Source organism: Centroberyx affinis, unplaced genomic scaffold, assembly GCF_046629955.1.
Source record: "Centroberyx affinis isolate AG114_WGS23_722 - 3 ecotype Tasmania unplaced genomic scaffold, CSIRO-AGI_Caff_v1 ptg003015l_1, whole genome shotgun sequence".
Lineage (NCBI taxonomy): Eukaryota > Metazoa > Chordata > Actinopteri > Beryciformes > Berycidae > Centroberyx > Centroberyx affinis.
Window position 1 is genome coordinate 1 of NW_027281113.1, and position 135,000 is coordinate 135,000.

The window sequence follows — 135,000 nt, forward strand, 5'->3', positions numbered from 1 at the left end:
TCCACTAATCAGAAGGTTGGTGGTTCGATCCCCGGCTCCTCCAGTCCGCATGTCGAAGTGTCCTTGGGCAAGATACTGAACCCCAAATTGCTCCCGATGGTTGTGCCAGCACCCTGCGTGGTAGCTTGCCGCTATCGGTGTATGAATGTGTGAATGGGTGAATGCAGGCATTGTAAAGCGCTTTGGATAAAGGCGCTATATAAATGCAGTCCATTTACAAATAAAACAAAATTTGTCAGAAATAGTAGCACAAACATCATCAGTTTATCAATTTATTACACATCTTACAATCTTACAAAATAGAATTTTTCAGAAGACAAATTTAATCTGTATTTTTTTTTTTGACTGAGTAAGAAACATCCACTACTAATTTATTTACAAAGTGGATATGATATTTAAAACCCTTTAATTTCTGGTCTAGAGTTCCTTTTTGTCCAGTGCATGATGTTTGAGGTGAAGTGTGCTGAAATGAGAGTTCGATCCCTGTCTCTCCCTGCCTGTGAGCTATATCTTGGGGATTTCACAGAAAGCTGAGACGTCTCTCTCTCTGACACCGGCACACAGGGTGGATCTTATCGTCGCGATCAGGTATGTATGAGAAAAACGACACACACAGACTCACTTGCCCTCTAGATAAGGAGGTACAAGTTTCCAGCTTTCTACTGCAGCCGTATCCTGTTACTAATACCCTGCCCTGGGCACACACGCCTATACACACATGCACACACACACACACACACACACACACACACATACACCAACACCCATACAGTGCCCTGGGGCACAGGAACACCAACTTCCACCATGGGCCCCAATAGTTCAGTTTCTCACCCTTTTTTTTCTCTGTCTTTCACCTGACTATCACCTCTTAGCTCACACTCTGACCCTTTTACAACCATTCACAGACACACACATAAGGGTGTATATTGTATCAACACACTGTATTATAGTGTGTCGATACACTTTGCAGCACCTTATGTCAATCCATCAATAAAATGTTAAAAAAAAAGCAATTGTATTGCACTTAAAATCTGTACATTTTTGAACAACACATCATGCAAAAGTACTAGTACAGGAATTCTAGAACATTATATGTAATGACGCAAGATAGATCTTGGCCTTTAGTACTAGGACATGCAAAAAGAAAAAAATGTAACAATATATATATATATATATATAAAAGCCTTTACTGTATTGGCGATTATATTGATATACAATGATATGTTTAGCTTGCATGTCTTCATCAGGGTACACAGACCAAATGTGAGTACTGGATTTAAATGGTAAAGTGTACTATAGTGGTAAGTATAAGTATGCACCCTGTCACATTATCATAGTATATTACAGTGTTATAGCAAACTGTTGTGCAAAAGCTATTGTACCAGACTGCATACAGGTTTTAGGCAAAAAATCTTGAACAAAGTTCCTTTTCCCACACACCTTCCTTAGGGCTGCATTTGCCCTTTTGACTTCAGTAAACCAGAACCGTAAACATAAGACTGATTTACAGCCAAAGACATGAAGGTTCAACTCGCTACATGACGAACATTTTGAGCAGATGCCTCCCTTTATGTGTCATTCTTTGTCATTCTGTCTAACTCACTGTTAGTGTCTAGTGTTCATTGTGGAATGTGTGAAACGCTTGTGTTGCAGATTTGTAGGCAAGACAGACGAGCAGGCAGACAGGCACAGACATCAACAGGTAGACAGACAGATGTAGTGTGCTGGGACCGCAGGTGAGAGTGAAGAGAATGCAGGTGAGCAGACTTTGTGTCACACGAGTCGGGAGATTTAGGGTTTCTCTCCTTTCCTCCCTCCCTCCCTCCCACCGCTCTGCTTCTTTCCTTATAGGAACAGGTGCGACTCAAGGTCAGGTTCAAAGATCATAACTGATATGCAGGGTCATGGCAAGGTTATGTGAATCTGACTCTGAAACCTTACATTTCCTTACTTCTGTGACACACATTCTGCTCACCTGCATCCTCTTCACTGTCACCTCCAGCCTCTCCCTACTCCAATTGTTTATTTATCTGTCTGTCTGGCTGGCTGGCTGGCTGGCGATCAGCAGGCAAGTCACATTCACAAATATGGAAGAGATAACCTAATGTGTAGTGTATACTACAAGATTTCTCAACTAATTTAGTGCCAAAGTTATCATTCAAGCCACATTTTCAAGACACGAGAAAATAACAATTTTAGAAATGTCTGCAATTTATAGAGAAGACGACTGAGACAGTGAAAGATTTTTACCATAATCTTCTGATGGAGAGACAATCAGACCAAATTGTTGTATTATGTGTTCACAAGCATTTATCTGAATACTACTGACTTACTATTGAATACTATAACTATTATTATCATCAATAGAATGCTATAAACCATTCTCCATGCTGTTGCAAGTGGTATGTGAGAAATGTAAGGCACATGGCAATTTTGACATACTGCAATAAAACCACACTCAATTCAAATTTGACACTTAATATCATAATGTTGTTAATTGTTTAATTAAATGTCAGTGATTGAATAATTTTACCTGCATTCATGTAGAATAGATCTACTAGTCTTTTGCTGTTTGCTTTAATTTCTAATTTTTAAAGTGTTGACTCTCAATGAAATATACTGACAAAACCAATTCAGTTCAATTTCCACATCAGTATACACGTTAGAAAAATATTTGCTGACAAAACTCTCTCTCTCTCTGCCCCTCTTCCTCTCTGACTCTCTCTATCTCTCTCGACCATGTATCTCCCGCTGATAATGTCAACACTAAGCTTAGCAGAAGCACCTGGATAACATGACAACCTGTCACTCTGTGTCTAAACCTCTTAACACACACATACAAACACACACACATACAACTGAGTAAGGTCCTGACATGTTCACTCAAAGTCGTAAGAGTGAGATTAGATGGGCCTATTGACAGTTCACACACACACACACACACACACACACACACACACACACACACACACACACACACACACACACACACACAGTGAGTGGTTGGATGGACAGCTCCCACAGTACTAAAGAGTAAACAGCAGGTTTTAGGTGACATGTCTGGAATGTAGAAAATGTTCTTTCATAATAAGCTGCTCTCTCCTGCACTCCAGGGCAGGTCACTCTTTCGTGTGTGTGTGTGTGTGTGAGAGAGAGAGAGAGAAAGACCGAGAGAGAGAGAGAGAGAGAGAGAGAGAGAGAGAGAGAGAGAGAGCGAGAGAAAGAGAGAGAGAGAGAGAGAGAGCTGTTGATCAACCTATCTGAGCTCACCATTACTGAGTGAATCTGTCAAGGCCAACTGTGAGAGTGTGTGTGTGTGTGTGTGTGCGTGTGTTAAATTACTGGACTTAGCATGATGAAGTGGTTTAAGCTAGCAGAGATTAGATGTGTGAACAGAAGTGAGTGGTTGAGCACTTGGAGGCAGAATGGGACAGGAAATTAATTTCAACTTGTGCAGGTGGGTGCATGTGCACATGCGCACATAAACACACACCGCAAACTTTTCATATGTACAGGACAAAGGGATCCTCACACATAGAAACAAAGACACGTATCTATGGGTGCATGTGGGCAAGTGCACCCACAAACACACACACACACACACACAAAGTTCCTTTGTCACTAGGCCAGACTTACTGTCTATAACTATTGTGCAATTCATGTTTGTTAATTAGAAAGACTAACTGGTATGGCTGCATCTGTCGATTTCAGAGGACTGAAATGTTTGGCTGTAGAAGCACCTCTTCACTTTTTCTGACATGCATACAGACACATGAGCAAATGCGAACAAACATGTATGCACGTATGCATGCACATAGAGTCACTTGCATGTTCCCTTGTGCACGCACACACATCACGCACGCACACAGCAAACGCAAATGCACACACATACACAGTGTCTCACCTCCTGAGTTATGTGGTTTCCTGTCATCCCAATGATCTATTTCCTGGTTGTTATCTGTTGTGTAGCCAGGTGGGACTCAGGTGTGTGTGTGTGTGTGTGTGTGTGTGCGTGTGTGTGCGCTACCTGAGCAACGACACACTCGGCAGAGAGTCACAGAGAGTTCATCCAACAAGAACAGAGAGCGTCTGCCAGGACTGTCATGTCTCAACACAACTTTACAGGAAGGCTGACACACACACACAGACACACACACACACACACACGCATCCATTCACACACATACAACTTCACAGGAAACAATGACCTCTGTATTCTATACTACGTGTCAAATATGAGAGATATTTGTTCTTGAATGAATGGAGAGTGATAGCAGGAAAGAAAATGAGAATTGGAGTGAGAGGTAGCCGGTAAGGAATGAGAAAAACTATGAGCCCCGCCTCTCAGTGTGTATCTACATCTATCCCAACAGCCATCCCGTCCTATTCTGTCAACATTTCCTCGATCTCTTAGAGAAAAGAGAACAGGGTATGGGCCAAGTAATCGAAAGAAAGGGGGAAGAGGTCACATATTTCATATTTGGACAATTTGAACACAGACTTATTCCCCCCATCCTTCCCGTCTCCCTGGAGTTTTCTGGAAGTCCCCCTGTGAAAGCTGAGAAGGGCTGGGTCTCTGGCTCCGGTCAGGGCTTCACTCCCCCGGCCCAGCCCCATCAAAGGCCCTCTGTTTGGGGGTAAAGGAGTCCAATTTCTGGGCCTCCCAGAACCGGGCCGTATGGTGGCAGGGAGAGCAGGGCCCGGAGCTGGGAAGTGCTAAGTGAGTGGGGGCCGAGCGAGAGCCTGGGGAGCGGGTAGACAGACCGGCCCGACTAATGGTTCCCTCGCTGGGGAGAAGAGGAATGTCTGGTGGGGGAGAGGAGGGGAAACAGGGCCTATATAATGTGTGCATGTCGGGGCAGTGTGTGTGTGTGTGTGTACATTCGCACAGTGCCCCCATTAGGGAGACCCTGGAGAGAAATACATTCAGCACTTCATTCATTATAGTCAGCAGTCAGCTGTCATCTGTGAACTCACACACACGCGTGCACACCTTCAGACTCACACATGCATGCACACGTACAGACACGTGCATATGTATACACACATACACATAGTCACCCACACATGTACATAAACACACGCATGCAATAGACACACACATAAAAGTGGTCCTTCATACATCAGTAAGTAAAGCTTAGCATTGATACCGCCAGGGTTAGGGGTTTAATTCCCACTGGGACCATCCAATGCTAAAACTGCATGGACTCAATGTACTGTGGATAAAAGCATTCAGTGTATTTTTGTGTGTATTAGAACACACACTTATTGAAGAGATAAGAAACAATATACACTGGACATATGGTAATAATATTTTTTTTTTTACCATAAACCACTGGCACTATAAGTGATGAGATAAAGTATCTGAGCATTTACTTTGCTTTATTAATCCATTTATAAGGTAACATACCATTAATGAGAAAAGAAGCCTTTTCTCAGGACATTTCTAAATTGATTCCTGTTGTGGTCTAAAGGTTCGAAAAAGGGGCTTGTGACTGGAAGGTTGCCAGTTCAAATTCTCAGGCAGGCTGGGAAATTTGGATGAGGAAAGTGAATGAATGATGCTCATACTGTACGTCCCTCAACAACAACTGTCCAGATGCCCTAGAGCAAGGCACATATCCTGTGAATGCTCCAGTGGAGCTACTTAGTGGCTACCAGTAACAGACAGTGCTTATACTGGGCAGCTGCCAGGTGTGAAGTGTGTAAATATTGAATCTGAAAGCAGCATGTTGCTTAATAAGAGAAACCACCCTCCCTGGATAAAGATTAAAAAAAAGAAAAAAATCCTATACCAAAAGTCATATACCATGTAACTGCAATGTCCTTGATTTGAATCCAATCTTTCTTGTCTCTCTCCACTTTGAAATATCTAGCAAAGGCAAAAATGTAATGCTTTCCTGAGAGAGTATCCCACAAATTGGGTCTCAAGGAGAAATTGTGGTAAAGACCTACACTGGAGTTTAAGAAAATGTACTGTCACTTGCCATAAACCATCATCAATCACCTCATTAGACCATAAAAAAAATTATAAAACACATTTATATCCATATTCGTTCTTTTTCTCAAAATTCTAATGTGAATGTACAGCTGTACACACACAGTACACAGAAACATACTGTATATACAGACACTGCACTGCCACTGCATAATGAAAGCTACATGCATAGTGTACCAGGACACACACACACACACACACACATCCTAGATCCCCATCCCACCCCACTCAGCTCTGCAGATTCCATGCATGCTGCTTTTTTTGCCTGCTGGCAGACAATGGAACACGGAAGGAGAGGGAAGGATGGAGGGGAGGATGGAGGGGAGGATGGAGGGGAGGATGGAGAGGAGGATGGAGAGGAGGATGGAGAGACGGATGGAGGGGAGGATGCGACTCTCCTGTGAAAATAAACATGTGAAACAAACACCCTGCGCGTGGGGGTCGGGTTTCGCTGCTGTGACGACAGTAAGCGGGAGGCAAAGGGCCATTGTAACCTAACCCCGAATAAAATACTGTATAGAGTTGGCTGGTGAAATACAAACACACACACACACACACACACACACACACACACACACACACACACACACACAAGCACACGTGCATGCATATACACATGCACATCATACAAAAACTCCTGACTTGACCATAGAGAGAGAGTGAAAGATTTTGACTATTTTGAAATGATGATGAGACAAATGACAAAAACACACATGTACGCATTCAACAGACACACACACACACACACACACAAAAAAAACAACATTAATTTATGACTGTAGGAACAGACAGATATGTGTTATTAAGGTGCAGAGATGTTTTGTACACACACATACACATGCAAACGCACACACAAACAGGACAGACCCGGGTAATTTGATCAGTATGCACCCTTGGGATAGCCACCAACATGAGTGGGAAAAATGACACTGTCAACACAGTTCTGGGAATCCCCACACACAATAGCACACACACGCACACTGACATATACATTCATCCGCCAATACACCCACACATGCATGCAGACATGGGGTAAAGTATACGCAAGTGCAAGTTCTTGTTACACTGTACACATTTCTTGACAGTTTTGCATTTAATGACAACTTAGAGGTAATAACTTTAAATACAATAAAATGCAAATACATTTCATCGCCGTCACCTGAATACTGCAATGGACAAATGCTTGTGAAATATCAACATCTTACATCAGTCCACGTATAGAAAAAAAACTCCCAGTAAAGGAGTATAAACAGAAGTAGTGAATGACCAAGATTAGTCAAAATATACATGAATAAGCAGACAGGAGAGAGGCAAGGAATGTGAAAACCCGGGCAGTGAGACACAGATTGAGACACAGAGCGAGTTGATAGCGGATGTAATATCGGGTATCAGTACGGTATGTGTGAAAAAACATTACTCTCTCTCTCTGTTTCTGTCTGTCACACTCTTCCTCTCTCTCTCACCTGAGCTAAAGGTCCTGGGAACAACATGCCGGCTCCCGCGCTGAACGACAGCTCACAGCCCCGAGGCGAGCAGCTCCGCCTCCAGGTGAGGTGGGCCATCTCCAGTTTCCACTTTCCACCCCCTCCTCCTCCTCCTCCTCTCTCTCTCTCTCTCCTTTTCTCGCCCTCCACCTCAAGGCTCACTCTTCTACCATACAACACTGCACATACACACACACACACACACACAGTGACACTAAGACATGCATATACAGAAAAACATGCATACTGTAAAAAAAAACACAACGACATGCGCTCACAGATGCACACGCACAGTGATGCAAAGACATACACACACACACACACAGAAACACACAAACATGCACACACACGCAAATACACACAGATGACACAAAGACACAAAGATGTAAACACACATGCAAAGACACACAAACACACACAAATACATGCACACGAACAGTAACACACACGCACAAACACACACACAGTGACACAGACATGCTCACACACACACACACACAAATACAGTGACACAAATATGTACACGCACACACACACAAACACACACACAGTGACACGGACATGCTCACACACACACACACACACACAAATACAGTGACACAAAGATGTACACACACACACACGCAAAGACATGCACATGCATACCATAACACAAAAACATGCAAGTAGACATCCACACATATGCAAAGATACACAAACAAGACACACATACATACTTTTTATGTGTGTCTGTGTGTGTGTGTGTGTGTGTGTGTGTGTGTGTACAGAGCCTGAGGTGGTGAGGTTAGTGTTACAGTGAAGCTTCCTTTCCCAGGTGAAGGAGCCAAGCAGAGAGAGGCCGTGTAAAATCTCACAGCCTCGGGGGGCTACAGCACCACTTGGCCCTGCCTGTCATTGTCCTACTGTGTTTGTGTTTGTTTGTGTGTGTGTGTGTGTGTGTGTGTGTGTGGGTGTATGTGTGGGTGTGTGTAAAGGAGGATGAGGAAGAGGATGAAGGGGGAATGCTGGGTGTGCACAAAGGTGTGTGTGCGGTTATTTGTGTAGGGGAGGTTGGGGCGAGGAGCTGAGTGTGTGTGTGTGTGTGTGTGTGTCACTTTCCTCTTGCCAATCGATGTGTACCCTCATGAGAAAAAGAGGAAGCCAGAGAGAGGCAGAGAAGTGAACTTTGCGAAAAAAAACAAACAAAGACAGACAAGGATCGTTCTCAACCGTTTAAATGAAAGTGCCAAAAAAAATGAGGTCCGAAAAATGTGTAAATTGAAACGGCCGTACTTCAAGTCATTCATTTCCTGTGGTATCTGGGTAAATATTATGAACTCCACTCCAGAATACTGAGCACACAATCCATCATGACTCACACAGGCCAAGCTTGAGCTCACTTTTACTCCACCACTGTCATAATTAGCTAGGTCACTGTGTGTAAGTGTGTGTGCGTGTGTGTGTGTGTGTGCGTGTGTGTGTGATGATGATGATGTTGTTTTGCCCCTGGCGCTGCAAGTTCTAAGGTAGAGAAACATATTGCCTCACCCTGACTTCCTATAACTTCAACTGGAAGGCAGTGAGTCAGGGGCACACACACACACACACACACACACACACACACACAAAATACTTTTATAGTTTGTATAATTATTCGCCTCAGCGCAGGTGTTGAATGAAGATCCACCAACCCTTCCCCAACTATTTTTTTTATTTCCGCAGTCAGGTTAACGTATTTCTTGTGGTCTGAAGAACTAATGTAATACAGTGGGAGACATGTTTATTTTACAATGATGGATGCAAAAACTATACAAAATGATTTATTCATTGCTTAATTACAAAAGCAGTATAAAATAATGAGTTTTTAGGACATACAAATTTTGAATGGTGTTTAATAGATGTTAAACACCACTTGCTGGTAGACATTCCATACTTGATTGGTTGAAGTTCAATATGAAGTTTGTGATTGGATCAAATCAAAAACACTTGGGCGTGTTTCAATTCGCGGCCTGTTAATCAATGACCAAGAGCTATAGATATACTGCAACCAGACAAAGTAAACAAGGGGGGATGTGGTAAGTGTGGGTGCACTCGTTTTAAGGGCTCCCGGTCGGCTGCTGATGTACCAGCCGGGCGGAGTCTGCACTCGATTTCAAATGGGCTCTCCCGCTGGTGGGTGCCTGACCTGCCGGCTCTGAATGAGCGACGAAACCCGGACCCAGATTGGCTTTATCCCCGCAGCAACCAACAACGTAATGTCCTGTCGAAGTGTCCCTGAGCAAGACACTGAACACCTGCTCGGTCGCTGTAAATCACTCTGGTTAAGAGTGTCAGCTGTCATAAATGTAAAAAAAAAAAATGAGAGAGAGAGAGATAGAGACAGAGAGAGAGAGAGTGAGTAAGAAAGGGAGAAAATGGGAACTCTCACTCTCTGCTGGCCAGCAAACATAGGAGACAAGGAGAGATAATTAGATGGATAGATGTTTCATACTCTCTCTCTCCCTCTGTCTCTCTCTCTCTTTCTTTCTGTCTCTCTCCCCATTCCAGAAATGTGGGCTTTGCTTGCCAGCTGGCCGGACGGAAGCAGAGACTTCTGGGATAGATTTATGTGGAGCGGTGGGTCCGAATTGGCCCCACGTCGGGATGGCCTCTCACTAAAATATTAATAATGATGGTTCCTGTTGGAGTGTGTGAGCAGGATTCTGGCAGCCTTCACCCGTCTGGCTTGCCCTCTCTAAACGGTTCTCCGTCAGCACTACTGCACACACACACACACACACACACACACACACACACACACTCACGCACGCACACAGGCACTTGCAAAGACAAACACACACACAAACCCGTGCATACACACACACATTTCTCCACTTGGCTCTGTGTGAACCAACCGCAACACACAAAGAGGCTCAGGAGATAGAGCATGATGACTATAACTGCCTCTCATTCATTGCTCTCTTTTCTACCCTCTCTCTCTCTCTCTCTCTTGCCTCTTTACTTACCCATCATAAATACCAGCGGTGCGAGAAAATCTATTTCCCCCATTTCCTCACACATGCACACTAAAATAGAGTCATTTTGTTGCCCGTCTAAACAGAATCATTTTCATGTCTGAGGAGTCACTTGATACTCGGCTGAAATGTTCTCAACAAGCCGACGGATTCTGAGCTGAAGGGCCGCAATTGAAAATGTACAAACAAGTTGTTTATCTGGCATATGTTGGATTGTTTGAAGCACATCGGTGACAATATGCTTCCAACAGGGATGGATTTTTTATACTTACCATAGCTAGAATTTTTCAGCCCAGGCAAGTGCAAAATTGTCCTTTCTAGCCAGAATTTGACTATAGAGTTAGGCCTAACGCATGGAGAGTGGGTGAAGTACACTTGCTGAGCTAGTGCTGAAAGCCCTTGAGGGAATACTTTAACATTTTTAATTATTTTCCATTAAATAAACGATAAAAAAACTATTCTAAATTGAAACACTGTGCTTTGAGTAGTCCTTTGGTTTCAATGTAGAAAAATAATACAAATTCAAGTTCAAGTTTCAAGGTGTCCTTTTATGTGCAAATTCGGGTTTCTAGGCTGTGGAACATTAGCAACTTGAACTCATTACTACTTAATTATAACATTATCTTGATGCTCCATGCATCTGCTTCCAATATGGCACAGTACCATGACTGTAACAACGCTCATTGACTGTGGCAGGTGTTTGACTCCAGTCACTTGTTTCTTTGCCTACAATCTACAAGCAATAAAAGGTGCAGAGTTGTACCTTTTGTTACTGGGGCGGTACCTTCTTTGACAAAAGGTACAACTCTGTGCCTTTTTTGCTGAGAGTGTACCGAGGTGCCCAAGAGGTGGAACACTATGGATACCCTTAAAATCTCTCGGCCGTTCCTAGTTCCCTCTTCTCATCATTACAATTTACAATTTCACATTTGGCAGACGCTTTTATCCAAAGCGACTTACACATGAGATTTTCATACAACACAAGCAAGGTTCATCATCTATCCCTCTCTTTTCTCCTCCTCACACTTTCTCTCCTTTCCTCACAATTCCTCTATTTCAGCACTCTCCCTTCCTTCCTTCCTTCTATCCATATCCTTCTCCCCCCACCTTGCTCATGTTATGGTGTTCTGCTCTCTACCAGACCCCACAGCCGTCCACCGTGGCAGCCTGAGAACTGTCACCGAGACCGTTAGAAAACCATTAACAACAGATCACACTCCTCCACTGTAATCACACCCTGTTTGCTTTGGAAATGGTGGGTGAAACAACAGAGTCGGTTACAACACGGCAGCATGGCCCGAGTCCTGATTAGCAAGACTCAGATGTGAGATTTAGGTTCTGCTTATGCTAATAGGTCTGGAACCAACGACAGTATATGTGTGTGTGTGTGTGTGCCTACAAGACGGACAGAGAGAGTGAGGGAGAAAAAGAGAGAGAGAAAGAAAGCCTGGTGGCCTTGTGGTTAGAGACCTTCGCTGTTTTATAATCTGTGCAACAGCCAACGTGTCCATCAACAGTGGCCCAAGTGCTGATTAGCGCGACTCAGATGTGAGATTTATGCCCTGTTAATGCATCTGTAGTAAATGAGAGCTCTTGCTGAGGCGAGGTACATTATTTTTTTAGTGCAATCCAGCAGAATTCGGTTTTGAATGTAACTAGCGCCAATGATGGAGAAACTAAAGCTAGCTGCAAAGCCAGATTCCACCTAATTACCATACACAAATACTGTCTCACTTTACCTACAGCATCTACCGTATACAAACAGTAAATGATTGTTCTGACTTACTGTGTGTACCTGTGCATGTTGAAATGTGTGTGTGTGTAGCTTGTGCACGCGCACACACAAACACACACACACACACATAATACACACACTGTGAGCTGCCAAGGAGGCTGTGAGCTAGTTTGAAGAATGCAAGTGTGGACAGATCATTGCACACACACACACACACACACACACACACACACACACACACAGAGTTTCCAGCGGAGTAGAAAGATCGTTATACAGTTAACTGTACATTACAAATGGGGTGCCCACCGTCTCTGGAGTATCACATGACCACCCCAAGCTCACATGATTGGCCGGCTGGCAGAACGGCATGGGTATCAGGTTTGCGATTGATTGGGTGACGCGTGGTGGAACAAAGAGGAAGTGTAGATTCCCAGGAAACCATAGCAAACCATCAGGTTTTTCCACAGGCAGGTGAGGGAGACACACACATACAGTACACACACACACACACACACACTAACAAGACAAATCCTGAACCTACACTTCTCTCTCTCTTCTCTCCCTGGCTCTGGCTCTCTCTGGCTCTCTCTCCAGTGTGTAGATTTAAGGGAGCGCTCACAGGCCTGTTTGGTTCTGCATAGATCTTCATTATGTTTAATTACCTTCTCAGGTTTCACAGGAATGAATCCACATGTGAGTGAGGTGGGGGGCATTCTTTTCTTTTCCTCTTTCTGTAGCCATTTTTTATCTGCCTAAGAGGTACAATAAATAGAAAAACAGAAAAAAGCAGTATTGACACCCTTTTCCAGGGCTCCAGGAAAATCAGATTGAGATTTTTAACTCTGTGTATCCCAGACAAGACTTGTGTTGTTACTGGTTAACCATAGAAAAACATCAAACTGGGCTGGGTGACGTTGGAAATGTGGTTTCAATAAATTGTGCAGGAGAAAGCAGAAATCTCACAGATAAAGCAAGTGTGACTTCAATATGCATGAGCATGGATGAAAACACATGCTGTTGTATTGTGGCCAACAAAAGCAACTGCCATTATTCAATTGTCAAGCAAGGCCACCTAGGGGACCCATTTTTCTATTGCAGTTGAACTTGGACTTTCCTATGTTTTTTTACCTCTCCTTTCCTAATTTTTTGTCTGGGTCAGCAGGTGGCAGTAGCTCCAGCTGTTGACCAGCCTAAGAGGTTTCTCTCTGTCCACCTACTGAGCATATTAGATATTAGACATTTTGAAATGCCCATGTGCCAGCCAGGGTCTGTGATGCCTGTGGGCGTGGCTCTCCAGCACAGGTGTGAGGTGTTGCTCCAGCTGTGTTGGAAAGCGTGCACTGTCCACGCTTAACATACTAAGTATAACGTAAAATGAACAAGTAGGCAGACAACAAAGTGGCTGTTGCTGGTAATAGTCTGAATTCAAATGACTACAAATGTAACTAGACAATATTTATTCCACTGAAAGGCTCATATATCATCAATTATTATTAAACCACTAATAGTTTTATTCAGATTCAGTATTTCATTGTTGAAAATGCATTTGCAGCTATATGGGCCTGCTAGCTTGTTAGCCTGTTATGTTATATTGTGTTAGCAACTAGCTAGTATAATGAATTTAGACCACATCTCTCTTTGGGGTTCATATGACGATGTAAGTATTCTAACTCTGGGTGATCTGACCATGGGATGATGCTTACTGCTTTCTCTCTCTTTGTCATTTCCAAACACTACCTGCATGTTCATATATTACATTACATTACACACCATTCAATACAGTTACAACCTACTCAGTCAAGATCCATAAAAATAAACAGAATGGCTAGATGGATGAGCGTCTGGTGGAATTGGTTACTGTCAACATGCCTGCAGTTATACACAGTGCAACAGGGTGTCAAGGCGCACTCACTGCTTTCTTTACGGATGATATATAAACAAAACAAAATAAACCCCTGCCTCACATTTCTTATATAATACGAGGTAAATGCATAAACATACATACTTTCAACAAATCAGTCAAGATGACATTCCATATCCCATAATGCTGCAGCCCTTTGCGGAATAGCGGCAGCTTCAAAGATAAGAATAAACAATGGGTATAATCCTAACATTCGAAATACCTTCAATAATTAGTGTTGCAAACTTCAGTGTAATATGCCGAGTCACCAGTGGTACGTACTGCAGGAACTGACCGGCCTTACTCACTCATTTCCGGCCATTCTCAGTAAAGTCAAGCGGCATGCATTCCCTGGCTGCAACAACAGTAAGAGATGGTGACAGAAAAAAACATCATACAGTCAATAAGCATAACAGTATGCTTATATGCTTATACTCACTGTACATGTGCACTATTTGTGGAATTTGACCAATCACCTATACTTCATTTTCATGATGATCACATTTTGAGGAAGTATTTTAGTAGCTCTATCAGTATATTGGAGTCAGTACATCTACTGCTGAAGACCACAATACCATAAAGCTGAAAAGCTCTGGAGCTCAAGTATACAAGAGGATGCCAGAAAGAGGGTCATGTACTAAACCGGATACAACAAGTATTTTATACTATTTAAAAACAGTCCATTCACCAAAGAACCACAATGGCCCGGCTTAGTCTAGTTCTTTCTTTTGTTTGATTTCCTCCCTATCAAGGAAGAGAGTTCAGAGGGGATTTGAACTCACGTATGTTGAGAACAATGTCAGAGCAGGTCGTACCCGATCTGCTGGATCCGTTCAGCACCACAACAGATTTGACGTGACCTGGCAAGGCCTGCTTTGGCCTGTACTGGCAGGAAATTCCATCGTTTCTGAAGCGAGATCTGACACACATAGATTGGCTGTATTCTAGGATTTGAGGAGCTCACAGATCTCTGATTGCGGCAATGGAGTGAGAGAGAGAGAGAGAGAGAGAGAGAGAGAGAGAGAGAGAGAGAGACTTGACTTTGACTTTTGATGTTCCTTTAACGAACCATTATCTTAAAATAAGAAGGAAAACCTAACACCAGTGTATGCTAGCCAAGTTAGTAAACCACCACACCCACGCACACACACACACCTCCCCAACACACAGGAAACAAAACAGCAAGGATAAAAACCACGACAATAACAACAACACCTATAACGCAATAAAACTGACAGAGCTGAACTGACAACTCAGATTCAAATACAAATCTCCAGGTCCTCCTCCCCCACAGTGCAGACTGCCACCCTGAAGAGAGGAGAGAAAGAGAAAGAGAGAGAGAGAGAGAGAGAGGAAAATAGAGAGAGCAAGAAAGAAAGACAGAGAGAGGGGTGGGAACAGAGAAAAAAGAAAGAGAAACAAACACACAAACAAACAAATAACCCTGGAATTTAATGTTGAAGGGGTTAAATCTAAACAGAGGGAGTGAAATGTAATATTGAGGAGGTTAAATGTAAACAGACAGAGCCCAATTTAATATTCAGGAGGTTAAATGTAAACAGAGGGACCCGAAAAAGAAAATCAAGGATGGCAGGACAAACTGCATGGCCTTGCCTAAAAAGGGATGCCCCAGTGTCCGCAAGGAATAACTTGGACAGGCCAAGAAGCATAATGAGAGTTGCATTTTTATTTCTCTAGTTCTTCCAACACCATCTGGCCCCTCCGACTCAAGGAGAAGCTCTGAGCGATGCAGGTGGACGGCATTGTGTCCCGTCTAATGGACAGAGCCACCTGTTTGCTCACTCTTGTTCATTTGGCCACTTTTTTTTATCCTTATGAATGAGTGTGAGGCAGGGTGTTGCTGAAAAAGAGCATACGTGTTCAGAAAAACTTCCCTGGGTTGATAAAGGTAAAAAAAATGCTGTCATAATATTGTATAACATATGAGAACCAAGTACCAAGGAGGACTCAGCTCTTGGATTTACTGTATGGGATTGGGAGTGTCTGGAAATTACAATTGGGTGGGGAGGTTTTGTTCCTAAACTGAGATCAGGGGCCGGGAAAGTGAGCCAGAAATCTCAACACCTGGCAAAGTAATCACTGAGTCATTGGTATTGATCAACAACCCTATCACCTCCCTGCAGATATACTGTGGCCATTTTGTGCTATGGGCCAGTAAAAACCTTACCATTTCCCCTTTAAATAAAATCTTACCTATTCATCTCTGTGCCTACTCATATGAATGTTTTTTTGAATAAGGCTCCTAGACTCTGTGTCTAAGTCGTGAGAACTCACTTGACTTACAATGAAGCTTTGGTGTACATCACACAAGGCAATCAGCCAGACAATATTTGCCATCATGCTTGGATGGGAACCGCTGTGGGAGACAGAAGAATTTCTCTAGGAGATGGCATGCCTGTGATTTTATTTACCAACAGAAAATCTGAGCCGGGGCCTCTGAAAATAGTCTCTTCTCATTCCCCCTCGGCGAACTATATAGTATACATTTCAATATTTGCTTGAACAACAAAACTTAAATCTGCATAGTTCCCCTCTCCGGGTTCAATGAACAATGCTATTTTTTCCTCTGAGGGAAAATAAATTGTTCAATATTTCTCCACCATTACACGGGAACCAAAAGGGGGGAAAAGAATAAACAAAAGCAACTGGAAATAGCCTCGGGGGCAAACGGCTAAACAAACTCTTGGTGGAATATTCTTTTCTCTGATGCCGCTCTAGTTTTCTGTCTGGTAGGAGGTCGGCTCAGTGCCCACTGTGTTGAATTCTGCTTGTCTAGAGAGATCCACGGGGGTTTACACAATGTCCTATCAAAACCAACTGCTGTGGCCACGCCAAATATCGCTCTCCAGATTACACTGAATATCTGCGCTGTGGGTGTGCTGTGTCTAAAAGGCTTACAACCTCACAAGCGAGGGAGTGTTTTCTCTGGTATTAGCGCCATGATATGGAGGGAATGATTTCACAGGTGTCAAACCCTAGATTAGATGAGCAAGACTCACTGCATGGCCCCTGGGCAGGTAAAAACAGAGAAATCAATGATGGATTAGGAAAATAATAATACAAAAAAATCTGTTCCCCTGTTACTCTGGGCTGCAGTTTCTTTACTGTACACTTTCTTCTTCAGCAACCCTCAATGCTTTCAAAATGTGCAATGATTTGTTCAAACAAGACATGAAATGTATCATCGAACAAAACATCGCCACCATATTCTACATGTAGTAAAGTCTTTGGGATATGAGGAAAGATCATTATCCGAAGGCTCCCAGCTGCAAGCTTGATGACTTTGTGAAAGAGCAGGGCTCATAGTTTGAGATCAGGCCTACATGTAACATGTTTACACAAGACATTCACTCTTACTCACACCACAACTAATCCCTACCACAAAAATTTACTACTACCAACCCTGTGAATGGTGATCAAGTATTTCCATGACTGGAAAGCTCATCTTTAAGTTTCCAGGCTTTCTAACACACATCGGAAAAGTTGTTGCTTTGCAAGTTGCTGCTTTGCATTTACGCATTGGTCTGGTTATGTTTCACGTGGCAAAATTTCAAGAGAACCAGAATATATCAATAAAAGCCACATGGGAGCAGCCATTTCCTTTGTCAGAAATTTGGTGTAGGAAGGAACTTTCTTCCAGGGCAAATAAACATGCAGCATCAGCTGCGTTTGTGGATCATCGCATTTGCTGTCAAATTCTGTGTGGGAATTGTGCCTGTTGTGGTCCTCGTGTAAAAAAGGATTATCCCACTGTTTACGGAATAAGATTAATTTCTAGGTTCTACAATTCACTTTGTAGAAACAGGAGATTCTGCTGACACTTCAGCAAGTTAAACAACTGTGAACATTTTCTATTTTGCTATTGGATACATCTCTGTGATTTTAGACGGTTGTGTTTAACCCATAATGTGCCGTGCTTCCCGTAGTTGGATCGGATCATGGTTGGATCACACGCTCGCTGCAGACACACTGCTTGAAAAGGCTTGAAATAACTGCTCTAAACAAACTGTGAAACTGTGCAAGTACCCTTAATGTGTCATATATTAATCTTCGGTACACCATCCTCCCCCTTACTCCATTAATGTACCATTAACAGATAGACGTAACTGAAAATGTATCTATTGTGAATCTGGACAGTCTATTTGATATGGCTTTATTATCTCTGTTCTCTAAAGGGGCAATAGACCCCTGGTTCTCCATGCCTTAAGATTTTAACCCCAGGTTAAATCCATGTCCAGGAAACACTACCTTGGTAGTCTAAATCCATGCTTAATCTGTGTCAAGGAAATTGCTCCCATGTGTGTTAATGCTACTGACAGCTCTACTAGGCCTCAGTATTAATGGCTTGCTGAAACACACAGCTAAACAAACAACTGCCACAGCCGGCTAACCCTGTTTGCCCTGAGGGGCCTATTGAGACTGGAGATGTTACTTAGTGCTTCATACAGTAGCAGCTGTGCTAATAGTCACAGCTTGACTGGTCTGAAGCACTAACGCTAATGATATTACAGCAATCAGATGATTAGGATAGCATTATCAGCAAAATACCACAATTGTGAAGTGGTATTTTGTAAAGACTTAATATGACACTTAAAAGGCCGATTTTCACCCGCATCCCCACATATTTGCCATAGGGAGAACATGTGAAATGCGGCTGCAATACTTGCCTCCTTCCCTATATCTCAAGCTTTCTTTTTCCTGTTCAAAACAAAGTCCATACTGCAAAAGTGTATTGCTCTCTGACTTAACACACTGAAGGGGGCAGTACTGAGACATTCAGATGCAAAAGTTGTACAAATGTGCGAGATCGGACTCTCTGCCGGTGGTAAACCAAGGCCAGCTGGTGCGAAACTGACGTCATTCAGCACCAGGTGCACCAAGTCATCGCCCACCAGTGGGCATTAATTTTACGGTGGTCAGCGTTAATTTAGCCAAAGAGCGGATTAACCACAACCACATTTGAATAGATTTCTGTTCAGGCAAAGAAAAAAAGTGCTGCCTTCGGGAGAGAAATGCATCAGCCAGTTTCCAAGTTCCTGTCTGTTCAAGGTTTTAATCTAGCAGGAGTTGTCCACAGAGCAATGATAGCCATCGCTCATAGGTGAGCTGGAACCTGGGAATCAATAGTATAATGTGCCGTACATATTTGTGTGTTTGGAGTGGAGTGTGTGTGTCTGTGTGTGTGTGAGAGAGAGACAGAGAAAGAGTGAGGCAGGCAACAAGACGGAAGGTGAGGAAGATCAGGTGGTTCAAACTGACTGGTTGTAACCAACTGTAGTACGTGTCACTAATAAAGTTCTCTGTATACTTGTTTGGAAAACACGTGTGGAGTGTTGGACTCATGTTGGTTGATGCACAATAGAAACCATTCATAAGGTTAAGGGGCACAGATTCTGGGAAATGAAGTCCAGCAATCCATCTGGGACAGTAAATGAATAAAGATGAAGAAAACTGCAATGTCAAATGTTTCTATCATAAATGTAATGTCTTCCATTACATTTATGATAGAACATCATCCATGGGTCAAATGTTTCTATTATAAATGTAATGTCTTCCATTACATTTATGATAGAACATCATCCATGCAGACAGTTGGGTAGACACTTTACCTTTCTTTGTTTTCTTGAAAATTACATAGTGAATCAGAAAAAAGCAAAATGACAAAACATACCCTCATATTATGCTTTCTTGAAATGTGTGCATGTAATAAGTCATAGAGCCACTGCAAAGGTGCCAACCCATTTGCGAAAACATGATATTGGAGAGCTGCCAATTTAAATCAACTAAATAATAGTCTAATTACTACATAAAACAATGCAGTCAACTAAACTCAACTAATAATGGCGATTAGGTGAAATCAGTGGCTTGTCTTTTGAAACCCAATGAATAAGCTAAATTGAGCACATACTTGAAAAAGGAAAATCTTATTAAGCTGGGGGCATGTGCAAATTCTGAAATTGTGCTCAAACTAATCAAAATAAGTGTATAAGGTCTATCTCATTTGCAAGCATGCCCTTGATGTCCTTGATACAGTACATGTATTTTTTCTGTGGCCACTTCCATTATACATTATATACAATGGAAAGAAACATTGTTGATGGAGACTGTTGATTAACTTCACTCTTTCTTTTTTTAAATGAAATATTGCTGTGGGTGATTGTAGTAGCCCTCTCAAGGTTTTTAGTATGCAATTAATACATAATAGCAACACTGGGTCAATACACATGACCTCAAAGACATTGGCCCCAAGGAACTCAATAAAAAGTACACAATGATAATCTTGTTACTTGAATATGACTTTGCGACTTTGCATATTCAATCAGGGTCCTTCTTGCAAATCCCACATCAATATAAAGAATAAAAAGGAGCTACTCTATCTACTTCTACATACAGGAAGAGACTTCCTTTTGAAATTAGTTGAAACTTGAAAATGTTAAATTACAGTAATACTCCATTGAATTGTGCTAAATTACAGCAATACTCCTTGTAGGGATTATAAACCCTATCAGCACTTGTGAATTTTAAATGCTAGTTATCCAACAGAATGAGTCAAAATGTACAGTATATATAATGACAATTGACTGCTCAGAAACTAGTATCAGCATATATACTGTAAGAGCTGGAATCTGTAAATTTCCATATCAAAGTGAAATATTACCTTAGAGAGATATTTCAGTTTTCTTTGCTCACTTCTAAATTCTACTAAAAGCTGACACTGACAGCAAATAAACACGGGAACCTTATGCTCTTAAACTCCCTCAAGGACAATGGAAACAGCAATCCTTTGTTAAATATTAGAATATGAGTCTAAACAAGTAATCATTTCTGTTTTCATAATTTATCACATTGTATCATACTATTCATTTCACTCGTGACACTTTACAATTAATATAAACATGAAATAAGTTGAATTAACACGTTTCTCAGGGGCTCAGTTGCAGCACTGGGAGCACAGGAGCTTAAAGACTCTGGTCGACTATTTTGAAGTCATCACATACTCCACATTGCAAAACTTCTGGACATACACATCTGCTCAAAGATGTTACCATATGTTAAACGTATGCATCGTACAGTGGGATGGACCAGAAGGAATTACAGATATTTGATTAGGAGGCTGCCATCAAGTCTGTTACAGAAATCATTTCATGTGTGACAAATGGGTGGAAACGTTTGATCAGTTTTTGTTAGGCAAAGACCTTTATGTTTAATATTAAAGTCCCATAAAGCATTTCCCCCCCCCCCCTCAAGACCAGGTCAAGCACACAAAAGGTTTAAGTGTCCATCCTGAAAATGCAAAATAGAGATGCATGATTATAGTTAATAATATATTTTTTTAGTCCCCCAGCTTTCCATGGAAAAAGAAAAAAAAATCATAATCCACAGGTTACCTATAACACAATATCCAGTTCGAAAAAGCAGTTTTCTGCAATATTCCATCGCATGGCTGTTTCTGAGAGTGTGTGTAAGAGAATTCCTCCTAAGCTCCCACTTCCTTCCTCCCTCTGACACAGGATTGTATGGTCTCAGACTGGTTTCCCAGTGGGATGAACATGAGATATGGATATGAGATATGGTCTTAAACCCTTTGTGTGTTTGTGTGTGTGTAGGGGGGTGAGTTATGCATAGACAGTAGGCCTATATGTGTAGTGTGCATGTGTGTGCTTGGACATATAGGCCTGTGTATGCGTCTGCAGTCCTGTATGTAAACCTGCATGTGTGTGTGTGTGAGATCTTTCCAGCGTTCTGCATGGGATGTGTATAAAGCCTTTGCCTGTAGTGAATCCCCAGAGGAGGCGGGCTAACCCAAACATTCAGCTGTCAATCACCATAAGCCACCAACCACGGATGCGACCCGGAAACAGGAAGAGGCCTTGTTGTCCCTGAACGGACCTTACCATGTTGCTCTGGAGGGAGCCATGTATATACAGATGTATGTGTGTGTGTTTAACTTGAATTTACTATGGTGAGTTCACCATAAGTGAAACACTTTTTGCATTTCTAACTTTTGTGGCATCTATCATCCTCTACCCAACATACTGGCCCAATGTGATACATTTCTGAATTGCTCAAGATGTTATATTCAGGAGACATGACACACCCATATGTGTACAAGAATATAGGTGTATACAATATAACACAATATAAATGGGACACTTTTATACTACACTTCAATACTATAACTCAAGTACAAATTACTAGCATACTCTGAATGCTCCTCCAATATGACTTCCATCTAGCTTTCTGGGAAGTTTTTCTTGATCTTTGCTCTCCATTATAATGATAACAGCTACAAGATCAAATTTGGACTTGCACCTTGATATACCAACTGATGTCTATGTATATGAGGGCTTGGTAAATATCAATTTACACAAGCTCATCTTGATACAGATGGGTTAAAAGTTCAGACTCGGTTTAAAATAACAGTACAAGAAGCACAGTCTTGCCTGGCTTAAGTACAGGTGATCCCTTTGTTTTCTTTCCAAAAGCCCAAGAGGCTGTCACACTTTATTTATCTGGGTCTGCTAAAGTAGGACAAAAACAAAAAGATATTCAAAATTCATATTGACAATTTTTTTCTGCACATTTAGAACTTAAAAACCTTAAGGTGTCCCACTTCATGCAAAGTCCAACTTTTTCTGAACTCACACTATTGACGTGTGTGTGTGTGTGTGTGTGTGTGTGTGTGTGTGTGTGTGTATATCTGACTCATGTCAGCTGAAACCACTAAGGTAGGTGATGAAAACGTAAAGAACACCACTGTCTCTTAACTAAGAATACCATCTTCTTGTTTTTCTCTCTTCTCCTCCCTCTTTCACTTTTCCCTCTTCTCTCTCTGTTGACACTGGTGGATCTGGCATGAAACAACTGGAACAGTTAGACTCATCTTTTTCCCTCTGCACTGACCCATCCTGACTCTCTCTCTGTCTTTTCCTCTGCTATCTGTATCTATGCAAAATATTTGGCGGATACCAGGATGATGCAGAAACAAAGTAAATCAAAATCGCATTCCAATATTGTGTGTGTGTGTGTGTGTGTGTATAGCCAATGCCATATGTGTACATATATGTGTGTATGACAGCGAGAGACAGAGAGAGAGCCAGAGAGAGTGAGAAAGAGAGAGAGGGGGAGAGAGAGAGAGAGAGAGAGAGAGAGAGAGAGAGAGAGGAGGCTGGTGGGTGAACACCTGGGGCTGCTACGAAAATATTTACCCAAGCAAGAGTCACTGCTGGAGGGACTTGTCTCCCTTTCCCTGGTTCTCCCCACCGCATCCAATAATGTCTTTAGATTGATTAAAACAAACACACACACGCACACACAGTCTGAAGGCATTACCCACTTAGTGGAGACGAGTGGCGAGGCTGGAGGGGACAGTGAACTGTGGGTGACGTAGTTATAAAAATGGCTGGCAAGGAAAAGCGTAATGAATATCAGCACCAGAGATGACCTGGAGGGAAGAAAGGCAGGAGGGAAAAGAGAGAAATGCTCTGGAGTTGGCCTGAAGGGAAGGAGCTGCCTTTTCCCCCAAAGGAAATTTAGCTAACTGCTAGCTACTAATCAGATGCTTGCTCACGCGTTGCCATTTATCTTCCTGCTCACAGGGGAAAGCTTTTATAAGCTCTGTTGATGAGGTGTAATGCAAACAGCCACATCGTCTTCCCTCAGGCATACCTGTAGTGTTTTAGCGTGTGTGTGTTTACGTGCCTAGAAGGCTTAAGCCTTGGGATATGTAAATTATATGACTACCTCATATATTTTATCAACTTTGCTTAGTTAAAAGGTTTTATTTCATTACACTGCGGCTCATACTTTCCCTAAAACTGATCTCCAAAGGCTAATGCAATCAATAATAAAAACACCGCTCTTGCTCTCTCTCTCTCTGTCAGTATTTGTGTGTCAGTGGCTCTAAGCGAGTGTCGGTCTTTCATGGGCGCCCTGGTGTGTGATGAAGTATGTGAGAGGCTGACGGAGAGAGTGTGAGAAAAGGAACGGAGAGACAAAAACACACGCACTGTATATGTGTGTCTGTGAGCCAGTGAACGAAATATATGACCTGAAGTGTGTGTGTGTGTGTGTGTGTGTGTGTCCTGGCACGTGTGAGGTGGTGTGTGGGCGTCGAGAGGGAGAGCTCATAAAACCCATGATCACACTGATGAGGTCACGGGGAGTGAAACCGGAGAAAGCCTTTCATTTCCTGTCTCATTCCATCCCTCTCTCTCTCTTTCTCTCTCTCTCTCCTACCTCCATTCATCCATCTCTCCTCTACCCTCCTGCCTCATGCGTCACTCCTGTTTTTCACCAGTGACGCCAAATGTCAAAAGTCTCTTTCTCTCCTTCTTGCCTCTCTGGAATCGTTCTGAATCGTTCTGAAAAATTATGATTGCAGTCTGAGCTTAAAAACGGTATGTTACATAATCAGGATCAATAAACGATTTTGTCTGAATTATTAATTAATGAACGCAATTTTGATGAAACTTTTTTTCTCGTGTGAAATGGGTCTCTGGGTTCATGGCATTTGGTCAAATATACAAAAACATTCTGTCAGTTTTGTACAAATGAGACAGAAAAAAGGTAATTGTTCATTTGGTTTTCACCCATTAAAACTCATTAAAAATCCACTGATACATTCTGGCATAGCTTCGCCTGCTAATGTGTTTACAGATCTAATGTTTGAATCCCTGTCATGCTATACTCTTGCACTATCCTGTCTGTCTTCACTTTATAAACAGAAAATTCATCGGAGGGGCTCCACAGTCAGTGGCATTCACGACTCCAACACAGTAATGTGAATGAGATGTTTAAAAATATAGACAGTGTCAGTTTAACAAATAAATGTCATTAAAAACAATCATGCTGGTTCTTTAGTTAAGCAGTCAGGTGCATATATTAAGATGCAATAAATTTATGGAGCAGACTGAAAACTGTTTAAGAAGAAATTATGATGCTCAAAAACGTGAATTTCTTTATGTGTTAAAAGTATATATGTTAGACCAGGTTTCTGAACAGTGGAAGTCAATGGAGAGTTGGTGGCTGAATGCTGTTCCCCAGGGCCACAATTCTCTGTTTCACAGTTCATTGACCTTATATGGAAGTAGGCTAAACAGTTCTAGCAAAAGTAAAGCAAAGTAAAATACCACTTTAAGTCCTACACCAGATGCTGTGAGTCAACAAAGGAAAATAATCCTTACCAATACCATCAGTGTAAGTGTGTGTGGACCACAGTTAGAGAAGACTTGCTCTTGCAAAACTTACATCTGCAGCCACAGGGAGAGACTGTCTTCATCTCAGTGGTCACTGCTACCCTGTAGTCATCGTCTATTGGGAGGAGAAGATTGGCACTAACCACTGCAACCACATTGGCAATCACAGCTGTGTGGAGAGCACAAAGGAAAGTGGATAGGAAGGTGTGCATGGTACGGTGTGTGTGGCTTCCTGTATGCCTCTATAGGACAGAGATGGGGGAGATGGAGGGTCTGAGTAATCAGACAGATCAAGAGAGAGAGCAACAAAAGTTAGATTCTCTACTCAATGTTCTCTTGGCAGGAGATACTGACTAGCTGTGAGAAGCTTTCTCACTGTGTGAAAAACATTGCAAGTCCAGTTGTAACATTTTTTCTTTTGTTAACTTGAAATTAAAGTATACATAGCCTAGGATTTATGAAACAAGCACATAGACCGCTGGACAGGTAGCATAAGAGAACAAAGTGTGAAATCCATATAATAGTTTGCTTACCATTGATTTTCTTCACATTTCACGAAAATCTCAAGGCACACCTGAGCTCACTCCATGACACTACAGCTGAGAAGCAGTGCCACAGAGGACAACAGAGAACTACACCACTTCTCCCGCAGTCGCTCAGCTTCCTATCCGAGGCTCATTACTGGTCAGTGTTTGAGAAAGGCTCCAAGGGGCAGCAGTAGCTGTCTGCCAGATTGCCTGTCCCATCTGTGTGCTCACGTTTAGTGGAGGGAGGGAAATGAAATGTGGGGTACAAGACAGAAAGCAGGAATGATGCTGGGGTGAACTGTGCGTACACACGTGTGTTCCCAAGAAAAAGAGACAGATAGAAAACACTGGAAACATTAAAACACAGGTCTGCGCCAAGCTAAATGAGAGCAAAACGCGAAGGACAACAAAATGACAAAGCAAGTCAACATCAAATACTATGGGGCACCTTGATTAGGAAATGGAATCTCCCTCAAAAAACATGTGAGCAAAAAAGACAATGATGTACGTGAACCCGGTCTGCCTGTGTGTGCAGTTTTCTCAGATCATCACTAAGCAAACTGCCACTTCTGATTAACCTTGATCGAACATCTCTTTGTGTTTGTGTGTAAAATATATTCCATTCTTTCCCCCGAGAGGAGAAAGGGAAGCTGCAGCACTAACAGTGATTAGGTATTCTGCATTTAGTAAGGTTTAGCACAAGGGACCCCAGGCTTTCTCAGAACCATATTTTATGTATTTCTGTATTTATCCCAGTTTCATAAACACAAACAAATTAGATAATGCGGATGGGGAGTCTGGGATTAATTTTGAAGCGGCTGATTAGTGTGTGTGTGTGTGTGTGTGTGTGTGTGTGTGTGTGTTTAAGAGACAGTCTATGTCCTGGGATAATTGTGTCTGGGACCATGCCTCAAAAGCCTCCAGGCTTTACTGCAGTCTGGGAGACACCTCCTCTCCTCCTCCTCCTCCTTTCCCAGCCTCTGCCCATCCCCCTTCATCCCTCCCACCCCACTTAAACTCCCATTCTGTCTTTTTATGTTTTTCTGTAGTCTGGAAGAGAAACTTGTTTTTCACCGGTATCTTCTTTCCACTTTCCATCTCTCCACACATCCTCTAATACATTCTCCCTCCTACTTCTAGTCACCCTCCTCTCTTTCATTCCCGGCCAGCCACCTGCTCTCCTTCCCCACCCATGTCAATCAGATCACAGCAACGGGATTGTGGCTAATACCTGAGAGTGGAGTGTGTAATTCGTCACTCAAGTAAGTAGAGAGTGTAAGGAATACAGGAAATACTTTTAATGTCAAAACCTCATCAGCAGATGAAGCCACAGTTTTTTGACAACTTCCATTCTGTTTCAGTGTACACATAGTCTGTACACATAGTCCGTTTGATCATGTGTACACAAATACTGTAAACAAAGGCTGTGGCCTGATAAACCTTACAGACCAGTACAAAACAAACAAAAACAAACATTTGAAATATATTTTGTTATATTTCAACTATTGACCTCTTGAACTTATTATTTTTGTATCAATATATTGTTGATATATATTTTTTTAGATTCCCCAATGTGTTGAATTGACTGACCAATTTTCCCATGGGTTCCACTCCCTTCTTAGAAACAATATGAGCCCAAACACTGTGCAGTCCACATCAGCTGTATTGCTACAATGCAACTGGTCATGGGTTCCCATAACTATGCAGAGTGCTCAGGTCCAGTCCCATAACACCATCTATCCAACAAGTTACAGGGTCCTGCAGCCTAAACGAAACAAGTTTTAAGACCCTGATAAGATGCTATCTTGGGCTCGCTAGGCTCCCATCAGAACCAATTGGCCAATCTCCTTATAAGAACCATATTAATTCTCATCCCCAATTATTTAAACCATAATGAATTCAATCCCCTTTCAGTAGAGCCAATATTAGTGCTGGTCCCTGATGATAAATGTGATCCTCTCAGGGTTTTATTCCACTCAATAAGCTCAAAAGCAACAAATATGGGTTTTAATCACCCTATTGGAGCACCCTGATCAGGTCCAGGCCAATCCGTCCCCTCTGGGTGTCCACGTTAAGGACCCGGACCTCCACCCGTTCCCCAGGGCCCAGGCCTAAGCTGCGGCGGCGCTGGTTGGTGGGCAGCTTGTCCAGGGTGATTTTGCTCTTGTGGATGAGACCCGAGCGGCCCACGCCGATGTCTACAAAGGCCCCGAACAGAGTGGTGTTGTCCACCCGTCCTGTCAGCACCATGCCCATCTGCAGATCGCTCATAGACACAATGCTCCGTTTGAAGTCTGCCTGCTCAAAGTCTAAGGAGGGGAGAGAGGGAGAGAGAGAGAGGGGATATCGATGAGAAAGAAGAAGTGGAGGTGGCTAGATGGAAGAGGGAGAGAGAGAGATGTGACAGAGAAGAGAAGAATGGAAGATGGAGGTATGGGAGGCAGACAGGACAAATGTGTGTGAGGAGAGAGGGGAAAAAGGTTGCAGGGGAAACAGAAATGACGAACGGATATCACGTTTCTAGCAGTAACCCAATATTTGCGTCTGCATACTTCCACATTCCTCGACATTCAATTCCACCCCACTTTCCATTTGGCCTGTTTTCGAGAGATCTTTTTCCTCTCTGCAGCATTAACACAAACAAGGAAGGCTCGTGCTCCAGGAAATAGTCGGGTCCAATTATCCTCCCCGCAGCACTGATTTCATGCGGTAGCCTCGGCCCATCTGTTTACTCAGCTGAGCACTGGCTAGGAGGCCATGCGTAGTGTGCTGCAACCGAATAGGGCCAACCTGGGAATGAACCTTGAAGCTGCGTTCCTTAATTTTAAGAAGAGTGGCCAGCCCTAAAGCCTAACAGGGTATCCAGGCTTGACATTTTTTTTTCTCTCCACATGAAACTGCATGAAGAGGGAAAGCCTAGTAACAAGGGATGGGAATGATTCTGCATTTAAATGACAGTGCTGAAAATAATTGGTAAAACTAAGCTCATTAATTTACCTGCAAACACTTCTTTATTTTGTACGTTTCTCCCTTGAGTAACCTGCCTTTCTACTTTTTGTTTTACTCTACCTTGTTTCAGAGTCAGTGAGCATGGCATTGCACACACACACACACACATACACACACGGTATCAACAATACTAAACATAACATAAAAATCAGATGAGCATAGAAATCATTTAAAAAATCAAAGATCAGTTTACGGGTGCACCCAAAATAGACACTTTTTATTTTACATTTTAATTTCCATTGTTAACTAGTAATTGTATGTTTCGTTGACCTTGTTTGTCACTTTTATTTTGTTTTTAGTACATGCTTCTAAATCTCACTTCTCATGCCTGATTATTTATCCACTGCCCCTTCTAGGAACCCAGACTGGTCCTTTACTCATACAGTCACAGCATTACATATTAAGTGTTACACAGGCCTTGAAGCAGAAGTAGAGCCTTCTCATGACAACACTTCCTCTTTGGCCCCAAGTCAGTGTGATTTTTGTCTTGCCTAAGTCTGGCCCAACATATTAGATCCATCTTACAGCCCATGGCTTTGAGCTTTCCCTTCTTGTATTTCATACACTTTTGTCTGAATACTAGACCGGAAAAAGAGAAGGAAACAAGTGAAAGAGAAATGTGACGGCAATTCTTCCGGGGTGAAATGTATTAGAGCTACATGTGAGATGGGCAAAACTGCGGAAAACCTTGAAGTTTGTGTGATTGTGTGTGTATGAGATTCTTTAAAGAGAAAAGCAGAGGGCTTTGTGTGTGTATGTGTGTTTGTGCTGCTCTCCCCTGTGTTTTACTCTCTCTCTTACTCTCTCTGTCCAACAACACACAGTCTGCTAGAGCCATCACACCATGTTAGAAATATACTGCTAGTGTTGTTGGGCTATAGGGACCAAGCCACAACACTGTCAGATCTTATCATGTTACAGTGCCAAGACATGCCTATTACAATACAGGCACAAGAAAAGACGTGTATTGGCTGACAGGGTGGACAGTTGTTAAAAACCGCCGAGAACAAGTGCAAATTTCGATCAGCCAGTAGGGAACTGTAAAGGGGACTATGGAGGGAAGATGAGAGATTTACTGCAGTTACTGTAACTTCTGAGTTGCAGATAAGTGCGCTCTATGAAATTCTATATGATTCAAAACAATGATAGTTGTGTGTTCAGTGACAGGGGTTTTCCACAAAAATCTAGCCATAAAGGGCAGAGGGGTGATCCTGACAAATAAGAATTTTGACTGAGGTTCTGTCTCATGTTGGATTCCTATTCACTGATTAAGACTGAAGCAGCAATTCATTGGAATACAAGCTTGTGAGAATGCGTGCATGCTTTGGTCTTTCTTTTCCTACATCCTCTACAGTTGTGTTCTTCCACAATTTAAGTCACAGCCTGCTTCTATACCTTCTGAGTTAGGAGATTATTCTCACAAGAGCAAAGTTGAGTCCTACCTTGACACTTCCGTTGAAATTCAACTGTCTCAAATCAGTCAGTGACACTGAATTACGGAACTACTGGTAATTAAATGAATGGACACCAAAACGGGAGTGTGACTGTTGTGGTGGGAGTCTTACTGTGTCGTATGTCAAAGCCAGGGGGCTGCGTGAGTCCGTCTATGATGAGTGTGAGGGTCTCAGGGCTGGTGTCCAGGGTCCTGGCCAGCTCCTCCACACTGCTGGTCTGAACCTTGGTCTCCACACACTGTCGCAGCCCTGCACTCCCGATCTGGTGTACACTACCACCCACCAGGGAGAGAAATCTGAGAGGAGAGGAGAGGTTATGTAAAATATGGTGTACAATGTGAAAAAGAAACCTTTAAAAACATCCAAAAACAGCAAATACACAAGAATCACACTAAAACATTCTGTGTGCAAGAACATGCGCGCGCACGTCTGTGTGGCTGCATGTGACAAAGTGTTTATAAATTAGTTTTAATAGTGGTCCCAGTTGGGCTACAGCACATGTGCCAAGTCCCTCGCTGACCGAATGAGAGTGGCCCGGGGCTGAGAGAGAGAGAGAGAGAGAGAGAGAGAGAGAGAGAGAGAGAGAGAGAGAGATGGAAGGAGAGAGGAAAAGTGACGAGAAGAGTGAGAATGGTTAGAATGGCAAGAAAAGTAAGAAGAGCTGTGGAGAGAAAGAGGGAAAGTAAAGTAAGTAAAAGATGAAAACAGCAAAAGTGGGAAGGATGGAGGGATGGAGTATAAGCTAGGGGAGGTAAGGAGAGAGAGGGAGCCGGGGGAAAGGAGGGAGGGCAGGAGAGGTGTGAGAATAATTATGCACTAAATGTAGAGGTGTGGAGGCTCAGCCCTCTGTTCATAAACACACGCACACACACACTTATTTTACCCCCCAGTAAATCAGGTAAATCCACAGTGGGCTGTTAACACCCTCACACCCCGTCTCATGAAACTGCCTCCACTTTACCTGGATTGGACTGCTCATCTGTCCGTCAACCGGGCGGACAAACCCCCTTCATTCAGTTTACGCTAGCAGGATGTCCCGCCTCCAAAATGTCTAGACAGTCAGTCAAGTTGCACCACTTAAAATTCACGGAGCTTGAGAATTAAATCCAAACTAATTAGCTGGTCTACATTCTAAAGTGTCTGAGTAGCAAACTGGCATGAGAGCCAAGAGTAGAAAGAAGGGCCTACGGAAAAATGTGGGATTTTGGTGTGTGTGTGTGTGTCTGTATGTGTGTGTTTGTGTGTCTGTGTATGTGTGTGTGTATATACTGTATGTATATATTATTTGGGAACTTTCCACAGCTGGTGATGGATGTGAATGTGTGTTTCAGTCTATGCATGTGTGTGTGTATGGACCAGCTGGGCAGCGTCCGTGACGGATGACGGTCGCTGTGGCAGCCTGACGCCAAACCGACTCCGCAGCTGTCTCCCCCTCCCCCCCGTGACGGACAGGACAGGTGGACATACGCAACCACACACACACACACACACACACAATGTTGTTGAGAAATGCTCATTTGGCAGTAGTGGGGACAGTGTGGATGTAACTGGACTCGGCTTGTGTACAAACTATGTATGAGACAGCTGTGGGAGGAGAGGCCCCTGCCAGCTAACTCGCCCGTCTACCGGCCAAAAGAGGGAGGCAAGAGGAATCAATCCCTCAACGCTAGCAAGCCAGATCTGTTCAGGATAGTGGCTGCGTATGTGCCAGAAATGGCTTAGTGGTCAAGAAACCACACCTCTGGACCAGCATGGACGCCTGCTGGCCCTAGGACCTTCTCTCCTGTGTCTCCCCGGGCCCTCTCAGCTTTCCTACTATCTCAATATAGAAAAAGAAATATTCAGGGGGAAGGGGGCTGCCAGCTCTTCTTAAAGAAATGTAGCCAAGTACATTTTGTTGGGTGTCCACCTTCAGCACTCCCTTTATTCCAGTCTACCAAATGAACACGATGATCAAAAAATGCACGCACAAACAAACGCACGAAGTAGAGGAGAGGAGAGGAGAGGAGAGGAGGAAAAGGTAGAGGAAAAAGGAGAGGAAAATTGTGTTGATTTATGAGCAGCCAGCTTTCTGGCTCTGGACCTTATGATGGTGTTGGTGGGTGGTGGGTTCCAGTTTCAGGTGTGTGTGTGTGTTGCCCATCTCATCTTTCCAGTGGAGTATGTTAGTATTTAAGGGGTACCAGGAGTCCGGGGGCTTCTACCGCTGGTGGGTCCACGCTCTGCACATAATCACTACCAATACTGTGTGTGCGTATGTGTGGTTGGGTGGGCTACATTATAGATTTTATCCAGGCCCACAGTAAGACCCCCTCTGTCTTATATTATATAAATATTCTTTATAGATTGGACCCCCAACTGTTACATATCAGAAAAATATTCTTCACAGAGTGTACCTCCCTCTGTCTCACATCAGAGAAATATATTTCACAGAATGGGCCCCTCTGTCTTATGGGAATGTATTTCTTAGATATTATGATGTGAAATATTCTCTATAGAGTGGGCCCTCTACAACTGAATATAAGCATTCCTCATAGAGAACCTCCACTGTAGAAATATTCTTCATAGAGTGGACAATTATAATCATCCCTGAAACAAAGGGAGACAAACTTGGTCTGTGCCTGTGTGCATAATGTGTATGAATGCATGTGTCTACTGTGTGTGTGTGTGTGTGTGTGTGTGTGTGTGTGTGTGTGTGTGTGTTGTGATATGGTTACAGAACGTGGATGATGTGTGGGCTGTGAGCAGTAATGGAGGATCCAGTTGCTCTAATGTGATGAACACGATATGGTTCACACACGCCACATACACACACACACACACACACACACACACACACACACACACACAGCTGGGATCAGATGTGCCATTGATTTAAGCATTCCACTGCCATCCTCCTTCCATTCTCCTCCTCTCCTCCTCCCTCCATACCTCCTGTCCTCGTCTCATGTAGGTGAAAAGAGGGGTGAGGCATCTCAGTGAAGCCCATCATCTAATCTTCGAGTCCATCAACCAACATCTAATACTCTAACCAATATGGGAATTTTCACTCAGACATGGGTTAAATGTTGTGCTGATACGCTTCCACTATTAAAACTATTTTTTCAGCATCTTGGAAGATATAAGGAGTTTCATTACAAAATAAGACAGCTGCTATTTCAAAATGTGAAACCTACTCTGAAAAAATGATTGCTGGCATGAAAACAAAACTCACTACTGAAAATTACTGAATTTGCAATCATCAGCCCTTAGAAAATAGTCACTTTTTTTGTCTATGGTGTGAAATTCCCACCCCCGGATTAAATGCTAGTCATAACACAGGATCCCACATTTGCCAACGCTGAGTTTGGAAATTCAGGAGAGCGGTGAAATAGTGAAGCAAAGAAGGATAAGCAGACTGGGGAGAAATACAGGAGAGAGAGTGAGAGAGACAGAGAAATACAGAGAGAGAGAGAGAGAGAGAGGGAGAGATGGACTGTAGAGACTGTAGAGATTTTCTCATGCTTGTGCTGTTTTATAGACATCACTCAATCAGAGCCCTCACTTCACTACAGTAACAAACACACGCACACGCACGCACACACACACACACACACTTCCTTCCATCTCTATTGATCTGACCTTGAAGGATACATTACTGACACCAATAGTGAGAGTGAAATAGGGTTGGATTAAAATCCACTTTCAAACTGCTTTAAAGGAATTAAAGGAATGTGATTTTATGATGCGATTGTTCAGCTGAGCAAAGCCACCAGTCAGTCAGGTCAAAGCCCCAACACACACACACACACACACACACACACACACAAATACACTACCACACATGCACACACTGCACACGCACATACACAGTATGCCAGGTGTGTGTAATGATGATTGACATTTAAGAGGGCCCCATTCGAACAGCAGCATTTGGGAACCTTACTGAGCTGTGATAACACACACCGCTGAGAGAGAGAGAGAGAGAGAGAGAAAGAGAGAGAGAGAGAGAGAGAGAGGGAGGGAGGGAGGGATGAAGAGAGAGGGGGCTTTCTGCCTGGTTTAGTAGGAAACGAGACTGAACGGAGAGAAAAGAAAACAAATTGACAGAAGTAGAGAGGATCTGGGTGAAGTGAAGATAGGGTGTGTACAAGTGTGTGTGTGAGAGTGAGAGAGAAAGGCAGGATGATTATTTGCCCTTTTATTTTGAGAGGCTTTTTAAACCTTTGACCCCCCCAAAGACTCTTTGATGAGCGATTGTAAAAGATTGAACATAGAGACATGTCCACCCACAAACACACACAGCCACATACATTTCATACAACCTATATCAATCTCTCTTCACACATGTATGCACACACATGCGTGCACGGATACATACCCACCCAACACACACACACACACACACACACACATACATGCATTGAGGCCATTAAAGGCGCATCAACATGAGGGGAGTGATGCTTAGAGCCACTAGTGTCAGAACTTATGTAGACTAAACACAGTTGAGTGACTGCAGCTGCAGGAGAGAGGGCCCACTCATACACACACGCACATACACATATATACATATACACACACACACACACACACACACACACACACACATACACAAGGACACACTTAGAGCAAGTCCCGGGCAGATGTTCAATGTGCTTTTGATATCAGCACCAGCAGCGCTAACAATCATTTCTCACACAAGGACGCACACACACACACACACACACACGCAAACACACACACACTTGTACAGCAGCCTCCCCCGTTGCCCAAAGCATGTTCGAGCTAAGATGGAGTTGATTTTGACACCGTCTCATATGGGGCTGGTTAGAGTGGTGAGGGACTCTGATTTGATTTACACAGACACGGGAGACAAAAGAGGAGGCATTGGCTCTGTATGTTTGTGTGTCTGTGTGTGTGTGTGTGTGTGTGTGTGTGTGTGTGTGTGTGTATGTGGGTGTGTGTGTGTGTGTGTGTGTGTGTGTGGTGTTATGTAGCATATCTATGTGCCTGTGTACTGTATGTATGGCTGTACAATATTTCAATTTTATCGTTTATCATCTTTCAATAGAATCATATCGTAATGAACTGAGTTATCATGATACACAATTCTATTTTAATTAATGATAAAAAGCAAATACTAGTTAAAATCTCTCACAAAATGAGATCTGAAACAAATAGGGGGATATTATTTCAAAATGAAGAGTTTTATCATACCATGAGGTTCAATGTGATGAACATCAGTTTGATTATTTAACATGTGATTTGGATACATATGTTAGCAGATATTGTTATTTATCAATAGAGATAATTTCTTAGGATTATCGTGATATTAATTTGGTCCATTTCACCCAGCCCTAAATACATGCCCTGTATTTCTATATGCACTGTATATCTTTGTATGTGTGTGCAAATGTGTGTGAGAGTCTGCAGTGGCTATAAAAAGCTTTCAAACCCTTAATCCCTTTGCATTTTTTCGTTAAAAACATCAAAATAAATAAAATACATTCATCAGTAATATTTTTTTATCTGAGATCTATTAAAAATACTTGATTTATTCAAAGTAATTTGAACAGAAAAATCTGATTTAAAGGCTATACTCTGCCCCCCTTGTTTCATTTGGGGTGAACTGACTACTGGGAAAATGTTCTCGACAGAGCATGGTTGCTCTTTTCCAGTGACATCCTGCTTCACATTCACACAGTTCCACACATTCAACTGGGAGCTGCCCAGTACAACCCCAGTCTTCTACTGTTGGCCACTTAGCAGCTCCAAAGGAGCAGCTGAGCGTTAACAGTCTTGCTCAAGGGCGGTAGTTGTTGAGAGAGGGGAGAGTGTTTCTCATTCACCTTCCCCACCCACATGGGATTTTAACTGGTGACCTTTTATTCACAAGCCCACTTCTCTAGCATCTAGGCTCTCAAGAAGACAGTATGAGAACAAGCGCACTACTACAGCCTGGACATGTACACAGTGGGTAGCAGGGTGGCTTAATGGTTAGTGTCTTTCAACTGGAGGATGGTGTTGGGAAGCATCTTCTGTTGAAGTGTCCTTGAGTCAGACCGTGAGGAGGCGAGTAAAAAGAACATTTCCCAACAGGGATCAAAAAAATATCATACATTGCTATTAATGTACAGTATATGACATGCTGAATTTTTTTTTGCCAGTAAATCAATTGAGAACAAGTGAAATAAGGGGGTGTTATTAATATTTATACCCTCATATAAATTTGATAAATTACCTTCAGAGCCCTTTCTGCAGATTTCAAACAAAAACAATTCCTGCACAAATTAATTTCAAAATAAATTCATAGTAAACAAAATGTGCAAATAGTGAAGTGTGGAGGGGAAGCTTTCCCCTCTTTGCCCTGTGTTTGTCTGTGCCTGTGTGTATAGTTATATCTATATATAACTGTGTGTGTGTGTGTGTGTGTGTGTGTGTGTGTGTGTGTGTACTGTACCTCTGTGCCACATGGTAGGACTCGGGGTGTATGCAGGTCTGGTCCAGGGGGTTGGATGAGGCTGGTACATTGGCACTAGCCTTTCCCTTGCCTTTCTTCGCCACTGGTTTCTCTGGCACTGCTGGTCCTGGGTGAGGTGAGGATCTGGCACTGTTTACACAAGAAAGGAAAGGCATCTTAAATTTATGAGAAAAAATTTATGAGAGTTCTAGAAAACCTTCATATCTAATTATTACTTTTTTTTACTATAACTTTAAGCTGGTACAGTGCCTATTACATATTTCAAGTGTGTTGTGAACTACTGAGAAATGTGCAAGAATCGATATGAAATTGAAATCTTGGGGGTTTCCACAAACGGGAAAATGTTTTGACCTGTAATCTAAAGTCATGATTTTAAGACTAGACTGGAAGCGATTGTTTTGAAAGAGGACAACTTTGCCTGTCCGGTAGTTTTTTGTTTTTGCCTCAGATGCAAAGGGAAACCCAACCCAAGACCCAACCCAAGCAACTTGACAAATGTGTAAAAGAGTTGCTCTCATATGTAAACACTACTAACAACGCATATCCAACAGATAACAGATCATCAACAATATTTGCTCTGAAGAATTGCAAATTAAAAAATGGACGTTCTAACGATGTTTTTCTGAGTTAGCGCATTTTTGTGACTAAACACTATTACTAGTTTTGTTGAATGGAACCTTGCCGTGATTAGGATACTGACATTACCATTATTTGTATTGTTTGTGGACTTTTAGAAGTCACTGGAGGTAACAGACTCCTCTGTTTTGTGTGCACTACTGTGACAAAAGAGGGGATTGTTGTCGCTATAACATTGGGATCATAAAGTGGTGTATACAGATAGATCGAAAGTGAGATTTCACACTTTCAAACAGTGTATTGCATGGCCAGACTGATGGAAAATTTTACCCTAAAAAACATAATGTGAATAGCACCTCTTCCAGCTCGTATTCCCGTGTTAAGGGTCTTTAAATAGGCAAGGCAATGAACAAAAAAAAAACACCGGCAATGGATTCAGACCATCGCAGATCCCCAATGTATTCGTCCAATCGCCCAACCCCAGTGTGTATATGTGTGTGTACCTGTGTAGGCTCTGTGGGTTGATTCTGATGAAGCCGGCACACTGCTGGTAGCTCTTTGGCCCCATGCCTTTGACCAGTTTGAGCTGCTCCCTGTTGATGAAGGGTCCGTTCTGCTCTCTCCACTCAGCTATGTTCCGCGCCCGGCCCGCATTCAGACCTGATACATGCCTAGGGGAAAAACAGAGACTGTTACAGCCTAACCAAGACAGCTTAAATACATTTCTTATATATTCATCTATTTAACAAATTTCTGGACGTTTTTTTAAGTCTATGGGTCTCAGTTTTGCAGTAGGTCCAGGAGCTAAATTTTGTTGCTAATGTTGTGGGACAACTCTACACTGAAAAAAAAAAAGAAATGAGGGAAACTGAAGAGTTAAATACCAAAATTATATATCCACCTTTGGAAAAAAAAGTGACACCTACTCTTAGAAAATGACTGATAGCACAATTTTAAAACTAATTACAGTTCTTGGCTGATTAAACAACACTTTTACAGACTGGATTCTTTATATTTTATAAATGTTGAAAGATGAACTTCAGGTGTTGATATTTTTCTTTTTTGGATGTATTGCGTTTTGGAAAAGAACTCTTCAAATACAATTCTACCTGAAAAATTTGGGGTAATATTACTTAGCAACCAAAACATTAAGTGGGAGCAGAACTATTCCAGAAACTAACATTGCAATGTTATCATTTCAAGATATATGGCTCGGCCTTACTCTAGGCATAAAAAAAGGCTTAAGTAAAAGAGAACAGGCCAAAGTTAATAACACAGCTCTGTAGAATTTACACACTTAACATCAGATTTCTATAATACCCAAACAAACAGAGCAGATTGTGATCTGGCATTTATTATGGCACATTTTCTTTAAATGAGCAGGGAAACGACTCACAAGAAACACACACAAGCCAATATTTAGTGAGTATATTTGTCCAGTTTTGGCCGAGCGGGGCGGAGAGGTGATTTGAAACTCAATTAGCTCTGCTCACAGTTAATGTCCACAGTCCACAGTGACTCACTCACTCTAAAACACACTGCTGTGTCAACACTCTACATAATACTGCAGTCATCAACACGTCTGTGTGTGCGTGTGTGTGTGTGTGTGTGTGTGAGTGTAACAGAGAGAGAGAGAGACATGAGTCCTGGCAGGCATGGAAAAAGCTCACTTACAGAGCAGACAGGTAAACAGATGACCTGATGCCTGCCCTGCAGCTAATGCCAGCTCATTTCACCTCTGTGTTTGTGCGTGTGTGTGTGTGCGCAAGTGGGTGGGTGTCAATGTGCATGTGTTATACCAAATTTGTGCACTTTGTGAGTCGTGCATCTATATGCATGTTATAGCAAATGTGTATTCTACCGAAGGTTTGGAAATGCTTGTGTGAGACTGTATGCATGCATGTGTCTGGTGGTTGAATTCTGTGTATGCGTTTCTGTGCATGTGTATGTGCATGGGTGTGTGCATGCACATGTGTGTGTGTGTCTACTTTGCCTTAATCCCCTCTGTTGGTTCCAGTGGGTCCAATGAGGGAGACCGGGTGTGAAGCGTTAGACTAAACAGCAAGCTGGCAGGCCGACTGTGTGAGAGTGTGTATGTGAAAGAAGCTTTGCCATGTTGTGACTGCTAAGGGAAAGTATGTCAGAGGTCTGGGCCGTACTTCATCACCGTTTCATAGCATATGATGGTGTGTGTGTACATGAGAAAATACTTGTGTGCATACATGCAATTGTGTGTGTGAGTGTATGTGTATGTGTATGTGTGTGTGTGTGTGTTACTGTGCGTCTCCTACCTCATCAGGATCTCAGAGCAGATGTTGATGTCCACTCCCACAAAGCTCACACACTCCTGCACCACCCCGTCCAGCGCCGCCTTCAGAGCCCCGGCCGACACATCATGCTAGAAACACACAGACACACACACACACACACACACACACACACACACACACACACACACATAAACACGTGCGCACACACGTACAGAAGAAATGTCAGGCTGGAAACAGGATTAGTAGAGAAATGGCACTAAATTATGGCATTTGTCTGTCACACTGCAAAAAAGCCACAGCCACAAACCCTCTACACCCAAACACAGGGAATCATTTAGAGACAGAATCACAGAAGAAAACAGAATGAGTGGCAGACTGAGAGAAGGAGAGAAAGACAGGCAAAGAGCACATGCTTTTCATATATTTCATATTCTTCTCACTTTCTGTCCCAGTAAGTTATACTGCTATTACTGCTGCCTTTTGCTGCACCCTCTTAATGCTCTCATCTATACATTTCTACTTAATATGCTCTAGTGTAGAATTTTAAATTGAGTTTACATATGTTAATTATGATTACACAACCCACATGCTGTATTTGTATTAATATTTAATATTCTATTTTTCTTCGCTGTATCCTTTTACTATTTGCTGCTGCAACGGCCCAATTTCTCCACAGGGATCATGAAAATTTCATCCTTTAACAGACAAAGGGAGGTAGAGTAAGTCAGCGAAAGAAAGCGACACACTGAGAAAGAGGTTTGATTGACAGACAGGGCGGCAAGGAAGAGGAGAGGCAGAGAGAGACAAACAGACAGGGAGACAGAAAGGGAGCTGATTGACAGATAGAGGGAGCAGCGAGGAGGAGGAAAGAGAGAGAGAATGTTTAGTTTGGCCACGGTCAGCCGTCTGCTCTTCAAAGGTCTCTCTCTTTCCCTCTCTCTCGCCCCGTGTGCTCGTTAGCGTAGCACACTGTCGATAAAGATCCTCCAAATGAACTCTTCACACTTCTCCACCACCAGCCAATCAACCATTAATCAGGACATATTTTCCCAAAGCACTGGAATCTTATTCCCTAATAAGGAGCTGGGAGGAGAGCCAACAATGACAAAGGAAGGAAAGGGATGGAGAGGAGAGGAGAGGAGAGGAGAGGAGAGGAAGCAGATAATGTAAGACATAGTCCAGAAAAAAATATTTTAGAGTCTGTGTGACTCAGCTGTCAGAGTCAAACCCTAGTAGATCTACAATCGGTATGTTAGTTGGGTACACACACACACACACACACACACACACACACACACACACACACACACACACACACACACACACACACACACACACACACACACACACACACACACACACACACACACACACCACTTTCCAGCCAGCTCCTTTTAAAATGTTATTAGTTATCTTAAAACCCTTTCTTATGAATATGTGATACTTTATTTGATACTTTATTGATCCCTGTGGGGAAATCCCCCCCCCCCAGTCCATAGGAGCTGCATGAGGTTTCAGTGTCTTGCTCAAGGACACATCAGCAGGGGGAATCTTGCTGACACAGGGGCTTGAGCACATGTAAATAGTGACATATGAGAGAATGTAATCATCAGCATTTTTGAAAAGCTGCCCAATAAACACCAACCATTTTTTAATAGATGTATGGCATTTTGGAATAGAAATATTCATATATACACACTGTATATCCTGATCCCCTGCAGCGTAGCAGTCCTCCCCAGACAGAGAGGCTGGGCTGGGACAGGGCCCCAAACCAAGGAGTCGAGCTGGACACTGATACCTCAGCAGCTGGTCGAGGATTAGCTGACACTCTAAACTCGACTACTGTAGGGCTGTGTATGTGTGTGTGTGTGTGTGTGTGTGTGTGTAAATATTCCCCTAGGTTAAACAAGTAAACATCTCTTTCTCTGTGGATGTAACACCAGAAAGGTGATGGGTTATAGTGTATTTGTGTGTGTGTGTGTGTGTGTGTTGTGGGTGAATGTGACCGAGTTTGGCCTGGTTTGTCCTGTAACATGATCGAGCACTGAACAAACACTGGCTTGTAAACAGATAACAACACCGTCGGCAAGCGAACGCACCCTTCTCTCTGTCAGCAATAACAGGAGAGAGAGAGAGAGAGAGAGAGAGAGAGAGAGAGAGAGAGAGAGAGGGATGAAGGAGGGAGAGGACGCATGGGAAGGAAGAGAGACAATTTGCCTTCACAGGGAGATTGTGGACATTGCTATATGTGTCAGTAGCCTACAATCTAGGGCTGGGCAATATATCGATATTATATCGATATCGTGATATGAGACTAGATATCGTCTTAGATTTTGGATATCATAATATCGTGATATGGCATAAGTGTTGTCTTTTCCTGGTTTTAAAGGCTGCATTACAGTAAAGTGATGTACTTTTCTGAACTTACCAAACTGTTCTAGCTGTTCTATTATTTGCCTTTACCCACTTAGTCATTATATCCACATTACTGATGATTATTTATCAAAAATCTCATTGTGTAAATATTTTGTGAAAGCACCAATAGTCATCCCTTCAATATTGTCACAATATCGATATCGAGGTATTTGGTCAAAAATATTGTGATATTTGATTTTGTCCAGATCGCCCAGCCCTACTTACAACTGAACATTTAGCCCACTTTGTAGAAAATACCGAGATATATCTCGTGTATCGCCATTCAGCCTAAAAATACAGAGATATGATTTTTGGTCCATATCGCCCAGCTCTACTACAATCCATGAGTAATTGCCATTCGTAACTTAGGCCTTAGGACTTAACTTATAGCCATTTATATCCACTGTTTTCACCCAGCTTTTCACCCAAGTCACTATGTAAGTTAACTACTAACCCATCCCTCCAACATTGTTCAAAGGGCCATGATTTATACATTTTTTAAAGATAGGATTGGGTCAGCAGGGGCAATACAACAAACCTGTTTAGTCATGTCTAAATGAAGCACCCAAATGGACATGTGGAAAACTTAAAATTGTGTGGTTCACCATCTCACTCAGTGCATCCTTGAGAATAGCCAAAGTGACCAGCCTATGTTGCCTGTTATAGCTGTTGAAAACAATCATAATTATGAGAAGAGCACACATGGCTGACCTAAAAAGGGGTAAATGTAACTGGAAAAGTCAGAATTTTCCTCATATCCATGTTGCCAAAATGTTGAGGGGGCAGAGAGCAGGGAAGCTGTGTCAACAACTGATGGTTAAAGTGATGCATTTTATTATTTTATGTTATTTTGGGGCATTTTATGTAAACAGTTATAGTTGTAGAACACTATTGCGCACTGATGACTCAGTGTTGTTGCAGATGCATGGAACAAAGTCAAAGACATATTCTGCACACTGCCAAAGATTAGCTGGACAAAAATCTAGCCAAAATAATCAGTTTATTAACACAAATGCATAATGACCAACTAAAAGGTGTAAGTGCATCAACAAACAAAAAAAAGGAAGAAAAATTGCTATAGGAGCAGACAGTTTCAGTCCATGCTCCCATCAGTGCTCTCAGTGGCAGTGTGTGTAATGTGTGTGACTTTTTTTTTTTTTTTTTTTTACCTAGAAGCACTTGGCATAAAAGAACAGCAAATGCTATCAAGAGGTAATGGATGCTGTAACAGTTAACATAAAAAAGGCAAGTTCCTATCAAAATGGTTGACAGTCGTTGCAAAATGCTCAGCTCATCCTGCAACTGCTACTACACAACTTTACTCGAGTTGCGAGAAAAGTCAGTCGCAGGTCAACTTAAAGATGTTCAACATTTTGTTGTACTCAAATTTCATAACATTTTTGGCAAGAACTTTCTAGGCTTCAAATGGAGTACTGTACTGCTTGGGGTGTACTTTTCAGTTACTTGAAACATAGCCTGAAGAAAAACAAAATGAAAGACATTGTGATGCAGACAGTGAATGGTGAAAATATTGTAATGATATGTTGTCCATATAGTCCACCTATACATTTAAATATTGAGAGAGACAGATAAAGAGAGAAAGAGAAACAGAGACAGGGTGAGAATGAGTGAGCTGGAAAGAAAGCACAGTGCCCCTGGTGATTCCCCAGTGAACTGCAGTCTGACTCTCAGTGGGAATGTTGAGTGGAGCTTTAGCCCGAGGCATTTTGAAACAGTAAAAATAACTTTCCAAACAATAATCAGATCCCATGACACTAGGACTGAAAGATTTATGATTTCCGATGAGTGGATATGACACGCGAGAGAGAGAGAGAGAGAGAGAGAGGTAGAGGTAGAGAGAGAGAGAGAGAGAGAGAGAGAGGGAAAGGAAATCACCTGTAATGTCACACCGGGGAAGACTGTTTTCACATGAGAATTGTGAAGGTGTGTGAGTTTGTGTGAGTTTTAACCAGCAGTAAAACCCCAGTAAATGTGTTCTCACATTCCTGCTGTAACCTTATAGAGGTGGGACCAACACGAGAGGACCTGAGGCACTGTAAACAGGTGACACACAGGTGCGCGTGCACACTCACACAAACACACACACAAATCTCCATTGATGTTGGAACATTCAAGCGCTTAATGTTGCATGTTTTATCCTTATTTATGATGATTCACTACAAGATGAGATGAGGGATTTTCTACTACAGCATCATTCATCATTTATTTTGCAAAAACATAACATAATGACACCTTAAATTGAGCTTAAAGGAATCGTTCACCCAAAAATTAAAATTCGCTCATTATCTACTCATTCTCATGCCAGTACAAACTCGGATGAGTGTTTTTTCTTCATACAACTTACCTGGAGTTCTCCAGGCTCGCTGCTGGAGGAGCCTCACGAGATGGAGGTCGCGCACTATCACACACACAAACCTTGTGCGGCCATGGTGGCTTCGCGAGGTTTGGTAATGCGGAAGTATGTACATGCAATGGCAATCGACTCAGATTTTCATGAAATAATGGATAAAATTATATATTTTTTTACTCATAGAGCGATCGTCAGGCGTCAGAAGATTTGATTATACTACACAAGCTTTATGGAGTAATTTTATGGACATTTATTGCCCTTTTTGAAGCAGAACGTCCAGCTCCCCATTCACTGGAAGAAGCTCCTCCAGCAGCGAGCCTGGAGAACTCCAGGTAAGTTGTATGAAGAAAAAACACTCACCCGAGTTTGTACTGGCATGAGAATGAGTAGTTAATGACTGGATTTTAATTTTTGGGTGAACTATTCCTTTAAAGTCAAAACATAGCTCTGCAAAATGTATTTTCCAAAAGAATTTATGTATGTCACCAAAAGCAAAAAAATGAGCACACATGGCCGCTAATCTAATCTGAGTAACCTAAGCAACAACCTAAGTTTCTTCATACTCACCACATAAAAGTTGCAAAACTGAGCTATGTATCATTAAATCACATAGACGTTTATATGGTGGTGAAAAAAGTGGCTTTTCAAATTTCACTTCAAAGAGAGTTCTGGCAAAAGAGCTTTATAATAGAGTAACGAAGCAGAATCTGACTTCAAATTTAGCCTCAGTCCACTACCTCCTGGGGCCAAGGCTAGATTCAAAGCCAGATGTGAAAAGCTACTTATATTGATTGGTGTGAATAGATGTTATGGGTTGGTCCTGAGCAGTGGCCTTGTGAGAAACAGTACAGTGCCATTATGCTTCTAGCTATTGACAGTACTGAAACCCAAAGCCTTGTGGCATGGCTTAGTAAAAATAGCTTTCTGGCCTAAAAGAAGACTACTGGAAGTCTCTCCGTCCCTCACACAATCAAAATTTGTAGTCCTGCCTGAAAACATATGGTAAATCCACGCATGGATGAGCAAAACACACAAACACACACACACACACACACACACACACACACACACACACACACACACACACACACACACACACACAGAGGGAGGCTCAGGTTTAGAACAGCACTGCTGCTTCATAAGTTGTCCATCAATCACCTATATCCTAGGAACCACAGATCCAAGGCACCAGGGGAGCCTATTAACAGCTGCACATGCAAATTTATGACACAGGACCCACACATGGATGGATGGATGGATGGAAGGAAGGAAGGAAGGAAGGAAGGAAGGAAGGAAGGAAGGAAGGAAGGAAGGAAGGAAGGAAAGAAAGAAAGAAAGAAAGAAAGAAAGAAAGAAAGAAAGAAAGAAAGAAAGAAAGAAAGAAAGAAAGAGTCTTCCATTTTTGAGGCCACTGTTTGTTCCTGGGTGGAACTGGAGTGAGGAACTGGAGAGAGGCACAGATGGAGAGAAACACTCAAATAAGAAGAAAAAAACAGGAAAAATCAGGTTAAGCAATGGATATTGTGTTACAGAAGTGTGTCTCTGACACCAGTGACACAGTGAGTTACTGTGCCGGCTTTGGAGTGGAACAGAGTTACAGTTACAGAATACAAGGAAGTTCTGCTCTATTAAACACACATACACACAATCCAGTGTGTGTGTGTGTATGTCATGACATCCAGACAGCGGAGGCCCTCACAGCGTTCTACTCACTTTACAGAGGCACTGAGTGCACCAATGGAGCATATCTCCCCATGTCTCTCTCTATCTCTCAATCCATCCATCCCTCTTTTCTCTCTCACTCCTCCTTTCATCCACCTTGCCTAGAGGAATGGCTAGTGGGTGTTGGAAGTCTGTGTGTGCTCTGCCTCAAGTCTCATTCTTGCCAAAAACACAAATGAAAAAACTATCATTTTAGCCATGATTGTGGTATTGATTGTTTTGGGGTTTTCTGTCTCAGCTCTACTCCCTCTCCTCCACACCTCCTTTCTTCTCTCAGTTCGACTTCCTCTCCCACATCTTTGTGTTTTCTACTCATCTCCTCCCTCGCTTCTGCCCTACTCCTCTCTCTTTTACTCTGACCACACTTGGAATCAATCGAAAGTATTCAACAACAGTCTTATTGGTAAAGGGAATAAGCACTGCTCTGGGGAATCTAACGCGCGCGCACACACACACACACACACACACACACACACACAAAGTAAGGGGTAAAAATTGTAGCTTAGTCCAGAAAAGGCCAACTAATGACACCAGACTTCACTTCAGGCTTCACTTACAGACATACACAGAAACACACACACCTTGATACCCCATGAACAGACCTTCACCTAAACTCTAATTCCATCCACCCTCACACAAAGCCTACCTCCCTTTTTCAAAACCACCTCCACTTTCTCCACCCATTCCCTGGTCCCAAAGCCCATACTCCCAAACCTCAAAACCATCTAAAGCCAACGGACTGGATCTGTAAGTGTGAAGGTCGCATTTGGATTGGCCAAGAAACCAGCTGAAGCCAGCCAACCAAGACGCAAGAACAAAGTGTTTCTGTCTGCACCTACAGCTCTTACAGCTCTTTAATGTGTCTGACTTACCACACGTCAATCAGAGAGAGATAGACAGAGAAAAATAGAGGGGCAAGAGACAGAGAGAGAGAGAGAGCGAGAGAGAGAGAGAGAGAGAGGGAGAAAGACTGAAAACAAACTGCAGATTCACAATGTGGAGTTATTTCACTGTGAGAGGAGCAACAACTGAAAACACACATACATACACACAAACACACACAGATCCCCTTTGTAACCTGAGACATGTACTCCCTCTTAATCCGCAAATCGAAAGAATAGAGAGAAAGAGAAAGTGAGAGAAGCAGAGAGAGAAAAAAGTGAGGCGAAGCGACTGCTGAGGGCTGAGGTGCTGACTGACATGCAGCCACAATGCTGGTGGAGGTCGTTGGACTGACATACAGTTTATGAATGATGCCACTCAGAGTTTGGCAACTGGAACCATACTGGAGCCAGAATGGCGGCATGCACAAAGAGCCTGAGGGCAGTGAGTGATGGAAGGCTAACAGTAAGATCATTAAAAACTGTGGGATCAAATGGCATTTGGCCCCTCTTCATTCTATTCAGCCTGGGACATGAGACATTTATTCTCTCGTCTTGCAAATCATGCTCATTAAAATATATTTCTACTCTTTTCATGTGGGGAGCAACCACCCATTTTGGGTCCTCACCCATGTTTTAACAAGCAATTAGGCTAGTGTAAAGTAAGACCTTGGTGTGAGCACAATTCAAATTTCTGGTTCACTTGTGTGGATTTCAGGCCCATTCATTCTTTTTGGGTTTTTTTACAATTATTTTTTGGGCATTTTTGCCTTTATTGGATAGCACAAAGTAGAGAGAGACAGGAAAGACTGGGAGAGAGAGGGGGGTGACATGCAACAAAGGTCCCAAGCCGGATTCGCACCCAGGACGCCGTGCCAACATGGCACGCGCGTTAGACCACTGAGATACCAGGATGCCCAGACCCATTCATTCCTAAATTACTAAATAATAATCTTCATAAAACTTTATGCCATATTTCAAAACACTAAGGGACCACCACAGAATTTTTTCCCACATAATGTGGCAGTGGCTGGTGAAGACAAACAAATTGCATTACAAAATCTTGGTACATGTGGCAAGCGGGGGCCCAGGGGGAAGTGCTGTTTGGGAGATGGAGAGATGGGGAGTGGCACCTGAACCCCTTTAACTCTCCTCTATATTCAGTTTCTGGTCTGGTTTCTGGTAGGTAGAGCATTTTCAGGGAGCAACTAGGAGCTCGCCCTGAGAAATCCTTCTGCAAGGGAAAAATAAAAGCACATGGGCGTCCTGGTCTAAGGTGTATACCATATAACTGCGACATCTTGGGTTCAGACCTGGCCCAGGACCTTTGTCGCATGTCATCCTCTCTGCCAGTCTTTCCTGTCTCTCACAATTTAGGCATTATGCAGAAGCTCTTATCCAGAGCGACTTACAATAAGTGCATAAGTAAAATAAGTGAACGCTCAAGCATCAACTGGGGAAGTAGCCAGTAGTAGAAGTGCTATTATATTCATCAAGAAAAGTAAAGTAACTTTCATCTGTCTAATAAAGGAAAAAAAATGCCACAGGTGTGCAATAGCATTGCCTGTGGAGTTGCTATAGTACATTGTTAAAGGTGATGATACACAGGCAAATGGTTAGGGCAAATTTGGGGTAAAATTTGCTGGCAGATTTGGATAGAAATATTTTCTCACTAAAAACAATGTATCAGTTTGAAATCTAGACAAACTTGATCAGAGAGCAAGGACACGTCAGGTGACCTGTCCTCAGGTATTTTCAAAATAATGGCTGAAACACGACTAGGAAATAATAGCTGCGATTGTTTTAATATAATATTTAATCAAGCTAGCTAGCTGTTAGATGCCAGTAGAATAGATTATTCTCTTTTGTTAACTGAACAGACCCAGATACATAAGCCTAATGTTATGCTGCATAACCTTGATAAAATGAATTAAATTACATTTTCAGTAGAAAGGACAAGGCCAAGATCATAGTGATGGCAGCAGTATGGTATTTTATAAATTTTTACTCCTCCAACTGTCAAATTTGTCAGTCACCATTGCCCATTGCCCTCTTTGCCCATTGCCCAGTTGCTTATACTCATTGCTGGCAAGTTTTGCCCTAAATTTTGCCCTAAAATGTTCCTGTGTATGATCAGCTTGACTCTTAGACAATCAATGGACTTTCTGTGCAAACTGACAAGGAGCCTGAGGTTATTTGAAGGTCATTCTCTCCTTGATTGACAGCTTCAATAATCCCTTTGAGAATTCATTCTTTAACACATATGAGGTAGGTAGGCTTGGCTTGGAGCGTGAGTGTGTGTGTGTGTGTGTGTGTGTGCATGCGTGTGTGGTTAAATACCGCTCGTAAATCAGCAGCTGAAAGTGATATGACAGAAAGGAGATAGCTTTATGTTTTTTTTAACACCCCTTATGATAGCTAATGGCTATTACTCAACTTTGTGCAAAACAACTACACACCTATGCATGTGCACACACACACACACACACACACACACAGAGCCTGAGGTGGCGAGAAAACAGGCAATTAAAACATGCCATTTGCATCGTTTTGTCTTCACTCTCCCATCACACCCCTGACACACACACACACACACACAAACACACACACACACACACACATACACACACTCTCTCTACCTGAGGAATTGAAAGACAGAGTGTGAGAAAACGGCAATAGATTCCCATTGCCAATCATTCAGAGGTACCGGAAGTCCGAATGACACAGTGAGCAGGACTTGTAACATAGAATACAATTCAGCACAAACTTTGGTCTGTAGCTCATTCCATGCTACGGCATTACAGTAAACAGGAAAACAGGAAACAACTGTTTCAAATCCAATTACATCGAATAAATTAATTCTATAGAGAAACGTTAACAAAACAGATTTGCATCAAAGTGCTGTACAGAGTAAAAGGAAATACAACCATAACCACAGAAAGACAAACATCCTCACGTAAATTGTACAGCAATAGAACAAGTAGCCTGAGATGACAGCCATCTAATTGTCAAATACAGAAATGATTAGTTAGTGCATTGGCATGGGCCTGTATAAACCCACTATACAAGCTAAGATACAAGCTTGACTCACCTCTCACACACACACCCACACAGGCTGTGACAGATCTAGAGGAAACACTAAAATAGTTGCAGGTAATGTTTGGCGCCTTCTGCCATCGAAAAAGCCTTTAGCAGAGCAGACATGCTTTTTTCCCACGCGTCAACAAGGCAGGAGCTATCAATCACTTTCAATCCTGCATCTCTCTCTCTCCCTCTCTCCACTTCCTTTGCTCTGTTCTGTCTGCTCTTGTCTCACCCGCAGGCACTATCATTCAAGCGTGGAGATAGGCAAGCACACGCACACACGCACACACACAGCTTTGTAGGCAGAGCCACAGTGGCTTTGGTGTGAAAAGTGACATCACTTGCATGACCTGGGGCCAAATATTGTACCTCACATTCAGCCACAATACATGTTGTAGCACTTGAGAGAAAAAATCAAATAATAGGGCAGGAAAGGAGGGCAGAGGAAGGATAGAGAACGAGAGCAGAGGAAGGAGTAGAAGAAAGATGGAGCTAGAGAAGGAGAGTGGCAAAAAGAGGTGAGGTGAAGAGTGACGGTTTCTTTAATATCCGGCTGGCGGGCAATGTTTTCTCACAGAAGTGTGTGTCTGTGTGCGTGTGCGTGCGTGCGTGTGTGTGTGTGTGTGTGTGTGTGTGTTTTCCAGTAGCAGTTAGTTTCACAGAGCTTAAACCCAGCCCTGGGGATTACCCAGCTGTCAACAGGCCATCACAACTAACAGAGATGACTGACAGGTGAACGAGCTGTCAACAGGCCACACCCACTAAGTGCAAACAATCCTGTAGTGTGCTCAAAAACATACAACATATTATCCCAAATCTAGAGAGAGATTCTGAAACTTTTTAAATCTAGCAAAGACAATCCATGTCACAGTAACATATTTTTTTCCAAAACAATTCTAATAAACTAGGCTTTCCACTCAACTCCATGTATATCTGGCAAACGCAGTATCCAGCAAAACTAAAGCCTGCCAGTGGTGGTGTAGTGAAAACAGCGTTCCCAGGCCTATAGTTACGTCCAATCTGATTTTAATGGGCCTCTCTTTTTTAGCCCTCAGCTCATTTCCTCCTTTCTCTCAGAGCTGTCACTCACTGGGTCAGCAGAGGGAGAGGGAAAGAGAGCGCATGCTGTGCCAACTGTCTTGGGTTACATCTGCCCTTGTGCTTTTTGGGCCTAATGGTAATAAACTTCCAGCTAACTCAACTAAGTTCAAGATGCCATGCAACACACAAAAGCACTTGGTGCAGAAACACACACGTGCATGGATGAACATGCTGTGTCTCATACTCACTCTCTCTCAACCACACACATACATACAACTTTCAAAAGCACATACAAAGATATATGCACACATGCAAGCGCGCACACACTGACACACTTACCCTTTGACTCTTGTGTGAGCATTCTAAAATGGGATGAGGAGTGTGTGTGTGTGTGTGTGTGTGTGTGTGTGTGCGCGCAAGCAGGTCAAAGTGATGTCCCATCTCATATCTGTCATCGCCCAGCGTTTATTTACCCGGTCAGATTATCGTTTGTTGACCTAGTCACATGATCTGAGAGCGGGAGGCGCAGAACCCCAGGCGCCCTGGAGAGCCCGGTCAGGACGTGATGAGAGACACGGGCCTGTGACCTAACACACACACACACACACACATGGAGACACATACACACTTATAGGTTATGGCCTCCTCCTTTCTCCTTTCAATCTCCTTTTTCCTCCCCTCCTCCTTAAATCCTCCATCATTCCTTTCCCATCAAGTTTTGTCATCCTCCGCTGTCCTTTCATGATCCCCTCTCTTCCTCTCTCCCTTACTCTCTCCCTTCCTCTTTTCCTCTGTCTTGGACTGGGTGTCCACTGGGAATCTTCCTTTACACCGCTTCTTTTTCTTGCTGACATTGAAGAAGATGCTCTGTTGACAATACTACCAAATGAGGATGCTTTTTAGTGCCCAGCGTGCCGGCTGATGAATCTTAAAACCACTCAAACATTGAGGAAAGAGTAAGCAAACAGGTTTACAGTGGTAAAAAGGAATCACAACTGGTGCATCCCCTAAGCATATGCTGAGCACTGAAAGTAAAAAAAAAAAAAAAAAAAAAAAAAAGAGGTGCTTGGGACCCAAGTCTGTGCTATTGAAGTATGGACTTCCCTTCATTCCCTAGGAGGACCTGGTAATCACTCCACCCTGCATCAACTCTCCTTCCTCCTGGCTCCCCGGTGGAGGAATGGCCTTCCCATCCAAGTCAAGACAGCAGATTCCCTCCCTATCTTCCACTGTAACCTAAAAATTTATCTCTTCAAGAAACAATTCATGTCCCCCTGCCACCCTCCTCTCCCCTCTAAATTAAATCCTCTCCTCTAGTTGTGCCTGATCATGATCCTGTCTTGTCCATTAAAAATCTAGCTATTCTACCTGGTTCTTTTGTTTTGTTTTGTTTTGGTTTTTTTACCCAGAACATCTCTAGGAATATTTGTTACATCTATTGTCTGGGTGCTGTGGCTTTGACCCCTGCATTCCTAATTACTGGTTGCATCTGATGTTGTCAGTCTGGGAATTTAAGCTTCTCCTGCTGTTGCTTCTATCCACTGTTTTCCACACTATTCTACCATCCTCTTTCCTCTTCCTTTTATTCCTGCTTCCCTTTCTCTCAATTTCCTCTGTTTCTATGTTGACCCAAGTATTTTCCATGGCCTACTGTATATGTAGAGTTCTACTTGAACATGATTGTATTAATAGCTGGTGTAAATAGTAGGCACAATGAGCTAATGCTTGTCCTGCCTGTCTCTCACACACACACACACACACACACACAGAACAAAAACAACATACTCTGAGCCAATGCTTGTGTCGTCTGGACACGCGCTGAAACACATATACGCACATGAACACACACACCGGTGCACACACAAGTAAACACAGTCCAAACACACGTCATGGCTGATCTCCATTAATTGAATTAGCTGTCACCGTTAGCATCATCTGTTGACACAGGCTTCAGCCAAGTTTGTCTACTCTCCTGCCTGCGTGTCCTCTCTCTCTCTCCCCCTCTCTCTCTCTCACCCTCTTTCTCTTCCTCTCATTTGTGCCGTTACATTCTCCCTCCTTCGTTCTTTCTGTTCCTCAAGTCCCCCTCCCATGTTTTTTATTTCGCTGGAAAAAGAACACAAGCCTAAACTCCCGAAGACCTCTGTGGGAAAATAAAGTCAAATTAACAGCAGGCCAGAATATACATACATGCACTGGATCTTTCTAAGTTTGTTGTTCTGCAGCAAATAAGCAAGTACAGAGGACAGCGCACGTGTGTATGATCAGAGTTTATGGTTGATGTGTTTTCACACCAACAGGCCTTGTACCCCTGCCCCCGATACGCACAGACAAAGGCAGAAACCTCTTGTCTACTCAGCACTTCACTTCAGTCTAACTGAAAGCAGATGTTCCATTGCCCAGGGACAAGAAGCTCTCCCACTAGGAGCATCTCAAGACCTCCGCACCCCACCAAAACACACACACACACATAGACTTACCTGATATGTTCCAATGCCTATGTGTTTAGGATCAATCTTCACCAGCTCAGCCATTGGGTCTTGAACACGTCTTCCAATAGACACTGTCAACACACACACACCATTATATTCCAAAACATGAAAGACCATAAGAATTATCACACACAGACAGAGAAGGGAAGGGAATAACACAAAAGAGAGTGTCTCATGAGTATTGTTTTTTCATAAACTTGCCATCTGAATTACAGTTATTGAATATGCAAATCCATATGATTTATAATTACTGAATATGCAAATTGTCTGCATATTACAGCACTGGCCTGAAGGCAGGCCAACCCTAATTGTGATTCCCCCGCCCCCACTAATGATTTCTAAAGCTGCCGTTCAATTGGAGCCTCTGCACCTGTCACAAAGCTTCCTTATAAATGCTGCAGCCGTGGGCCTTAAAAACTACAAATTTTAACAGATGCACAGGCACGCACGACCAGACACAAACACACACGCACATGGGTGCACATGGACACACACACAGTGTGTATCCATCAAACTAGGGTTGCTTTTAACGATGGCGTCTGTAAGGTTTCAGCCTGCTGCAAATGGAGCCAAATGTCTTTTGCATGAATGTGTTGGCAGGGCCCAGTGACAAGGAGAAAAATGATAAACACACTCATTCACATACACCCCAAAATACATGACATCACCACACACACACACACACACACACATACAGTACACACGCACACGCACACACTACAACCATGCACATTCACTCCTTGAAACACATGTGCCCCCCAAAAGCCAAAGGGCACGCAACAGCCCATTCCTGCCTTGATAGAAGCTAATACCTCAGATTGTTGTTCTGTATCTTTTTGATTGTTCAGATAATTGGTATCATTTTATGTCAAAGGCTTTCATTGTATATGAAAAAAATATCAAAAGCACCTCAAAAACCCAAGTTCAAAAACCCATGATCTCATTTAATGAAAATGGTCCATGCTCACAAAAGCACTGCTTTTTTCAAAAGATTTGCTCCATTCTGTCACAATGCAGTGTCTAATGAAGCTTTTCAGAGGCTGTATTATGGCAAAATGATGTCACAGACATCAAGTACAGCATGTCCATCCAACGTGGTGATTTTATTAGGTTTCTGAGGTGTCTAATGTACATTTTCACACACACTGGAAGCCTGTGGTATTGGTGAATCAGTACAAAATGTCTATCAAATAACTCGACATAGAAAATGGTTTGAGGTATTAAATCATAATGAAAGTAATGAAAAAGGACGTGTTGAAGGACACATGTTGAAAGCATCGTCTTAGGTATCTAAAACATATATGACAGACCCAACATTACAGGAAATGTTGTCCCCGTTCACTCTGTCCTTCCTGCTGCTTGTCTGAATTTCAATGGACAACGATGATGTAGTGTGGTGTGTTTTACTAGATGCCTCAGACTTAGATCTTTAAGGCGGAACGGACAGACAAACAGAGACAGAGAGAGAGAGGGAGGGAGGGAAAAAGAGGGATGGGATGGGATAGAGGGAGTATGTCTGGAATCAATGCCTCTCCTCTCTCTCTCTCTCCTCTGGCTGCGGTGGGAGGCTGCTGCCTGAGATAATATTTAGACAGGGATGGAGTTTCAGCCCTGGCCTTGCTCACTGCACCACCAAAACTCCCCTGTCCTCTTCCCTTCTCTCTCTCTCTCTCTCTCTCTCTCTCCCTCTCTCCCTCTCTCCCTCTAAAAGGGGCTGATTTGTAAATGGAGCCCAGCGCAACTCTCCAGCACTTATTGAAAGTTTATGAGCCAAATAAAGTACTATAAGACTGGGGAGCAGGGAAGGGAAGGAAGCGAGAGGAGAGGAGAGGAGAGGAGAGGAGAGGAGAGGAGAGGAGAGGAGAAGGGAAGGGAAGGGAAGGGAAGGGAAGGGAAGGGAAGGGAAGGGAAGAGAAGAGAAGAGAAGAGAAGAGAAGAGAAGAGAAGAGAAGAGAAGAGAAGAGAAGAGAAGAGAAACAGCAAAAGAATTAAGCAAAGAATAAAGCAGAAAAACAGAGAAACAAGTTGAAAATCTGGACAGTCGTCCTGGTGAATGGTTGAAATGTTGTCTATTGCCACTAGGTGTCCCTAGTTCTCGCACCAGGAGACACAAATTCCCTACTGTACATACAAGCATGTTACACAGACATAGACAGAGGCAGAAACACACACATGCCTCACACACACGCTCTTGATAAATACACGGCTTTGAACAACCACACACACACACAAAGACAAACAGACAGACACAAACACACTGTCTTTACATAGATACTTCCTACCCTGTAACCATAGCGTCCAAGCTCAGCACCCCCTCCTTTTATATCCATCCAAAGTCAGATTTCTCATGGCTTTCATTAGGGGTATAAATACGGCTCTCCATGGCTCTCAGTGCTGCTGACCACAGGAAACTAGCGAGGAATAATCCAACCTCGCTTGATTTATGGCTTTTATAGAGGAAGTCTGCTGGAAACATTTGTTCTCCAAAACTCTGTTTGATTCTTTTAAAAACTTTTTTTTTTCTACAGTTTTCGATGATGTAGTATGTGGAGTGAGTGAGGGACGAAGGGAGAAAGGAAGCAAGAGAGAGAAGGAGGGAGAGAGGCAATTGAAAGCATGAAAGAAATAGACAGAGGGAAAAAGACAGTGAGAATCTGTGTTGTCCTCACTCTGTCTTTCCCTTAAGCGTAACGGCAACACCAGACAATCACTGATAATGTGACAACATACTCTTGGTAAGAGGGTGGAAGTAACAATTTGAGAGCAGAGAACCTCAGGAAACATGACTGAGATTTAGCTGCCTGCTTGCATTACACAATAAATTACCCTGAGGCTGCTCACCTTAAGCACTAAACAGTGATTTGGTTGTGCGTGTGAACAGCAAATAATGAAAAGGTGAATGATAGACAGTTACGGCGCCATTGTTTATGAAATTGTCTCAAATTGCTTGATAATTTATAAAAAAATTTCAATTTACATGCACTCTCATCACCTGCATTTTTACCAATTTGCTTTACTTCCACCCCATATCCAGTGGTAGAAGAGTATAGACTAACAATGGGCATGATGTTGAAAGACACCCACCTCTTGTTTGATCTCACTGCTATTTTCATATGAAGTATTTCATTCCAAAATGAGATTTCTGCCATTTGAAAAATTGTGGCACTTCCTGTACTCTGACCAAATGGTTGCTGGCACCAAAGCAAAACGTAATATTAAATCAAATTCAAGTTCTTAGCTATCTTGAGCTCCTCACTATCAAAACAGCAACTTTTTTTTTTCTTTTTTATAAGATTAAGCAATGAACATCAGGTATAATTTCATTCCCAAATGGGTGTATAGTGTTTTGGAATGAGTCCCTTCTTATCCATCCCACAGTGTGAAATTTCTGAATGTTGACATCCACTGCTCTTGCCAGTAAACACAGAGAGGAAGAAGTGGAGCATTGCATGGTGGGATGGACCAGGAGAACCAAATATCGTAATGTCAATCCAGGAGGTCGGCATATTTACGCACATGGTTCAATACTCTCAACGGGGGAAGAAAACCCTGAGGTCAAACCCACTAGACCCCTCTCCTTGTTTACTCTCCTCTCTATCCCTTCTTATCCTTACTCCTCCTTCCTTCTCCTATTTTCTCCTATCCTCTTTCTAATCACCCTCTGCTTTCCTTCCTGATATCTATTCTTCTCTCTCTGTCTGTCTCTCTCTTTCTCTATTCCCTTTCCGTTCAATGTGGCACGGCAGCTGGTTTGGTCGAGAGACTTTGGTTTGTCCATGGACTTTGGTTTGTCTAACCTGCGCTCCTCAGGTTGGGGTCCAGGTCTGGCATCTCCTTAACAGCCTCGGGACTCACACTGTAGATGGACGCTCCCGCCTCATTGGTTATACTGGGGAGAATGAGGGGGAAAGAGACAGGGAAGGTGAGTGGCAAAGTGGGAAGAAAGGGGTGAGAGAGAGGGGAGGGAGAGGAGAAGGTGGAAGAGAGATAAAGGGATAGGGAGAAAAAGAGAGAGAAAATGAGAGAGGAGAGTGGGTCACAGGGGTGAGGGGTGAAGGAGATAGAGGGATATGGAGGGCAGGAAAAAGGGAGAGGGATTGTAGGTGGGAGAGAGTGAGATATAAGATGAGGTGGAGAGGGTGGAGGGGAGTGTAGAGAGACAAGGAGAGAAATGAGAGAGGGAGGTAAAGCGAGAGAAAAATCATAGTGAGCAATTACTACTTTTTGAAAGACATGTCATGGCATGGTCATGGGACAAAAACACCATTGCCTTAGACAGTATTTTAAAACAGGTTCCTTATTTGGCTCTGGTTGAACCTTGGCAGTCAGAGCTTCAGCATGACTGCTGACACAATTATGGCCAATCGGTTACATTCATAAGGGAGGACAAAGGAACAAGAATTCTTACATACCACTAAAATGAAAACCATTTACAATGTAAACAGGAAAAAAGCACTGAATGTCAAGTACTTGTCCAATTCAGACCATTAAAAGGTTGTGTTTGTGAAGCTGTACTTCATAGACTTACTGACTGACGTATTCTGAAGACCTATTCATAGAGTTAAACACAGGGTCAATAGTTTATACATGCAATCTTTAACAGTGTGGTTCTTTTCACCTTGAATTGAATATCATTCATTCGTCATTAAAAGGTATTTGAAAGGGCATGTAGTTCAGTAGTTCTATTACACAGTCTCAAATTAGAAGCTATATGAATTCTAATCCACGGCTAGATATGTTTTTCTATGTGCTAACTTTTGTTGGATAAAAGTGCACAACAAATCACTTCAGTATTATTGCTTTGATCAAATGGAAACATCTTTTTGCCAGCCAACGCATCTATTTTTCCCTAAAAATTGCCGAATGTATCACCACCCTCATACGTTGAAACCAAAGGCAAATGAACAACGGACAATCTAACAGTGTAGTAGGAGATGTTTGTGTGTGAGTCTTATAAAATACAGAACATCCAGCCAGCAGACTGTGCAGTGCCCTGCCAATTCATGTGACACTAGTGCCATCTAGAGGCCAATGCAGTGTATTGCCATTTGTACATTGAATGGGAGGGCAGATGGATACAACTACAATCACCCAGTAAAACCTGCCCAAATCTACCCATCTTTTAAGATTATTTTTGGAATTTCTATTTCTATTTTATTACACAAAGTGGAGAGAGACAGGAAAGATCAGGAAAGAGAGGGGAATGACATGAGCTGCATACGAACCCAGGATGTTGCGGTTACAAGATACACGCCTTAGACCACTGTTTCACCAGGACACCCCAAATCTATCTTTTTTTACATATATTCCAGTATATTAGAGATGATCATATTTTATATATATACATATCCAACTGCAGAAAGAAAATATACTGTTGTATGTGAATTTTAAACAATTTCACATTTAGTTTTGGGTTTTTTTGATCGTTAGTTTTTCAAAAAACGTTGCAAAACATTTGCAGTACCTTCAGATTATTTGAGAGATTCAAATGTTTTTTTTTTTACTTAAAAAAAGGCCTTATATTTCATCTCCAACCGCCCCCCTCCACCATTAATATCCTTGGCATTTTTTATTATATTTGACTCAGTTGAAATTGGTGAAAAATTTCATACATTTTTCACAACAATGAAAGTGAACTAATTTCACATGGCAACATCAGCAGGAAACGATGCTATTTACCATGTTAATGTATTCAGTCTCTAAAGTAGGCCGCTTATCATCCATCACCACATAGACTGGACTGTGGTACAACAATGTTACTGATACCGGTGTCAGTGGTGCGGACATACAACTGATCCTGTCATATTGGGCTATTGTTCAGGCCTCCTGTTCTCTCGGATGGATGGATAGAGAGGGAGGGATGGATAGATGCATATAGTTGGGGGAGGGGGGCATTTTCCTCAGGGCAGACCAATATGGTGAGGGGGTCACCGCCTACCCAGTGTCCACCACTCAAAATGAATCCTTCTGTGGCATGCATACACACACACACTATCCCAGGGGCTTGGACCTTGCCACCATAACCTTGCCAATTATAAGTATCTCGTTAATGAGAAGTGGCAGAGGCCTTCTGATGAGAATCACATTTAAATGAACTTGTCCTCCCTTCCTCTCTCTTTCTCTCTCTTGCCCATCCTCTCTATTCATCTCTCCCTCCGCCCCACAGTTCTCTTTGTCAGCCTCACGTCTATCGTGCTGACAGCTGACATATCGCCATGGTGACGCTACTAACGAGCGCTGGCACATGACCTTCAGAGAGGTCAATTCAGAGCTGGTCATTAACCCAACACACACACACACACACAGGCATGCACGCACGCACACACACACACACACAGTTATGCTGAGCAAGAGGCCATCCTAGATGGATTGTGTATGAATATACTTCAGAAACCTCCACTTTACCCAAACATACACAGATTACACACAGATAGACAAGGCTTTCAGTTTGGCCACTGAACGGAAAGTACACAAAACACACACACACACCTAACCCTCTCTGGCCTCATTGAGATACAGCGCTGTGGAACGCTGGAGGTCAAGTGAAAGAGAGGCAGCGCTTCAGAGAAAGAGACAGAGACACAGAGTGACAAAGGTAGAGTGCAACAGAGACAGAGGGAAAAGAGAGAAGAGGGAGAGGGAGAAAGATATAATGAAAAGAACAGAGAAAAGAATAGAGTGCGAGAGGACAGGGGTGGCGAAAGAGAGGCCACTAGCCCCTATCATGTCTGACTTAATTAAGCCCGCCGCTGGGGCAGCTGGGTAACGGCACTGTCATGGATACAGCTCAGAGCCCTCATCGCCATGGTGTCCAAGGCTGTCGCTATGGTGAGGGCATCGCCCTGGCAGCCAGCAGAAGGTTGTCTGTTCCCCTGCTCTCTGGCCTAAGTGGACAGATGCGCACACACACACACACACTCTCACAGACACAAAGTCAATGGTCGCCTCTCGGTGTAAAGCGATGACTTGGTGGCCCTTTAGGGTTGTCATTTATTCGCGCTCTCTTTCTCACTCACACACACACACACACACACACATATATATATACACAAAAACACAGGCCTGCTGTTAGCCCTGTCCCGTCCTGGGGCAAAGTCATAAGCTGGCTCCCCAATCTGTCCCCCTACTGGTCCTCTTTGAGACACACCCCTGGGCCTGACACATGTACACAAACACTGGCTCCCACTGCCCCTCAAGATTACTAACATTGGAAGAGATGGATACACACTTTGATACCTCATTATAGCCTTCTGGCACACACACACAGGCTTAATCTTAATTAAAACAGCTCATCAGATCGGTCAGAGAGGAACAAGGGCAATATCATCACCATTTAACCTGATACAGAGGACAAAAAAGTGGGGAGGAGGGAGGGGAGGAGGGAGGGGGAAGAGAATTTACTTCTAGACGACATAGGCATATCCCGATATGTCAAAGCAAAGCACATACCACTCTAGCACTATACTGCAAATGAGTGTTAGTATTTGTAAAGAGTGATATTTCTCCATGAAGTACATGTACACCTACATTTTCAAAAGAAATTAGGACTGAGAAGAAATCATTTGTTTATTTTGAGGGAACAGTTTATATTTTCAGGAGCATGTGCATATACAATGACAGCAGTGTAGAACCATGAACAGTGCCAGCTTGATGTTCTGATTTTGAAGGTTTGAAGACATCGCTCTACCTCAAGTCATGCTGAGGCCATGGACCACCCACACAGGCAATTTTTGGAGCACCGGCCCAAAAAGTTAAGCCCAACATATCTGAAGCTGCTCCCTCAAAAGTGACTGACTCTGTGGACACTGTCCACGCAGGGTGATTCCAATGTAACTTCATGTAAAAGCTCAAACAACCATTCCCGGAGTCCACAGTCAGTCTCAGCTACATAGATGGTCAATGGAGGAATATTAAATTTCCTCTAGATTATATCACAGCTTTAGGTCTCTGCTTGTGAAGGTTGTTGATCACAAATATTGAGTAACACAGGTAAATTATTTTTGTTTTACGGTGAATTTGCTATTTGTTTTATTCTTTTAACTTCTGTATGTGTATGGAAGGACCTCATTTATCCAAACTGTTGAGCTAAAGGTATAGTTTGGGTGTTTGAGAAGCCTATCCAATTCATCATGAAATGCACTGGAAGCTAGTGTTTTACTTTAAAAATGCTATCTAAATTCATTGAAATACCAAAGCAGGCTGTGAAACAGTGTGGAATGTACTGCAAGTGATTTGGGTTATTTAGCCCCACTGACTTGACATTGTTACTGTAACAAATGCTAACAACTTAAATGCCTCCAATATCTGAAAATAAATATCTTTTAATGGTGAATGAAGACTGTGAAAACTCTGTAACTAAACAGCCACAATGAACAAAATATGCAGCAACGCAAAAAAAATCCATTTATTGCATATAAAAATACAATTAACTAACATAACATATGCCATCTGGTGGACTCCTTTTAACCAAAGTAACTTGTGTTAGGATATGCCTCCTATTACTGTCTTAGAACGAGCTGTTAGGATCCCAAAATGTTCATCTAAAAAACACACACACTCAAGTCGCTCTGTCCCGGCTGCTCAAACAGCTTGGGCCCATTGTTCAGTCAGCTGCAAAGCTTGACCTCAGGGAGACTAACTGAGGGACGGACCATCTCTTTCTCTCACACACACACACACATACACACACGTCGGGTCTGAAGACGATGACATTTTTCACAGAGAAAAGCGTCCAAATGGCAGGTGTCAGGGGCCGTCAGTCTCCAGCAAGGCGCTAGGAGGCAGGCAGGCAGGCACGCACGCACGCACACACACACACACACACACACACACACACACACACACACACACACACACACACACACACACACACACACACACACACACACACACACACACACACACACACACACACACACACACACACACACAAACTCCAACTGCCAGTGCGAGGCACGTCTGAAAAGAGCAAAGCCTCACAGACACTCATGTCAATCTGGTGGTAGGGCAGGCCCGCACTTGTCTCACGCACAAACACATATCCACCAGCATGCGCACACACACACATATGAACACAAATACACACACACAAAGAATGTCACACACACTCATCACACATGTTCGTCACACGCAGGGCCATCGCAGGGAACAGTGGAACCCTAGGGGAGGATGGCAGGGAGGGCTGGGTGGAAGGAGGGATGGAGGAGAAGAAGAGACAGAGACTGACCACCAGTGGGGTATGGTGAGAGGGGAAAGGGGGGGTGTGGGTGATAGGGATGAGGGTGGCATATATACACTGTCCACCACCTGCCAATGCCCAAGGTCCTCAACCCCCCACCCTGAGCAACACAAACCCCAGAGAATACTTTTTCCAGGAACCATCACTATGTTGTGGCACCATCTGCTGCAAAAACAAAAGCCATATTTAGGGACCCTTGAACACTTTTCAATTCTAAATGTCTGTCTCAAATCACAAATTTCAGGCTGTTAAGAAGCCAACTAGAAAATATATACCAGGTAACACACACAGCTACAGTTTTGTTGCCTTACATAGTGAAATTCAATCTCAGAAAAAGAAAGAAAGAAAGAAAGAAAGAAAGAAAGAAAGAAAGAAAGAAAGAAAGAAAGAAAGAAAGAAAGAAAGAAAGAAAGAAAGAAAGAAAGAAAGAAAGAAAGAAAGAATAAGGCAATAAAGGCAAGCAAGACAGAATGAACGAATGAAAGAACAAAAAAGAAAAATAAAGCAAGAAATCAAACAAGAAAGAACAAAAGATCAAAAGAAAAGTGAAGAGGGAGGACACTGATGTCACGGTCCATCCCCACCGGCTGGATGAGTAAAGGCAAGGAGAGGACAGAGGAAGACATGATGAGAGATGGACAGAGGGACAGAGGCCAAGTCCCTCCCATCTTCTGCCCCCTCCATTCCTCAGACGCCCAGGAGCGTCCACTCGAATTGGGGGTTTGTCACACAACTCTCCACCTCTTCTCTCGGTCCATCCCTCTCCCACCATCAGTCCATGAGTCAGTCACCCTGTGTAACCTTCAGTCTGTAATCTAAATCTGATCCTATGTAATTAAGAAACTGCACAAACACATCTTAAGGCATGTCCACTCCTCCATCCATCTCTCTCTATCTTTCCCCCCTCCCTCCATCATCTGAGTCAAATATATTAGCTTCAGCCTCCAACCTGATGTGGTTCCTTTGTAATGAAGACACTAAGGATTTGATTGAAGGACAGCCTTCAGTGTGCTCATTCTTCCCTCCCTCTATCTATCCAGCCCCTCGGTCCAGCACTCTTTCCACCCATCTGTCAATCAATCATTACATCATACTGTATAACCTTCTCGTTCTGTCATGTGGTCAAACAGAGCTCATTTATGGCTGCACATTAAATTGGGGAAATCTTGTTAGAAGTATATTTTTTTCCATATTCCATATTCCATAACCCTAACCCTTTAGAAAGAAGGATCTCAATTTTTTTCTATTAATGTTTTGTCGTAGGTTTACATGTGTTTTCCATTTCTTACATGTTTCTACATTTTGAACATTCTTAACATTTTTCTGCATCCCTCTATTCATCCCTTATTCCATTCATGAGCAGAGTCAAAGAGATAACCTTCCCATGTGCCTATAGGTTCATTTTCTTCCTCGGGAATTAAGATACAGCTCACAACCAGACTGAGGCATTTCCATGCCTCTAAGTCCAACTATCCCTCCATCCCTCCCTCAATCTGTCCTTCCAACCTTTAGTGAGGCCTGAGCGCCTGGATCTCACTCAGTCATCGCTATTCCTGCCACTGGATGTTCATCACTCACTCAGCCTGGCCCTGGGAGCATGCCTGGACACAGGACATGACAGGGGATACACACTTGTGTACACACCCACACCCACATGCAGAGTCATAAATACAGTCTACACCACTGTCCTCCAGGTACATCAGCTAGCCAGTAATAATGATCTCATCCCACCAGGAGCAAGCTAGAAGGCAAGACAAGAGCCGCAGTCAAGGACACATTGTAAGTGTGTGTGTGTGTGTGTGTGTGTGTGTGTGTGTGTGAGTGTGTGTGTGTGTGAGTGTGTGTACCTTGCTGCTTGTGTTGCTCTCTGATAACTCTAAGACAAGTGTGACCCAGTCAAGGAGAGAACTATGACTAGTACTAGAGAGATAGATGGCCTACTAGTCTTGTTCTTAACAGCAGTAGACAACTTGAGTCGAAGAAACAGCTACATAATGAACCTAAACAACTCCAAAGTACAGCAGGTTAAAGTGTGGCAAAGATCAGCATATCGGACAACTGGTTTCACTGTTGACGCCCACTGAGCCATGATGCAGCAAAATATAGAATGCATTGTGTGATTCATAGGAGTGCATGTGAAGTGTTTCATTCCAAAAAGTTACACACACATTTTGGATAAAAACAATTTATAGTACAAATTATTACATCCTCTTGAGTCTAAATATTTTTAAGCAAGTGTGTGTGTGTGTGTGTGTGTGAGAGAGTGTGAGGGTGAGTGTGTGTGTGAGAGAGAGAGAGAGAGAGAGAGAGAGAGAGAGAGAGAGAGAGAGAGAGAGAGAGAGAGAGAGAGAGAGAGAGAGACAGACAGAGACAGAGACAGAGACAGAGACAGAGACAGAGACAGAGACAGACAGACAGACATAGAGACAGATACCCCCTTTACACCTTGCATTAACATGCGTTTTGGGTGATCGGATTGCAATCAGATAGTGCTTGACCACATGAAAGTACAGGTGTAAATGCACCCAAGACGCATTGAGGACGGATTGTGATCCGATCGGCCAAACCACCTCCGGAGCTGGTCAGGGATGCATTGTGACCACATTGAACACAAGTGTAAATGCAATTGCGTTTTCAATCCACATACAACAACTACGTGGGCGGAAATACGTAATCGCGTGCGACTTTCGTCTTCGGCATTCCAGTTGTTGAAGACAGCTTCTTCCCCCGCTTCCAAAAGCAAGCATAAGTCCATACAATAGCGCGGCTTCACGGATGGGTATGATCTTTTTTTTTTTTTTTTGGACCCGTGCAAACGAGAGGAGGATGTGACGTTCGGTTGTTTGAGCTGGACAGAGCAATCGGATCTCAATCGAATCTCAATGTGGACACTGGAGACACATATTAATACCAGGTGTAAATGTAATCAGGTTAAATCATATCTAGATACAATCTGGATACGAGACGCATTTTAATGCAAGGTGTAAAGGGGGCCAGAGAGAGACAATGTAATACAACGGTCACCTCACTCCCTTCAGGAGTGACAGGAGAGAACAGTGCCAAGTGGTAGATAAATTGTATACGTATGTGTGCGTGTGCAACGTTCATGGTGACCAACGGTTGTCTTGTCTTATCTTTCCAGTTTGTGTGTGTGTGTGTGTGTGTGTGTGTGTGTGTGTGTGTGTGTGTGTGTGTGTGTGTGTGTGTGTATCATGACCATTGCCCAAAGATCCCCCTAACCCTACCATGGACATTCTTGTCCTCTGATATCATTAACATCAGCTCATTACAGCTGAACACTGTCAACTTGTCAATCTTCATACCCCCCCCTCCCCACCCCACAAGCACACACACAAAAACATGCCCATGGTAAGTATTATAGCTCAATCATAGCAATCGGAAAGTAGGCCAGAGGTTAGGTCTTCTAGAGATGTAGTATCATATCAATACTACGTTTTCCACTGCCTGTACCTTAACTAGTATTAGCCAATATCAAGTAGTGTGTGGAAATAGTTTCAGTAACAAAAAAGGGTCAAAAGCATTTCTTAAACAATACTCATTATGCTATTTTTTTATATTTCTGTGCAACCACCTACAGACAAACAACAATGGGCAAACAAACGCAGCTCGCAGTCTCCCAACCAGCCACTCCTGTTTTCTCTTCTCCTCTGTCCATCTCAGTCCAGCATCTGAAAACCAGCCTCAACCACAGGCACACAATCCAATTATGATACAAAACATCTACCCATTAGAATTTTTCCAGTGACAACTTCACCAAAAAATGTAAAAAAAAAAATAAAAAATTTCTCAGCTCAGTAGCCTAAGCGTTTAAAATCTTCCCGAATGACTCATGTCTGCAACAGGACAGAACAGTGTCTCCTTCACTCTAAATGCACAAATGGATATGCAAACACTTTGAAAACATAAGCAATTTTGCTTTGGTAAGTGTTTCACAGAGCCTGTCAATACGCTTGTGATATGGTTTGTATGACAATGTGGAAAATGGCTTATTCACCTCAAATTTATCTGGTTGAAATGCAGTTCAGGAATGTATGTATTGTAAAGATGGTGCTGAGGCAATGGTTGCTGACAACAGGTTGATCTCTATGAGGTGTTGCAGTTAAGAAGATTGTGTCCAAAGGAACTACATTTTGAGTGACTGAGGAGCAAGAGTCGCTGTGATATGTGTGTGTGTGTGTGTGTGTGTGTGTGTGTGTGTGTGTGTGTGTGTGTGTGTGCATTTGTGTGTGTGTGTGCCTCCTACCTATCAGCTCCTCTCACAGAGAGCCAGAAACCCCAGCTGACGAGGGTGACACAGACCACTGCGTCGTCACCGAGAAAAACACTCCACTTCGAAACACACACACACTCCCACACAGACATCTGTCTGGCCGGTGCTGAGCACTATAAGGGCCGTCTTATGCACTTTGACAAAGCCTGCATGCTCTGCCAGTCAGCGCTAAGGCACACTGACAGACAAGGTCATGCTGTACTGGCCTGTCAAGCAGCCAGAAGGACAAACACACACACACACACACACACACACACACGCGCCCAACAGTAGACAGTGTGCTAGCTACCAGCAGGTGTTAATGACAATGATCAGACTCTATGGGGGCAACGCAGACATACATTAACACATACTTCATTAAATACATATACAGACCTAAGCCACCTACAGCGTAATATAATTACTTGAGTGGGGGAGAGCATGTTTGCTGAACTAAAATGTCACAAACTCATGTCCAGCAGGAGATCTTTACATTATTGGGGCACAGCTGTATGACAAATAGCCTAGTGTGCATTCAGTAAGGGCCATGAAGGTCACAGACACACCTTGTCAGCTCAATAAGACGTCATGCTGTATTGTTGGAGCTTAATCATGTAAACTTACTGTACTGTAAATTCAATAGGGCCATTAAGAGTCAGATCTGGCTCTTAATGCCCCTATTGGCAAAGATACAAGTACAGAGTGACAATGGACAGGCTCTGACTGGATTATCTATCCGATCCAGTTGAAAGGCAGTCACACTTAGATTGATGCTATGATTACATTTGTCATTTCAATGTAGTTTTTGAAACCTGTGTCTAAATGTTGGATTTTATGAGATTATATATCCACTGTACGTCAACTTTTTGCCTGAAAATGGCTGTTAACCACCTTCTGCAGCTGTATTTATTTAAATCTGTCTGCATTACTTTTATCACTACATCACTCGAGCCAACTCTAGCTAACTCCAGCTGTTCATAATATGCAGCAATTTTATTGTTCACTACAGCCCAGTTCACAAATTATCCCAACTGAGAAAAAGATACAAAAACAACTGAACAATATTTGTTTGCGGGAAAACTAAATATCATAAGTAATGAGTGAGCCTGGGTCAGCCATGTAATGATTAATATTAAAATGCTAAACAAGCACCACCTCCAGGGTAATTTTCACAGTGGATCATTTTACCCTTCAGGATTAAATAGGCAATGTATATCCATGGTGATGCTGGTAACCAGGATACTGTGGCTGCCAACAGCTTCATGAGGTCACATTCATCTTATTAAAGACAAACACCCAAAAGAAGGCTATCAACTGGGTGTGGGATAATACTCAGAATGAACTGATAAGCATACTTACCCCTAACAAAATCTATATTATCTTATTGGCAATAAAATTGCAGTTACCTAAAGCTGAATTAATTCTATTTTTACCCCTGTCATACTAACATCTTTCATGTCCAAATTCAGGCTGGGGTTGAAAGAAAGACATCTGGTGCAGCGTCAACAAGTGTCTGTCTGTCGGTCATTACATTCAATACAAAGGTATGAGCAATTATTAAAGAGGCTATAAGCAGGAATTTCTAATTAAAACATCCCTGTGACCTTACCCACTGAGCAAAAGACGTGATTTCAACGTCGCGTCTAGCTCTCATATAGCCCAGGATCATTACGGCTATGTATAGACCTATTTTAGACCAAGCAGTAAATACATTATTACAATGAATAAACATCTGTAAATCCAAGCTGCCTAGCAGTGGGTAGTTGTGATGACACACTTTAATTCTAACAATGTGTGCTATGATAGGCCTTCCAGTTGTGTCCAGTAATGAATAGGCCTATATATATTAGTTGATCTGTTAGGCATCTCAGACATGATATTAGTGTCAGGTGTATGTAGGCTTAAGAGGCAGAATCTGAACTGACTTCACACATGGGCGGGAAGCCCATACTCTGTGGTACCAGGCGGGCAGATCAAGTGAATGGGCCTCAGGTAACAGAGTCGAGACCTGCAGCATCGGTGTGTTGAGCTCACACACACAGGGCGAAACAGAACAAAAAAAGACAGATCCCACTGGACACAAACTGACCAGCCCCTCCCTTTCTGTATCTCTCACCCCCCATAACACACAGGCACACATCCTTTCTCACATGTGACATTTCACCTTCACACCTCTTCCTCCAGGTAAATGAGACCACACACACACACACACACACACACACACACACACACACACAAAGACACACACATGCGCACCCTTGTTTGGCTGTCTTTAGGAAAGGCCACACTCCTTAGAAATTATGGAAAAGGTGACTCAGTGAGTATGATGAGTCTACTCAAACAGGGCTATGGCACTCACAATCACACACACACACACACACACAGAATGCGAGTAGGGATGTCCCGCAGGCTGCCATCTCTGGCTGTCATTCCAGCTGAGCATTGAGGCAGAAGGAGAGAGAGAGAGACAGGGGGGTGGAGGAGAGAGGGGTTGGAGTGGGGTGGGGGTGGTGGGTTGGTGACACAATGAAGGCTCAGAGGGAGACAGGAAGCAGACGGTGCAAATGAGGCCGAGGTCTTTAATGAACTACAGCACTGTCATGGCCAAGAGGAGAGGAGAGGAGAAGAGAAGAGAAGAGAAGAGAAGAGAAGAGAAGAGAAGGGCAATGAACGAGGAACAAGGGGGGAAGTTTGTGTTACCTACATGCATGCACACACACACCAGTGTTTCCCCTATATGTTTCCCCTATATGCTATTTTTTACGAGAGGAGAGGAGAGGAGAGGAGAGGAGAGGAGAGGAGAGGAGAGGAGAGGGCTCTGTCTTATCTCTTTAGAAACTAACATTATATTATTTTGCGCTACACATGCTTCATATCCAGGTCAATTCACACACTTGTGAGTAAAGCATATAAACGGAGAGGAGAGGAGAGGAGAGGAGAGGAGAGAAGAGGAGAGGGCTCTGTCTTATCTCTTTAGAAACTAACGTTATATTATTTTGCGCTACGGATGCTTCATATCCAGGTCAATTCATACACCTGTGAGTAAAGCATATAAACGAGAAACTTTGCGCTTACCTGATAATGTCAGCACAACAACGTGTGCACAAAAAAATGCTTGTGCAAAAAAAATGTTTTCCCTCCGCTGCTACAACTCCATCCTAGGGGAAACACTGCACACATATATGCTATATGTTTTTTGCGCACTCCAACATTGAGCCAAAATAAAACCTCTCTCCAACTGCACAGCTGCTTCCAGTTGCTGAAAACGACAGAGAGAGCAGAAAAAAGGAAGGAAGCCATTGAAACAAGGATGGTAAGGTAGAGATGAATAGAGAGACAGAGACACTTTCTAACCACACTGAAACAGACCAGACCATATTCAGCTCAGGAATATGGTGAGTTTGTCTGTGCAGTGTGTTTGTGTGTCTAGTCGTGGTATGAGAGGGAAGAAGTCTGTAAGTGAGCACTTAAGACTAGTAATTTTTCACCAGCATGATTAAGCCAGCTGCCTAAGCAGAGACTGCCTTTTTTATTTTTTTATTTTTTTTCATTTCTTGCCTTTATTATATAGACAGTTGAAACTGGAGAGACACAGGAAAGACTGGAGTAGAGAGAGGGGGATAACACATGATAAAGGTCCTGGGCTGGATTCAAACCCAGGATGTTGCCGTTATGTTTATGTGCCTTCGTCCACTGAGCCACCAGAAAACCTTTACTCTGCTCAGCCAACACATGCTTAGACATACACAGTACTAACAAGTGCACCAGTAATTGGGTCAATCTATTATATTGGGGACATTCACAGCAAGCACTTTGACCCCTTGCTGTTTCTAATGCATCAAGGGCCATTTCCCCTCGCTGTCATCATCCTCATTGCCGTGATAATGAGGATTCCCTGGTGGCATTTCAGGGTAAGCGGTGGGTCAAACAGCAGGGGAGCAAGGCCCCATGGGAGTCGTAGTTAGCAGTGCAATAACGGTCATTTCTTGTGGTCAGTCATCTGTCCCTGCCCCCCACCATCCTCTATCAGGGGACATTTTGGTCAAAACTGACACATGATAGGCCAATATTTAAGATGTTTGGCCACCATGTATTTTAAAGGAGTACTTAATAGAGGAATTAAAGAAATTTTACTAATTTTTCTGGCAGTAGGGTGGCCAAGTGGTAAGCCCCATGTTGAAAATCATCCTGCCTGTTGAAGCGTCCTTGAGTAAGACACTGAATCGCTACCAGCTCCAAGGCTGTTGCTCTAAACTTGACCCTGTAGTCTGACATCCCTGTGGACGGGAGCAAATGAAAAGAGAATTTCCCGGTGGGGATCAATTCAGTATCACATTATTATTCATCAGGCAACAGGTGCTGAAAAAAAGGAAAAGGTTTAATATTTGTCTTTTAGCTCATTGAAACCAATTAGTTGCAATATCAAAGTGATAAAAGAAATCACATTAAAGGGCTATTTTACAGAGGTACATTAAAAGGATACGTTATTGTGAATTGTATTAAAAAAATGATTATTTCTACAGCCCTACAATGGAGCTGAAATTAGAGTTGTGCCAAGCAACTTTAGGTTAGTCTTACATTAAAAAGAAAAATGGGGGAAACCCCCACCACAGTAGTAGTTATTAGTGTGGAGGGCATTTCCAACGCACATTTATTTGATCAAGATCTTACAAAGGAAATGTCTGAGAAGGGAGAAGGAGGGGAGAAGGACAGACAGTGGGAAGAGGGAAGGGTGGCAAGGAAGGAGGGAGGGAAAAAGGGAATGAGGGAAGGATAGAGGAAGGAAGAAAGGGAGTGACGGAAAGACAGAAGAGAGGAAAGGCAAATAAGAGGAAGGGTGGGGGGAGGGAGAAAGGGAGGGAAAGAGGAAAAACTGTAACACACACAGATTTCAGCTTTAACGTCTATGTTTCAGAGCCTACATCAGCCACTGTCCAAAGAAACCAAAGTGTCACTTGAGAGCGACTCCAGAAAGATATCATCTGCATAGCAACAGCCATATTTCTATGGCTAATGTCAAAATATCATCTGTCTGACATTAGCCATATATCTGTGGCTAATGTCAAAATATCATCTGTCTGCCCTTAGAAAGTTCATGCACTTGCACAAGCCTTAGTTTATCCTACAAACCCTATTAAGGAAAAGAAAGCCCATTTCACTTGCGTTAGGAAAAGTGCTGCAAAAATACAGTTAATCTTATCATTTGGTGTAGGACAGTCCAGCATCACCACATCAAAAAAAGTTCCAACATTTTTACTTGTTGTGACAAGCACTAAAGCCAATAGTTCCACCACAAGAATGAACAAGAGGGAGACATTATATCAAGATGTGGAATTTTGGTACTCTAGAGGTGCTCAAGCCTGCTCAGAACAAAAAAAAATGTCTGTCATCAAAATAATCAAGTGGACGTTAACCTAATAAACGCCTCAGAGTTCGTACTTTGACCACTTCTGTTCTTGGAAACGGAGAGAAGAGGGAACAGGCTTTAAAGGAAAAATGTGGGCTATTACACATAAGTTGTGACCTCTGAAGCCTATGTGTGTGTGTGTGTGTATGTGTCTATATGCTTTGATTCAACTGTCAAAGTAAGGAGGCGACGCTATCAGACTTCAGTGGATCACAGATACTGAGAAAACTTGCGCACACACACACACACACACACACAAAGTATAGAATAGTTCAGAATTGTTCTAGGCTATGGTCCCAATCCCAACCTCAAGTCAACAAACACACATGGAACTAAGGAGGCAGAGCGAGGAGAAGCCAGTGGTTATTATGTTTGGGCCGAGGTTCTGTTCTGTCGTGTTCTGAAGTGTGGACTGGGCCTGGTTACAGACACCATGGACCGCAGCCCCGTCTCTCTAATTGGACAGAAGTGAAACAAAGTCCAGATGGCTTTTATAGACAAAACTCGCTTGAGGGACACATTCCTGTTTGCAAGTATTGCTCTCCGTCTCCGTCCCTCTTTCTCACACTCGCACACATTTTTCACCTCTCTCCTCCACTGTTACACATTCCTTGTCCCTCTTTTCACCCTCCCTTTCCTCTCCACGCACTTTACTTTCTCCACTTCTCTACTCAGACCCTGACTTCTTATTTAGCATCACCAGTCCTCATCTCATCCGTCTCTCTCCCCCGCCCCCATCTCACCCTCCTCACTTCCTCCGCCTTTCATACCTCTCTTCCATTCTCCTCTAGTACCTTCAACTTCACTATTGAATCTTTACAAATCTTGTGTGAAAATGTATTCGAAGATGGTCTTGAATATTTGAAACTCTTGAAATCTGCTTGGAATGAGCTTTTTAAATATTGGGAATGTATGGAAAGCAGTAGTGTATACTCCGGTAAGTACAGTAAGACATTATTTTATTTTTTTTAGATGCAAAGCACCTCATTGATCCAGAAAGTAACTCACTCACGTTTCATTTAGCCTATCTGCCCCTAGTGGCCTCGAAGGAATGGCAAAGTCTACATACAACATACTGAACCAGGAGAACTGTGTAGCGTGCTTCATCCTTCTAATGCATATAAAATGATATTAAGCCTAACTGACACGGACACATACACTGCATGCACAATTATTAGGCAAGTTGTATTCCTGAGGATTAATTTTATTTTTGAACAAATACAATGCTCTCAGTCAATCCAAAATGTTAATAAACCTTAACAAAGGAAAAGTGAGTTTTGGCTTTCTCAGGAGAATATCTATGTGTGCACAATTATTAAGCAACTATTAGTGTGCAGAATTATTATGCAACTAAATGAAAAACTAAAAATTTCCCATCTCACTTGTTTATTTTCATTTATTAGAGTAAGAATAACAAATAAACAACTTGAAATTTACAAATAAACACTTCTGACATTTCAACAAATACAAACATTTAAGAAGGGCCCACAAGTTCTCAATAGGGTTTAGGTCAGGTGAGAAAGGGGGCCATGCCTTGCCTAATAATTGTGCACGCAGTGTATGTGGATAGTCATAGAGGCACAATATACACCTCATTAATGACCATTAAGCCATGGATGGAACATATTAAACTATGAGGTGCTGGCATTAATGACCATTTCGCTGAAACAAATGGATACCACTTGCCAAAAGTTAATAAGCAAAGTCAAAAGCCTAAAGTACCAGTATGGAAAGTACCAGTCCACCACAGTGTGTCCAGAATTGTAAAAATTGTCTAAACTTTAAAATATCCAGGTGTCCCTATAAGATCGCATTAAAGGTATATATTATAAAGACATACGTTAAAAGCAAACGTTAAAACAGCAAATAACTCAGAGGGTCTTCTTAACTGTGATTATGGGTACGACAGTGATGCAAGAGGTCAATGTATAAAACAAGACCCTTATGGTATTATGGCTTTTGCACAACGGTTACCAACACGTGTGTACTGAATGAAATAAAACTGGGAGAAAACATGAAAGGTTGATAACAAGCTCCCTGGCTACCACAGGAGTTGATAAAACAACCCTTTGTATAATATGATTTGTATAAAGCTTAGATTATTTCCAATGATTTCTAATTGATGTGAGATTACTACCCACCACCTTTCAGCCAAGTTGAGACCATTGACAAGGAGGAGGAGAAGGATTTGAGGGCACAGGGTACACCTCATTAACTACCGTTACACCATGGATGGAATATATTTAACTATAAGTTTGTCCAGGAGTGGCCAATATGTGAGGAGTGTGCCACCTGTATATAAAAGTTATAAAATTCAGCTTTGCTCTCCCTCTCTGTGTCTTACCAGTAGGACACGTCCAGGGGGTGGAAGTGGCCCTTGGTGATGAGGTCAGCAAAGAAGGTCTCCGTCTCGCGGCACGCTGTCCCATTGCCAATGACAACCCTGTTACAGCTAGTATGGACAGAGAGGAAGAGGAAAAACAGGGCAAGGATGAGGAAGGAAACACCAATGATGGAAAGAGTAAGAAGTATTTCCCCTGGATGCTCGAGGGTGGAAGAGGGGGTGAATTTTGATTCTGTGACCGAAGTTCACTCTTAGTTCAAATCACAGTATTATTTCCAGTGCCTTAACAACGGTTCATTTTGGAATCTAACATTGTGGTGTATGTATAGTTATACTTGTTGATCTGGCTAGATAAAGTAAAACAGATGATTTTCTAGCACAAGGGTATTAATGCTGCTACATGAATGCAGGACAAACACCTAAAAAACATAAGTCCATGAAAAACTGTATCTTTCTGGATCATCATCATGCTTTTATGCTATATTTTTCTTAAATTGTATTTGACTTAGTCAATGAGAATACTGCATGTATTGTGTACACTTTACATATGAGCTGCAGTACCTGTATTTGATCATAAGGTGTCGTAGTTTTTGTGCTTCATTTAGCTGGCCTGCATTAAGCAGGTAGACCACATCAGTGTGGAGAATCTGACCTGAGAGACAGAGACAGACAGAGTGAGACAGAGAGAGACAGGGAGAGAGAGAGAGGGAGAGGCAGAGAGAGAGACAGAGAGACAGCAAGAGAGAGAGAGAGAGAGAGAGAGAAAGAGAGAGCGAAAGAGAGAGAGTGAGAGAGAGACTGAAATACAATGTTGCTGGTAAAGAATTACAATGAAAACAATGATATCATAACATGGGTTCAGCAGGCTATGAACTCGTGTCTCTCCATTGTACACCGTCTAATGAGGCAGCAATGCCTTAAATAAAATAAATCTAGAGCTGCAACGATTAATCGATTAGTTGTCAACTATTAAATTAATCTGCAACTATTTTGATAATCGATTAATCGGTTTGAGTAATTTTTTAAGAAAAATAAGTCTAAATTCTCTGATTCCAGCTTCTTAAATGTGAATATTTTCTGGTTTCTTTACTCCTCTATGACAGTAAACTGAATATCTTTGGGTTGTGGACAAAACAAGACATTTGAGGACGTCATCTTGGGCTTTGGGAAACACTGATCCACATTTTTCACCATTTTATAGACCAAACAACTAATCGATTAATCGAGAAAATAATCAACAGATTAATCGACAATGAAAATAATCATTAGTTGCAGCCCTAAATAAATCATATATAATCTTAAGAGAAGATCTGTACTGTCCAACCCTCCACAGGGAGTCCAGTTCGTGCCACTTCCTGTCACCCTCAGAAGAGAGCGTGGATCTGAATGGACAGCTCTGACAGGAAGTCATGTGACCTAGGCACAACCAGACCTGTGACCACCAAGCTGGGCTCGACGTGGTACATGTCCATGTCTGTCTGTCTGTTGTAAGTGTGTGTGTGTGTGTGAGTGTGTCAGCGTGAGTCGTGGCCAGACAATCAGTCACCCAGAGGGTGGGACCAACCCTTGCACAGTGTGAAGCCACACCCACTGAGAGACACGCTGAGAACATAGATACATAAAAACACACACACACCGTCAGCCCACCAGGGCCATGCCAACTGGCATCCTGTCTGTGGCATGTAAAACACGCGCACACACACACTCACACACACACAGCTTGATGGTAACAAGTCTGGTGGTGACTGGTCACATGATGTCCTCTCAGACAGAATCCCTGGCTTCATTACTACTTAATCAAATAATGTGTGTAACTCACTGCAGAGATGTCTGGCTTTGATGCTTGTTTATTTCTGTACAAGGTGGAAGTATAAGTATAAAGAAAGGGTTAAAAAGTTCAGTCACTGTTCAACTAATCATTAGAATGGGCAAGACGGGTGATTTAGCGACTATGTGACATGGCTGTTGCCAGACACGCTGGTTCCAGCATCTCAGAGACAGCCGTCCTCCTGGGATTTTTGTGCACTTGAGTCTTGAGTTTACAAAGAATGGTGCAATAAGCAAAAAACAAACCAGTCAGCAGCAGCAGGTTGATGAGAATGGTCAGAGGGGAATGGCAACACTCATTCAAGCCAACTGGCATGCCAAAGGTATGTATACAGTATAACTGCTCAGGTCAACAGTGATGTACAGAAGGACATCACTATTAAAGTGAATACTGAGTGTACTATACATATGTGAGTACATTACAGTATGCGTCCACTTACTAGTCGGGGAGAGGATGGCCAGCTTACAGCCGTGTCTGAAGCCTGGGTCCACCCCCATGATGACACAGCCTCTGACTGGACACACCAACAGGCGCTGGCGGAGGGACCGCACAAACATGGCTATTGACTCCTTTTCTGCTGCACTTGTCAGCTTAGTCCTACAGAGAGGGAAAGACAGAGAGATAGGGAGAGGATGGGAGAGAAAAACGGGTAGAGACAAAGACAGAGAGAGATACGAGAAGGGGGGTGAAGAGAGAGATGGATGTAGAAGGGGGTTGTATGGTGTGGGAAAGAAAAAAATAAAGAGAGAGAGAATGGAGAGAAAAGGAGAGCGGGTAAGACAGAGGTGAGAGACAGGGAAAGAAGTGGGAAAGGGATGACAGTAATGCTTAAACAATTAGTCAATTAATCAATTAGTCGATCGACAGAAAATTTAGCAATTATAATTTTGATAATCTATTAATCATTTTAGTAATTACTAAAGCAATTAGTAAATTTAGTGAAAATACCAAACATTTGCTGGCTACAGCTTCACAATTGCTAAGATTTGTTTGCTTTTCCATTTCATATCATTACAAAATTAATACTTTGGGGTTTTCTTGGCTGCTAATTTTATGAATCACTTTGGGCTCTGGTAACTTGTGATGGGAATTTGTCATTATTTTCTACATTTTACAGACTAAATGATTAATCAAAAAATTATACAACAGTTATTTCCAGTCGAGCAATTCGATTGGACAAGAGGCATTCCATGAGTGCTGATATACAGTATAACAGCACTGGGACGCTGTACTGTATGTATCACTCCGCTTCACAGGTGTTCTAATGTAACCTGATTAGGCTGTGTTGGTACTGTGTTGGATTCCACTTGGTAGTGGAATCCTGAGGGAACTGTTTTTGTTGGTGGAGACAAATAACAGACAAAAATCATCTGTTGTCTCAAATTACCATTACTTGATGAATAGCTTTGTTTATACAACTGTTGTATAAAAGCACTATCACACTCGAGGTCGTGCTGTTGTACTGTATATCAGCACGGCTGTGATTCGGTCGTAGGCACGAGGCCGCAGGTCAACAATATTGCTTAAGTAATGGGTAGATTAATCGATAATGAAAATAATCTTTAGTTGCACCCCTAGATTACAGAGTTACACGTGTACATTAAACTTAAATTGGAACGCTAAATCTGTGCTCACAGAGGACTACAAAGGCTGCGTTGTGCTCACAGAGGGTCCCAGAGTGGGTCTGTGAAAATTCTGCTCAGATCCTCAAAAATGTTACTGCACAGTAGGCATCAAATACAGCGTACATGAATAAGTGGTTGCCAGGGGAAAATAAGTTCCTGGTCCTGAAAACACTCACGCTCACACTCACACTCACACTCACACTCACACTCACACTCACACTCACACTCACACTCACACACTCAAATACCTGTAGCTCCTGGAGAGGAGAGGTAGAATGAGCCTTTTATAAGAATCCTCTACTGCATTCCTGACGATTTTAAGAAGCTCTTCTCTGGCAAAAGTCTTAGGCCTCCACCTGCAATAGAATAGAATGGAATAGAAAAGAAGTATATTTTTTTCCATGGACAATTTCAACTGACAAATGCATGCCTTGGTTTGACAGACACATAACCACAAACGCTGTTTCCCGTAGTTCATAACCTGACTCTCTTGTGTGAAACTAAATCACAAAAAGAAAAAAGTCATATAAAACACCACTGGCGAGCATATAATAGGTCCTAAATCAATTATGGTTATCATATTTTCATCCAACAGGAGCTGTTTGTTGCATGTGTTATTTTATGTTAACAAATGATTCCCTTCAAATAAATAAATAAGTCAGTCTTGATTGATTAAATATGATTTAAATATGAATATTAAAATATAAAGCGCATTTATTTTTATTTGTTTTACCTTTATTTATGCAGGGAAAGTGGACTGAGCACACATGCCATTTATAGCAATGCCCTGCTTCACATTCACATTCACATTCATTTCATTTAATAAAAGAGTCAGGCATATTTTTCAATTGAGTGACACTGTTTGAGCTTACATACATAGATATTGAACAAAATTTTCAGTCACATTGCATTAAACAGCATATTCATTTTTTGAAATATATAAATATTCTGCTTTGAAAATGCACAAGCTATCAATATTTTAATTGATTCATTTTTATATACATTTCAAAAGGATACTTAGGCGTGATAAAAGCATGAAGTGAAATTAGCCAGAGATTGTCTAAATGATATTCCTCCAAAAGAAAATTGCATGAGTTCAATAGCATCAAGATTTTTGAGGAATTGCAAATGACGGATTAAATCTAAATGATACAACAGTGCCAATTAATGTGATATTTCTATCCACAAAATCGTTCCTTTTTTTGAAGTGTCTTCAAATTGTAATGTGGAAAAATTCAAATCATTTGACTCCCTGCTTTATTTTTCACTAAACTCAATTATCTCTCAAGGTAAGGTCTTTTAGAGGATGTTCTATTCAAATAGAATGAACAAACCTTGACCAATGGATGAACTGCATAAAACTGAGAAGCCTTGTTGCATTGAATTTGCCTTGTTGAAAAGCAAGTCAACTGTCACTATTTCTGCAAAAATACTGGGTGCAAACTGTGAATCTTTAATAACATGAATCTATTCATTTGAATATATTCACCAAAGAATCTGCATCTATCTTGTCAAACTCTACATACTGTCAACCTCATCCACTTTGTCTCGCTAGCCAAGGACTAAACTCAATGACCATCGCGTGGATAATGTTTCAGTTCTCCCTCCGCTTTTCCACTTTAATAAATGAAATGAAATAGTTTGACGCTTAAGTTTACAAAATAATTTGATTTATTACACACCAATGACACATCTGAGTTTAAGTAGGGAAAAATGTAACACACACACACATACACACAGTCAGCAGTCCACCTTTGTGATTTTATATGAATCTGGATGCTGTCTCAATCTTTCATGCATTGGTTGATGGATGAAGATACGGATACTTTTTGTGTGCATGTGTGTGTGTGTGTGCGTGTGTGTGTGTGTGTGTGTGTGTGTGTGTGTGTGTGTCTACTTGTCAGTGTGTGTAAGGGTGTTTGTATGTTGGTGTGTGTCTGACCTGTTGTTGATGCACCACCTAGTGAAGTCACTCTTCACCCTGTCAGGAATGTTCACCTTCACTGTCAGAATCTTCAGACTCTCCCCTCGGTTAATAGCCAGGGTCTGTACACATACACACACACACATATTTCCCCTCGTTAATGAAATACAATGATAACCTGTATAGACAGCGCATACACACGTGAACACAGAGAAAAAAAAAACCCTGCCCTCCCACACACTCACAAGCCCTCCGTTAACACACATGTAGACTGCATACATGTTCTGAAAAGCACCTGAGATATGCAAAACTCCAGATTCATACAGTGGATTATTCTGTTGTTGTGACCACTAAATATTAATTACTCAGTGTCTGCTAAAGTTAACCCGTCTGTAATGTATTATTGGCTTTGGGAATGATACAAATTTGGGTTAACTTATCTTATTTCTGCAGTTTTACTCGCAGTCTGATTAGTTTGCGTCCACATTGTGAAAATTGTCACACAGTGAAACAGGAATGGATTTTATTTTTCTCAAAATCAAAATATGTATTTATATGCCAGACAAGCATAAAAATACATATTTTGATTTTGACATATATACACAGTGCAGAGATTGATATAGGTTTACGGCTTCGACATGTTATAATTTCTGAAACAAATGCAATCTTTCATGTTCAGCATGTTTTGTTGTTTCTAATTGACAGCAACTTATAACTGTAAAGAAAAGGGTGGCACATATGTATATCACTGATCAAATAAAAATCATTATTGGACACACGGACACAGGTGTAAGCTTGGGTTACACAAACTTACTGTGCACAATCTATTAAAACATCACACACACACACAGACACACAACCCCAAACCTCCACATACAACTACAAACACAAAATCTCAACTCTCCACACACACACGCATAAAGAAGTGACTAGCCTAGGACTATGTCCTGTGGCCAGGCCTGTTGTGATGTGTGCTGGTCCCCCCTCAGAGGAACTGTTACATGCTGTTAAGCAAACAGTAGTAAGTGTCTGACCTTTTCAGTGGGGAACCTTTAGCCCGCCACAGAACAGGGCCAAGAAACAAGACGTCAATCTGGAGCCCAAGCGGAAGAAGCAAGCTGACAAATGCCACCACTGCGCCACCATCACCACTGCTACCGCAAGGCCTACCCCCCCACCCCCACCCACACACGTCATGCCATAACCACTACCACTCAGCAGCACCCTCAGATGTGCTGCACGGCCCGCGTGCAACGCACACATACACACACACACTAAAAAAAAAACACATAAAACACAGCTAATGGCAGGGCAGGGGCAAGAATTAATGCAGCGAGCTTGCCTGAATTATGATGAAAATTAGATTTCTCTTCTTTTGGCATGTTTTTGCTCCAGGCTGCCGCATTGACTGCGATGAGATTTCTCATACGATCTTCATCAAAGCACTGAAGTTTAACATGCTGTCAGAGGACGAAGCAAATTTCCTCTTTCTGGCCTCTCTGAACATCTGGGAAAGCCCATGAGTGAAGTTAAAGAAATAAAGACAAAACAGCCTTGGTAAATCTGTGCTCTCAGGGGTCAAACCCCCACTGACAAAACAAAACAGTAACAAATCAATAACTACTAACTAAGTTATTTTTAAGTCACAGAGTGGCCCTACAACTAATTGGTTTTGTGCTGAATAAACATGAACACTGGTAAATGTTATTCCTTATTTCTTTCCATCATCATTTGTTTTCCAGAAAGAACCTAGTGAATATAACAGAATATAAGACAGGCTTTAACTAAAGCCCTAATATGGAAAAAGGATCCCTTGGAAAAAAATACATATCAATCTAAAATGATTATAAAAATATCAGGTTATTCTGAAATTAATAGCTGCTGGCAAAGGCGTTTGGCCTGACGGTGACTCCACTATGGAAACCTTGCAGCCTTACTTGGAAGTTGTCATTGAAAACCCACACAAGAGCTGCTTCATTTTTGTCTCCCTGATGAATGACTGAGGAATGTTTCTGCACTTTATCCAGCAAAATGTCCACGTTTGAATGTTGGGGTGAATTGTGTATTTCAAACCTCAATACAGGGGTTACCTACAAAAAAAAAAAAAGAAACGGTTGAGAAACCCACATTGAGCCTTTACAGAATGTCAAAGACAAGAGACACTTTAATTAAGAGTCTCACAGCAAGCGACAATCTACGGTTGGTCCGGTCTGATACCCAAAGTCACACAGAAAGACAATAGTGAAAGCTATAAAGAAAAAAAAATGTCTATGAACAAGGAGTCTCAAGGCCATGACACGGTGGGCAACATGTTCTAGCAGTTTTGCAAGTAATTATTCCAAACCATACTATTCCCGTAGTATTTTTAGTCCTTAAACACCATATTATACAGGTTATATGGGCAAGGTTTTTGACAATCCCAATCTCTCGTATCCATTTCTGTTGCCTTCATGATCCACAAACATTCTGAGGCAATGCAGATTCTTCTACAAAGATGCCAATCAACTATATGTTTTCACAAAACTTTTGCTTCTTAACCCCCCTGTAATTTAACCACAACCAAACCCTAACCAAATTTTCGTTCAACCATTTTTGCCTGGTCACTAAATCCAAACTGTGATGCAGGCAAACACGCCCAACCAAAATGCAAAACCGCCGGAAAAAACAGCCTGTGTATGGTGAAAAAGCCAGCTTATTGTGGCTCTAATCAACAGTCGTTCAGTCTGTGTCCCTTGCTCTGTTTTCCTCTGTGTCTGGCCACTGTCCTTACTGACAGTAAATAACCTAGAGTCTGTCTGTACGTCTCTCAGTTTCTGGCTGGGTTGGGTCAGTGGTGGGAGACAGAGGGTGATCTGAAAGGAAGGGAGATGTGAGACGGAGTGGGAGGTGTGTGTGTGTGTGTATGTGTGGGTTAGATGGGCCAGGAGTGACAGGTAGCCGAGTACTGGCCAAACCCTGACAAGACCAGACAGACTGTCTTTCCTCGATCCCTGCATCCCTCTACCAGCCCCCAAGGGAGGGCAGCCAGCCAGAGACCTTCCTCTCTCTATCTGTCTCTTTCTCTCTCTCGCCCTTTCTTTAGAGGAATACTGTCATCAACACATCTATCCACACAACGTATCAAGCATAAACACACAGACACAAAAGAGACACAAGCAAAGACACAGATTCATAGACACGTAGCAACACACACACACGCACACGCACGAAGACGCTTGCTATACTTTGTTTGACCTGGCCAACAGAAACGGGACATTTCAAGGAGCCGTAAATGTACTTGTGTAAAAGTCGTTGTAAAAGTAACTATGATTCATTTATCTACATTTCAGACCAACTGACTGGCTCAACAAACAAGCAATAACATACAGATGTGGAAAATATACCGTATTATTTGTGGATAATTGTTTGAATTTCCTCATAGACGTGTGCATTTAAAAACCTTTTCAACTGCAAAATTCAAGGGCATTTGATAATGTAATCTTTATGTATTCTTCACAACGCATCAACTTCACACATCCACTTTTCAGGAATTGATTAAAAATTTTCCATTGACAGACATATTATTTTTGACATTTTGAATTGTTTTCAACATTTTAAAATGCCTCCTCAGTGGTTTGGCTTGTTAGCAGGGTCATGAAACATTTTCTACAGGTAATGTCAGCTGTTAATTACAATTATAAATAAATAATAAATAAAGAAATAAACATACATATTTATAGTCTATGATACATACATACAAACAAATAAATAATTGGAGATGTAATGTTTTTGCAAGCCATTTCATTGTATTTTAATAATCCTAACTTTTCACTAGCTCAAAGACCCCAGATTTCTAAGTGATTTAAATTATCAATTTCAAATGTAGAGTTACAGTATTAAGTAGTGCCTGTGTAATATGTTTTTGTGAGTCATCAGAAAATGGGGACATATTATTCATAGACTTGTCTGTGGAAATGAGTGTTCGCAATAAAAATTAGACGAGACATATTAAGATGTAAGATATATTGTAAGATCTATTTTACTGGTGTTTATCAACCAAAAACTATCAGCTGCATGTCAGAAAATTCACTCTTGCCATATAGACTCATAAAATAGCATAGCTTAGCATTATTAGCTCAGGAACATGGAAAAAAAGCAATATCGAATTACATTCTTCATAAACAATGAAGTTATAATTGGAAAAACATGAGGAATGTAAGCTACATTTAGTGAATGTTATTCTTTAGACAGTATGATTCCAGGTCAATAGTGACTTTTTAAATATGAATGAGGTTCGGTCACCACAAGGGATCATGGTCCACGGCTGATCTTTACACAAACACACCGGCTGCTCACAGAGAACTTTCTATTGTTTCTCTCCCTTTCTCTCTCCAAAAACAAACACACGCGACATGGAGGCAGAGATACCACAACGACCGTTCTACAGGAACAATAAACTTGATAAAGAAGAAAGAAGAAAAGCATTTCAAATTGCAATAATTTTGTCATGGAAATAAAAAAAAAAGTAGTTTCAAATTTAACAAATACTTGAACAGATGAAAAAATTTTATTAGAATTTAACGTTAATGTAAGAATAGCTTTAATGTTATAAAAATGTTAAAATATTTTTTATATGGGCCCGAATTATTGAAAAAGAAAAGAGGTCATTGTTGATATGAAAAACATGGAAAGGGAGAATCCATCATTCTTTAAAAAAAATGTAAAAATGGATAAAAAGCTGTACCCATGTTACTGCAAAATGTTCAATGTAACTTACTGAATAATTGATTACTGATCAATGCATTATTCATTGCACCAGTGCACCACAATACGTAATATTGATTTGATCAAGTCCTTTGAAGACACAGACCGCTACTCCAGCAAAAACGCAAACACACACACACCACAGACTCTGAGTGTGTTTGTATGTGTAAGTGACAGCGCAAACACGCTTGTCTTTCCCCACCTGCCCATCAAAAGAAGTGTTTAATTGATGAAACAGTTCCATTTAGCCATGCTCCTCTCCAGGCTAGCCTCTGACTAGAGCGCTAAACTACCATTTGATCACGCAAATCACATTAAAAACAGCCCTCTGTACATTCAAACAAATCCACCGTGGCATACTCCAACAGCATACTGGGTCCTAATAGCTATGAGGTAAAAACGTTCCCTTGTATGAAGGCCTCAAATCAAATCTGACGGAATCAAATCAGAGCCTGGCACCTCAACTAGATATGTCAATCGGCTTATGCTTTGAGACATATTGAATGCCAAAGATTTATATACACGAAATTTACTTATAAAACAATACTATATACAATTAATAAAGCCAGCTGAAATCTCTATCTGAGGTAGCCTAGTAAACTGCAGCCAATATATGATTGTTTTATGAATAAAAGAATCTCAAGTTGCATAATTGTATAAAGGGTTATATTGGAGGAATTATCACATTCTGCAACTCAATAGAAAAGAAAAGAAATTGTTTTTAAATGATTAGCAACAAGTGCGACTGACCACTGAATGTGTATGTTATATCCAATTCTTGTCCCCCACCAAAGGTTCGTTTGTTTGTTCATTAGTTTGTTAGTTTGTTAGTCACACTGTAACGTTGACATTGTGCTGCTAGGGGGCGGCATTGACAATGAATGGGGACTCAGTGGTAAAGCAGGTCATACAGTTAAACTTATCATACAATGTGGGGGACAATGAATGGGGACTCAGTGGTAAAGCAATACAGTTAAAGTTATCACAGGTAACATAATAGTCTACACACGCTACACACATGGAGACATCAGACTGGGTTGATGTGTTGAAGTGAGAGTCAATGGAGCATTTTTTGGCAAACCTCTAACCACAAGACACTGTAGTTATTGTACAGTTGTTGGACTGTTGTACTGTTATTACACTCATCACTGTACTACCACTGTGCCGTCAGTGTTGACTACTTATATCATATTACCACTTACCTACTGTGCAATACCAGATATCACTTATCATTTAGCATTTATATTATTCATAACACTCACGCTCCTGGTGTTGTATGTTATATTGTATATTGTATTATAAATTGTATTGTAGTGTACATTGTGTAATGTACGGATTGTATTTATTGCTTATTGTAGTTCTTATATTTTGTACTGTATTGAGTAAAAACAGAACAATTACAGTTACTACATTTCAAGATATAACTTGTAAGCCTAATTCTGAGGAGAGTAGGCAACAGAAATATATGGTCAATCTGTCCTTTCATTGTCCCATATGAAAATGCTTATACAATTTCACTCATATTTCAAGTACACTCAGCAGTCACTGACTGACCCAAGGGTGGAACTACATCACTGGTGGGGGACAACATGTTTACTATTTTAGTCTATTGTTTCTTCACTTACTCTACTGTCACTTCACTTCTGGCTTCACATATTGCGTTTTTGTATTTCTTTCTCTAACTATTTTCTCTAGACTAATAATGCCTTAATTCATCAAGTTTGATCCCATAATTTCTAAAATTATGAAACTATTAACTATTCTAAAACTACCCAATTTTCTGAAAAATGTTGTTAACACTAGCACCACAGGATGCTGTTTTACATCTACAGGTGAACTTGGTTGTTCACTGACCCGACTCTAACACCCTTCCATCCTTTGCCTTTAACAAACCACCAGAGCTGGGGCTTACTAAAACGTGCTAAAGCAAACAGGCAAGTGTGTGCTCACACACATGCCTCCTGTCAAAACACATCTCCCACCTGCTCCCCCTTCCCGCCAACTTGACGGCTAGAAAAGGTTCATTTTAGCCGGAATCCGACAGCTAGCAGGGTCACAGCAGCCTCTGGATTAACGCTCCGTGACAAAGGCGAGTCATCGAATTAACGGCCTCGCATACGCAGGAGAGGAGAGGGGGGTAAGGGGGGGTAGAGAGGGTGGAAGAGGCGTATAGTGGATTGGAGGGCTGAGGTTTAGTGAGAGAGAGAGAGAGAGAGAGGGAGAGGGAGACAGAGAGAGGGAGGGGGAGATCAGCATGGAGGGATAGAGATAAGCGGCGAACGCACCTCCATGTCGCTCATCTTCCCTCACTGTTCATTCTCTCCCTCCCTCTCTCTCTCTCGCTCCCTCTTCCCAACCCTCCGTCCGTCTGTGGGCCCAGCAGCAGTAACTGTCAAGGCGGGAGAGCGCCTGTCAATCAAAGCTTCCTAATCCAATGGCATGTCAGCAGGGGACATGTCACATATGTTAAGAGGAGAGAATGAGGGGACTTGTGTTGTGTGTGTGCATATGCATGCATCTGTGTGTGTGTGTATGTGTGTATGACTGTAGGGCAGAGTGGCATGGTTGCCAGAGAGTGTGGGGTGGCAGAGACGCAGCCAGTGACAGAAGCTGTGGTGACACATGAGGCCCGGGACCAACTCTGAGTAACCCACCAGTCACTGGAGGGACAGAGGGGGAGCAGAGCAGGTCGAGCAGGAGAGAGGAGGGGTAAATAGGGGGGTACAGACAAGGCTAACCGCGACTGACATGGCTAGCATTCAGAAGTGGCACGCATGAAGCAGACAGAAATGACACAAACGCAAACAGATGGTGTGCACTTGTGTGTGTGTGTGTGTGTGTGTGTGTGTGTGTGTGTGTGTGTGTGTGTATGTTTGTGACAGAGAGAGAGAGTGGCTAGAGAATATTGAAAGAAATGTTAAGTTATTGCTTTTAGTTCTTACAACAAAGACTTGGATAGTGTGCAAGTATAGCAAACACTATGAAACACAGTCAAGAGACAGTTTTTGACCTGTAAAGCCTGTTCCACCAGTATGTGCTGGCTCATCTTTTTCAGTGTGAAGTGGGGTGGCTTGTGAGTACGCTTCAAGTGGTAAGATTCATCTGTCTGTGAATGGCAGGACTGTGGCTGTTCCAAATTATGACAAGAGTTGTATTGAATAATCTATTTGAACTCTACAGAACAATCTCAGGCCCGTTACAAAAGTAATTTCCAAGTGTAATTAGTGTTTTAAAATTTAATTTTCCAATGACTGTGTAGGCAGCAATAGCCAGAGGGTTTGTGACTGGGATATCACCGGTTCCAATCCCCTGGACCGGCTGGGGGAATTGAATAAGAAGTGCTCTTGACTGCTTCAGTAACAGTGTTTGAAGTGCCCTTTAGCAGGGCACTGAAACCCCAACTGCTCCAATACAGCTGCTCAGTCTGCCATTGTACTGGGAAACTCCCATGTTGTTGGTATGTTTAACAGCCCCCATCATCCTGCAACCTATCCTGCAGGCCATTGCTCGAAATATGTGAAGTACTTTAGTGCTCAAGTTTACTTGGCTGGTAAAAAAAAACAGTTAAGATAGATGGATGGATGGATGGAGGGACAAACCGATGAGTATATTAATAGATCTGGCATGCTACCTGATGGGGCTGGATACGCTGGATGTTGGTGGTGAAGTCAAAGTAGAGTTGGAACTTGCTGATGTCCTTGGTTTTGTTTTGTGGGCCCCCTGGTCTCCTGTGGCCCTGGTCCGGCTTCTCTTGCTCCTTTTCCTTCAGGGCCGCTTTGGACACAGAGGACTGGATAGTCACAATGCTGTTCTCACACCTGAGACAGAGAAAGAGAAAGACAGAAAAAAACAGAGACAAAAAGAGAGGGAGAGGGAAAAGACAGAGACACAGAGAGAGAGAGAGAGAGAGAGGGAGAGAGAGGGAGAGAGAGGGAGGGGGAGATCAGCGTGGAGGGATAGAGAGAAGACAGGGAGACAGGCAGGGAGAGGCAAGGAATATGTTATCAATGCATCAAGCAAGGCAGGTAAAGCACACTTCTGGTCTTATCTGCACTATATGTGAGGTTACATTTTGTCCTGCACCTAATGGGTCAGTCAATGTGCCACTGTTGTACTTGGCCAATTAAAGCTATTCTGATCCTGATACTAAAAAAACTGAGACCCCAATTACATCTGCCATCAAAATGTGTCTTTAGCGATAGGATAGCAATCTGATCTCACTTATACAATTGCCACCTCTGGAGGTGGTTTGAGAGTACTGTGGCCACAGTTTGGCCAAGTGTAGATGGAAATGTTTCTCCAAGCAACATACGTAATCTCTACAGTATACTCTTCCCAAAACATTACGCCCCATTTGAGTCAGCTAACAGACAGAAAGGATGGTTAAAAACTAGGCCTACATTCAGGAAGAAGAATTGGCATATTGCGAGGGAAAGCAAGGGGGCAAGCAGATTTCTATCCGGCTGCTGAACATGTAGCCTATCTTTGAGAGAAATGCCAGGTGTAAATGCAGATAGAGACGAAATGTATATACTATTCAGTTATGTAGATGACGTCCACTGTGCAAATGTCCAATAAAAGATAGCATTATAGGGAAAAAAAAGAATAAAAAAAGTTGCATGTGGATGTGTTCTTACAATGTTCTCACGTAGGTTAGGGTCTCAGGGTCTTTGGCTATCATATCAGCCAAGATATGCTCCACACCTGTAGCCAACTCCTCCACTGACGACAGACCTGACACACACACCGACACACAAACACACACACCCTTAAAAACAGTATTCTCATGGACCTTTACTGCCCTCTTATGGCCCTCAAAAACTGTAAGAGCAGATATAATTTTGAACATGTGGTTTAAAATTTGCAGTTTTAATGTATAATACAAGTGTGTGTCTGTACAACTAACGTCTTAAATTGTTCGTATTCTGCCTATGATAAACTGCTAATATAAGTATTTTTCCCAAATGTGATCAATTAGCCTAAGTAATAAATTCAGTCTGACACAAGAAAAGGTCAACAGGTCCAGGTGGGACCTTGTCAGGTCTAGGCATAAATATTTACCTTACAAATCATTGCCAGGATTGATACTAAATCCATAGATCTACTCTGTGTGTCTTACCCTCAGTACCAGGTTTAACCCATGCCCTTAAATCCAGGGTGTGTGGTGCATCCATCAGTGCTAAGGCAGCTCCCTCCAGGCCCAGCGCTTTGGCCCTGCGTGCCTTAGTCAGCTTACTGCCCTTCTTATAGGGAGAATACTACAGAGGGAGGGAGACAGAGGCACTGGGCTGAAACCTGTTGCAATTTTGGCCATTTCACTTTTTCACTGAAATGTATTGGCAACCTTGGTCATAATAATAACAATATAATGTATATATAACCCTTGAAACAATAATAATAAAATGTGTAAAATTATTTATTTATATATATATAAGCATGTATGTAGAAATTAATAGAAACGCTCCTCTGGCAGGACATCAAAGGTCCAGTCACTTGTGGACTAGTCTCAATGTCAGATTAGTCAGGGGGACTTGGCTGAGGATGTCAGGTATGTACAAGGGGTTAAAAAAATAATTTGAGCTGGTACAGGGAGCCAGACCCAGCAGAGCATTAAAAGTAATCAATAAAATCTTAATAAAACCAATGAATCCTTATATATCAAGTAGGTGAAATCCACTCAAATTCTGCTAGATAATTTCACAAATGGATTGTTATCAATCTGAAAATAAGGCCCCTAATTATTTGGTATGCCCTGGCTGTGGTATCAAGCATCTTTACTGTTTACATCCCTGTGTTTCAGTTACAGTTGTCGTTTCAAAGCGACTTTCATCATCCAATTACATAAGGGTGCATTAATTGACAGGTGTGGAAAATGAGATTTTGCTCAGATTGGATCTTAAACACCAGATACTATGGCGGTAAGGCTCAGATTGTAATTGGCAATGTAAGAAGATACAGTGGGAGAGCAGGAAAAAGGAAGGCATACACAGATGCATAACAGCTTATATCTCATATCTCATCTCATATATATCATAACAGCTACTTTCAGTGTGGATGCACAGCAATGCAATGTCATAAAATCCTTAGAATGAGATCACAAAAGATCACAATAAAATGACTAGTGTAACTGTAGCCTGAAAATGTGAATCTGACCAAATGATCCAGTTCATCAGCAGATTGGCAGCTCCTCAGGTTTTGCTCCAGTTCCTCTGTCAGAATCCCGTCTTTTTTCAAAGTCTGGATCACAGACTGTGTCTTCTTGGCCAGAGAGCTGCAAACATGCAAACACACACATACACACGCACAATAACCATTTACACATACACAAACAAAACGACAAATGGATTAGATACACAATTATAATACACACACACACACACACATAAATAACATGCAAATAAACTTACACACATAACATCTAAAACAAACACACATCATCAATACTGCTCCAAGATTCATAGACTGCTAGCACCATCTAGTGGCCAACCAGTAGACCTCACTGATGTGCTAGATGTGCCTCTGAGTATGTGGATGTAAGTGATGGTGTGGGTGTGAAAGTCATTTTAAAAGCTTGGATTAAGTTTATTTTTTTCTATTGTTTTAATGCAATATTTTCTTTAGCGAACATCAAAAGTAAAAGAGTCTCACAAACACACACACATACAGTCTGGCCTACCATATCTCCTCGTATACCAGCTGGACGTCTCGGACAGCATCGGCGTCCATGTGGTTGATCATCTCTTTGCGGTAGCGCACCATGAAAGGCACCGTGTTTTCCTCACGCAGCAGCTGGACGATGTTCACACACACCCATTGCTCCATGCATGTCAGGGTGGACAATAGCTGAGGGGAGAGACACACAAATGCGCAGACAGGTAAGTATGCAGTCAGACATCGCCATAATTATCACAATCAATTATTGACTGCTCAACGCACAAATAAACAGAGAAAAGTTATCACATATGAGTGAGAAAGTTATCACATATGAGTGAACAGGTTTACGTGGCATAGGTAACTTGCCACATACCCATACTCATACACGCCACTATACCTCTATCAGGTCCCAGTTCATGTTGAGTTCATTCCTCAGATCTTGTGCTTTTGACGGTGGTAATGCAGTTGGTTGTCCCTGGGGGGCTCCACTGGTCTTCTGTTTCTTAAGACATGGCTCGTCAAACGTGTAGTCCTCCTCCTCCGCTTCCTCTTTCTTCACTCCCAGCCCTGACGCAGACGACCCCTCATCCGCCCATCTGTCCTCTGACACGATAAATGACACCCTCTACAAGAGAAAAAGAGAAAGAGAGGAAGAGAAAACAAGAGAGAGAAGGAAAGAGGGATAAGTGATATTTGATGCCATTAATCTAACTAAATTATACAAAAAAAAACACTGATATGACAGTATAGACGATTGAGTTATTGCCAACTGTACCTCACCTCCTCTTCAGCATACCTGTGTTTGTGTGTGTGTGTGTGTGTGTGTATATAAATGTATGTAGACACATTGTTATTTAAAAAAGGCTATCAGTCTCACCTCAACCTTCATTCTGATACTCGGCTCACCATTTTCTGCCCTCTGTCCCTCCGGGCGGTCAGTCAGTCTTTCTCCTTCGCCTTCTCCTGCCTCGTCATCCTTTTTGCCCTCATCCATCTTTTTCCTCTTTGTTCCAGCCATCCTAGACGCTCCGGGATCCTTAGGAGCTTTAGGGGCACGAGGTTTCCGCTCTGCAGCAGGTTTTCGCGGTGCCCTAGGCTTAGGTTCTTTGGGCACTTTGGGAGCTTTAGGTTCTTTCGGCACTTTTGGAGCTTTAGGTTCTTTCGGAGCTTTTGGTTCCTTAGGTTTAGCAGGTCTCTTGGCAGCTGCTTTCTTCTCCCCAGCTGCAGCGGCTGTGCTGGTCTGGCTGGGGGCCTTGGACTTTTGGCCTGGCGGTCTCCATTCCTCACTATCCTCATCACTGCTCACAGTCTGGGAAAAGGACCTGATGGCAGAATAGAATAAAACAGAACTGAAATCAACATCAAACAATGTCAATGTGTTGTTATTAGATAGAATAGAATAGAATAGAATAGAATAGAACAGAGGTTGGCACGGTGGCATGGTTAGCACTGTCGCCTCACAGCAAGAAGGCATGCAAGTAAGGTGGACTGGACTCTAATTTCTGTCTCTATATCTGTGTTAGCCCTGTGATGTACTGTCGACCTGTTCAGGGTGTCCCCCCTAGTCCCTGTCTTTCACCCAATTTATGCTGGGGACAGGCTCCAACCAGGCCAGTGACCCTGAATAGGAATGCATAGTATTCCCATGATGTCACATGCATTTCCTACCAATATGGTGCCTTACAATATAGACAGTTCATTGGCTGTGGCTGTCATTTGATTATAATCACCTGTTAATTTATTACAATTACCTGTTATTTTCCTAGATGGCCGTGTGATGATGTAACATCATACTAGGAATAAGGAGGTAAAGACAATAAATGACTGAAGGAATGTATACATTACCAATAAATACTCACAGGTCTGTGTCCACATCTACATGTTCTACTTCCTTGCAGACATTTACTGCTCGGGGTCTTCGAATCATCTGTTAGAAAATGATACACCAGTAAATGCCAGAGCAGACCAGACCAATTATCCTTTGGCTAATCTGCGTTCAGTTCCATTGACTGATGGAAGCGTAACCATAGCTACCAAACGTTAGCCAGCAGATAACCGTTAAACAGAAAGCAAGCAGGGCATCTTGTCTGTGCTAACTTTAGCAGCAAGAGAGAATAAACTGAAGCAGAATATGCTGAACTGAACTTGTGAAAGTTTGCGTTATCGTTATTAACTTAGCTGTTATTTCAAATTTGGCGCTTCAAGTTAGCTAACTAGCTAGCGCTGTGACGTGGCACATTCATTTTGGGACACTTTTCCCAAATGGCAGCGAGAGGGGCGACCTTAGGAGTAGTTGTACCTTGTGTCGCGCTGAAAATCTTCAATTGGTTTATAGGTATGCCGTTGTGAATCGTAGTGAAGCAAGCTAGCGCCAGTATCATCACGAAACCTCATCTGACCGTGCTTCCTGCAACATTTTGGGTTCGACCAATCACAGCAGCCCAACAGTCTTAAAGGGCCAGAGCAAATGAAACACACACATACACACACACACACACACGTACACACGCACATATATACACACGCACGCACGCCAAACAGTTTTCCAAGGATGTAACTTAAATAGGTAAATAGCTAAACAGGCCCTCTCAGCAGCTGTTGTTTGAAGCTTGCCTCGTCTTATTTCCATTGCTACAACCTTATCCAAAATAGGTATTTTAATCTCTTTTGTACTGTACAATTTTTCTCTTGGGCTTCTCGCACTGCACACGTTCTTAGCCCTGGGATATCCTTAAAAATAGCATCTGTCACTAAGCCCAGACATTAGCTGCCATTATTTTCCCTCATACCCTTTTTATACCCAGGATTGTTCAACTTTTTCAGACCCGGAACCAAAGGTGAGATTTGGTCTTTTCCAGGAAACCATTCTCAACAAAATATAAAGTAACCTCTTTGGGGGGACCCACAAGAAGTGGACCTGGGACTCATTTTTGTTTCAGATAAATAATAATTCAAGAAACTTTACAAGTTATTGGACAGCATATCCTCTCCTACTGTATTTGCTTTCCTTGGTTATTATTACTAATGATACATTAGAAGTGGAGGGGCTACCACAAACTGTGTAGTCTGACCAACTCTGACCAATCTTATCCTCTCATGTGTCTGTCTTTTTCAGGGAAACATAGAGGGAGGAGTATGCTTGTGGCTCAAGGAGCTAAGATGCATACCATGTTGGACATTGTGGATCTAACTTTGGATGTAAATATGGCTTACAGATCTAAATGTACTCACGCCCCACTCCCCAGTCACTCCTCGTGTCACTATAGTGGTACGTGAACGGTGGAAAAAATGTGGAAATGAAGTCTAATTACAGTCCCGTAAGATCTTAAGCATTTTCATATTAAGGACCTTCAGTATCTAAGGGACATACAATATATTTGTTTGGAAACACTGTGTATGGTATTACCGGTGCAGGAAGTTAAAAAGGGGATGCATCCCCCATGTAGTATGAATTATTTAAGATATTTACTTGTTAATGATAGATTTTAGTGGATTTTAGTGAGGGAAACAATAGAAAGTGTGAGTGAAAATAATAATTGCCACCATGTGAAAAGTGAAAGTCAAAATCAATATCATGACCTCGATCACAGGCTACTAAGAGATGTGTATCCTTGTATGTTGGATACTAATGCTGGTCAAACCACAAGTCAAATGGCTAATAATCAGCTCCTAAAACTAGCCCTAATGATACCCCAGGTTGAACAAAGATTTCATCAATTCCCACATTCTCACCACATTCACCACATCAAGCCTAAATATGTAATACTAAATATGTAATATTTGGTGATTTCAACATCCATGTCTGCTGTCCATCTCAAGCATTTGCCACTGAATTTCTGCAGCCCCTTGAGTCCTTCAGCCTTGTTCAATCTGGAAATGCTCTTGCTTTGGCTTTTACTTATTATTGAGACTAAAGATATCTGACAACAAGGCGACTGGTTTTGACATACTACTCTTTCACTCCACTCCCAACCTTTTCCCCCTGTCTGCTCTCACTTCCCTAACTCAGCCGCTGCTTCTGAATTCTCACAGACTTTCATAGTATCTCCAAGCATCCGCATTATCGAAGCATCTCCACTGCAAATGAACATGCAGGAACATAAATAAAACCAAATCCAAACCAAAATTCCTGCCTTGGCTCAATGACCATGCGCAAACCTTAAGAAGTGAATTCAGAAAAGCGAAGATTGAAGGCCAATAATTACATCTTAAAAACTAAGTCTTTCATGAAATTATGAAAGAGCTCATGTTAAATAATTAGGAAGAGGTCAAGGAAGAATTCTTTTGGCATAAACAAATTAACATGCTTGCTCTGCTTTTATTCAGTCTGATTATTCTGCATGGAAAACATCTTCTGACCAGGTATTTGTGTGGCCACAAAATATAATTGTAATAATAATATTATACAGTTGTAATAATATTATTGTTGTAGAGATTTGTCATGTCCTTTGGCTCTGCAGAAAGCCTTTCAACGGCATCAACAGCATTCCTTTTCTCTGAAAGAGCAGCCTTAAGCTCAGTCTGGAGTTTCCTGTTCTTTTCTTCTAGTTCTTTGTGTTTGGACATGAAGGCATTCGCCCTGAGCTTGTATTTGATGCAGGACCGTTCCTGATCCTGAGAGGCTACCATCTCAGATGGGGCATTCTTACACCTTGGTTTAGCTTGCCAATCCAGTTCTTCCTTGGTCAGTACACTTCGGTAATCCACTGCCAGGGCCTGTTTATCTGTGACTGCTGAATTTAGGCTCTCTTTTAGCTGGGAGACCTGTTGCTCTAGTTCCCTGAACTTAGCCTGATGGTCACTCAGCAATATCTGAATAAACTGGCCATGCTGGGACGTTGTTGTGCATGTAGACTCAGTTTCATTGTGAAGCCTAATATTGTTTTCTTGCTCCACAGACCCTTGAGCGGCCAGCCTGTTACGTTTCACCTGCAAGTCAGAAAGGAAATCGGGGCACTCCAACAATGCTTTGTTTTTTGTGATGAGCTCTCTCATCTCATTCTTCTCACACTGGAGGCCAGCTAGCACCACCTGCTGGTAGTCGACTTGTAGGTACTTCAGGTGTAAAGTTTGATTGCTGGTAAGCAGATGCTGGTGCTCAGAGACCACTGCATTGTGCTCTGAGATGGGCTTCTGGTGCTCTCTGATGAGTGAGTGATTCCCCTGGACCTTCTGATTCAGAGCATGGCACTCTGTCTCCAATGTTTGGGCCAAGGCCATGGTCTGTCTGGTTGAGCTGTCTTTCTCTGGCCTCTCGTTTAGCTGACTGACTAGCCTTTGTAGCTCCATGATGTTTGCTTGGCCATCTACAACCAGCTGTCTATCTGCCTGGAGGAAGGAGTTAACATCTTCATAGGCTTTTTGGCTGCTCTGTAAGGCCATGGTCTGTTCACAGAGCTTTTCTTCCAACGACTTACACTCAATAGTGAGTATCTCTGCCTGGCTCCTTTCTTTGGCAACAGCCTCTCGAAGATCATTCCAGAGGTTTGTAATGTATTTTACCTCTCCAGTTAGCTTCACAAGTGCATCCTCAGCATTCTTCTTGTCTGAAAGGGCAACTTCAAGATCCCTCTGAAGCTTTTTGTTCTTTTGCTCTTGTTCCTTGAACATTGACATCAAGTGATTACCCCACCTCTTGTACTTAAAGCTGGAAGACTGTTCCTGTTTCCAAGGAGCTATCAACTCTAATGAGGGACTACTGCATTTTTGCCTTGCTTGGTGACCCAGTTCAGCCTGGTGCTGTGACAATACGCTCTGGTGATTAACTGCCAGGGCATGTTTATCACTGGTAACTAAGTTTTGTTCCTCTAGTTCTCTGAACTTAGCCTGACCTTCACACTGTAGCCTCTGAATGGCCTGGTCATGCTCAATGTGGGACTTTGTTAGTACAGCACGAGCAGCCTCAATTTCATCCTGGAGCCTAATGTTTCTTTCGTGCTCCTCAAACAGTTCATTGGCCAGCTCATCTGCTCTCAGGTTTACAGATTCAAGAAGAGCAGTCTTTCTCTCATCACTGTCCAGTAGAGACTCTATTTTGGTGCTGAGGGTGTTGTTCTCTAAGATCTCTCTCTGCAGTCTCACGGTCAGCTGGTGGTTTAGTGCTTGTAGCTCCTGGATTTTTGCTTGGTTCTCGGCAGGTAGCTGGAGATCCTCTGTTGTAGTCCTGTGCTGTGATGGGGCAGCTGCCAGCTTGACGTCCAATCTGTTGTCCCTTCCTTGCTCTTCTTTCAGGTCAGAAATTGTTTTGTTCGACGTCAGCTGAGGGGTCATGCTTATACATTGCTGCTCCTCCAACACATTCTGCTGTGTAATTTTAGCTGCAGTCTCCTTCTTTAGGCCTGACTTCATGCTAGCGAGCTCTGAATGATCAATGCCGAGCTCACCTCCGTGGATAGTAGGATGCATAGCCACCTGGAGCACAGGTCAAGATTTCATTTAAATCAAAAGGGTGATCGAACAATGTGGCCTATATGCTGCCCTTTTTATTCATTAATTGTAAGTATATTGGTGGCGATCTTACCTGTTTGTTGAAGGATGGCTTCTCACTGTGAGAGGAGGGCAAGGGTTTGTCCTCTGACCATCTATCGCTGTAGATATGAGAGACAGCCTGCTCATCAACAACCTGGTCACCAATATCATTGCAGCTAGAAAGAGCTGGAGGTTCCTTGATCTTCTCAGCAATTACAGAGCAAGCCTCTCCCTCTGCCTCATACTCATCCTGAGGATAATGAATGAGAAATTTGGAACATTACGATAAATCCTGCTGTAGCATGACTTCTCAGCACTGGAGAGTTCAGATTAGAACTTTATAAAAATGCTGCACATCACTGTAAAACCTGTAAAAGTAATTACTTACCATTTCATGAGCTGATGATTTGTCATTCTCTGACAATGAAGGGTCTGTTTGAGTAAGGCAGACCTCTTCCTCATTTACCCTCTGGCTGTGGCTGGGCTGACATCCTGAAGCATCATGACGAGGAGATGTTAAATGCTTCTCAGGAGCAGGGACAACAGTCTGGTCATCTGTCTTATTAGAGGGAACCACAGTAACGGCTGCCAGTGGAGACGAGGTGTTACTAGGAGTGGGCCGACCTGGCGACTTGCTCGCCTTAGACTGGAGTGCTCCTGGAACGAAGAGGCAACGTTGGATGATGTACACTTTCCCATTTATACTTCCTCATCTGTGAAATTGATGATGAAATATAAAAGTGGGCCATTGTTTTGCGGTTCAGTGATTGTGATAATAGAAAGCTTTTGCATGGCCTTACCCCCTTGTTCCTGTGTGACTTCCATCATCCATTCAATATCAGAGTCGACTTCAGAGAGATAAAAAGGCCGGAATTAGCCAGTGGTGGAAGAAGTACTCTGATCCTTTACTTAAGTAAAAGTACCAATACAGCAATGTAAAAATACTCCATTACAAGTAAAAGTCCTGCATGAAAAATCCTACTTAAGTAAAAGCACATAAGTATTAGCAGCAAAATGTAGTTAAAGTATTAAAGTAAAAGTAGTGGTTTGGTCCCTCTGACTGATATTTTATTATATATGACATCATTAGATTATTAATACTGAAGCATCAGTGTGTAAGCAGCTTGTTACTGTTGTAGCTGCTGGAGGTGGAGCTAGTTTGAACTAGGCTACTTTATATACAGTTAGCTAGTTTAGTCCAGTGGTTCCCAACCTAGGGGTCAGGCCCCTCCAAAGGGTCACCAGATAAATCTGAGGGGTTGTGAGATGATTAATGGGAGAGGAAAGAAGAAAAAACAAAGTTCTGATACACAAATCTGTTTTCAGTTTTTGAACTTTTTCTCTAATCTTTGATTTTTGCTGAAATATTGGATCATTTGAACATTTATTGAAATGAAACCATGTGAATATAGAGGGAAAAATCACTAGTGGAGCTGTTAACAACTCATAGACATCTGAAATGTGACCCCGACTACACACTGCTTTTTGTAAGACATCAAAAGCCGAAACGGTTGGAAACCACTGTTTTAATCTTTAACAATGTGTTGTATTTTAAAAGCTTGTTATATTATCCATTGTGTCAAATCTCCATCTGAAAAGTAACTAAAGCTGTCAAATAAATGCAGTGGAGTAGAAAGTACAATATTTCCCTCTGAAATGTAGTGGAGTGTAAGTATAAAGTAGCATCAAATGGAAATACTCAAGTAAAGTACAAGTATCTCAAAATTGTACTTAAGTACAGTACTTGAGTAAATGTACTTAGTTACTTTCCACCACTGGAATTAGCAGACTGACTGACTGTATGCAGCTTTGTGTTAATCAAGCTGTACAAACTGAATTGAAGACAATGTGAATTATCTGTGAATGTTTACCTTCATCAGATAATATATCTGGAATGCCGTGGAAGGTGTCATCAGAGTCTTCATCTGAATGCTATATGGCAAGGGAACGAACAGGTCTATTAAGTAACACTGCACAATAAACTATAAAAATGTGCATGTATTGCAGAAAAACAATCTCTTGCCTTTTTCTTCTTGTTCTTATATTTCTCTTTCTTTTTCTTTTGCTTCTGCTCTTTTTTCTGCTCACCCTGTGACAAAATGGCAAGTAAATCAAAATGTTGATTGAGGATTCTTACATCTATTCTATACACATCAATAGTCTCTATTGGGGAGTCAGAAATGGACAAAAGACAAAAAAAAACACCTGCTCATCCATCTTCCTGGCAAGGGCGAGGCCCTCAGCTTTCAGTTCTCTGATGAGTTCATTGTTGATGGCCACACTAATAGGGTTGCTATGTTGTCGTCTGCAGTCTCGTCCTGTGCAGAGGAAAGACGATAAGAGTGAAATTCAGATCACCTAAAGATTTAACACTTGAAAAACAGAGGAAGCCTTGATTCAGGTTAATTCTCACCTTAGGGTCTCCATCTGTCAATTTCTTACTTCTGTTTCTTGTTGACAGCATCATTTTGCTTTAGCACCATTTTGCTTTAGTATGTTGTATGTTATTGTGCTCTAGCTGCATCTTCAAGAATAGGTTACAGCTAAAAGAATTAAATTAGCAGGCTACATCAGGCACTTATGGCCTTGTCATCTATGTAGACCAGACTAATCTTGACCCATCAAATAACAACACCACCACTACAAACAGCAGTTCACTTCAACATCAAAAACTAATACTTATGTAGTACTACTTACATACTACTGCTACTGCTAAGAATAACAGTAAATCTGTATTTGATGTCTAGGTGTGTTAAAACAACCAATCTACCATCTTCTTGTTGCCGATATCTTCAGCAATGATCAGAAGAAAAGTATGACCTCTTGTCAAGTCACCTTCCAAATTACATAATAATAAAACGGTTCCAGTTATGTCACTTAGGATGATAATTCTGTGCAAAAACTCTGAAATCGGAATTGGATCATGACATGACTTTTTGATAGGGAAAAGGGGAGAGGAAAGGGAAAAAGTTTATTTACAAAATAATATAATCACCACAAAAATTAGCCAACTAGAATGTTTTTTTAATAAAGGACTATGCAAGAAATCATGTCAGAACAAATACATTCTTATCATGGATATAAAGCCTCATGTTTTTCAAAATTGATCATTTTGTAATAACTCTTGATATGGCTGTGCGTGCATGCGTGCGTGTGTGTGTGTGTGTGTGTGTGTGTGTGTGTGTGTGTGAACATTACTGAACAGCAAAGTTTCAATTAAGTTAAATGGCCTTTCATAACAGGGCATTCATTGGACATCATTTTCTTATACAATAGGCTTACAAACTTTACAGTGTGTACCAGGCCCACATTTTACAATATGTTTTTTTACAATAAGTCTGCGCATGTTAATTATTGCTACAGTTTGAGTTGATTTTTTTTTCTTATTCTTCTTTTTTTTCTGGATGCACACCAGAAGTATTTCATAAACTTTGAGGGGCACCTCTTCCCCCAGCTCCTGTTCATTTCCTGTCAATCAACCTAGGTGGCTTTCAATAATAATAATAATAATAATGAAAAACAAAGCTGTACATTTTTGTCATTTTTAACTCTTTTAATCAACAAAATACTTCAACATTCAATAGTCCGTATAAGTACTAAGTGTACCTGGAAACAGGAAAAAAGCAACATTTTTACAAAATAGAACACAACTCATATTATAATAGGCCAACTAAAAAATAGACAAGATGTGAATTATTTTTGCCACTCTGTTGTGTAGCCTAGCATAGGGCCAGCATGCTCTTTAGCTATCAACAGAGTTAATATCCCTTATGGGGTTTTATGTCATGTTAACTTTAAACATATCACCATCTGGTCAAAGTATTGCAGTAGATAGAGTTTAACAAAACAATAATCAGTGAAAGTGCTTTTTGCTGTAAAATGTTTATTTATTTTTCTAAGTTATCCTTTTATTTTCTATCAGCTAACATTTCATTAACTAGAGACATTTATACTATAGATATCTAAAGGAGTAAACACAATCTAAACCCTGTTTGATGACTGCTGAGTAAGTGTAAAGTCTGCCTCTGGTAACTGATGACGCCAACCAATCAGAAATTCAGGTGGAGAAAAAAAACAAAACAGACTGCTGTTATGAATGTGGGCTTCCCCGCCTGTTGCTCTCAGTTCCTTCTCTCTCTCTCTTAAACCTCACAGACTCTCGGCTAGTCACTGATTTTGATACAACCAGGTACCTGAACAAAGGTAATGTGTGTGTGTGTGTGTGTGTGTGTGTGTGTGTTGTGTAAGTATCTTTAGATTCCATGTGTGTATATGTCTTAGAATGTTAATCATTTATTTTGGTGTGTGTGTGTGTGTGTGTGTGTGTTTCTAGGTGTGAGTGAAGATGTCGGACCCCCAGACCCAAAGTGAGCCTCTTCTCAGAGCTCCTAGCCAGCAGACGGCCATTAATGTCGGAGCACAAGCAGTGGGGTAAGGAGTTTTTGTGTGTGTATGTGTGTGTGTGTGTGTGTGTGTGTGTGTGTGTGTGTGTGTGTGAGACAGAGAGAGAGACTTCTGTGATTTTTCCAGCACTATAAATGTAACCTTCACTGTCCCCTTTCTGAGGTTTAACTGAACTGTTTTTCTGGGTCACAATATTCACAAAGAGTTTTTCATCTCATCTTCAATTTTAAGCCTGAATCTAGTCTTCTTACTGACCAAAAAGCCTATAGATATGTTCATAGCATTTTGTATTATGAACTTTGTTTTGCTTTCATTAGAGTGAACATAATTTCAAAAGGGAAAGATCCATCTTGGAATATTCAAAACAGATGTCAAAGTCTGTAATCCAGAAGTTAGCATCAGCCTTTTACAGCATTTCCATGTTGCTCAGTCAATATTATATTAATGTAATATTAATATCCAGTGAAGTTGGGAGGACTCTTCATTTTAACTGATGGGAGTAGGCTATCAAAAGGTGAACTTGTTGTGATCAAACGGGGAAAAGGAGGAAATTATGCTTGTGATAGCCACATGTGAAAAACTCAGTGAAAACTCTATAGGTAGATGTCTGATTTAATCTGTTGATTTCATCACTTATTTTGGTTGTGACGGACATACTGTGGCTGAGGTTCCGCTTTCAGAGTTTCACTGTTTCTCTAACTTTGCTCATGCATACTCCACACTCTCCACCCCTCCCTTACCTTCTCCTCTGTCTCTCCCTCCTTCCCTCTTCATCCCCTCTCCTTCTCTCACCTCAGGATTTAGGTACCTTGGCCTGTAAGTGCCAGATACCACATTTGTTTATCTAGCATTCACAGCCAGTTGTCTTTCTGATGATCATGTCATTCCACGTTAAATCTAAAGATTTGTATTTCTCTTCCCCTTCCTTCATGTCTCTCTTTCACTCTCACTCTCTTTTGCTCTCTCCTTCCTCATTCCATTTCTACATTTAAATATCTTTCTCTTCTCTCCTTCTCCACCTCTCTCTTTCTCTTTCCCTTTCCCTTTCCACCCCTTCGCCTGCCTTGTGCCTCTCTCTTTCTGGTTCCCAGTGGCAGTTCGACCCGGGCCTATAAGGTAGCAGGCTTCACCCTGTTGGCCTGTCTGCTGATTGCAGGCCAGGCTGTGACGGCCTACTTCGTCCTCAGCCAGAGGAATGACATCCGATCTCTGAAGGACCAGAACAACAACATGAAGGATGAGCTGAAGTCAGGAAGTTCAGGTGAGGAGGCAAATTTCACATTTACACTTTAGGCATTTAGCAGACTGTCCTATTGCAAGCAGCTTACCGTAATTGCAACAGTAAGATAAGCATAATTTTTCAGCAACATTGCAAGCTGGCAAAAACAGAATGAAAGGATAAAACGAGGAATAAAATGACAGTATTTTTGTATCATAAACAAAGTAGGCTAATGATAAATCAGTGCTGGGGACCAAAATGAAAGCAAAGCGATTGTCTTCATATTTCTTCATATTTTTCACCCAAAGCTAAAAAGGATGTACTTTTGATAGGTTAGACAATTGAAATAAATTTGTCTCTTGTTGTGAATTGCTGGGACTTTCCCAAAGGAGGATAGAAAAACAAGGAAACGTACCTGTGAATTTCACCTTGGTTTAAGACAAATGGAACCGTCGTCAGTGTGCTAAACAAATCTTGTATCTCCAAAAGATGGACAGAATAGCAGGTCCAGTTATGGGAGCTGTATGTCCAATACAACCTGTGGCTATAGAATCAGACTGACCTAGACTGAACCTAGGTCTCTCCCTCTTTCTACGTTATTCTCTCTCCGTCTGTCTCTTTTTTGAGACTTTCTCTTCTTAACTCTCCCCTTCTCAATCCATCTCTGTTTTCCTCTGTCACTCATTTTGTCTCTGTTTCTGTCTCTAGCTTCTGTGCCCATGAGGATGCATATGCCCATGAACATCATGCCCAAACTGATGGATGACTCCATTGATGAGGTAAAGTTAACCGGACCATCACCAGCATTTTTTAAACCATGTATCCATGACCCATAGGGTCCCCAGAAAAAACTAATAATCTGGGTGGACAGTATATGCCCATGATTGATACTCCAAGAAATCCTTCCTTAAAACACTGAGCTTTGAATTTTACCTTATTTTTCTGTAACCCAGTTCATGTTGTGGTCTTCATCTTATTCTGAGTTCTCTGTTCTGTCTCTATTTGTATTTCAGGAGGCGTCCACCGAGGCCCCTGAAAAAAGACTAGGTATGTATGTATATACTGTATATACCTGTATGTATCTTGAGAGCTACCTAGTGAACACATTAGAGAAAGTAGGATTACATTTAGATCCTCCTCTTTTCCTCCCATGTTCCCTCCAAAGTTCAAAAAGGTAACTCTCCTCTCCTCTCCTCTCCTCTCCTCTCAGACCCTGATCAGGCCACCCAGTGCCAGCTGGAGGCTGCTGGTCTGAAGCCTGTGAAGCTGCCAACTTTCCGCCCGGTCTGTGATGAGCAGGGCCGCTACCGGCCCCAGCAGTGCTGGGGAAGACGCTGCTGGTGTGTGAACACAGCCAGCGGGAAGGAGATCCCCGGATCTTTTCAGGAAGGACCAGCTCAATGCGGTGCAACTGCCTTTAACGCCGTCTCCACTGGTGAGGAAAACATCACTGGCCAGAAACCTTTAAAAGTCAGGCTGAAACAAGATTTTGATCACCATTAGTCCTGTGTAGATCAGGGATCGATTTTATTGTTCTTATATTATGACTTATTTAAAATTCATAGGCATTTTACGATTTTTAACAATTTGTATTGTTGTATTTATGTTTTTTTTATGGGAGGGGGCATGCTTTGTTTTCCTACAGGTTTTCCTACAGTAGTTAATTGTTGAATCAAGTAGTAATCTTGACTAACAAAATTGACTGGTTTCAGGACTTAAAATGAGACCCAACCCAACTTGTTGGAAATCATTAGCAATATGTTGCAATGAGCTACAAGAGTAGCAGTATATTTAAATTAGCCTGGATCTGAAGCTGAGAGAATACATTTATACATTAATGAACAATACATTTGTTTGGGTCCAGCCTGAAAAGGTTAAAGAACCCCTGGTTTAACAGTCAAACTTGTGTCTTTGTGTCTGTAGGAGGTCTGAGCAGAGTGATGGCTCTGCCTGATATGATGGAGCTCCATGGTGAGTACAGAGCTCTTTTCAATTTGGTTGTTTGTGTGAATTTATACCTGAATATCTATGAGCAGTATGATTGTGTGCCTCTCTCAGGGTTGCTTTCATTTCACTTTCAATTCATTCTATTCAGAAAGTGCATCATCCATCATCTATGTGTTTTCTCTTTCTTAGATGAGTAATTCAAGCTGAAAGAATCTCGTCCAAGAGACCAGTGATGCTTCAACTTCCATTCATGGCAATATACTGCTTTGTCAACTTATAATCAGCATCAGCATATTTAGGTTCTGCTCTATTAAACTATTCTATATTTTTTTATTACAACGGATTCTCATTGTACTCATATATCTTCTACCTATAACTTTATGAAGTCATTGTAACTTTCCTCCTCAGGGCCCCATGTGATGTTATCCTGCTTCATTGTAGGCATAACCCTGGGAATTATATACCGCCATCTTTCAGACACCTAATTATCTATATTACTAGACTAGGCTAGAAAAAGGATTTCGAAATATTTGCTTTGTTCATTGTTTTGCATATTTTTAAAAAATGATTATTATATGCCAGTTGTGTCCCAAGTTGAGCAGTTTGAGTGGGGTGAGGACAAATGGTAATTACATCTTTGTTAGCAATAGATTTTAGGCAAAATGTAGATGAAAACAAAATCTGTCCACCCATCTTATTAATTTTCAACACATTATACATTCACTGATGAAGAGGATGGTCACCTGGGTCAGGGCAAGTTTAGCAAAGGTAATGTAGGATGAGATTCTGCTATAGAAAGCATTGATACAATCGGACACAATTTGACATAATAATACGTGGGAAACATAGCATAGACCACATGAAGACAAAAACACTTGCAAACTGTATTTGCCCATTTTATGTTAACATCAAATAAATCTGTTAAGGACAATGACAGTTTCAATGGTTTTCATTTATTTCTATGGGATTTAAGAACAGATGAGGTGAAAGCTGTTGCAAATAATCCTGCTTTGCTGCAGCAACACACCCACGACGACTGGGCAGAATGGGTAGATTAACCAGTGAAATAAAGTACCATGAATTGAATTGTCATTGTAAACGCCACAGAATATAAAAGTATTCAGCTCAAAAGAAAGACATTACCAGGCTATTTAGAAAATAAAATAAAACATGCAGATACATGATAGACAGTAATTGATAAAACAAAAAGCATGCAGTAAAAATAAAGCAACACAATAATTGTCAATTGGCACAAGTTGTTACCAACTGGGTTCCAGTTACTGAACAATATCCATTCTTCAAATACAGTACACTTTCAAACTTACAGTACACTTTGAAAATGAGAAGAATACAAGCTCAAACTGAGCTCAATTAGAATTTCTCTTTTATGGCTTCTTTGTCTAGTGCCTGTTACTGGTTTGACTGTGCATATCAGCACTGACATTCGTTTCAACTGCAGCAACTCAGTGCCAGGGGTGACTTACACTTCTGTCATGTGAAAACTACATTAGTGCAATTTAGCATTTTTGTTTCTTGAATTGGGAATTTATATGATCTTTGGTGTGTAGAATAAGTTCCAGGATCAGGGCCAATCACAAACATGCAAATATCATTGCATGATTTCAAAAACGTATGGTCATCAATAACATTTTTTTTTCTCTAAATCAGTGAAATGCTATTTTTGGAGAAACAAGGTTTTCGTCAGACAGAAGCTACTGCACTATTCTCTCTCAATCGTGGATTAAGGGTTGTACATAAACCTGTCCATTCCCTCTTTCCAAGTAAAATCTCAATACAACACATAGTGTACACCATGATAATATCATCATTATCATACCATAATAATACACAACTGCTTAAAAGTAAACTGTTCAATTCTTAATTAAATTGCAATAGAGTGAAGGAAACCTAATACTTCACTGACTGAAATTTGATTAAACAAAAACAAAAAAAGCAGAACTGCCTAAAGTCGGGTCAACAAGACCTCAAACAACTATTTGGTGCTTCAAGCTTCCAGAGAGTGAAACGATTTGGTCTATTGTGAAGAAATAATATTTGATGTAGGTTGGCTTCCAACAGGCACGTTAAAAGACAGGATGACCTGAGAAACCCTGTGGCCCTCCACCTGTTATTGTTTTGTCCTTTGGCTCTCCAGTTTGAATGTTTTGTTGTCCCTGCTCTAGAGATTATGTAGTATTAGACTATATAAATGTTTACTATAAACTGGAGACTTTCACGGTTGTATTGGTACAGTACTGTGGCATCAGGCAGCAAATAGCGTATATAGGCCCCATTTGTGAGTTTAAAACATAGGGAAAACCCCATGTTAACTTTTAGGTGGTCCACCTAAGCAAAATGAAAATTCCAACTCTAATTCCATGTAAAATATAGTGCCAACTTTTTTCCTTATCTTCTCAGCTTGATACTGAAATGTTTTTTTTCTGTGCATTATGTTTTCAGAGTAGTCTCAAGCAGCAGCATTATTTATGTTCATAAAGGTCACTTTAAAGTCTTCCAACACAACATCCCCATGCAGAAACCCACCCAGCTATCATCTTAATCACTGAAACCTCAGGGTAAACTCTAGTAACCTATGCATTCAATACCTTAAATACACAAACCCATGATATAGACACTACAGTTTAAGCATTGTTTTGTCACTGAAGAATGGCACTGATCTGACTCAACAGTATACTTTGATATTGATGAGATAAAATAACACCCCAAAAAAAACCCTAATGACAAAATGATTGTTTTTCCATTCAAAGTAACTAGCTTTCATCCCTAAAATACCTACAAGCATAGAACAACTAATTTCCAGCATATAAAATAGAAAGCCAAATCCCATCAGGACAGGCTATTGCACATATGGCAAGAGATGATTACATTAAATCCAGACTGGGCACCCTTAATATATATATATATTTTTTTACATTAAACCTTTGCCCACACACATCCCTGTTATGTTAAATACCCCAAGAAGTGCAATTAAAACTACAGCTTTAAAGTAGTACTTCACTATGGTATACATTTTCACTTTTCATCTCTCAAACCTCTATTGGAGACTATGAGCAGTCAACCTCCAACATCAGCCACCGTGACGATCCACTGTCACCTGTGTGTTCCCCAACATTTGATATCAGTAACTGCAAATTACTTCAACAGTATGATTTAGGACACATGGCGAAACATAACCTGGATTCCTGGATTACTTTTCCTTGTTTGTACATGTGTTAGAAGTATAATTTTTAGACTAGTAAAAATGAAAGGAAAAAAGTGATGATGACTACAGATCTCCAGAGATGCTAATTTTATCAGGTGACTTTCCATGAACTTCTATAGAGATATTTGAATTAAAACTGAAAATGTTTTACCAAAGTGAAACATCAACCTAAAGGCACATGGAGGGGTATGCAGGCTGTGCCTACAAAGACAAACCATCCACATCCTCAAAAATGTGTTACGTAGTGGACACCAAAGATAGCGCACTGACACCTGCAAAACAATGTGGAAACTAACAAGAAAATGGCTTTAGGTACCACTCCTAAGTTAAACCCGCCAGTTTTGACACAATGAACTGCATAGAGAAGCTGTGTTGAGAAGCACTGTGCTTCTTTATGCAATTTATCTGAGCCAATTTCAACAAACTCTCCCTAGTCTGAAACTATTACCAGTTCAGCAGAACTGTGCAAATTAGTGAATTTCTTTTTTTTTTTTACGAGCGGTTTACCCAAACCTCATTTATCAATCACATTGTGAAAATACTTATATAATAGTTCAATATTTTCAAATGTGCATGCATGTTAATATTTTCAATCTTTTTTTAATGTATTTCAGTCATTCACTAGTTCAAACATTCTCCATACCCAAACGGTTCGGATAAGCAAGGTTGAACTGTATTTGAAAAAAATGAAAGGATCACTGTTTTACCTTATGGTATGAGCTGGCTTATCTATTACTCATCTATGTGGGAGGTGATATCAAGTGTTAGTGAAAACATTTAAAACCTTTTCGAATGGATATTCGTTTCTGTATGCAGTACTGGCACTCCCCTCTGGTACAAGTTAGGTCTCTCTCCTCCTCTCTTCTTCTTCTCTTCATCTCCTCTTCTCCTCTCATTTGCTTCGTCCTTTCAGGCCGCTGATATAGTCTCTCACAGTATTTTCGATGTTGGGCACGGCGTAATTCTGTGCTGCATAGATTCCTGTACACGTTCCTACGGCGACGCCCAGCAACGCTGAGGAGCGGAGCCTGGCAACGATGTAGCCAGCCAGAAAACCCTTCAGGAAAGGAGAAGCCAGCAGACTGCCACCCTGAAGAGAGGAGAGGAGAGAAAGAGAAAGAGAAAGAGAAAGAGAAAGAGAAAGAGAAAGAGAAAGAGAGAGAAAGAAAGAGAGAGAGAGAAAGAAAGAAAGATAAACAGATTAAACAAATGAAAATGGAAATAATGTTGAATATTGAATTGAATTAGGCATTTGACAGTTTAACATAATATTTAGAGTGGAATGGTCCTTATAATGCTAGGATAAACAGGAATCTTAATTAGAAATTAAGCTGAAATCCTGAGAAATATCTGAATAAAACAAAGCCAACCCTGAAACTGCAATTAAAGAGCCAAATATATATATTTTTTCCTTATTCAGGAAATGCAAAATCTAGTGGTAAAAAAAGCTGTCTAAGGCATACCTCGTGTGTGTATTTGAGCACTACAGACAGGAATCATTTCACAGTAGTGAACAAATGCCAGATGCTGCGCTAGCCTATAATGGGTATTAACAGCTAATGGCTTTTATATTGCTTTTATATGCCCAGGCCCTATTCACAGGCTTCTAGTTTTTGTACTTGGTAGTCTAGGTCATGTCCACAAACCAGTAGTTTTTATGTGGCAGTCTAACGGCCCTGCTCCACTACAACCATCAGACATCAGCCATCGAAGGAATGATTCCTTTACCAGCAGTGAAAGATGCTCCACTGCTCGCGTTGCATTCACGTTGCGTTGTGTCCGATGGCTGCGTTCAAGCTAAAAAAATCACCGAGGTTCAATTCTCGATGGCTGACGCACGCGTTCTTCCTCATTCAAGTAAAGGTGAATTGATTGTTTTTCTGGTGTATCCATTCAAAAGTCAATGTGCTCTGTGGAGCACGCACCGCTGATGGAAACACGACATGATGCTGGTAGTGGAGCTCTAATGTAAGCCAGGTCTCCTGAGTCGCAACTTTTATATAATGTATCCTGTGTATGTACATGTTTGTGCCTGGGTGTGTCTTACTGGAGGTATCCCAGCCTGCATCTCATCCTCCACTCTTCTCTGGATGTCCTCCAGCTGGTCCTTCAGCTCCACCAGGTCCTTCAGCTGGCCCAGAGGACTCTACACACACACACACACACACACACACACAACCAGCAACAACAACAACAGGGTTATTAAAGCTGACTAGAGTTTCCTGAAACTAAGACTAAACCTGGCCACGATAAGACATTTTGGCATTAATTTTCATTGTATGTTACTAAGACAAAAGAAGTGTATGAAAAAAACTGAAACTAAATACTAACCCACAGAACCTCATTTGCTAATATAATCTACTATTAGATTTACAAACAATGCAGCTAATGCATAACAGCCCAACACATCTGGGCATGCGGAATTGTTAATGTTAATTGTTAGTGTTAATCTATTCATATCATTCTGTTACATCAAGGTTGGTCGGAAAATAACAGGTGATTGTAATAAATGAACAGGTGATTATAATCAAATGACAGCCAGAGCCAATGAGCTGTCAGCAAAAACACAACATTTTGCTGACATGTAGGTTAGCCTATTTAACTGTTTGACTGGAAATTTTTCCTTGACCTGGCAACAGTGAAAAGCTGTCATGTTACAATTTGAGTTCAAGGTTAGCAAGCCAAATAAACTCATTAAGAATTATAGGTCATTTTCCTCATTAGGATTAACGTTACATACAGTGCCAACTGCTCGCCTCAGTAACAAGGGAAGTTAGCTAGGTTAAGTTAGCAGGCAACAAACTTCCACAAGTTAGGCTAACTTTTTTTGTAGTTAGCTTATGACTTAGCTGTGCAAGTCTTGCCAATATACTAGCTAACTCCTTGTTAATGTTTGTTTTATTCACAGCATTGTATAACTTTAATAAGAAATGTGCTGAACAAATACAGCTGGTTATCGTTTATTAACATTATTGTTAACTTAACTTAGTTAGCTAGCTGACTAACTAACGTTAGATTGCTACATTGTGCTTCCCAGCTAACGTTAGCATACAAGCTATCTAACTACATGAGCAAGCTGTTAGCTAGTTGATGACCACTGAATGAAAGGTTAGGTGTCTTGCCACAGTATTACAGTGAAAATAAATCTCTACACTTCAAAGTTAAAGTACAAAGTTGAGGACACCAACCTTGTCGTCGGCCATGATTTCTTGCTCGTGTGTTGCTATTCCGTACTTCTTCTTCTTGTGGATTTGCGGTAGGTTAAATCCGTCCAACAGCCTTACTGCCCTCCACTGGTACACCCGTGAACATCTTGGACGTGCTGTATGGATATTTACCTAGTCTAGGGTGCAAAAAAACCAAAACAGATTTTCTTCACAGTAAGCTGATAATTTTCATTTCTGCCTGAATAAAAACGAAGAAACCTATGACACTGCACATAATTCCCCAAACTTTTACTATATTGCTCACAGTGCAAAATAACGCTAACTAGCCTATGTATGTTTCAGGGTTACCATAATTGGACAACTCATCATACATTTCCCCACAAACCTTTTTTTACCAGCAGGCAGCTCACAATGCCCTGGCCTCATTAGTTTAACAGCTTCTTATCCCTCCATACACCAATGTAAAAGCTTTTCCAATTCCAAGTTCCAGTGATTAATTCAGTATATGATGATTCCTGAATGCCAAAATTGTCCTTCCATCCACCTTGCCACTCTCAGACCTTCATTCAATAACTCTTGTGCCTTGATAATGTGATTTACAAAGCCTTTTCATGTTGTAGAGCAAATTTTGAAAAATTGCCACCAACCCCCACATGCCTTGAGACTCACAATATTATCACCATAAATTATATTCTTTCTATTCTGAAGAAGCACAGTAGCCTAGTCTACTATCTGTGTCACTAGTGGGCTTTGCATCATGCCAACGGATAGTTCAGATATACTTGTCCCTCTTTCTCCATTCCTTTTCAGATATTACATCTACAGTATGTCTAGTTGTGACAGAACAACTAAACATCCTTCTTCTGACTCCTAACTGCTCAGCCATGTCTTAAAGCAGGCTCATTATCTTCTTCCACACAGCCTGTACAGTGTGAGCTTTTTACTGGTGCTGGAGGGTCTGCCTGGTCTATTCCTTTGAGAGAGAGAGAGAGAGAGAGAGAGAGAGAGAGAGGGACAGCAAGAGAGAGAAAGGATGGAGACATACTGTAGGGGAGAAGGAGGGAAAGAGAGCGAGAGAGAGAGAGAGAGGTGGAGTAAATAATTAGTGAGACAGAAGGAGAGAGTGTCACGGAAGCACTGAGATGCTCTCATTAATCAGAGCTGTTAAACTCACGCTGTCTCCTCACCGGCGCTGTAACAACTCACAGCAAGATGAAGGAACAAAGATGATGGAGAGTATGGAGTGTTAAAGTGTTGTGTTAAAAGAAATGTCCAGTATTGGGCCTTTTAATTAAGGTTGGCCATCATACTATTTTCCCCCTGTAAGTATGAGAGTGCCTGGATGATAAGTCACAAGTGGTATGTGCAGAGAGATTGAGAGAGAGTGAACGACAGAGAATAGAGTTGAGTGAGAGGAGGTGCAAGAGATGGAGAGAATGTGAGAATAGACAACGAATTGACAAAATAGAGCAAAATATAGTGGCATAAAGGGAGGTAGAGAGAGACAAAGAGAGGGAGGCAGGGAAGGATATTGAGATATTGCTCCTTCTAGTTGTATTTCCATTTTATTTGTCACTTTGTTACTTGTTTTTATTTATTTACATATTACTATCTCATTAGTGGACATGATTAGGCACACACTTATGTCAAATGCTCTCTGTGTTTAGCTGTATCTCTGTTTGTTTCTAGTTGTGCGTCTCTTGTATTACCTTTTATTCCTTTTCTTTTTGAACACAACTATGTGTGCAGCTCTATTTAAACTATTTAATGCAGCTCATTACCATTTGTTATTTTTCTTGCTTTTTTTCCATACTTTTTATCCAACTCTATTTTATTTAATTGTGATACTTTTATATCACTGTCTCTTTGTGTTTTATTGTATGTAAAGCACTTTTTAAAAATAGTTTTTTAGAAAGTGCTGTGCGAATAAAGTTATCATTAATATTGAGAGAGAATGTAAAAGTATTAAAGATGAAAAGAGAGCAAGAGAGTGATCCAACTTCTGAGAGAGACAGAAAGAGACTGAGGAGGAGAGGAAGAGAGCAAAAGAAAGAGAGAAAGACTGAAACTGCAAGAGAGAAGGTTTCATATATTATGTAAAAATGTCTAATATTAGACCATTCCACTGAGGTTTAAGATTAAAAGATTAATTTAGCCTCTGATTATGCCTTGATAGGTCTCAAATGGCATTATGTAGTATTAATGCTACACCCTCTGATTAGCAGCGATCACAGAATACTGCTGCTTCATCCTCGTCCAACTTTTAAACGCTGTTTAGTTTCTTCTGTAGCACTTTTTGGACTCAAGAGGGCATGAAGGCAGTTAATCTTCTCATTCGGCAGAACACATTGTCCATTACCTTGCTTTATTCAGGTTCGTCACGGGGCCAATCTGATATGGGGCACAGTGTTTAATGATGTTTTAAATCTGGAACAAAAGAGACTGCATGGTTTTGCATATGGTGAAATACCGTCCGCACACTCCGTTGGACTGCAGGCGTTTAGGAGCTGGAAGGAGCGATGGAGGTAAGGTCCCTTTGATCTTCACTGTTGTCGATCGTTTTGGGGGAGTTATTGATCTTGGCTGAGGCATACTTGGCTGACTAATCTTTGGATGCCATTGTAAAGGAAAGGGCACAGAAGCATGTGGTGCAGGCATTACTGTGATTTGTTTTGGGATGATGTGATCCTATAAGATTTGATCCTGGAGGCAGATGATGGACTTGTGTTAGTGTCAGTTTGAGTTGTGGAGAAGCAAACAAAATCTCTCGCAAGCTGCTGTGCTCACAAAGTGCTTGAATTAGGCAGCGAAATGATGAAGAACATAAAAAATCATGTACATTTGGTGAACAATAAAACAATAACTAACTGTGACTTTTATGGCTTTGTGATTAAGGTTTGTTTTTAACTCTGGCTGAATTTTTACTCTTGTTCAGTTGTTTGAGCCATGGGACAACAGTGAGAGGGTTTAGGATGAATGCCACAGCACTGTAAACAGTAATTACAGGGATTGTTTGTGCAGAGGTAGCATGCAGAGAAAGCAATCATAATTCAGAGGCTGGGAACAGAAAGTAATGTGCGCACATTAATCTTTACAGGGCATAAAGACAATAGTTCTGTCTGCAGCAGATTATGAACACTCTGAATTCTCTCTTTAGTCAGTTTACTGGGTACACTACACTGTTTATAAATTGATTGATTGCCTCTGTAGACAGTAATGTGGCCATAGTTTGTTATATGTAGCAGGCAGATATCACAGGTATCAGGATGCAGTCATTCAACTGAAAATTCACTGGACTGGGGAAGCGAGAGTGTTACTGTAAGCAACCTTGAGCACAATATGTATATGTGTATATGTATTTTAGTACTGGGCACACCAATTCCAGTATCTCAGCTGCAGTCTACAGCAGTTAGGTAGACAGTAGGATTTTAGTCAGACTATGTTTCTTGAGAATTATTAAAAGTTTGTATTTTTACTTTTACTTTTTTTTTACTATATAATATTTTATATTCTGAAGAGACAGTGGCTTTTTGTGTCAAGCGGTTTCTATCTGTTTACCAAACTAATGCTGTGACAACCAAAAAACATTCAGTCAATGGGGGTAAATTGCTCAGTGATTGGAGAGGTCAAAGGCGAGAATGACAAGACTCATGCAAGCTACCAGTATTGTGCAGAACATCAGAACAGCCTCTTATTTCTTGTCACAGATCGGCCACAGCAGCAAAGAATTCCCCAGTGACTGCTGCTTTCTGAGGCTGTCTTTACGCTCACCACTAGCTGGAGAACATCTAAACAGTATGTGTGTTTGTCCATAAGGAGGTAGTTTTTGGGGGACAAATTTCATAGACTTCCATTCACTTTGGGTCCTCATTCAGTTTCAATGGTAGTTACCTGCACTGTTCAGTAGATGACACAATCACTGCAGCATTTATCATATTTCAGGTCGCTTAGCCAGTCTTCAAAATGAACCAACTGCTGTGTTAGTGCTTGAGACTGGCTGATGCCATTGTTGTTGGTCTCTTTGCTATCATGTTAAGTCATATGCTGTTCAGTTAGTTGTTATAACTGTGTTGGAACAGAGGGGGAGAAGTGTAATAATTTCCTCTCTTATAAAGAGAGACGCGTGACCATTGACTAGTGGCAGTTAGGAGAGATCAGTGGCTACCCAGTAAAACGAATCACCTTTTCATTTAGCGTTTAGTCTTTTTCTCTGTGATATTATAGCCTAATAATGTTCCTAGCTTCCAGTAGTATCATAAGCTACAAAGCTAAAGGGTGACTTTCCGTAAAAAGTATTTTATAGGTATGAAATTACTATTGCTGGAGATTGATCTTTATCATTGTGTGTGTATACACATTGGCCCCCATTGGCTATTTTGTTTAAGTTATGGTTTCATAACAAGTGTCATACTACAGGAGCCTTGCAGCTTTTTCACCTTAGTTCTGCTGCATTGTTGTGTTAGATAAGATTATATGATGAAAATTGTGTTGTGTTGTGTTCTATTGTGTTGCGTTGCATTTCATTGCATCGTGTTGTTAGACTGTGTAATGTTGCAATCTGATTTCATTTGGATGTAATTGGTTAGTGTTAATTTGTAGAGAGTTTTGGTTCAAAGATCACTTTTGAACCAATATGGCGTAATGAAGCATTTCATCAGACAGACACTTCCTACGTGTGGCAGATAATGTGATGCATTTCTCCACGGCTTAAATTGGAAAGCCACTTAGTGTGGCTCAATGTTTTTGTGAGTTGAATTGGCTCGTGTTCAGTTAAGTTCCCTCATTGACCTCCGTGTTCAGTATTCAGCTGCAGTTTCCTCTGATGGCTCAGTGATACACTTTGCTAGCAGAGGGAAATGTGATTGGAATACAATGGGACTAAAAGAGCCCACTTTTTAGATTAGATTGGTACGAGACGTGAGCTTCCTCACGAATGCACATGACTCAGCAGTGTTGAGATGGAGTGTGGTTCAAACCAAAAAATGATATGTTACTGGAAAGAGTGTGACAGCTAAAGCCAAGGTCTCCAGTTTGAACTGGTGACGTGAATTGAAATGCAGATTCTTTGTCTCATTGAAGAGAGTAATGTTTCTAATCACACAGAAACACAAGGAAGAATGGTAAGCAAATATGGAAGTGATTGAGAACATTTTTATTGTGTTTGCCTTCCCTGCCTTCTGCCCAATGCATGCTGGGATATGCTCCAGCCCCCCTGACCCTGAATAGGAATAAGCAGGTGAAGTCAATGAATCAATGAAAAAAAGGAATTTAATTTCTTTATCCTGTCAAGGTTGAACAAGTCAGATGTTACAAAGACCCTTTTATTTCTTTACTTTAAATTTCCATAGAACCGCAAATGAACAATCCTTCCATTTTTTCTCTGTGACGAGCCCAGTTTGGGTTCATTTGATTTGCATTTTCCTCCAGGCTCTAGTTTCTGGCAGCTGTCAGGGTGTGGGCATTATCAACATTGTGAAAATTCATTGCAGAATATATTTTAAATATTACAATTTTTGTTAACATCCAAATCCTTTTTGCAGTCTTGTGATTTTGTATGACACTGCAGATATGATATTTGTTTTACAAAGTAGTTTTAACTATTATTACTACTATACTTTAGTTAACAAAAATGTATTTCTCTTGGGGTTAGCTTTGGTGTAGTTTACTTTCTTCTTATGTGAAATAACTGGTAATTGTCAAACAGTATTTTCAAAGCAGCATCCCCAGCACCGGTCCCTTGCTCAATGACACTTCAGCAGGGTGGCTGCTTGCCAACAAAAGGGCTTGAACTTAAAAACTTTTGACTGGCAGGGAATAAAGCTAGGCAGCACAATTAACCCCCACTTATGGCCGGAGGGAAAACAGTACATCTTGTTGCAGACCTTTAAGATAAGATAAGATGAAATTTTAATGAGCCCTGTGGGGAAATTGGGCCGATATGTGCCGCTGAATGTACAGACATTAAAACCAGTGCAAGCAAGTGTCCTATAGATTAGTCTGGACCATAGAAATGCAAATAGTAGTCCAGGATCATTTGTATGGGCAGTGCAGGCTCCCTGCTTCAGCCTCCTCCTAGCTAGCTGAGGCTGAGCCCTTTGTATAGGAAGCATTAAACTGGAGAGGTTTTTAAGAGAGGACGATAAGCTACTGATCAAATCTGAAATGACTGCTGCAGCTTTCCATTTATTTAACAGTCTAGAGATCTAGGGCATTATAAAGACATCTACATAAATACATCAGTCAGTTAATTTCCTAAGAAGCGCTGAGATGTGACTGAGAGCAGATTAGCAGTTAGTGCTGCAATATATCCTCTTTCTAAATGTTCCCTCCAACTTCCACCTGTATGGTGAGATACAGACATGGCAATAAATCCTGCCTGAGCCCTCCACAACAGACTGTGAAGCTCTCTGAAGTCTCTCTGTATACAGGGGTGGAATCATGTAACTCAGTAAATTTACTCAGCTTTGTGTAATGTACTTGATTATTTCCATCACAGGGACTTGAAACACAACCACATTTCATTGTATCCTACTTTTCCCTCCACTACAATTGTCGAACACTAAGGAGAAAAAGATTTTGCATACAAAATGTAATAAGTTAATGGAAATCCGTCACTTTCGATGTGTGAGCTTGCAAAATGTAAGAGGCAATTAGAACAAGCAGAAGTGGACCGCTAATCCCTTTAATATAACCTTTAGAGATTATTGCACTGATGATTGAATGCTGCTAAGCACTGAGATAGAGATACAAAGAACATTATGGAATGTCTAAGTCTTAAGTGCTTCTGGCAATGTGTATGTCTGATATTGAAGTACTTCTGGTAATGTGTATGATAATTAAGTAGGCCTAATTCTGGTAGTAAATACTGCAATATTAAATTTTACTTGAGTAATATTCTATTCCATTTTTACTTCTTTATACCTAAGTGAAGTATTTATGTACTTCTTCCACCATGCCGATAGTGATAATGATGATGATGAGTGATGAATTCTGTTGGACGGAGGCTACAAAATGGAACTACATTCAGATTACCTGCATCACGGATGTCAATTAACTAAAAATAATCTTTTTTGTTCCTTTTTTGTCATCACCATGAATTAAGTTCAACTTACTACATACCTGAAAGGGACAAATGATTCCTGATTTTATACTTTCCTTGCATTATATGCTGGCATTTTTAAATATATTTGAAGCACTGTCACACCAATCATATTTAACCATATAATGAGTAGTGTATATTTGTGTTGGTACTGTATATGGCTGACTATGTGCAATTTGATGTATATTAAGGAATTCAACGCACCAGTAACACGGAGTCAAGGCAGGCGATTAAAATGGATTCATTCAATTTCAGAGAGTTAACGTGCGCTGGCTGTTTGCCACTAATGATTAGAACGTTTGGATGGTGTGTGTGTGTGTGTGTGTGTGTGTGTGTGTGTGTGTGTGTGTGTGTGTGTGTGTGCGTGCACGCACGTGTACCCATGCATGTCAGCGTGTACATGTGTGGTTTTGTCCAGATGCCAGTTATAAGCCAATTAAAGTTTTTAAGCTCTGTTGCTTCTCTGGCAGAATGGGTCAAGGTAAGAAGAGGAGAGGTACTGCAGCCTCACTGCACCACACTGCTGTACTGTGCCAGGGTGTGGGTGTGTGTGTGAGCACGTGTGTGTATGTGTGTGTTTGTGTGCATGTGCGCAGCCAGTGATAGTACCTAGTGGTCCATATAGCCAAAGGAGAGAGAAAGGCAGAAAAATATTAAGTCAGGATTCAGAATTAAGTCAGGAGTGGTTGGAAGAGAGGGAGACAGACAGAGAGAACATGATTACACTTGTAGGCAGCAAACAACATAGAGGGAGGCAGAGGGTCAGAGGAGGGAGAGGGGGAAGGAGGGAAGGAAGTGTAAGAGAGAAAGAGAAAGTAAGGGAGAGAGTGAAGCAAAGTGCTATGGAGTATCTGAAAGAGGAGTTTAGGGGAGGGACTGTGAGGAGGAATAAGAATATGAGAGAGAGAGAGAGAGAGAGAGAGAGAGAGAGAGGCTTAAATAGGTATACGTGTGTGTGTGTGTGTGTGTGTGTGTGTGCGTGTGTCAGCTCTGTCCCTTTTCTCACATACTGGTGTTGCTGACTCCACTGGTGTCCGTTTCACACGGGGGTCCTTCCTTCCTCTATGATTCTGCATCAGCATCATCACACACAAACACACACACACACACACACACACGCGCACACACACACGCACACACACACTCCCCCACACCTGCTCTCTCTCTCTCTGTCTCTCTCTCTCTGTTTCTCCCTGCCCTCCCTTCTCTCACTTCTCTCTCTCCTCTTCTCCCTCACCTCTCTCTCTCTCCCTCACACATGCACTACCACACTAGGGAAGCCTGAGTCAGTCTTGGTCGGAGTCTCTGGTCTACTAACAGCTGAGCAGAGCAGGTCAGAGCTTAGCTAAACCCAGCTCAGCTCAGCTCAGTTCAGCTCAGCTCGGCTGAGCCCAGCCTGTCAGTCTGAGCAGATAGCAGTCGATCTTCCTGGAGGAGGATCTCTACATGTTATCCTGAGCAGGTGAATGCTCTGCTGTCTGGAGCTGGAGACACCCTGGATGAGGATTTCCCTCAGCCTGTGGATGTTTGACCAGAAATTTACCGGTATACTGACAGAAGAAAGGGACGCTCATATGAATGCCAGGGAATGACGACAGTGAATGCTTGTTGCTGCTGTGTCCGAGGAGCGTGAAGCTTCAAATGCAGAACTTTAATGTTTATCTCAGTTGTTGTGGTGAAGGAGGTGAGAACAAGGCAAACGTTAGAAGCGCTGTGATTTTTTTTCTGTTCTTAACACCCTGAGAGGAGACAAACCGCTGAAGCTGAATGCTTGCTGCAAACCACTTTCGAAGAAAAATCCTCACCCTTTGCTTTTCTGGATATATATTTCTGTTACACCTATGTATTGATTTTTCTACATGTACAGAGGAGATATAAGGCACGATCAGGCTGGATGCATGCAACAAGGAATCATTTTCTTCAGCTATTGACACCAGAGCAATAACTGCATTGATACCTTTACCATCTCGAAGAAACCATCCATCCATCCAGCCAACTGTCTAGCAGTATGGATGTGCGAGGGATCCGTGGGCCCATGGGTGGCCTGGACCTGAAGGGGCAGGGGTTAGGGGTGGGCCCGGCCGCCGGGGGTCCAGCCGGCTCCATCTTCACAGCAGTGCAGCAACAGGACTACTCAGCCAGCGTCTGGCTGCGCAGGAAGGACAAACTGGAACATGTAAGTCCTGGTGACTGGAGCTGGGGGTGGAGAAAGAGATGGAGGGAGATAGAAACATGTTGAGACTAAAATCAGGGAAATAAAATGTTGGGTCCAGAGTCATTGAATTAACATACCGGTATGAATATTTAAGAGAGGTACCAATGGTACCGTACCAAGGCAAATTGTCTTTGTGCCAAAATGTTAAAAAATCTTGATTGAGTTAAAAATCCAACATGTTTCATCTAACATGCCTTAAGATTTTGGCACAAGGAAGAGTTTCCTTGGTAACTTTTTTGAATATACATATTTTTTTTCTGAACCAAGAAACTCTTTTATGTGAGTACCCATTTGAACCCTTTTTTCCTTAATGATCATTGATTTATTATGGGATTGAGAACATTAGAGCTCAAATGTTTGGATTAGGATGACAGAAATAGTATGTTGGTACTAAAATGCTGGTCCTGAGGCATGTCACTAAAATGCTGGGACTAGACTGATTGTGCTATGATGTTGTGACTAAAATGTTGTGAATGATAGAACTGGAGGAAATAGGTTCTAGCAACTGTAATGTTTCATCTTAAAATGTTGGGACTAAAGATAGATTAGATTATTGGTACTGGAAGGAGCAACCTGCATACATATGCAAGTGCTGGGAAGCAGGACTGGGTTTGGAAGCACTAATGGACAAAATAAAATGCTTGAGGTGTGTGGACTAGGGACAATTTTGTGAGTAAAATGTGGGGATTATAATGAGAATGCAGTGCAGTGACTACACAGGCAGACCAAACCACCAGGGATGGAGCAGCTCAGTGATCATGCTTATGGGAAATTTGGTCAGCCAAGTTGAGAAATATTGCCTCAGAGCTCACACATCATCAAAGCAGCCTGATCTCCTGAAATGTCATGAAATGGAAACATGTTCTGTGCACGAAAAGTGAGAGAAATACAAAATACCCTAACCCTAACCCTGTTTTCATGGCCTAACCTTAACCATAACCTTAACCAAAGTTGTTTTACTTACCTAAACTTAACCGCAAGCTATAGTGATGAACGTGATGAACGTGATGAACAGGTGAAAATGGCGTGCTATTATCATATTAATCCAATTTGTGGTGGAGGAATGTAATCTTCACATAAATGGTGTCCACAACATGTAGTCTGTGTTTCAGACTTGTGCTCATTTCACAGAATTTTATGAGATCACATCAAAGACTTAGACAAGTGTCCCATTCTGTTTTGAGGAGCTTTGATAACGATACGTTTCTTGATATTGTCTATTGTGGGAGATTGCCTGTTGATGCTGGGGGAATAAGTTGTTTTTCACTTTACTGTCAGCGACAGTTCATCACTCCTCTCTGTCTTTATAAGATCCAACACTTTCTCTTGTTGCCTGGCAGACAGGTTTGCAAAGGTCTCCTCTGTCTGCAGGAGACTCACTGTTTGCAGGTGAACAGTATCAGTATTCCCCAAAGGGCTTCTGAGTGTATCCATGAGACTTAGCATCAGTAAAAGGAATGGAAAGGGTGTGTGTTGAATATTTGATGTTAGAGGGGAACAGAGCGATGTCCAGAGAGCTGCTTTCCGAGTCTGTCTGCATAACCAACGAGAACGGTGAATCAGCCTGCACTCTCTCTGTAGACCTGCATACACACACACACACATACACACACACACACACACACACACACACACACACACACACGTACATATATGCACGCACATACACTTTCTGTAAATGTGGCTGTGCAGGCACCAGACCACACACACCCACACACACAGACAAGCCTGCGGCAGTCCCTTGACAGACACAGCATTTATACACCACACCAAACTTACCCCGACAGATACACACACACACACACACACACACAACACGCACACACACACACACACATTGCAATGTTTAAGCTTTCTATCTTCATGAAGGACAAATGGAAACCCTACAGTCTACAGTTAGTTTATTCGCAGCTAGTTAACACAAAAAAGGGCTAGGGTTACCCTGCTGACAAACGGTGATAAATGGGCAATAAGGAGAAAGAGAAGGAGATAAGGAGTTGAATACAGAAAGCTTCACACATATATTGAATGCTGCTGTCATAGCAGTGTGATTCAAGTCACAAGTTCAGTATCAACTCATCAATTCTGAGTCATTTTCTCTCCAATCGAAGTCAAGTCACGAGTCTAAGGAAATCACGAACTTGAGTACTTCAAACCTGGCCAGCATTTCTAACCTGTCGCCATTTTCATGCTTTAATAATGTTCCTTGCCAAGTTTCCATGCTGGTAGACGTATAGCAGCCTATATGTTTTTTCATCACCTCACCATCTCTTTCTCCTTATATTAACCTGCTCTAACAGGTGATTACCATTTCATGAGAATAAGTAAGTACATCTAAATGCGAGAGTCTTCGGTATATGTCTGAGTGGAAATTAGTTTTGTCAGCGTTGTACTACACAGCGTAATCCCTCACACTGTGTTTACATAGGAATCAGCTTGCATTGGGAGAGGGCAGGGTTACCACCCATTACTGTATGGCTGATTTGATATCAACATCTACTCATCACATAGGCAGAGATGGCAAAACTGAGCCCATATCAGCAATAAGAGGGATGTCTGAATTTACATTATGCAATCAATTTTCAAGCATGAATATGCATGAAAATGTATCTCTGAACAAGAACAAGAGATACATATTCACCATGATAGCTTATGCTTGAAAATGTAAGAATGTGTAGAGTTTCAGGTGCACATTTGAGGCATGGGGTGCTATAAAATAAGTCAATTACCAAGAGTGGAGGTAGAAGTGTGCATCAACCAAAACAGATTTGATTGCAGTGCTTAACCAAAAACTGAACTGAAAGTAGCACATCCAAAAATACAAGTAGTATGGCATACTGATAGATATACTGGTAGAGTAAATTACCATTTGAAGTTTTTGATGAGGCAGTGGCTGGAACTAAAGTTTTTGGGGACTGTGTGCACTTGAGGTGGACTTAAAGCAGACAAGAAAAACAGATCAGAGACAGGTTGGGAGGCTAATCCTGGATATAAAGTGAAATCTGACAGATTAATTTTAGGAACTGGCAGCTCAAAGTATAGTTTTCTCCCCACACTGATTGCATTTTCAGTTCCACGGTGACTGTGTTGATAGATGAACCTGTCTCTGTGGTAATATTGGTCCAACCTGTATAGGACCCTGAGGCTTTCTGTCCTGGATACAAGCTGGTCTAAGAGGTTAGAATTTATCACTTATCGTCTTTTCATGCTGTTGGAGGTGATGAGGGTCATGATGATGATGGAGTGTTGTTGGAGCCATTTGAAACTTAAATTTTGCTTAGCTCTATGGGAAAAGAATATGATTTATCATTGTTAAGCTAGATGAGCTACAGTTAGTAATAACTGTATGCTGGGGAAAACTTACCTCTCACAGACTCCACTGGAATTGATAAATGGCATCCAGGTGGAGGGAGGCAGAGGAAGCAAAGTAGTTTTCCACTGCATAATTTGTGGATGTAGTTTTGGAAAAATATCAAGTTTCTCTGAGATATGACAAACTTAATTTGTATGCGTGTAAAACTGGTATTCTACCCCCGCCAGGAAGTGACTAACCTTCAGCTTGATTATGTAAAAACTAAGAAGTCACTGCATGGATTAAGAGGGGAATGATGACACTGATGAGAAGGCTCAAGAATTTCATAGCTGGCATTATCTGCTTCTCGCTGTTTTGTTGTGCTTATGACAATAGAGAAACCTTGAACCTTGAACCTTGAGAAGATGAAACAAGAATAAACTTTATTGATCCTTTAGGGAAAAGCAGGTCATTACAGGAGCAAAGAATAGAAGTGTAATTTGGAGAACAAAGAGTAAAAAGGCAAAAAGCAAACAAAAATAAAATTAAAGAAGAATTTATCTTTGATGCTGATAGAAAGTCTCTCCACAATGACTAAAATAGAATTTTCACCATGGTTAGTGAGTGACAGATTTACAGATGTCTGCAGTTAAATGATTGACGAAGACATGATGATGAGTCTGTTTTTAAGGGAAAAATCTCATCATAAAACTCAATTACTCATCTATCCCTGGGATCATCTCAAATTTACATAGGAAAATCTGCAGTTTAATCACTGCAAATCCTTTTGATAAAGGGTGGTTGCTCAGTGAAGAGAGCAGAGCCTCATTAATGCTGCTGTCATTTCTTCCAGCATTTTCTTTAAGCTGAACAAAGCTGTGCCGGTAGCTGCAGTTCACTCCTGTTATCCGGCGAGGGACGTGCTTTGTCTCCAATTCCAAAGCTGTATAGGATTGACTTTTTTCGCTTAAAGCCGGACATGTTTTCAAACTTCTCTAGGTCATTTTTAATTGGCAAGTTTTACCTGGCAGTCGTTCAGCAGGAGGAAAATATCCACCTTGAGCATTGTACTGTAACTGCCTTTCAACACAGACATAAAACACTTTCCCCATTAAGCTGTTATGCATCTTTGATCTTTCCATGAGTCCTTTCAGTGCTGTCTTGTGTTCTCAGACCTGAACCTGATCAAAACACGTCTCTCTCTCTCCCTCTATCTCTCTCTCCTGTCAGGCAGACGATCTCCTGGTTGTATCGTTAATGAAAAACGTCTCTGTGAAGTGTGTGATTGGTTGATTAGGGAGTGTTTTTTCGTACCCCCCACCCCCAAAGCCAAGGCGCCGTCTCTCTCCGGTAGATGGAAGACAGCCAGTGAAGGGAAGCTAATGGCATGAAAGAGGACACTTGCCCTCTGAGCCATCGCTTCACTGCCTGCAGGGGGCTGGTTGAAGTTAGGGCAAGATTTCACTTAATAGGATTTTCTCTTCTAACTCTCTGAGGTGAGGTGAGAGTTACAAGAGGCGTTTTGCAGAGAGTGAGAGAAGGAGAAAGTCAGAGAGAAAGAGAGATATGCCTTTATCTCTATGACAGAGGGATCAGATTTCCCTGGTTTCAATTCAGTCAGAACTAACTATAAAGATAGATCGATAGATAGATGGATAGATTGATAGGGAGGTGTCTCTGTCTTCCGATCAGAGCCTTTAACATTATCTCCCGTCATCAATCACCCAACACACTCTCATGATTGTGTTCAATGCCGGGTACCAATTAAATTGAGGCTCGGGGTGCTTGGCATCCTGTTTGACAGCTTGGCCCCAGCTCAGCTTCGCTCCTCTTCGCTTCAGCAATAACTTGACTTTCTCTCCAGGTTGTTTTGGGGCTTTAATTAAAGTTTTCCCTCCATCTGTTCGCCGCTAAATACATGTAACGCCGCAACTGTCAGAGATGTGTCTCACAGAGAACTTATTCACTTTCCCATCTGCGCAGTTGCCATAGCTGAACCGAAGCGACTCCTGACACACGGGTCAACTCTCTAACCATTCAAACTTTTTGTTTTCAGTCATCTGTCAGGAGAGAGTCGTGCTGTTATCCAGTCGTCTCCCTTCGCTAGCCAGACACAATCTGCTGTGTATCACTTTATTTTGGTCTCTCTCACTGAAATCCGCTTAGGCATAAATAATCCTGCAGTAAATGTTATATTTACATGAGGTTTTTATGCATAGTGATTTGGTCAGAGAGTATGGGACATCTATTGGCAGACAGTTCTCAGGCACTTAGCCAAGCCACTGGCACATAATACACATAAAACCGAGTGACAGGGGGGTTGATGAGTTATTACATAACTCATCAACTGTTTACTATTGCTGTCACAATAAAGCTACAGTAGCCTACAGTATACTGGCTGTAGACTAACATCATCTCCTGAATTATTAGCAATTTGTTTAAGTTATATTTAGATCAGAATTTACCCATTATTTACCCATTATCTTATACCCAGAGACTTACATCAAAGTTGATAAATGGCTATGAATATACTCATACAATGGATCATTCTGTGCATTGTTCTGCACCATTTACACCTTTAGAACTGTGGGGGGAGCTATTGTCTAATGTGAAAACAACACAAGACAATACAGTGTAAGTGGAAGAAGAGTGTAGATTAGAACCACAGCAAAAACCTTCATATGTAAAGATTGTGTGTGTGTGTGTGTGTGTGTGTGTGTGTGTGTGTGTGTGTGTGTGTGTGTGTGTGTTTCCCATGCGTGTTTTAAAACTCTGTCACCTTTATGTACTCCAATAGCCTACTTTTTATTCTCTGTTGGGTTTCTCTGCTGTGTGGTCAGAAACAGAATGCCTCACACACACACACACACACACGCACACACACACACACACACACACAACCACATACCGAGATAGATGAATAGCGAAAAACCACTGGAAACCATACTCATGCTGTTTCATGAGGTGAACTAATCAGGCAATTAGTTGATCGCATCATTACACTCACTTTCTTTTGACAGATTTTGGAAAAGCAGGTTGCTTGAGTTGAAAAACAGTTACATAAGCGTGATCATGGGGTGCTCACTGAAGGGATTTGTGAATTCAATATGGCATCAAAATGTCAGAGGCATCAGAACTTGGCATCCATATGTATTGGGTCTCTTGTCAAGGATACATCATCTATATGGAAGCACTGCCTCTCTGTACAGAGGTTGCAGTATTGAGTACAATACAGGAGTTACATAAGTAGGACGCTTTCCTATTGACATTTTACAATCTAATTTTATTTTCAATTTAGCCTTCTTTAATATCATTGGTTTGTTTTGAATTTTATAGGTGAACAATTCTCCAGTGCTCACAGTTGCAGTAATGAAATCATAGAAGTGCGTGCATGGCTTGTACTGCATGGCTCAGAAATTAAGAGAAATAAAGTTCAGTAACGTGGATGAGACAGAGCAGAGGCAAGTGTTGTTATGAGTCATTATCTGCTGGGGAGGAATTATGATCATTCTTGATTCACCACTTGACGTATAACAGAGGCTGTCACTCCCTTAATCTGTGTCTCTGTGTGTGTGGAGTGTGTGTGTGTATGGTGTATGGCGGTCACCGATGACTGGAGCGATGTCCTGAACTCAAGCATCAATAAATTACCCTGCTGAAAGTTTCAGTAACACCTCCTGCACTGCTGACTCTGTGTGATGATTCAGTGCTTCTGAGCTGTCAAATCAATGAGTCTTCTTCCACAGACAGGATGTTCTCCTGGTGCACAGTCACTTTCTGTCCAGAGGGAGGATAATTTACATTTCACATTTTTTTTAGGCATTTATCTGATGCATGCATATAGAGCGAACTACAGTAGTGTGTGTGCAGGTAGAGGTTCAGTGTCTTGTTCATGGACACTTCGACCAAAAAATATGCCTGTTGATGGACAGATACTGGCTGCTTTGGGGATCAAAACCTTTTGGTTACGGGACGGTCTCTCAGCTTCCTTCACACCAGGCCAAATGTAATGTAAGTGGAAGAGGAAAGGAGCAGGCGCTAAAGAGGGTCAGTAAAGAGGGTCACAAGTGCATGCCTGTCACAGTACAATGCTGACTGGGGATTTGTTACAGGACTGGCATGCATCAGCAAGAGGCTGACTATGTTGCAGAAGGTACCAGTGTGAGTCAGGCTTTTGAAAGCCAAGCCAAGCATTAAAATCATCCTGAGAGAGAAGCCTATCATGGTCCTGACTTATTGTATCTCCTATATGAAGGGCCTATACTGGTGACTCTTCAACCGGCTGGAGCATCTACTGGTACAAGGCTGTTTCTTCCTCTGACAGCCAGCGGGAGACCCCTTATCTTTTCTGGCCATGTTGGTTTCAGTCACTCTGAAACTCTGAAAATGTGCCAGATCCTCTGGGTGGCAGGTTCCTATGAGCATCAGCCCCAAGAGAAACCAGCGACCAGCAATTATCTATCAATTTTTCTCCCACACCCAGCAAACTATTTCTTTCTTTCATTTTTTAAAAGACATATTAAAGAGTCCAAGTGATTCAAGGCAATACCCAAGATGACTTCTTGGCTGATTCAACTCTAATGATTAAAGGAGTTACAGCTGATCGGATCAACAACTGGCTCAGGTCAGAGAGAGAGAGAGACACCTTGGTCATAACATTAAAAAGTAACAGAACATATTAACTGCACTTATGTGTAAATGTAAAAATGTAAAAACAACTTTCCACTGAAAGAGAGGAGGGGTGCACAAAATGTTTTTTAGTAGGACACTACTTCAAAAGTACAGTCGATGTTAAGAACAATGATTTATTTCCCGTGGTTCGCTGATCTAGATGCTGCTATAAAAACATTTCAACATTGTGAGCCACAGCTTCCAGGGTGTCATTTATCACAGGTGCCTACTGGACCATAGTCATCAATACACTGCTGAAAATGACCGCGTCTGGTTCTGAACAGTTCCATTTTATGGTTGGGGAGGCTAAATGAACAGGAACAAGCAATCTCACTGCAGTATTGGTTTCAGTACAGTCCCTGATTTCATAGTGACTGATTTCTCCTTTTGTTGGCACCTGCATCTGTGCTTTTAGATAATGGTGAATGTTGCTGGGAATTCACAATATATAAGTATTTCAAAATACTGTATATGATTTTGGGGAAGGTTTCCCTTAGTTAAAGGCTCTGTAAACTTTTTTTTGACCAGGACCAAGACTGGATGAATTTAGCTTTTCAATGAAACATGAGCTGTCAAACAATATTTCAAAAATGCAAATGGTTCATTCCTTAAAACTGGGCCACCTAAAATATGTATTACTAATATAACCCTAATAGTTCTCTTATTGAGGCCCCACCCTCAATCTCCTTCCTATGAACCTGTGGTCATGCTGTATACTGTACTATAGGTTGGGGTTGATATCAGCATCAGGCTTCCATGCTCTATATCAGGTAAAGGCGTATGGCATACTACATCTTGTGGATGTGTGTTCTTTGTCATGAGAAGCAAACTACCATTCCTCTTTTATGACCAATGAGTCTCCCAGCTTGATGACCTGTGAAGCATTTTAACAACCAGATTCAGTGGAGGATGGAATTGGGTCTGGAGGGATAGAAAAGCTTTAAATCTGCACCTGAGACAGAAATGTCATAGCCAGCATTGGACCGGCCCGTATAGTTTCTCTATGCTACAAGGAATGACTGATCATCTTGGCTTGGAGCATAATGTGCCATATCTATATGATATAGTAAACTGATTTACAAAATCCTTTCATGGCTGCAAAAACTTTTGGCACCCAATGAAACCAATGACATAAGCCCTGATTGGTCAAGTAAATTGTCTTGCACCTATCACAAGTCTTAGTGCTTATTTACTTTGCACATTGCAAAGGTTTTTGTATCCATAAAGATTTTAGTGAATCTGGGCTATAGTGTAACGTGAAACTAGTAGTAAGACTAAACCTTCCCAGGGTAACTTTTAACCAATTTTAAAGCTAAACTAAATACAAAAACTACTCTATAGCAGTAAGTTTGGAAAGGCTCATTGGCACAGGTCACATCTAAATACTGTTTCCTCCTTCAAGTATAGATTGGGTGTCTAATAAAAAATAAATAAATAAATAAAATAATAATAATCTCACAGTGATATAATGCCAGGAAAGGTTGGAAATGTGTTTTTATGTTTTAGAAAAAAAAAAGATTATGGTATTATATAAACAACTGAGTGCTGTGCCTGTACAGTACCTGGATTTTACCTTAACATATCAGAAAGATATTTTTCCTTTGCTTCACTGTTTTTTCCCAATCCATGTGCACCTTTTTCTTGAAATCCTGTACGTTTAATGCACATTTGACCTGTTGAAAATGCGTGTGCAAGAAAAACAGAGAGACGGGAAGCGTGAAGGAGTCTCCTGTTACTTTGTTTCATGTGCATCTGCCTCATCTCTCCAATTAGTTCTGTACCTTGTCTTCACACCCCTGAAATCCTGCAGTGAAAGCAGTTTAAAGCCACCAATGTATTTCCTGTAACAAATCACCATCTGGTGCAGATAAAGGTTCTGTTTGTACAGAGAGGTAGAATGGGATCCAACAGCTGGCTTTGTTTGTTAGTGTAACTCTTTTCCAAGCTGTCACATTCTGACAGTGAATCCCAGTGGACAGCCACTGTGTAGCTACTGTATAAATGTTTGGCTCACACAAATGCATACTAACACACACACACACACACACACACACACACACACACACACACACACACACAGTTGAATGATTTATTTATGTCTGAATCAATTGCAAAGGTCAGAAAAACATAAAAGGAAGGATATATATTTAATGCACCTGTCATTTCCCCACAGAGAAGTCAAGTCAAGTCAAGTCAAATTTATTTATACAGCACATTTCATACACAGGGCAACACAATGTGCTTTACATAAAAAGACAATACAGTATGCATATGCAATATGCATCAACAAGTGTTAGTGCAGTTACACAAGAATCAGTGCAGAATATGCCAATGTCAAAATATACAAAACACACACACACAGACTCACACACACACACACACAAACACACACACACACATACACATTAAGAACTTAGCCATAGATTGTTGTGAAAAGAAAGGTTTTTAACCTGGTTTTAAAGGTGTTCAGTGTGGGGGCCTCTCTCAGGTCCTCAGGCAGGGCGTTCCATCTACTTGGGGCATAAATACAAAAGGCAGCATCCCCTGCTTTGGAGTTAGTACGAGGGACGGTTAAAAGACCGCTGCCTGTGGACCTGAGAGTTCTTGCTGGTTTGTATCTAATTAGCATGTCTGTTATATACTGAGGTGCAAGGCCATTTAGAGCTTTGTAAACAAGTAGTAGAATTTTAAAATCGATTCTAGTTTTGACAGGGAGCCAATGCAGGGATCTAAGAACCGGTGTAATGTGTTCAGACTTTTTAGTTCCGGTGAGAACGCGTGCAGCTGCATTTTGAATTAACTGAAGTTCAATTCTATTTTCTTCTCTTTTGAGTTCATCCTCTCTTTATCCGCCCACTCACAAAGCTGATTATTGGCCTTATTCCCACTGCAGCCATTTTGAGTTTACGTCACACTTGGGGTGGGAAACCCTGATGATTGCCATATGAAACTAATAATTACTTCAACACATAAGTGAGGATTTCAGAAAGACCTAACATTTATAAGATTAGCTAGCAATCTCAGGAACGACTGCTTGAATTTAGCTGCTGTTTAGCTTACTAGCTAGTTGCTACTAGCTAGCCACATAGGCTTCCTATATCATAGCTTTTTACCTTTTTTACCGTCTCTTATCAGCTATGATACAATATATAATTTATAAACAAATGATTTTATATTACACAAACTAATGATAAAATAACATAAATTATAGCATTACTAATAATTAGTAAACATTATTAATGATCATTTCATTGTTTGTTAACAGTAAAATAACTATTAACTAAAGTTTAATTAACTATCAATTTACCATTTATTAATGATGGTTATTATAAAGTGTTACCTAGAAATGCATACAAATAGAGTATGTAGAGTAGTTCAAGAGTTTAAAAAACAATAGGATGCTGCCTAGCTATCAATAACACTAGCTGACACTGACCAGCAGCAGCTCGGCTCCTCATGAAGCCCGTCATCTGAAGGCTCCCCACCACTAACCTGTGGACCCGGCCAAGGAGAGCTGGAGGTGGCTCCTGAAGCCTGGCTGTGAAATGACCTGAGGCACACACACACACACACACACACACACACACACACACACACACACAACCCTTTGAATATTTATCCATATCAACAGTTAGAAGAAATAGAGTAATACTACAACAGAGATTCAATCAATCAGTTCCAGATGAATTTAAAGGTTCAACCAATATGATGTCAGTGGGAATGGGAAACAGTTGGTAAAAAGAAACACACACAGTACACACATACAGTACCTTGGTAGACTATTTCAGGCAGCAGTGGGTCTTCAGCGGATAACCTGTGCTTGTCTCTTATTGCACTACAATAAATACTCTGCAACATAACAAAGATACCTGCCAGATAGATAGATGGCAAAGAGATGAGTACTGATAGTGGCAGAGCCTGTGACAAATACAAAGACCTTCAGTATATTGTTCCTTTTGTGTGTGTAGATAAACTGACACATCTACCAACCCTTGACAATATAGAAACACACTGATAAGGTTTTTCATAGAAGAGGAATCAGACTAATCTGTACATATTTCTGTGGTATATATATATATACATATAGTATACATATATATACATATAACTGTAAATCTGTTAATAGTCATCATAGTGAGAATTATCTCTAGCCAATAGGAGCTCTGTATTAGCATGGAGAAGAGACTGTGTCTTAAATCTGTTTTATTTATTGTAATTTTATCTATAGCAGTTGCTGCTGTAACGATTCAATATCCCCTCAGGGATCAATAAAGCTCCTCTGATGTGGAGCACAGACAGTAACTCACATAAAGACAAAGACACATGAACACATACACTACACACACACAAACACATACACACACACACACAGTAGCTGAGTTCAGAGACAGTCACAGCGGGTAGAGATGCTGCAGAGACGATAAGTCTGTGGGATATTCTGACAAAAACCAATTAATCAGCCGCAGAGAAATGATCGACCAGTGATGTGACCTATAGATCACAAAAGCCTAAATCCCTCGGAGGCTCTAAATGAGACATGCTGAAATAAATAGCATGCATTAGACAGGCATGGATGAGATAAACACTCAAGCAATGAGAACCTCTTCATTTAAAAGTGTCTGTGCGTTTCCACCCTCCTTATTTCTGTCTTCATTGAAACATCATCATAGGACAGAAAGTGATAATGAACACTTGAAGGAAAACACCAGGTTTTTAGGAGATTGGCCCATTGACCAACCGTTATAAGTGATGAGAAAATTAACACCAAAATGATCCAAGTGTCCCCAGTAGATCATTTGCTTCAGTGCTCCATGCTAACACCATGGTAACATATGTATAGTATGTAACACATATGTTGAGTGACCGTTAGTGACTAGCATTGTCCAAAGTAAGACGACTGACCTTTTAGCAACAAAAAGTTGTTAGTGTTTTTTGTCATATGGCCTGTACATTCTTAAATTTTTAAAATAAAATATCATTAACTTAATATAACTGATGTAGCTAAAGTTTATTCAGGTAAACATCGCCCACCACATTCACTTCCTATGTTAACAAGGAAAGTAGTCCCTGGTAGTTATTTTTGTATCATATTTAATGCCAATTTTACAAATCCCCCTCACAAAATTAATTTAGAGCTGCTAAAAGTTCTTATTTTCTCACTTTTGAGAGAGTTGTTAACTATCAGTAGTAGTGAAGCACTGGAGTGAATGATCTACTGGGGTCACATGGATGATTTTGGTGTGTATCACCTAACGGGAAAGTTGACCAACGGGCCAATGTCCCAAAAACTTAATGTTTTCCTTTAAGTAGTTCCACAGATGTAACCGCTACAGCAATCCTAAACTTAGACACAAGGGAAGTCGTCCTTATAGCCTTACAAGTGATTTGTGACAATTGGCTGGGTAAAGCAACTGTTAATGGTGTTTGTTTATGGGCCAGATCCGAAGCAGAGAAGCTGTGCCAAGCTAGAAGTTAGCAAGCTGTAGGTGGGTAGTCCATAAAAAACATAAAGACAATCTGTTTATCAGGGCTTTCACACTGAAAAACAACAGATCAGGCTGCATCTCACAGCACTGTTGTATTCTATGCTATATTCTTTTCTGTTCTGTTTTCTGCTACTCTGCTCCACTC

The 135,000-nt window shown here is 41.6% G+C and overlaps 4 protein-coding genes across 4 annotated transcripts in view; 2 read left to right on the top strand and 2 right to left on the bottom strand.

Moving 5' to 3' along the window:
• Positions 1-27,190: 27,190 nt before the first annotated feature.
• On the bottom strand, positions 27,191-94,065 carry srbd1 (S1 RNA binding domain 1). Its single transcript, XM_071537310.1, has 21 exons — positions 93,964-94,065; positions 93,524-93,591; positions 92,542-92,986; positions 92,062-92,289; positions 91,687-91,853; positions 91,164-91,281; positions 90,130-90,268; positions 89,648-89,744; positions 88,642-88,828; positions 80,286-80,389; positions 78,592-78,699; positions 77,158-77,315; positions 75,452-75,542; positions 74,891-74,998; positions 57,429-57,520; positions 53,620-53,702; positions 39,647-39,753; positions 37,859-38,026; positions 36,759-36,908; positions 30,431-30,615; positions 27,191-28,165 (listed from the first exon to the last, which is right to left on the bottom strand). The coding sequence occupies exons 2-21, from the start codon at positions 93,589-93,591 to the stop codon at positions 27,873-27,875; spliced, it is 3,096 nt and encodes a 1,031-aa protein (XP_071393411.1). The 5' UTR covers positions 93,964-94,065; the 3' UTR covers positions 27,191-27,872.
• Positions 94,066-102,214: 8,149 nt separating this feature from the next.
• On the top strand, positions 102,215-106,633 carry cd74b (CD74 molecule, major histocompatibility complex, class II invariant chain b). Its single transcript, XM_071537305.1, has 8 exons — positions 102,215-102,335; positions 102,466-102,563; positions 103,628-103,797; positions 104,464-104,534; positions 104,769-104,802; positions 104,966-105,190; positions 105,679-105,726; positions 105,892-106,633. Exons 2-8 carry the CDS (start codon positions 102,478-102,480, stop codon positions 105,897-105,899), a joined length of 642 nt encoding a protein of 213 aa, XP_071393406.1. The 5' UTR covers positions 102,215-102,335; positions 102,466-102,477; the 3' UTR covers positions 105,900-106,633.
• On the bottom strand, positions 106,453-112,154 carry LOC139659084 (SLC35A4 upstream open reading frame protein-like). Its single transcript, XM_071537306.1, has 3 exons — positions 112,114-112,154; positions 110,973-111,071; positions 106,453-110,015 (listed from the first exon to the last, which is right to left on the bottom strand). Exons 1-3 carry the CDS (start codon positions 112,126-112,128, stop codon positions 109,818-109,820), a joined length of 312 nt encoding a protein of 103 aa, XP_071393407.1. The 5' UTR covers positions 112,129-112,154; the 3' UTR covers positions 106,453-109,817.
• Positions 112,155-121,199: 9,045 nt separating this feature from the next.
• LOC139659093 (inactive phospholipase D5-like) overlaps positions 121,200-135,000 on the top strand; it is a 64,387-nt gene continuing 50,586 nt past the window's right edge. The window contains exon 1 of the mRNA XM_071537314.1: positions 121,200-121,367. Coding sequence (XP_071393415.1) covers positions 121,200-121,367 — 168 coding nt within the window. The remainder of the gene's footprint in view (positions 121,368-135,000) is intronic.

Coding starts and splice junctions, on each gene's coding strand:
- srbd1 (XM_071537310.1), bottom strand. CDS start 93,591: ATGATTCGAAGACCCCGAGCAGTAAATGTCTGCAAGGAAGTAGAACAT. Junction 89,745..90,129: donor GGTTAAACCTGGTACTGAGG/GTAAGACACACA, acceptor TGTGTGTGTCAG/GTCTGTCGTCAGTGGAGGAG. Junction 80,390..88,641: donor AGCGTATCCAGCCCCATCAG/GTAGCATGCCAG, acceptor GTATGTGTACAG/ACCCTGGCTATTAACCGAGG.
- cd74b (XM_071537305.1), top strand. CDS start 102,478: ATGTCGGACCCCCAGACCCAAAGTGAGCCTCTTCTCAGAGCTCCTAGC. Junction 102,564..103,627: donor GTCGGAGCACAAGCAGTGGG/GTAAGGAGTTTT, acceptor TCTGGTTCCCAG/TGGCAGTTCGACCCGGGCCT. Junction 105,191..105,678: donor CTTTAACGCCGTCTCCACTG/GTGAGGAAAACA, acceptor TTGTGTCTGTAG/GAGGTCTGAGCAGAGTGATG.
- LOC139659084 (XM_071537306.1), bottom strand. Junction 110,016..110,972: donor TGCAGGCTGGGATACCTCCA/GTAAGACACACC, acceptor TCCTCTCTTCAG/GGTGGCAGTCTGCTGGCTTC.